Here is a 144,179-nt window from a genome sequence, read left to right as displayed (position 1 = left end):
CGCCCTGGTGGTCTGCTTGTTGGAGGTCTTTTTTGTTTCCATTCAATACACTTTTTGACTTACTTCCCACTCCCCTGGTTGGTTCATTCACCCTAATTATGATTATCTGATAAAGAATGGAAGTGACACTTCCAAACCACCAGCCTCATTAGGCAGGAAACCCTGCGATTTGTCTAATTTAAATAAAAAGGTGCATTTTACACAGAACAAACCCAAGCAGCCAGCCACAGAAATGCCTCTCACTGGATCTGTTTACTTCTCTTTGGTATTTCAGTATGATCTTTTAAGCAACAGGCAGTTATAATAAGAGTTCAATGGTCCTCTAATTTATCAAATGGAAGTCAGATTTAGAAGGTGTTCGGTTTTTGCAGACCTGTTAAATTCCTAGGCTTACACATTTCAGTAGTTAATCATGAAGTAGCTAAAAAATGTACCCCTTTCTGGAAGTATTAAATAACTACAGAGGTGGTTTTTGTTATTTAAAAACTTAAAAAATGCAGCAGGGAAAGCAGCTCATGAACTTAATTCTATGGCATCATTTTCAGAAAAGACAGGTTAATAATTGAATGGTGTTGTCAGGAGAGATGGAATATAGAGTAGTTATGAATGTATTTTGTCAAGTGAACATTCACTGTTGATGTAAAAAGCTAAGACTGACTGAGCTTAAAAGACAACAGTGAGAACAGCTGAGATCCCTGATAATCTAGAGCATTTGGACTCAACCTCTTTCATTCTGTCACCCAGACATCTGTGCGTCGAGGAATGCAGGGATATCAACTGCTTCTCCACCTGGGACTAGAGGTTGGGAATGAGTGACCAGTTCTGTTCTATATGGTGGTGGTGAGTCCAAGGTTCCCAATTATCTGAATCCTAGAGTTACTAATAAGAAGACCTCTCCCCTCTGATTTCATAATCTTTTCCAGAATAGAGAAACTATAGATAGTTGTGCTTTAATGTTCCAAATTGCATATTTACCATGTTTCATCAGGACTAGATCCTGTTTGAGTCTATGAACACATGGAACCACAAATGACAACCGCACATTTTTTAATACTTTCTGCTGTGATAACCCATATACTTGGATCATCACATAGCAATAGCCTTCTTTGCTTTTAATGATAAGACAGCCAGAGGGATCAGATCGTCTCACTAAAAGAGTCTCATCAGCTCTGTTTCAGTTCATGTAAGCGGCATGTCAACCTGCTGGACCTCTTGGTAGCACAGCTTTTATATGATGATGGACACGGACAGTTTGATTTCACATGCGTTTCCATATTTGGCTCTTTACCATTTGTGTTACGTTGGTCCTTCTTCCCATTTCCAACTGAATTTCTGATTTAGAGAGGGATGAGTCTTCCACTAATCTTTTGCAAAAGAGAGGGAGAGAGTGTGTGTGAGCTCATGAGTGGGGGGAGGGGCAAAGGGAGAAGCAGGCTTCCTGCTGAGCAGGGAGCCAATGCAGGGCTGGATCCCAGGACCCTGGGATCATGACCTGAGCTGAAGGTGGATACTTAACTGACTGAGACACCCAGGCACCCCTTGTTTCACTGATCTTCCCCACCACAGAGACATACAGTTACACTCTCAGTAATTTTTCCGGTAGCTCTTACACATTTTTGTTTTTGTCTCTCCTGCATTCCTGTCACTAAAAACTGGGCTGTTGGTCTTATTCTCTTTACATATACTGACCTTATAATGTCCTTCAACAATTAAAGGGAAGTAAGGGTCAGCAAGAGATCATTCCCTACGGGGGCGGGGGAAAGTATTTGGTTGACTATTATACTAAAGGACTGAAAATGGAAGAATTGAAAGTATATGTTAAATGTTTTTTTGGAGGGGAATGTGATCCATATTGCTCCATTTCTAATAAAGAATAGACAGTGGATAGCAGAGTCCTGTTATCTTGGTGGGTTTTGCCCAACTGTAGCAAGAAAGGGAAGGAAACCAATGAGAGAGACCGAACTTGCATGTGCTGATTTCTTTAACTTACACAAAAAATTTAGACCTATGTTTTGGTTTCCAGAGACTAAATCATGGAGTTCAAAAGATAATGACAATCTTGTTTCCAAGTAAAACTCATAAACCATTATCTCAACAACAACTGCTTCCAGAATTAAAGTTTGAATGTGAAGTTGGGAACTGAAGTTGGTTTAGTTGCAATAAAGCAGAGTGATCTCAAGTTTGGTCTCTTGCAGTCAGACTTCAAAGGGATCAAAATTAACAAGACCAGTAATGAGACTTAGCAACAACATAAACTTCCTGATATAATGCAGTGGAAAGGGCATAACACTTTTTTGGTCTTCTTGCCAAAAATATGAACCTAAATTTGATTGTGAGGAAACATCAGATAAACCAAAAAGAAGAGACATTTTACAAAGTAATGTACAGTTTTCTTTAAAAGGATAGGTCATGAAAGACAAAGAACCATCCCAATTTGAGGGAAATTAAAGAGACATGATTGTTGATTGCAATGTGGGATTATGGATTGAATCTTGGACCAGAAAAGAATACATTAGTTGAACAATTGGTAAAATTTTTGCAGGCCTATTGATTACTTTATAGTACTATATCATTGTGAACTTCCCAGTTTTGATTATTATAAAACTGTAGTTATGGGGGCATCTGGGTAGCTCAGTCTGTTAAGTGTCTGCCTTTGACCTAGGTCATGATCCCAGGGTCCTGGGATTGAGCCCTGTGTCAGGCTCTCTTCTCAGCGGGAAGCCTGGTTCTCCCACTCCCTCTCCCTCTGCCCCTCCTCACCACTTGGTGCTTGCTCTCTCTCTCTCTGCTCTCTCTCTCTCAAATAAATAAATAAAATCTTTAAAAAATTATAATTATGTAAAGATGTCATCATTTTTTAAAGCTGGAGAGATGATATATGGGAATTTGTTGTACTATTATTGAAGTTTTTTAAAATTTGATACTATTTCAAAATGAAAGTTAAAAAAGCTTATGAAAAAATTAGTGGTCACAACTGATCACATGAAACCCAATTCCCTAGCAGAGTTAGAAAATAATGTGTGTCGTTTAATCTAGTAAACAAGATTACAGCATTAAATATAATTTGACACGTGTATACTCATAGCACTTACTCTATGCAATGCATAGGAAAAGTCAAGGTTGTGAAGACATGGTCTTTGCTTTTTAGTAGTACAGAAATAATATCAAAACCTAAAACCTGGGGCGCTTGGGTAGCGCAGTCCTTAGGCGGCTGCCTTTGGCTCAAGGCGTGATCCCGGCGTTCCGGGATCGACTCCCACATCGGGCTCCTCCCCTGGGAGCCTGCTTCTTCCTCTTCCACTCCCCGTGCTTGTGTTCCCTCTCTCGCTGGCTGTCTATCTCTGTCAAATAAATAAATAAAAAATCTTTAAAAAAAAAAAATACCTAAAACCTTTCTTTAAAAAAAAGGATGGAAAATAGGGGGCCTGGGCAGTTTAGTTGGTTGAATGTCTGACTCTTAGTTTTGGCTCAGGTCATGATCTCAGGGTCATGAGATCGAACCCAGAGTCCGGCTCAGCAGGGATTCTGCTTGAAGATTCTCTCCCTCTGTCCCTCCTCCAGTCATGCACTCTCTCTGCCTGTAAAATAAATACAATAAATCTTCAAAAACTAAAATAAAATCTGGAATGCACTAACATTCAAATAGCCCAGTTACATGAAAATAATAAAAAAAAAATATGTTCTGTCATAGTTGAAGATACGTAAGTTCTTTCACACATTGTGCCTCTCAAGTGCATAAACTACCCAACGATCAGATTGTCTGCTGTGAGAATTGTGTGATTAGTCACTTAGAAGATCATATGAGAGTATCGCGTATCCCACATTTTCATAAGTATATAATTGACCCCTTCGCCTGCCTCTAATGCACTGAAAACTTCTATTCGTAACAATAATTCTGATAAATTATAAAATTATGAAGTGATTTCTGATATCCTGGGAAAAATGTAAATTATGCCATGTAGTTTTGGTGTTGTGGATTTTCAAATATATTTTCCATCTCTTTTTTTTTTAGAGATGATTTATTTATTTGAGAGAGAGAAAGAGAGACATCAAGTGAGGAGAGGCACAGATGGAGAGGGAGAGGATCTCTCTCGACCACTCTACTACAATACCTAGTCCACCACACTATTTCAATAAATACGTAAATAAACAATTTAACTTGCAAATCCAGGATCAGGAAATGTTATTCAGAGCCAGTCACGTGAGATAAGTGAAATGATAAAAATTTGACTGTGACCTAACCTGACTTAATGGGAAATTGTTTACCCAGATGTAGATGGGCTTTGACATAGCAATTATGGCATTGAACCATTGGGGTCCAGATTTAATCAGCAACAATCATAATAGAAAATGCTATGCTCCCATGAGTTCTTAATTGCCATGATCTAAAACAAGTTTGATTTGTTTAAAAAACAAAACCCTCCAAATTCTCCAATGGCCCACAAACTGTGAATGTTTTCCAGGGAGATTCAAGCCATGTTCATCTATATTCTTCTAATGAGACATTTAAGGCAACACCAAGAACATCAGAATCCTTTAAATGCTGGCATTAGCAGGGCCATGTAACATTCCAACTAGGTCAGTGTGGGAAGGTTTTGTCCCATAAGCTGCTCAGAGCACACCTCTTCTATTTGTGTCCCTGTTGTCTGTCTTAAAAACCAGTGCCCATAAAATGAAAGATTAATGAGATCGTCTTCAGCTCTGCTTTAGGCAATGGCATTTATCCCTCATCATTCTGCTTCCTCAGCCCTGACATTTAGCCTCTCCTTACACTGCTGTCTGATATTACAAATTGCACTGGGTAATTTCCCCCAGCCAAAATAGGAGATTTAGAAGCACCAGGGAGTTCTGGAAATCTATCCTGCCCATCACAAAATACTTCCTGTCCTGGCTTAACAGCCCAAGGGAAAGAAAAAATGAGTCCACATCAGGGTGGTGGGGCCACTACAAATAATGGAATCATAAGAGCCAAAGAAGAAAAAAAAGTGTGTTGTTGTTTGCTGTTGTAAGAATTACTATCTCGACACCCTATAAGTAATACAAGTTGGGAAATTTCTTAAACATTACTTAACCTACATACCTTAATATGACAAGATTAGTTTCAGCAGAATTAGTTCCTGAAAAAAAAAATTTTTTTTTAGCTGGTAACTGATACTCCTGACCTTGGTAGTAAAGATGTTTTTGTTAAAAAAAAAAAAAAAAAAGGCTAGGGTGTGTGTGGGGATTAGCTGACTTGAGCCCCTGCAATGCATACATTGTACATCCCTTATGTATCTCAATCGAGTGCCAAAGGAAAGGGATTTATATCAAAGATTGGTTATGTGCCTATGAGAACTGCTTATTTTGCTTGAATCAAACAAAATAAGAAAGGTTCTACTCAGGTTTAATTCCACACCCCACCCTCTTGTCCTACAACCTATCCACATACTTGAGATCTAAGCTATTAGTAACTTGGAAGAATTATAAACTTCTTTTTTTTTTTAACAGAACAATTTCTTCTAAATTCTGGATGGTAGTAAATTGTCCAGTTCATTTGTGCAAGCAGATGTAGAAGTAGAAAGAGGGGTCAGGGGATGATTCAGAGTGGTGCCCACCACCAATTCCTACCTTGGACTGATTGCGTGAAGTAAAGCGCAATCATGGGTCTTCACTTAAAAAAATCTCTTCATGGGGCACCTGGGTAGCTCAGTTGGTTAAGCATCCAACTCTTGATTTCATCTCAGGTCATGATCTTAAGGTCATGAGATGGAGCCCCATGGTTGGTCTCCACCCTGGGCATAGAGAGCCTGCTTAAGATTTTCTCTCTCCTTCTCCCTTGGCCCCTCCCAAGCCCATTCTCTCTCTCTCCCTCCTTAAAAAACAATAATAAGTAAAGTAAAAAAAAAAAAATTTCTTCACCACTCCCAAATTTACACTAGAAACAAGCTCAGGATTATTGAAACAACTATTCAACCACTATGGCTACCTTCCAGTGGCACCCTCTTCCCAAATGGCGGGTGTACAATGTGAGTTCTTAGCTTCTGAAATATTTGCCAACAGTATGGAGCCTTACAAATATTGAGAGCCAAATTTATAGCTACCCCAGAAAAAAAGAAAATTAAGGCTCAAAGAGGTTAACAACTCTTCTCCAAGGACACACAGCAAGTAACATCCTGTAAGAAAGTACATAAACTGGAACTCCCAAAATTTTAAGAGCAGTTTCAGGGTTCTTTGATGCCCCTTTCCCTTCTGCATCTCAAATTCAGAGTCCTTATGCTTTTGGAGAAGAATATAAAAAATATTATTCACACTAAGGTTTGGAGATGAAAACACTTTCATGTGTCCCTCTTGGTATGGATTATCATCCCTTGACAAATCAGGAATAAAATTAAACCTGTAAGAATGTCTAGGTGAGCTGACAGGTAGAAAAGTCAGGGAAAAGGGTCCCAAAATTTTCTGTGCCCCTAAAATCTCATCAAGCTAATATTCCTCTTCTATATATTTGTTAGGAAGTGTCCCAGTAAAGAGAAGTCTAGAGCAGGCTCCATGGGCAATCTTGTTTGTCTTCTTGGTTCTGTCAACCCCACTCCCTGACTTCAGGTTTCCAGGCATAGAGTAACAGAAAATTACAACTGTCTGTCACATCCAGAGGGTGTCTGGCATAGACTAACTCTCTCTGTCTGTCTCTCACTCTTGCTCTTGCTTCCTTTCTCAATGAATTGCCTGCTTTTTTCTAACATCCCATAGACACAATGTTGACTAAACTTTGCATAGGGGACAACTTGTTTAGTAAATCTTGTTCTGTATGCTTGAGAAATAGAAACTATGCTACCCATTGGAATTTGGAGCCAAGAACACATGAGATCTAACCTCTCGGTTCTGACATTTCATCAGTTTTGGGAAAGTCATTTGACAAAGACTCTCTCCTTGACCAAACTTTAGTCAGGCACTTTTAAGTTCTCTTTCTAGCTAGGCCTCAAATTTGGGGTTCCATATTCTTCCTTGAAGAATCCAGTTTTAGCCAAGAATCCTGCATAGCTCTGAATATCTGATCACCCTCAATAGCTCACCAAATTCCTCACCTCTCCCCCTTGGTATCTGCTCACACTGACGTACCTTCAGCAAGAATCACCCCTTACCCTGAAGATTACCCTAGTAGTTTCGAACTCACTGACACTTCCCCCCACCCCCTACCCCAGGTCTTAACTCCTTGGCCATAATTCCCACTGGCCCATGCTGTATTTTAATCCGTTAATACTGGGGTCTGTTTTCCCTTATTGTAGTAGCTTAAAAAAAATAATAAATTGTATCTTCACTGCTTTAACTTCTGTCCTGCTCTGGTTTTCTTTAACACACTTCATCTCTCTGAGCATCAGTGTTTTTACTTGCAAAATAAATCTAACACCCTCTATAAAAATATTTGGTGAGGTTCAAGTGAGATAATACAGGAAAGCCCATTAGAAACTAAAAAGCATTACACACACACACACACACACACACCCTTTTTTTTTTTAGATTTTATTTATTTATTTGAGAGAGAGCGAGCAAGAGAGAGCATGAGCAAGGGGCAGGGCAGAGGAACAAGCAGCCTCTCTGCTGAGCAGGGAGCCCACCACCGTGGTTCAGTCAAGACCCTGAGAGCAGGACCTGAGCTTGAGTCAGACACTAGACTGACTGAGAAACCCAGGCACCCTGGCCTTACACCCTTGTCAGTTGTCATTACCATTGCAGGCTCATAGGCCTTTTCAGAAGCTCTTCAAAATTCAGAATATTTTAGATTTTTCAAAAGTAATTCAGCTGACATTTGCTAAGAGAATAGACTCAAGTATTCTCATGCAAACACACACACACACAAATGAAACTATGTGAGGGGATGGATATGTTAACTTGATTGTGGTAGTCATTTCACAGTTTATTTGTATATTAAATCATTACATGGGACACCTTAAAAAAAAAAAAAAAAGAAGCTTATTGGCATCCCAGGGCAAAAAAGAGTAATTCGGTGTGTATGCTAATTATTAGAGTCAGTGGAGTCTGGGATCACATCTCATTTTTAAGCATAGTAATACTTTAAAGCAAAATGGACAAATAGTCCCACTAAGTGGGGTAAATAAAGACTATGTCTTGCTTCAGGACAGTTTAGGACAGGTTTTGCTCACAACTGAATTACAAACTTTTCATCTCAAATTGCTTCTCAGATTTTGAAACTGGTGATAAGAAATTGTCAGCCTGTATCTCCATGACTTCAATATTAGACAGCATTCCTTCCTGGGAAGTGCAGGCAGATTCCATTTTTAAAGAACATTTTTAGAATATCCTAGTGCACTGGGCACTGGGCCCTGTGTGAGACCTGCTCATCGAGTTGTATGAGCAACGGGAAAGCGAAAAAAGGAAAGGTGGGCTTTATCAAAATTAAAAACATTTGTGCATCAAAAGCCATTATCAAGAGAGTGAAAAGGCAGCCCCCAGGGTGGGAGAAAATCATTGCAAGTATCTGGTAGGAATCTAGTATCGAGAGTATACAACCAATGGAAGCTCCAAGAGCTCAAGACCTCTGGAAAATGGGTCCCTACTCAAATCCTGAGTTGCCGCTATGGGGTTACAGCTAAAAACAATAAAAATTAAAAGAAGAGGAGGAAAAAGAAATGCTTCAGAGCGAATGTCTTTATAGCTCATAATTTTGAAACGCCTCATGCCCCTCTCTTCCGTTGGTTTCAATTCGGGAACGCACAGTGTTCATCTAACAACAATGGAAATTTCATCCGCGTTGATAGGCAGCCCTGCTTGTGTTTTCATGGTTCCTCATTTAAACATCACGCCCCACTCCATTTTTTCTGGCTTTTTGTGTCTATCGTATATATAAAGCATTTCCAAATCGCTTTTGAAGGAAGCAGTTTGACATGCTAAATTAAACAGAGCTCCAGAGACATTTGTTTTAGGCAGCAAAACAAACTCAACTAGACCAAAAAAATGCCGAGCCCATCAGATCTGAAACCGTATTTCTCCTTGTCTGCGTGTTAAACGGCAATAATGTAAATGAATGGGAATCGCTTGGCGAGCTGTGAGAAAATAAGCTGCCAATTACAAAGCTGGCGAGTGAATGTTGGAATTGGTGGAATGTGATGATAACGCAATGGGTGGGGACCCGAGCCTTCATTAGAGATTCTCATTTCTCACTCATTTCATTTCCAGTTATAAGGTCCAGTGAAATGGATCTTGGCAATTGCAAAGTTGATTGCTGCATCGGTTTACGGGAAATGAATACTGCTTTACTTTTTCCCTTTCTCTTTCTCTCTTCTCTCTCCCCTGCTCTTTTGTTACATCCTTGGGATTTTCAGCGAGCTTTCCCAAACTATCGGGAAGATCAAACTCTTTAGTAGTTTTGACATTTCTATGGCCTGTGGGCACCAGTGCAATTTTCTCTTTTAAAAATGAGATGTGATAGCATCTCCAGATGACAAACCAGAGCTGAAGCCTTGGTACCCTGGATATCACAACTCCTCTGCCTGCCAAGAAAGGAAAGAAACAAATAAAAACTCTACTGTTGAAGTAAGGGCTCTATAAGGAAAAGAGACAAGGAGTTTACTAGATATTACTGGTGACAGAAAATAGACTACGGAACCTATCATGTCAAAGGTGTTCATTTAACTGCATTCAAAGCTCTTCTTAAATCAAATTTATTACAATTTGATAAGTACTCTAAGTAGATTCTGTGAGATGGATTGTCCAGTGGCCAGTTTTTCAAATTAAACCAAGAGCCACATTTGTGTTAGGTGGTGACATCTGTTTTCTGTTGTGCTCATAAAGTATGCTTAAAGTTGACTGGTTCATGGAAACCAAGGTACTCCTTTTTTTTTTTTTTTTTTTTTTTTTTTTTTTCACGAGAACGGCCAGATTTCAAAATGGCTGGCACGGCTCTTTTAAGGGCTGTTGGAGGCAATGATGGGGCATAAGTAAGGTAAGGGGATGTGCATAGTTATGTTTGGGGATGATACTGGTGGATTTTCTGGTGAATGTAGGTGAAACTTTAGAGTCATTAGGATAGACTTTCTGCCTGGAACATTACATCTCTCATGATCACATTCCACTTTGTCTATGGAATTTGATCTTATGTTCTTGTTCAAGAAAAGCAAAGCCAAATTTCAGGATGAGTGTTTACTGTTATAACTCCAATGGGTGGGACAAGGGAATTTGACCCGTGTTGATTATAGTGATCAGGTTTAGGAAAAGCAAAGCTCCATAGACTGTGTCTGACTTCATAGTCAAGAATGAGTCTTACCTATTTTGGTTTGCCCAGAATTTTGGGACTGTAGTCCTTGCCATTTTGCTCTATCCTTGTAGCAGGCTTCTGATTATGAAAAATAAGTCACAAGGAACACCCAACTTAAACAGCATCAGACAAATTCCATCTTTCTCAAATTCTGAGCATCTACAATTCTACAGTGTGATAATGAATTTATACGTCAAGTTGACTGAAACACGAGGCACCCAGACATTTGGCCAAACATTTTTATGAATATATCAGTGAGGTATTTCTGGAAGAGATTAACTGAGTAGAGTAGATTATTCTCCTTAATATGGGTGGACCTCATCCAATCAATTGAGGATCTGAATAAAGCAAAAAGCTGAACTCCTCCTGTCTTACTGTTGGGCTGGGGCATTGGTTGTTTTCTTCCTTTCAGACTTGAACCGAAACACCGGCTCTTGCTGGGTCTCAATTCTACGGGCATTTGTGCTGAAATTCACACCATCAGCTCTCCTGGTTCTCAGGTCTTTTGACTTGGACTGGGTCTATAGCATTGGCTCTCCTGGGTCTCCAGCTTGCTGACTGTAGATCTCGGGACTTCTCAGCCTCCATAACCATGGAAGCCAATACCTTTCAGTAAATATTTCTAACTAGATAGATAGGTAGAGATGGAGATATCTATCTATCTATCTATCTATCTATCTATCTATCTATCTATCATCTATCTATCTATCTACACACACATCATCATGTGCACGTGAGCTTCTCGTAGCACTGGTAGAGGACACCTAGAGGATATCCTTTTTACTCTTTTTTTTTTTCCAAAATAGAAAACTGAATGCTCATTATGAATTTGTATAACAATTTTTCTTTCCTATTTTTTTGGCCTTTGTTTGTTTGTTTGTTTTTGCTTTGAACAAGTACTCTACCACCAGCAGAGATTTTCCTAGGAAATATTTTGATATGTGATCACAGTAAAAATCACCACTGTTGAATATTTGCTCCATGCTAGGAATTATCCTGAGATCTACACAAACCTATTCACAAACTTGCAGATGATGAGAAAATGAGGTCTGGAGTCACTCAGCAACTTGCTCATAGTCATTCATTCGGTGATTAAAGCAACATTCATATGGGTCCACTTGATACTGCCCGTCCCTGGCACTGGTAGAAAAATGGTAAAAGGAAGTAGCAGGGGATGTCACCTCTGATTGGAGCCAGGGCAAAAAAAGCAGTAGTCAGCATGTGTTTGTCACTCACACTATTTATCACTTTGCTTATCTCCTTATCTTACCATTTCTTTCTCCTCTGTGCACAGCAAGATGCCACCTAGCTCTCTGATCTCCATTACCCCTACAAATTCACAGAAGCACGAAATTCAAGCCAAGACAGATTGCAAAACTCTTCTCTTTGGGAAATGAAAATGGAAAGAAATGGAAATCCCGCATACATACTTAAAAAGAAATCATTTATAACACATATCGGATGTTGATAACTTCCTCTGCCCCTGGCATTATTTTGGGTCAGGGGGAGGGGAAAATAGAAACTAGCCAAGTAATTTTACAATATCAAAGTTTGTTTTCCATTCTTATAGATAACTTTCTGATTTGTAAAATAAAAACTTTGAATAAGATCATTTCTAATGTTTCCAGGATTAACACTGCTTGTTTATATACTCCTATTTTCAGAAAGAAATCCCACATGCTTCCAATGCATTCATTGACTTAAATTCTTCCCTCTATACTCATGTCTAAACTGAGTTTTGTCCAACCTTTAACAGTGAGATTTACAAAGTCCTTCTCGCCAAATTCAAAGGACTTTCCTTCGCCCCCTCTTCTTGAGCACCACGCAGTATTTGGCACTGTGGATCATCTGAGACCATATGCAGATATGTATTTTTGTGCATTAGTGTACTTTTCCAGTGAAAGATCCCATAGTTTTTCCCATCCGAATCTCAATGAATTAAATTTTGTGGCACAAAAAGATCCTTTAACTGATATAATACTAGTTAAAAAAATTAAAAATAATAAATGGAAAGTCAGTGGAGACCATGTGTTTGGAATAAAAGAAACTTATTGCAAAATGGGTTGAAAATTAAAAGAAAATGAATAAAGTGTGAATATTAGATGTAGTCCATACCCTTCAGGATGAGGCCTCTCTCCTTTTAATCACCTTTACTTTTATGATCTGTAGCAATTATTTGATATTTATATTCAGAATGGTCATCTGGAAGAATGTGTAAGAGTAATTCATTTAATTCTATCATCGTATAGAATGTTTATCTGCTTTATCCAAGTTGATACAGAGAGTTGTGGCAGATCAGAGCCTTGAACTTGGCTTTCCAGATCCTTACATGTCAACTCTTTTCTTCGTATCATATTGCTTCTTAATGCTTCACACATGTACTTATTTGTTTTTCTCCCAAGCCCTAGACTGAACTTAATATGATACAATTAAGAAGAGGATTAGTTTTGACTTACAGGGCCTGAATCTGAGAAATTTTAGTTTCTTCATCTATAAAGTAGAGCTAATTATCACATTCACCTCAATGTGGTTTTTTTTTTTTTTAAAGATTTTATTTATTTATTTGACAGAGAGAGAGACAGCCAGCGAGAGAGGGAACACAAGCAGGGGGAGTGGGAGAGGAAGAAGCAGGCTCATAGCAGAGGAGCCTGATGTGGGGCTCGATCCCATAACGCCGGGATCACGCCCTGAGCCGAAGGCAGATGCTTAACCGCTGTGCCACCCAGGCGCCCCCCTCAATGTGTTTTTGAAGTGAGGATGCACTTAAAGTGCTTTAGAAGAGCCCGGTCCATAGAAAAATTCCATAAATGTTGGTATAATTATTATTATGACACTTGTGTTGCCCTGCCCAGTGCAATATCGTATCTTGGTCAAGAATGAGGGCTTTGAGATTAAAGAGCTGAGTACAAACCAGGTGGCATTCCTTTTGAGGTATGAAAATGCAGGCAAGTCTTATTATCATTACAGGAACAAAACCTATAGAAAAAAGAGTAAGTTGATGTTTCCACTACTCACCATACTTACTACTAGAGTATCCTCACCCATGCCTGCCATGACTGTGTCATTCTGCATTTAAAGTCCATCTTTCCCCTGATCTCCACAGTCACTTAGCAAGAGCTGATTTGCATGTCAGACCTTGTCTCTCTCCTAAATCTCCACAAGTAACTGTTGATTTGGTAATAACGCTGCTTGCCAGGTGCAAGCGGCACATTGCCCTATCCTTTATGAATAAGCTTTTCACAAACAAAAGTAACAAGTGCCAAAGGCTTCATGGTAACAGGATGCAAAGAAGTTGAGCTGAGGGAGGTACGAGATGGGATGGGAGATGAGCTTTGCTACTGAGGATCTGAAAGTCCTCTGAGTAACACAGTCTCCATTTCTATTACTCTTCTCCTGGCCAAAATATTTTTCATCATCAGAATGATGCCGACGATTCCAGCCATGAGGTCGTATGTTACCATCATAAACCCATGTGATAATTCTCACAGCACACTGCGTATATAGAAGAATTTGTCAATGAAACACAGCAGTATCACATGTAGATCTCTCTGAAAGGAGTATTTTGGAAGTATGTGAAAAGTCAAGTGAAAAGGAAGTCAGGAATCCCCCTCATTTGATCTAATATCAGTAAGAACTCATTTTTACAATGTCCCCATTCTAGGTACCTGGCAGTAAGGAGCCAGTTTAACCCTGATTAACAGTTCCATGAGGCAAGTGTTACTATTAGTCCGTTTTCCAGATGAGAAAATCAAGTCAAGGAAGGGTTAAGTAATTTGGCAATGCCAGTAAGTGACAGAGTCAGGTTTTGCTCCCTAGTACACATCCTAGTCTCCTGAGACTAGGCTCTGTAACTCGTGCTATGTGTGCTCTGTACCATAGTTCGCTGTAAAACCCAGGTGACTGCTTGCACCTGGTAGCTCTCCTCATTGGCTGCTTTTTGATGCGTCTCCTCTGAAAAGAACGCTGAATTTCACTATCAAAGTCAAAGTCCATTAGAGAATATCTACCTTGAAGCTGACACCAGCACTGCACTGAGTGGTTGGAGGTAAGACTGAGACAACACATCTATTGAAAATAAGTCCCAGATTCCCTTTGCCTTCCTAATTCCTTAACTTTCAGACAATATGTTCCAGACTCTCAAAATTCCTCCAAGAGAGCAAAAGGAATCAAAGAGCTAAATCAAGGGGGAAAAAATTGCTTGAGCACTTTGACTTACGAAAAAGAAGAAGAAAAAGAAAAGAAAAAAAGCTTTTAAATCCATTTCCTGGACTTGAGAACTTAAAATTCTTTCCCAATCAGCACCACATCTAATAAAACAAAATCAGTGTCACCCCCAGAAAAGCTCATTACCTTTCTTTCTCCGACATGCCAGGAGGGACCTTTCTCCCCCATGCCAGCTGTTTCAGAAGCCTGGGGCCTGCTTCACCTCTAGGGACATTAGCTTTAACCTTTCAATCTCTTTGATTTAATCATATAATCATGTAATTAAATTCCAATAGTCAAGTTTCAAGGGCGGGGAGGCAGGGCTGGGCAGTTTCATTTAGCCCAAGCAGATGGCAGACCGCTCCTGGAACAGCGCGCTCAGATTGCACGTTGCTAGCATTTATGTCGAGTTCTCGTTAAACACATGCAACAAAAAAGTAGAGTCAGTCTGCTTAAAGAATGAAAGCCTCTTCACCTGCTTCCGTGAGATAAGGTGCAATGTATTTTTAACGTACACTTTTATCTCTCCTTGGCAGCAAAGATGGTTTCCTCGTGATAACCAAACCATAAGGGAAGCAAAGCTAATGGGTCTGATTTGTAGACAGCATATGGACCCCTAGGTTCAAATTAATGCATTCTTTCTTCTTCTGTTGCCTAAAGCTTTTCAAATGTTGAGGAAGAGCTTTCAGGATTGAGTTTAAAGACGCTTCTTCAATTTGTTTAACTGTTGCTAATAGCCAGGTGTTATTTCAACATCTGGTTGAAGTCTGTTTTATGATTTTACCAAGAAGACGTCAGCAACATCGCCAACCTTGTTACATTCACAGCGTGTTGGTGAGGCTAGAGTAAAATGGGGGTAGTCTATACACTTCAGGTAAATCTGTAGATTGGTACAAACTGTTCAAAGAAGGTGATTACATGAAAAAAAAAGCTTAAAAGTATTCATACCTTTGCCTAATTTTCCCAGTTACTCGAAGTGTACAAGCCTGAAGACGTTCATGTTACCTTAAGTATAATACTAAAAAAAATTATTCTGAGTATCCTTCATTGGACCACTGATTAAATAAATGTTAGTACATCAATAAGATGGAATATTATGTTCAAAAAGTAATTTTATAAATATAAATTGCTCAAATAGGATTCAAATCTGTCTAAATTGGATTATTCCAATTTTATTTTTTAAAGAAGACTATACACACATATATGAAAATGACCACATTAAGTAGCTCTGGCTGATGAGATTATGGGTAATTTTTATTTTATACTTCACGTGTTTTTGAGATTTTCCACAATTAACATAAATTACGATTACATAAAGTTATTTATAAATCAACACATGGCCTTTCATAGCTGTCTCAAATCTATCCTATTATTCACAGAAAGATCACAAACAAAAAGGCTGGTCTCTATTTCAGTCACTCTACCAGAAACTCAACTGGTCAATATTTGGTACAAACACAAATGTCAAGGTGCTTTTGGTAACCAGCTTTTATTGTAATGTCTCTTGCGTTAGGTGAAATTATTCTGACTGTCATCAAAGGACTTTGAAATACAAGATAAATGACACTCAATCAGTTCGTGTAAAAAATAACATCGATATGAGAGAAGCGATAAAATTTTAAAATCACATATTCTTAGTATCATGAAAAACAAAGGTACTGTTTCTTTGTAATTCGCTTTACAAGAAAAATCGGCATCACTTTTCTGTTTTCTTCATTCATTTCTTAGTCTGCTGCTCAGCTTCATCCTGTTGATGTCTCTCGAATAGCAGCACGCAGAGAAGGGTTCATGCACATGGACTTATTCTCAAAATGGCCCCGCAACACAGGCCAGGAGTAGAAGAGCACGAAGGTTAAGTGAGTCAATCAAAGTAACTCTGTGGCTGAGCTCTTAATAGAATCCACGTCTCCAAATCGCAGGGCAGCGTCTCTCCAAGGTGGCTTTGGTGAGGGGAATACAGTATACTTGGATCTGAGTTTCTTTCATGTGCCTCTAGGAAAAGGCAGTGAGTTTGAGTAGCACTGTGAAGAATACTAATAGGTCCCCTCGCAGAAGCAGTTTTAGCTTGGCCAGAGAGTTCCCTTAAATCTCTAAAAGATACAGTTAAATTGAGATTCTGGAGATCACTGGCTAGGAAGTTTGGTTTAAATGACTTAATGGAGCATTCTTAGTGACTCAACATAGAACGTCCGGAGATTCTTCACCCAGGCATGACTAGCCAAATGGCACTCTATTGATGCCACCAGAAGATTTGTCATCTGGGATGACCAAGCTGGTACTGTTCCAAGTTACATCTGTTCCTTAGAAAAACTATTTCGTGCATAGGGTTGCTTTTTTAATTTTTTCCCTCAACTTTGCTTAACACACTGCATTTGTGTGTGTGACTCTAGTAATATCTTCAGCCTAATTATACAAACGCTCGCCTGGATCACCAGTTGAACATATTTTGGGGGGATTTATTTGTTTGTGTTTGTTTTTGTTTAAATGTGTTTTGAGTTCCGACGCATCATTGTAAACGTCTGGAACTTATTTGCTGCCTTCCTTGATGAAGGTAATGGCCATTATCCCAGCCATTGTGTATTAACTGACTTGGGTTCAAACCTGGACTTTCTCTTAATTATTCTCATGTGGTTAAAGGAGATTTCTATTCACAGCATGGAATACGACATTCCTCAAGCAGACCAAATCAAAGGGATGAAAGTTCCACAACTCAGAGTTAAATGATTTTAGGGTGTTATTATGTCGCTTAATGACTGAAAAATACTTAGATCGCTTTTCTTTCCTTGACTAAAAAGAGTGGGGGAAATTTGTAAAACAGAAACTGTTCAAATAAAGCAAATTCACTGATGACTTCTAAGCTTTTGTAAATCACTGAAAGTGTTTTTATACTTATTAGTTTAGCTATATACTCATTTTGAGCAACTTAATTTGATATTACTTAACACGAACAAAAAGCCAAAGGTTCAGATTTTGCAATTGGTTCACTAATAGAGGAAAATTATGTTTAAGCTGTCACCTAATAAAAGACACAATCTCTTTTTCAATTGTGTAAAAGTTTTATATTTTCTTAGGGGATTTTTAGTCTAAAAATCAAGATGTCTTTTTTGTTTGCTTATCTGATGAAAAACACAGCAAGAAGGAAATTCTCAGAAAATGTTTTCTGTAGTAACAAACAAAAAGGAAATCCCCTTCAAGGTGGAAAATGCACATTGCTTCTAAAAGAAAACTTGCTATCTTGGGGATTCTTCAATGAAATGGAAGCATGTCAGGAAATTAAATCTTTCCCAACCAGTTAAAAAAACAGTTGCTCTATGAACATTGAGGTGCAGGTGCCCCTTTAGTTCACTATAGAGCTGAGATGTCCATCAACAGATGAATGGATAAAGAAGATGTGGTGGGGCACCTGGGTGGCTCAGTAGGTTAAGCATCTGCCTTCTGCTCAAGTCATGATCCCGGGGTCTTGGGGTTGAACCCCGTGTCAGGTTCTCTCTACTCAGCAGGTAGTCTGCTTCTCCCTCTGCTTGCCGCTTCCCCTGCTTATGCTCTCTCTCTCTCAAATAAATAAATAAATAAATCTTAAAAAGAACAAGAACAAGAAGAACAAGAACAAGAAAAAAAAGATGTGTGTATATATATATGTATATGTGTATGTATATATATATTATATATGTATATATGTATGTATGTGTATATATTTGTATATGTATATATATGTATATGTGTGTGTGTATATACACACATATATATGTATATACACACACAATGGAATGTGTGTATATATATATATATATATATATATATATATACACACACACACACACAATGGAATGTTACTCAGCCATCAGAAAGGATGAATACTTGCCATTTAGTTTACATCGATGTGGGTGGAACTGGAGGGTTTTATGCTGAGTGAAATAAGTCAATCAGAGAAAGACAATTATCATATGGTTACACTCATATGCGGAATATAAGAAACAGCACAGAAGATCACAAGGGAAAGGAGGGAAAACTGAATGGGAAGAAATCAGACAGGGAGACAAACCATGAGAGACTCTTGACTCTGGGAAACAAACTGAGGGTTCTGGAGGGGAGATGGGTGAAGGGATAGGGTAACTGGGTGATGGATATTAAGGAGAAAATATGATGTGATGAGTACTGGGTGTTGTATGCAACTGATAAATTACTGAACACTACATCTGAAACTAATGATGTACTATATGTTGGCTAATTAAATTTAAATAAAAAAGAATTTAAAAAAAAGAAAAGCCGTTGTTCCTTAGTGTAGATGCTCCCACATATGAGAGCATCTAACAGTGTGTTATTTAAAGATTCTCCCATCGTATATCAGCATGAATCATTAAAACATCTTCTGAGCTAATAAGGTCATTAAAAACAGAATTCTAATTGACTTCAAATAATATGTTTGTGAAAGAATCTTCAGCAACGTTAAACATACTCCTAATAATACTTTTTATTTTGCTTCATGTCTAAGAAATATTTGATATTCTTTGTTCATTGCTTTACTTATAAACAGCTCATTTAAGGAGACTGAGCTAATCAAGATGATTTTCTTGGTATTGTTTTGAAGAGCCTATTGAATATAGAAATCTTTTTTCAGATGTACGTATATATATACATGAGCTCCCAGGCCTGGTGGGAAAGCATACGTAAGTAGGCAGGTAATGAAGGGCAGTAACATGTTTGAAATTCCTCTTATTATTCAGGAGAAATAAGAAAGTATGGATTAACTTGGACTTTAAGTGAAATAGGCGTGCTGAGATTGTCAGGAAACCACTTAAAAGAAATAAAAATAGAACATGCATCTTCCAAATCAGTTGAGGGGGAAGAAAAAATGCTCCTCATAAAAGACAGTTTAAGCATAAGAAGACAGAAAGGCTAAAAATAAGAGAAAAAAAAAAATCACACCACCAACAAGAAAACATCAGCCAAAATAAAGCTGGTGTAACTATACTAACAACAAAACAGAGTTTAAGGCAATAAAGTAAAATGTCCCTCTGAGAAATTAAGTGGGTCATACATATTTATAAAAGGAAGAGCTTACCAATATCACGGAACAATTCTAAAATCTACCCATTTAACAACAGAGTCAAAATATGACACAATTGACAGAAACGGATACAAGCACAATCATTTAACACATCACCCCATTAACTGATAGAACAGGTAGGTAAAAATGAAGTAATCTTAGCTCACTCTAATGTAGTTACACAGAATTCTGCAAACAACAATTAGGGAAAAAACACTTGTTTCAAGCAGTGACCAAATTTTACTAAGCTATAAAACAAATCACAACAAATACCAGGGAAAGGATACTTTTCAAGCCATATTCTCTGAGTTAAGTGAAGATAGTGAGGAGTAAGTCATTATAAATATCTATCTATAAAACAAACAAAAAAATTGGAGACATTCCAAATAGTTTATGGATAAAAGAAGATCAATTGAATTGGGAAAATTGAGAGCTGAATATTAAATTGAACTTACACACTAAAAATTGAGAGAGGTAGCTAAATTAGTACTTAGAAATTTTATAGTCTTGGGGTTTCCTGGTTGGCTCAGTCGATTAAGTGACCGACTCTTGGTTTAGGCTCAGGTCACGATCTCAAGGTCATGATCTCAGGGTCACGAGATTGAGTTTCGCGTTTAGCTCTGTGCTGAGCGCAGAGTCCGCTGAAGTTTCTCTCTCCCTCTCCCTCTGCCCTCCCCACCTCACACACACTCTCTCTCTTAAATAACTAGATAAATCTTTTTCAGAAAAGAAATTTGTATCTTATATTAAGGAACACAAAATACAAAATTGCTGCAGAAAATATAACAAGCTAACAATTACCAGTCAGCATGTAAGAGGGCTTGAACTAATAAGGAAAAAAATGAACATTTTTTTAAAAAAATGAAAATGAAAAAATGAAAATTTTTTTATCCAGACTGATAAAAAATTAATGAAAAGAAGCTTAAATACAAGAGGAATCAGAGAAATGGAAATTCAAGCCAGAATGACACTGTCTCGGTTCCTAAGAGAGACAAACATTTAAATGTTTTATGATAGGAAATAGAAAGGACGTAGAAATGAGAACTCTCATGTTTAACTGGTGATAATTAAAATTTGTGCAAACATTTTGCAGAGCAATTTGGTAATATCTAGTAGAGCTACAAATGAAAATTGCATCTTCAGTCTAAAGATTCAAAACCTGGATATTTATGGGGGCGCCTGGGTGGCACAGCGGTTAAGCGTCTGCCTTCGGCTCAGGGCGTGATCCTGGCGTTGTGGGATCGAGCCCCACATCAGGCTCCTCCACTGGGAGCCTGCTTCTTCCTCTCCCACTCCCCCTGCTTGTGTTCCCTCTCTCACTGGCTGTCTCTATCTCTGTCAAATAAATAAATAAAATATTTAAAAAAAAAAAAACAACCTGGATATTTATGATCAAGGAATTCTATTATATGATATAAGATATCAATAGAATGTTCAATGAAGAAGATTTTATGATCCCCCAAAATGTAAAATGACTTAAATGTTTATCAACATTCAAAAGTAAAACTTAAATTCTTATATATTTGTAAATTGATATATTTATATGATAGAATATCAAAGTGTATTGAGAATGAATGAATGAAAACAATGTAGGGACATTTCGCCAAAGTTATACTGAGTACAAAAAAGCAAGATGCAGAATGAGTCATAGAGTTTGAAACCATTTATGTATAAATGTAAAACATGTAAAGCAGCACTGTATAGTGTTTATTGATTCATGTGAACATAGCAAATATGTGAGAAAGGAAAAGAGACCAGTGTGATGGTAAGAGGCATGAAGGCTTCAACTATATTTGTAATTTTTTTAATAAATAAATGATCCGAAGCAAAAGTACAATAATTTTAATATCAGACAAAGGTAGTGGATGGGTACATGACTGTTCCTATTATCACTCTCTTTATTTTCCTGTGTGGTTAAGTAACAATAATTTAAAAAAAAAACCATAAATAATGAAATAACAAAACAATAAATTGTACAATCAACTAGCACAGAAATTCTACATTCTTCCTCAGAATATGAGAAAGTATTCTATATGTGTACAGGGTGTATATTAAAAAAAGGAACTCAATGCCTTTGCCCAAAATGTGATTTCTTCTCTGAAATTGTTGACAGAATTCAACAACTGAAGAATTCAAAACTGACACAAAAATATCAATGATATAAAATTCATTAAATTTTATAATAATGAAAAGTATTGATATGATCTTAAATTCCATTTTGAAAGAATTCATTGTAAAATCTTTTACCTAAAACTAGTATGATAGAAACAAAGTTCTGGTTTTGATCCCAAGCTTCTTGTCTGTTAGGATCAATCTGACACTATCCTTGCACATTATTCAAAAACTTAATCCAATATATTTTGTGCCACTGATAACAAATGTGGTTAAGGAGTTCATCTGACAAAACATTTTGTACAATTTTGAATTAAGTTCTGCCTCGAGACATACATATCAATCTTGGCTCCTGATTATCCTCTTGTTTTTCAAATTATTAAAGCACATAAACCAAAAGACCAATGGATGCGAACAGGAGTTATAGCCTCTGCAACAGATTTTGTTATCAGCTTCAGGCTAGTTCTTTCAACGAGCTATTAAATCATCAAAATTTGGGTCAAGTGATTTCTGCTCAAATAAATTGTTACCCAAAATAAAAACGTTGGAGCTTTCTGGAGGAAATTATAGAATAAAAAATTAATAATTAGTACATTTTCAGATTCTTACCATCCTGGTTAAAATGAGTACATTTACGGTTACGATTCTGGAGCCAGACTTCAGGACAATCTTATGTCCCATCAAGGTACTGTGCGTAATGATGGGGACAGTACCAAAATTCCCCCAGGGATATGGAATTTCTGGCCACATCAGTTATGGAGCACCGTCTGGGGGCAAAACACTCTACAGAGGTGCTATGAGCCCAAAGAAATGGGTCAGCTATCAAACAGAAATACAAATTCTGGTGGGTGGGGGATGGATGAAATAGGCGATGAAAATTAAAATGTACACTCATCATGATGAGCAAGGGTAATGTATAGAACTGTTGAATCACCATATTGTGCACCTGAAACTAATATAACACTGTATGTTAACTATACTAGAATTAAAATTTAAAAAAAAAACTTAATAAAAAAAGAAAAAAATACAAATTCTGTACCTGCTACCCATGGCTTAAAATCTATGCATTCAAAAAGGCTTTTTTTTTTTTTAGGTCCCCCTGTGTGTGATAGTCTCTCTCCTTGACTCAACCTTAGAGAGTTTCCTCTGAGCCCTTGTTTCAATGAAGCCCCATCCTTGAGCCTTGTCCTTGAGCCTGCCTAGCCCACTTGTAGCAAGCATCCTGCTAAGTCATGTTAATAAGAATCTTCCACACTTGATGTGTGATGACCTTGGCCTGCCTACAGGAAGAATCCTTAATCTGTTTCATTAGAATCCCCCTGCCCTTGACATTTCCTCCTAGAAACTGTCTATCACGGACATCTCACCGTGGTCCTTGGCTGTAAATCCCCTCCCGTCCTTGCTGTATTCACAACTGAGGCCAGTTCTATACCGAGCTTTCTTTTCCCCTGTTGCAATAGTTTCTAAATAAAACCTGTTTTTACCACTTTCCTGTCTGCTGCTTCGGGTTTGCTTTACAATGTGAAGCGTTGTGCTAAGTTCTGAGCGAAACAACTGCTGTCCCTACTTTCATGGATCTTGCAATTAAACGGGAGATGGGAGTGAAACACACAATCAGAGACGGATGACCACTTAAAGCTGGTGTCTTTGATGGCCTTCTGGGGCAGTTAAGGAGCCAGACAGAACTTAATACAGATATCTAGTCAGAGGTACAGTTGGGGAAGAAATAAAATCTACCCTAGTATTTAGACAAGAAAGGAAATTAGGTAGGTAGGAAATTGTAGGGAGAATGGCAGAGGAGCAGAGAAAGGGGACTGCCAGCGCAAGTAATGACAGTCAGTTCTAGAGCGCGGGCAAGTGATCGTTCTCTGGGGATTAGGGAAACTTCTGCTTGGGCACCACCACTAATCCATCTCAGCTGCTCTTGGCACTCAGGTCTCAGTGAAACTGCTAATTGAAACAGCAACAGAAGCATGGCCACTGCCTCATATTGCCTTTCAAAAATGTGTATCTCATGGCGGTACCCGATTCCCACATAGACCACTAGCAACAGGGGGGTCTGGAAATGCCTTTGTAGGTTCACAGCTTCTCTAATGCAGGATGGCACCCAGAAGGGTATGAGAATGGATGCAGAGTGCTAATTCACTGTATCCTGTCCAGGGCGCCCTTTGGCAACCCAACACCCATAACTTACACTTAAAAAAACAAAAACAAAAAACAATTTCAACATGCACCTGCCTAACATATAGCAGCCAGTCTTTATGCAAATAGGAAAATTTGTATTTCTCCCCCAATTTTCTTTTCACTGTATCCATAGCTGGTTTATTGTCATCCTTCAGCTCCAGTCATAATCCTAACCTGATAGTCTGTAATTGGAGGACCAAATTACAAACATCAAAATTTACATACAATTTTGGGGAAGAGAAAAGAGGCAAAAAGGAAGGTCAGTACGTACATAACAACATGAGGAGGAAAAGAGGAATGATTATGGCTTCCTTATTCTGAAACTGATCCCAAGCTCACAGCTATTGTTGATGACAGCTTTTATCCTCATCCCATTTCTTTGCTTTTGAGTTCCTCTGCCAGCACTGAAATCGGTCAGTTTTTTGCCTGGTAGGGGAATGATCCTTCACTCCTGAGTGTTCTTTATTCTTGAAGGTTCTGCCTGTATGGAGTTGTTATACTCTCCCATTTAAATTTTGACCAAAAAAATACAGATGTACTAACAGTTGATCCTCTAGGATTTCCTGGGCTCCACATATATATATCTCCTTGTGTGTGTAGAAACAACTCTGTTTTTCCTTAATACTCAGGATCAACTGTGCCAGCCAATGGAGTTAACTTCTTCACCTACTGGTTAAGTGGCATGGAAAGACCAACTTTCCCAGTAGTAATCTTAAAAGTTCACAGGAATCGTTGGGTGTGATCTTGGAAGGGAGGCAGTCTTCCTTGAAGTGCTAAGACCTATAAACCATCACAGCTCCAGGTTATGTGAATGGAACGCTGTAAATTGTGAGTAGTCTTTAGATGAAAGAGAAATGTTTCCTCTCTCAGTTCCATCTCTTAATTTCCAGACACATACTTTGTATGGGTTACATATGTTATATTATTAGACAGCATTCAATTCTGCTATACAAAACACAAAATCAAAACTCATAAGATGTGTTAGTAAGTTAGCAACCTATAAGCCATCTTAAACATAAAGTAAGTATGTCTTGTGTGTGTGGTGAACATAGATATAAAGGGATGGGAAGACCAGAGCCACCTCCCATTCAAATATGCTAAATATACATGAGGTATCTGAGGCACCAGATATTCTTGACGTACTAAGTGTACAAAAAGCATATGAGGTGCTCAAAACACATGAGGCTGACGATCAGTCACACATTAGTGAAACTCCTCCTGAACTCATGTGTTCTGTGTCCCATAAATGCAAATAAAATCATTTAGCTGTTGGTGCAGTAATTGGCCAGCTCCAGCTTTGGCCAGGTGTACATGGCTCCGTGCTTCCTGGATAGGTATGCTGACCCCAGAAACTTCTATCTATTAGAGACTTTTCCTTAAATCTTAAGCCCACTTGCACCTTATTTTAAGAATAGCCCTTTCCCCTTACTTCCTATCATGCGTTTTAAATGGAATTAGCCACGTGAGATTTGGGCATCTTCATTTGGTCTGTGAGCCTCCCCTGTGTTCAGTGACCTCTACGATAGCTTAAGGTAATTCCCACAGGATCTTTAACTACAAACAAAAAAGTACCATGTATTGGTCAGTACTTCAGATCATATTTCTTATTCTGGAAGACAGTGCCCTCATCCCCCAACAGTGTCTTCTCCCAAGTGGTGCATAACTGAGTCTTCGATAGTACATTATACTGTTTTAAAAGGCCAGTTGCTTCAGGCAGCTTGTGGCACATGATAACACAGGTGAATCTAATTGACTTGAGTCCATTTTTTCAACCTTTGTATTATAAATGAATGCATTGTTCAAAAACAATGTTATATGGGTCACTGTTGCTGTCCCATTAAGGAAGTCAACAGGTGCAGAGGCATGGTCACAAAAAAGGATAATTGTCTCTTCCAATTTGGATAAATAGTTGCCCTTTCCATAATGGAAGGGATCCAGTGTCATTACCTGTCATCAGATAGATGGCTGGCCCCCTAGTGGATGGTGAATTGTGAGAGTGTCAGCATTTGTCTATGAGGTTGGCAGCTGGGGTACTCAGCATTGGCTGTATCAAATAATCCACGTTGTTGAATCCATGTTTTAACCTGTCTTCTTGCTGTTATAAATTCTTTATTTATGAATCTATTGAGCAAGCAAGGGGAGGTGGCTATTGAAAGTAACTGCTTAATATTCATATAATGGGTCATTGTATTCACATAATTATTGAGAGGTTTCTCAGCTAGGAATATCTTCTGAAGAGAAATAATATGGGACATTAATATCCACAGAGAATCCACCAGTTCTGAAAGGTCCTTCCACATATCTCTTCCCTATATCTCCTTATTACCGGTCCTCCAAATCATATTCATGCTTCTGGCAACCTTCGTTTCCACGCAAAGTAAGCAAACAGATGGACCACTCAATGATCTGCCCACTTGGAAGATGTCTCTTCTCTATAGTTTTTCTGGGGAATAGGCATAGATGAAAGAAGTGGCAATGCAGAAACATAAAACCCATTGGTAGGGGAAACAATTGTTCAAGCAACAAATTCGAGCATTGAGCCAATCTTACATATACCATTTCTACTTTGTGTAGGTCTTTTGTTGCCCAAGCTCGACTTTATAGTTACTTCATAGAAAAATGACGATCATGGTTGCATGGCTGCTTGGGGGTCCAATGGTCCAGTGTTTGGCCTCTCTTAGCACCCATTAGCAAAGTAGGATCTTTTTGATATTAATAATCAATCTCAGGAAAAAGGCGTGATTTTGCTTCAGTACTTCAAACGTCTACATTATCAATCTCCTATCAGATTCGCAAGATTTTCCAAACTACAAGGCCATCTGCTTCAGACAGTATCAGCACCATTGAATTTGCTGAATCGTTATGACCAAGTGGCAGAAAGAACAGCCTGCACTGTAGCCTGAATAAGCTGGAGAGTCTACTCTTACTCTGGAACAAACTGAAAATTCACAGATGTAGCAGTTACTTGGTAAAAGTATTGAAACATCACATCCAAAAATGAAATGGTATATATTGCTTTCAAACATCCAGGAAGCCCACCAAGAACTGTGCCAATTCCTTTAAAAGGGATATTCAGACATGTCCCACTGAACTTTCAGAAATATGAGAAAGATGATAGGTCCTAAATTTTCATGGGGGGTTTTCTCCTACCTTCTGGCATGTATGTAAATTACAAAGTTAACTTAGATATCATGTATTCCCAGCTCTCCAATTTCTGTCATTTGATGTCATTAAATTGTAGATCTGTGTAATATCCTCTAGTATGGTGAGACAATCAAGGTCTCTGGAAGTAATTTATGATAGAAATGAGAAATGTTAATTAAGGTGAAAGCAAACAACTCTAGTGTTCTTTGCTTATTGAGTTAAAAAAAAAAAGAAGATATTTTATAACCCTTCTGAGATTAATAGCTGAACACAGGATGTCACAGCTCAGTTGATTTTTTCCAATAGATACCACATCTAGAACAGTAGCAGATGAAGTTGCCACTTGATTAAATGTACATTGATCTGCTTTTCTCCAAAATATAGCCACTTCTTTATGGATTAAAGAAGCAAGTGTAATGGGGATAATATAGAAATCACTATCCCTACAACTTAACTCTTGGAATTGGTAGGTGGCTGTGACACTCCATCATGATTATTAAAGTCAGGCTGCCGTTTGTCACACCTAGGTCCTTTCTTCAGTTTTACAATTTAATATAAGTTAAGTTGGCTGGACATCTATTTTATTCACAAATTTATGATGAGCAATTAATTATCCACTCCTAGAGAATGGGTTAAACCATTTACCTACTACTATACTCTTGATGCCTATTATAATCATGTGCACCTTGTACCTGGTAACAAGTGTTGTCATTTGATGTCTCCCACTCCAGGATTCCATCATTCCCACTTAAACATGGAGCCCATTTCAAGGGCAGCATCTGCACCTTCATCTCTGTCCAAGAGAGGATGGCCTCATCAATGTATTGCTAAATGCCTTAGTGAAGGAAATACCCTTGGACTCTCTTAGAAGACAGAATTAGAAGTTAAAGGAAGTCAGAGGATAAATTGCTTTTCTGTTCATATCCCCACAAGTCTCAGATTCTACCATATACCAAGGAGTTCCTTGCCTCACATCTTCATTTGGTGTGAGCCATCACTGAGTCCACATTTAAGGCAACCAACCCAGTAGGCAGCTATGATCACCCTGGGCTCCTTGGGCAAGCACATTAGATGCAGGCTCTGGTGCGTGCACCCGTATTGGGGAATTTCAACCAACGTGTTATGATTTTTCCCACCTGGTGAAGCTCCCTTCAAATCTGTTGCCACACATATTCCCCAGGTTTTTGCCGATAAAAACCAACAATCGCTTGGCATGTTTTCATATTTTAGCCTTTTCCTCTTTACTCACACTTTGGCTTCTACTAACACTCTTAGGACCTGATTCTAACTCTAGGTCTGAGGGCACTAAGATGGTAAGGACAGGCCATGAGGAGAAATGATGTTCCTTATACATTAGTTACGTCAGGCAAGTTAATTCTCCAAGAAAGAAAGAACCAACCTTCTACGATAGGGATCAGGGGCTGCTACTGGCAAAGAAATTTCATTGAATTTGGACACTCAGTATAGTCACACTAATCTATGTCCACCTCACATTTCCATCTGAATTTTCTGGGTTCTCAGTCTTTCCCAGTCAAAACCATAACTTTCACAGAGGAGACCTGGTGAGGCTGTGATTCAGCCCATATTATAATTCAGCAATAAACAAGATCAGACACCGTGTACCTTTTTTGCCAACAGCAGCCCTGCAGCTACAGGATATAAAAGACTGTGGGAAGTAGTCATGGATGCTCCCTGGGCCTCTGACTTGCCTTGATGAAAGTATTTAAAAACCTGAGTGTTGTTTTCTTTCTCTGCATATTTCAGTCCAGTCAGAAAGAGCTAGCCTACTCCACAATTATTATATTTATATTCCTACCATAAAATTCTATTGAAGAAATCACACAGCTCACCAAAACTTTGGCTTAATGGGTATTTCATTCCAAGTGACCTCAGGTAATAATTTCAGTAGCTTATTTTTTTTTTTTCACTGCAAGCCAAGAATTGCCAATGTTCCATTACACACTAATAGAATTGTCTTCTCTTTTATAACCAGGTTAGGCAACCAATACCAAATTTATATCCTTGAGTAAATAGACTTGCAGCCAGTTTGGGTACCAAATACTTCATCCAACAAGAATAAAATGCTAGAGATAGAAATGATTCCAGTTATTTTATTTTATTTTATTTTAAAGATTTTACTTATTTATTTGACAGAGAGAGGGAACACAAGCAAGGGGAGTGTGAGAGGGAGAAGCAGGCTTCTTGCCGAGCAGGAAGCCTGATGAGGGGCTTGATCCCAGGACCCTGGAATTACGACCTGAGCTGAAGGCAGATGCTTAATGGCTGAGCCACCCAAGTGGGACAAGATTCCAGTTATTTTAATCAGGAGAGCATTTAATACAAATATTAGGTGTGCACAACGCATTAGGTGTGCATAATATTTGGACTGCTTACAGGTTATTTTATTTAATATCTTGACTTCCAGTTTTCATCGTAACAAAGCCATGGTTTACCAACATTTAGAACAAACACTATTTTTAAATTATTTCTCTGTCACCCATGTAAAAATTCTTCCTTCCATTGCCTATTTAAAAGGTGAATTTAGGGGCACCTGGGTGGCTCAGTTGGTTAAGCACCTGCCTTTGGCTCAGGTCATGATCCCAGAGTCCCAGGAACGAGCCCCCACGTCGGGCTCCTGTTCAGCAGGGAGCCTGCTTCTACCTCTCCCTCTCCCTCTGCCCTTCTCCCTGCTCCTTCTCTCTCTCACTCAATCTCTCTCTCAAATAAATAAATACATAAAATCTTTTTAAAAAAAGGTGATTTAACAAAAAAAAATCTGTTGTCTGTAGAGGCTGACGTTAGCTACAGAAGAAAAGTAAGAAATGACTAAGTGAGGAGAAATCTGGGACCACTACTTAAACAGTTGTGTGCAATGACATTTTACTGTAGCCTTTATCCAGAAATCAGGGCTCTCCTGCTATTGCCTCTTGGCCCCAGGGAATTAGTGACTGATTATAGCTACCTTGGCTGGCTGCCTCTATACCTATGACCAAACATTAATAGGCAAATACCCTCCACTTCACGATTGTCTTGAAAACTTTGCACATGTGCATATAATTGGCAAAGCTTAACTCACATACAAAATCCTACATGCAAAGATATCCTATACGTGTGCTAAATTCCGTCCAGGAAGAAAAGAAAAGGGTTTATAGAAGGAATTAGGAGCGACCAATTCCAATCAGGCATACCTAGGGCTTTGTCAAAAAAGTTCACTCTTACAGCATGGACCCCAGCATTAAGTACTGCATTCCCTGCTTTTATTCTTGGAGGTTGCAATGGTTTGAAAAGCCCTATCATTAGTTTTCATTTTAGTTTTATTTAGTTTTAGTAGAAATGTATTTTCCTGGGATAACAAGGCACTAGAAATATGTCATAGACCAAGTGCACCATGGGAGGGACTAGAATATTGCTACCCACATTGTGGAGAACTGGATGGAGCACACGCTTTATATGCATTTAAGCTCATTTAGTATCTACACCAAGTCTATGAGGAAATTAAGGCTCCAGCTTAAGCAGCTTGCCCAAGGTCATGTGATGAGTAAAAAGCCAGGTCAGAATTTCCACCCAGGCACTCAGCTGTGGTGCAGAAAAGCCTAAGGTAGGATCTATACTTTAAGAACCTTCACACTCATTCTCTCAAGCTATTTGTGAAAGAACAGGAGGTGGTTTCTAATGATGTGTTTATTGGATTGTTTGAGTTGTTTGCTGTGTTCTAATCAAGGGGCTTAAAGCTCTTTGCAGAGATGCTAGACTCCAACAGAAAAGACAGAGCGAAACTAGTGAGAATCTAGCACATATATATAAACAGAGTAATATTCACAAGGCACATTCATTAAAAAGTAGGAAATTTATGGCAGCAAATGGTAGTGTAATGGCAGAGTTCTTAATGAAAGAACTCAGTCATTATTATTATTATTATTATTATTATTATTATTATTATTATTAATGAACTCTCCCTCTTCTAATTTGCTTCTATAGAGAAGGCTCTCAATGGCTTTCCCAAAGATGAAAGAAAGTAACAAAATAGTTCTCAAGGATATCTAATATATTATATCTATCTATCTATCTATCTATCTATCTATCTATCTATCTATCTATGCTGTTTATACATTGGTGACTAAATTTTACTTTTTACTTGCCAGGGAAAGCCTGGTCATGATCTGCATTAAAATCTAGTAATTGCATGATTCTAAATGTAGTCAGCAGGTTGGTCTGGTCATTAATCCACTGAGTACCTTGCTGTTCTGATAAAATATAGAGTTTTGGGAATACAGTGCTCAGACTGGTCATTTCCAGATCTCTTTGGCTTCATCTGCAGAATGGCCCACCACAGGCTCATAGCAGAGTCAGCACCATTAGGTAATTAGGTGATAAAAACGACTGCAAGAAAACCTACTAGTAAAGTAGCACAATGCAGTAAGGGAAGCTCCCGATTTGAAATCCTAAGCCCTGTGTTTCAACTCTTCAGAGCTCACTCTATCACCGATGGTCAGATCTTTGCCAGTTCTTTCCGGGGGTCTCAGTTATCCCATCTCTGAGATAGATGATACATTTAATAATAGCAAAAGAATCTATAAATATAAATTCTGTTAACAAGCACTCTAATCCTAGCCAAAATCAGAAGGGAAAATTCAGCAGCTCTCCAATATGGTTGAGACAACTCGTTCATCGCTACCATTCTTTGGGGCATATTGAGAACTAAGTGGAAGAAAGTGGAATCAGAAGTCTTAGGATTTCTGGTGGAGTCCCAGAATTCTACTTGCATTATAGAAAGTAAATTTGGTGCCTTGAATACCTGATAGCCTTTCATTCTCATCCTCTCTTTGCCCATGTGGGCAACTGCTTTCAAGAAAAGCTGTTTCGGGGCACCTGGGTGGCACAGCGGTTAGGCGTCTGCCTTCGGCTCAGGGCATGATCCCAGCGTTCTGGGATCAAGCCCCACATCAAGCTCTTCCACTGGGAACCTGCTTCTTCCTCTCCCACACCCCCTGCTTGTGTTCCCTCTCTCGCTGGCTGTCTCTATCCTGTCGAATAAATAAATAAAATCTTTAAAAAAAAAGCTGTTTATTTTAAAATCATAAACCACTCCAAAAAGAGAATTCGACTCTTTGACTCCTGTCAAGATTTTGTCAGTGTAACGAGAAGGTTGCCATCCAGTTAACTGCATTTGTCAAGAAGTATTATGGCTAAAAGAAGGAAACCAAGCCACAGTAAGTGAGAGTCACCCATTTTCCCAGTGTTCAGCCAATGACAGAGAACATTTCTGGGATCTTGCAGGTATAGTTGAAATAATTGGATCATGAGAGAACATTGTTACAGAGTAGAGACTGCCTGCTTTAGAAATTCTTTTCATTTTACTTTAGTTTTTAATCTATCCACAGAAAACCCTTGTTCTAATGAAACCCAGTAACCAAAGGGTCAATGGGACTAATCCCAGCTACAGAATTATTAGTACAGCTACAACTTTTTAACCCAGATCTTTTCCCTTTGCCTTTAAATTTCCCTGCCTCTCCTCCTTCTGGGAGGCTGATTTGAGGCTTGCTCTCCTGTCTCCGCCTCTGGCTGCCTCTCCAATAAACCCTTTCCTTGCTACATATTCAATGGCTCAGTGATTGTCTTTGCTGTGCATCCAACAGACAAACTTGGATTTAGTTACACTGAACCACCAATCATTTTAATTGTCTTTTTCTTTTTTTTAAGATATTTATTTATTTATTTATTTATTTAAGAGAGAGTGAGACAGAGCAAACAAGCACAAGCAGGGGGAGGGGCAGAGGGAGAGGGAGAAGCCAACTTCCCTCTGAGCAGGGAGCCCCATGTGGGGCTCGATCCCAGGACCCTGGGATCATGACCTGAGCTGAAGGCTTAATCAACTGAGCTACCCAGACACCCCTGATTGTCTTTTTCTCATACCTTTTTCTTTTCATACAGAATTGAGAAATTTTAGTTTTACTTGATTTTAAGGAATTGAATGTTGGTGCGCCTGGGTAACTCAGATAGTTAAGATTCTGCCTTCGGCTCAGGTCATGAACTCTCGGTCCAGGAATTGAGTCCCACTTGGGGCTCTCTACTCAGTGGGGAGTTTGCCTCTCCCCCTCTCTCTGCCCCTCCCCCCCCACTCGTGAGCTTGTGCGCGCTCTCTCTCTCAAATGAATAAAATCTTAATAAAAGAATCAAATATTAACTGTTTTTTTGCAGCCGGTGTTTGTTTTTTTTAATTTTTATTTTTAAGGTATATTTGGGTTATTTGCTCAGATGTTTGACAATCATTAGAAAAGGGGAAAGGTTAAATATTGACTAACTAAACTGTTTGCCATAAACATACAGCAAAATTTGGGCCTCATGTGTAGGTGTTTATGTGTCTCTTTCAAATTCATAGAACTCAACAGTCAAGGGTTATGACATGAAGTTAATTTTATTTTATGTTGTTCAATAAGTAGGGAACACCTTTGGGTTCAGGCTTACACCTTCCTATAATTATAGTCCGACCCCTGGTGAAATGGAGCCTGGAGCAGAAGTGCGAAGCAGGATGTGGTGGGTTGGGTTGTCAGGGAAGCGGGCTCATACAGAGATTAACATGCATTAGTAGAGAGAGCTCTAGCGATTGACTGCTGTGAAAGTGATGGGTGGGGAGGAAGGACAGGGTAGAGGGAGAAATGAACCCATGATGAAATCTCAGGGGAAGCTGAAACTGAACCTGCAGCCCATTTGTGAGCCGAGGTGCCTACCAGTCATCAGGTAAAAGTGGTGGCCTGGGGAAGAGGCTAGAACCTCAGCAAATACTCTCTCTTCAGCCTCAAGCTTTCTACCAATAGCGCTAGAGCACTTCGTGGAATACCAAACACACAGGCAAAGTTTGTCCCCCTCAATGCTGCCCCCAAATTTGGGGTCCCTTTCAGTGGCTGTCCATCCTAATGGCCTGTGCTCCAAACTCTTCCATTTCTCCTTTCTCTAACCATAGTCAATCGTCTTTTGCCCCTTCCTCTACTGTTAGTTGTTATATTTGGGTAAGACACGTATTCCCAGCCCCCATCATAATGGCTAATAAACACTCCACTTTTTGAAATTCTAGGTAACACGTAGCCATTGGAGTGAGGATGCCTGAAATCAGAGGAATGAAGAAACTGGTGGGCATTTCAAGCAGAGTGGAGAATGATAGAGCAAAGGATAAGAGCCACAGGAAATTTAAGCTTTTTGAAGTGACCCACTTACATGGGTACATATGGTTCACCCTACTGTTACTACTGCAGGGAGATTACATCATGAAAAATTTGCAGAAGTGTTTGCCCCACCAGCTCTCCCACAAGCACCCACAGAAGCTCAAAAGGCATGCTTTAAAACTTCATTTAAATCAAACAATACATGAGCATGCCCAACGTATGGCAGGACTGGTGGACCCATGCTCAAAGCTATGTCACTCCAGTCCCATGAGACAGTGGTATCTCTCTCTCTCTCCCTCTCTGACAATCTCATGAAGGGACAGACTGTGAGATGTCTGTACTCCTTACAGGAGTATAAGGAAGCATTTTGTTCTACCAGGGATGATAGAAAAGGAAAGACACAGGAAATGACAGGAAGGAGTTGGATGGAGTTAACACAGCTAAGAAACCACTATGTACTGGGTGCTGTGCTGGTAACTTTTTTAAAAAATATTTTATTTATTTATGAGAGAGAAAGAGAGAGAGCATGAGTGGGAGGAGGAGCAGGGAGAGAGGGAGGGGGACAAGCAGGCTCTGAGTGTGAAGCCTGAGATATGGGGGGCCTTGATCCCAGGACCCTGAGATCATGACCTGAGCTGAAATCAAGAGCCGGATGCTTCTTAATGGGCTGAGCCACCCAGGCGCCCCTGCGCTGATAACTTTAAATGAATTCTCACACCAACACTATGGTAGGGGTTTTTATTATACCACTTTCAAGATAAGAAACCAAATATTAAAGAGGTTAGTTATTCGGCTAGGGACACAGCTGGCAAGTGAATGAATCAATATTTGAACTCCAAAGCCAATGTAATTTTTACCCTTTCATATGCCATGGATTCTTGAATAACTTTTAATAAAAGCCGTTCAAATTTCTAGTACTTGCATGATTAATATTTTGAACTACTTGCTAATTCTTTTGATAACTTCTTGGTCTAGCTATTTTTTTATTATTATATTTTCTAAACTAAACCTGATTAACTTGTACCCATGCCACAAATGATTTGCATATTTAAGTGTGTTTATTCATATCTCCACAAAACACGTTGCTTATTTTTCTGTAAAAAAGTACGTCACACCAAAGCGTATTTGCCCATCCTTTGATCACTCTTTCGTCAAACATATTTTCAATGTGTTTTTCGTTTGTTTTTTTGTTCGCTTTTTGTTGTTGTTGTCATCGTTACTGCTGTTAACATGTTGGTAATCTTACATACACATTTTATTTATTTATTTATTATTTATTTTTTTTTTCTTATGCTGGTTTGTTTGTTGTTTACTTTTCAGGTTGCACTGGCTTTTTGAAACTGATTCACTTTATAGTAATTCTTTCATTAGTGAAACCTATCTTTGTTAAAATAAATTATTTCAAAAACATGCCTCTGAGGTTTTAAATTTCCTTCACTATTCAAAATTAGTTAAGATTAACAACAATGTGCTTTTCCCTCCAGATAACTTCATCTTTGATTTACTCGTAAGTTCCTAAACTGCCAGGTAGAATTTTAAAGTTTGGAAAAAAAAATATTGTTAAATAATTTTGTAATATTTGCTTTGATAAATTCCTTTTAAAATGCTATTTCGGTAACTAACTTTTGAAAATAATTATTTTACTAACTTGGTTACATTTTATTCAATTCTCTTTATAGAATTAATAAACTTAAAAATTTCATAAAAAGGACCTGATGAATGAATGAGATTGTAAAATAAGTGAGTAGATAATGATACCTCAATTTACGTCCCAAGGATCACTTTCTATCGACACAGCTAAAACCATTCATTTAAAGTATCCATCACTAGACTGGAAAGTCTGAATTATATAAATACCTTTAATAAAGAAATGTTTCATTATTAAATTCAGGTGTATGATGTCATCAACTGAAGCTATTACGTTCTGGTAGGGATTCTTGGGCAACGACTCCAAGGCCAAATATTTAACATCCAGTGCTACCTGGTAAGCAGCAGTTTTATAAATGTATTGAATGTTCTGGAAAGAAGTATTTTCTGATTATTCTAAAAATTCATTCTTTATTTTTAAGGTCATAGTTGTATACTTTTTCAAGGTTCAAAGATAAGAAGTGGCACAGTCAGTGTTAAAATCTGTTCTATTTCATCAAAAATAAAGCACATTTATCATTCAACATTTTCCTGGGTATTCTTCTCATAATTTCTTTTCTGTTGAATATTTAAAGTTTAATAGCTATTACATAAAAGGCTTACAAAGATAGAAGATGCACTCAATATTTTAAGAAACAATCTTGCTTCATACAAGTTTTATTGTAGGGAAATCTATCTTTAATAATTTTTTATTGAAATAAAGTATTTTATAAATGTGTCTACTTAGTAACATAGTTTGAACTTCCCTCTTTTGAGGGAAAGAGAATTGAGTTAATAAGAATGAGTTTTGTTTCCACTTGCTTCTCTTTCTATTCATTTGCAATTTTTCAGCCATGATGAGTTTGAAAGAATCCGTCACTGCACCGAACACTTGACATAAGTTCTCGTGTTGACTCTTCACAAGTACTGTTACCCCATTTCACATATAAGGAGAGTGAGACTTAGAAACATTAAATGATAACACACAGGTACAAAGTGACAGTTCTTTGTGATTCCACGGCTCTTTTCGTAATTGTGCATCATGCTTCCCAAACATATTGACCTTACTGTTGCTCTCACTGATGGGGGCATGCTAGTCTTTGTAATAAAGTCAATGAAACCGAGTGTTTGCATGCTCCCTCTTTTCTCTCCTATACACATCTTCCTGAAATTTATAAAAAACATATGACAAAAATCAGCCCAACTCACTACAGCTAAAGTTCATGGAAAATTGATAAGGATGAAATGGAATTTAAGTCCAAAAAAAAAATTAAGAAATCAACGAAAGTCTTCTGCTCTCAGACTAGAAGAAACAAGCCAGAGAGGAATGGTCTCATCCGTGACCCAAGGGAGAGCCAAGCCATGTAACCCAACTTTCTGGACATGAAGTCCGTGTATTTTCAGAAAGTACCCGGCACTGAGTGTGTGTTAGGCACTGTGCCGGATGGTTGCTGGTGAGGTAAGTATTGAAATTACCCCATGGACAAAAAAGGAAACTGAAGCATAAATGTGCTCAAGGCCCAAGGTTAGTATGGACTGGAGCAAAGGTAACTCTCGCTGTGGACAGCTTTGAACTCAGACTCGGAGGCATCCCTCATGTTCAGTAATTTAGCCCCCTTACAATAGTCTGTATAGAAACCGCTCTTCTCTATCAGAGGTGCTGGGCCTCCATCGCAAAGCACTGGTTCCTGCTTAATCCAGATACACTAGCGGAGTGCCCTGTATTCCAAGTAATGACGGCCAATACGTAAAATATTTAACAACAGAAAGAGCTGGGGGGAAATCTAGCAAAACAGACACCGGCCCAAAGAGAAGAGAAATTGGCTCTAGACCATGGGAATGCCAGGATTGATTTATACTTGCCGAACAACTGCCCTGAAAACCGATTAAACTCAGCAGCCAAGAACTAGAAGAGAAAGTGTTTTTCCCCCTAGCATCTGAATATCTCACCTCCTGCATTTATTAAACGAGGACAGGCAGGATGAAAAGGAAAATAACGCTAATATGGACCCCAGTGAGTGAGCTGCTTTGAGACTATTTTCACTACCATTGACAGAAAGTGTACAGAAGGAACAAACATGATCTATCTGCAGAGGATGCATGACTGTTAATTACAAGTGGATTACAAAATTAAGAACGGCATTGATTAGGAAAAGTTAGCCGGGTGACTGCTGGTGGGCAATCGCATCTGCGTTGTAAAACCATTAAAATGCCCTTCCGGTTGGTTGCTACCCGCCCCGCTAGCGGCCAACCACGTGCAGCTGTAGATCCTATGGTTGGTCACAGATTAAAGGAGACGGAACTATGCCATTTAATGTTATAGATTCCTGAACAGAACGTTATTATCTTGGTTTTTTAGTGTTTCAATTTCCCCATGTTTTCTGAGCACTCCCTTCTAGAGCGCATTTGAGACTCCTGAATTAACTTTCAGCAATAATCTCGCGTACGTGTGTTCTAAAGATCAGAAAGGAAACGTGCTAGCGGCACTACAAAGAAGCCTATTCTTTTTTCCATTCAACAGCGCTGCTCAGTGGTCCCACCCACCATAGGACAGAGGATCTGGTAGGGTTCGGTGCTACCTGATGGCACCTTCCTTTCCCCAACTTTTCCAGGGAAAAGAAAAAAAGAATAGGAAAATGGAAAAACCCTTGTCAGACTTGTATTGATGGTTGTACGCAGTTACGTGGAATTTGGGGTGCTAATTACTTTTGAGTAGATGACTCTTATGTATAATTCTGATCTTAATTCTCGTGAAGTTTGGTTTCTTTATATAAAGTTGGCAATATGTCACCCTGTGCTCGCAAATGAGGTTTGCCTGGAAAATATGTGGTGCTGGATGCCATGTATTCAGTGCTTGCCTGAGTCTGAGACACGGCCAACTGCTCTCTGTACCTGCAGTTCTGACATCCTCCACACGCGTCTGGCTTCACTGTCTCTATTTCAGGTCAAAGAAACTGATGACCATAAAGCATAAGTTATAAACAAGGCCAACGGGCAGAGACAGGTTTCGAAAATAAGTCAGCCTGTTTCAAGTCTGAGTTCTTAATAACTACCACCTCCCCTGCCTCCTTCTTTATGGGAATATCATTTCTAGAAGAGAACTATTTATTCTCGTAGCAAATAACCAAGATAATATGATGTGAACCTCTCAATAATATATGCCACATTTTAGATATAGGATATGACACAATGAATAATGAGTGTCTCATTTGATATTGTTGATGGAAACAAAAAATAATCTACTTCTGCTTTTTACATGTGAAAAATTCATCTTGACTAGCAAACTGTCAAAATGTTTTACTCTGATTTTACATCTACCCATACTTTGGGTACTTCCCACGACGATGACGTTTTGTTGTAAGACAGTTCTTTAAGATATCTCTTTATATGCCTTTCTGCAAGTTGGTTCAGAGCTTTTAGGTTATCTATAACATATAAAAAATATGTTCTTCAAATCATTTAAATAGTTCTCTCAGCCCTCCTTATGGGTGTAGACATATCCTGATTTTGTAATAAAGCTTTCAAATCAGATAAATGTGTGGTCATGAAATAATGATGAAAACAATTTCTGTAGAAATTGTCATGGGTAAACAAGAGATTTTTTTCCTTTTTAGAAAATATATGTTTTGCTTATTCTCGTAAAGTGCATATTGTGGCATTTGAACAAGGCTAATTCTACATATCCAGAATTCCACAGAACATTCTGAGGCTTTTTAAAAAGGCATCCAGCCATAGAAGATTGACAAGGTAGCTATTATTTGAGCTGCTGCTGTTCAGGGAAGCCTGGCCCCACAGGGAGCCTGATATCATGGCAGGTTCCCATGTGTTCTGTCCACATTTTACCCAAAAGCATGTACTGAACACCTGCCAAGGGCTGGACGCTATACTCAGCACTGGATGAGATGCAACGGACAGAGTATGTCTTCTGCCTCCAGGGGGCTCAGAGCATCAGCATGACACAGACCCATGAAAACTGCAACGTATAGATGCCATAAATAAAAGTATTCTAAAGTTATATTAGCTGCACAGAGGGGTCAGATAATTGACAGATGAGATTTGAGAAGCTTCCTGAAGATGAGGACACTTCAGTTGTACCTTGAGGAAGGAACAGGTCACTAAGCAAAGGAGAAAGTGAAAGTCATAGGATAAAGGACCTTGAGCAAAACTATAGCTGTCTGAAGGAGCTGGAGGTTCCTTGGAGATAGACTCTGTTCATGTCAAATATGGATCTAGTCTAGAGCACATAATGAATGAGGAGGACATACTGGTAAGGAATGTCAGAGAGCAATGTATATATGACATATACGTCATACAAAGAGTTTGAATTCTCTCTTAAAGTCATGGCAACGGAATATTTTGAAACCAAGACAGTGTCACAATTAGGCATTCTTTACAGATCATTGTCCTTTGTCCCATGGTGTGTAGGAAAGGTGGAAGTGGACTAGAGACTACGGGAAGGGTCTTAACCATGTCAAAGTTTGGAAACTGAGAGAAGAAAATACATTCACGAAATCTTACAAGTATCGGAAGTAGAAATGTTGCCAGATTATTGAAATGTAAGAGTGTGAGCACTTAAAGAAAGCAAAGAAGTGGGAAAAACCTAGCCCATGTATTGAATACCAGTAACCTCCAAGGAAGATTTCAGTGATGCAAAGTATACTGTCCTAGAAAACTGGACAGCTTCAAAACTTACCAGGCCTCAGCAAATATTTGTGGAATGAAAACAAAATGAAACTAACAAAGGCCCTACAATCCAAATCAGGGAGTTTAGCAGACTCAACCAGCACAATTTTATATTTGGTTAGGAATAGATTGACCCAATATAGAAGTTGATTATGTCATTGAAATGATCAGAATCTCCTTAAGGATGGAATGAAATTTTCATCTAGTTTAAACTTCATACCAAGAAAATGGGTAAATGGGGTCATCAGTTGGTGTGTGTGCTAAAAGGGAATGTTTTATAGTGCACCATCACAAATTCTTTATCCTTAACTTTCAGTATAACTAATGAAAACAAAGCTCCTATAATATCCTCTAAAGCATACATTTTCTATTTGTGCTGTGAAAGGAAAAAAAAAAAAGCGTAAATCCAGAAGCCAGTTTGCTGAGGCCCTAATAGATTCTGACATATGAGCATCTTCAGCAAGATCTACAAAATACTTCGAGCAACCTCTCAAGTATGAAACAAATTCATTACTAAAAATAACCTGACTCAAGTCCTTCTAATACTTCTTTCAGCTCACCCTGTGGGTTTAGGCGTATCTCGATTCCGTCTGAAGCTCTCAAATCAGATAAATGTGCAGCCACCCAATAATAATAAACACAGAATTTCTATTAAAAAAAAAAACAGGGATGGGTAACGAAGGGATTTAAAAGACAGATATTTTTAGGTTTTTAGAATGCTCCCTTGATTTGTCATGAACGATAATTAATAGATGTATCCGCTGGGTGAAGTCGTGATATCTCCATCATCACAAATTTTAACCTTTGACAAAGAAGCTGTCCTGAAGCCTAGTCAGTCTTAAAGCTAGTCAATTTATTAAGAGACAGGAAATAGTTAAAGAGCCTAAGAGTCATGTTTAGGGTTAATTCCGACTCTTGTTATTTACAGGTTTTGTGATCATGGACCAATCACTGTACTTCTCAGGAAGCTGAGTTTTACAATCTGAAAAATGACGATAAAGTACCTTACATGGTTTAAGACAAAATGTGACCACATGTATCAAAGCATTCTAAATATGGACTTACATAGGTGCTCAATGATTGTAAGGTGCCATTTTTCTTGTTTTAGATGAATTTATATTCAGGTGCCCAACGGAAATTTAAGGTTGCAAGTCTAATTACCAAACACAATTCCTAAATGTTCAATCACGTAGTATATGTTTGAAAATTTAATTCAAATTCAATTCTAATTTTATCAATGCACTATCACTTTGTGTCCTCTATTAAACACCAAGATCATCTAATATATACAGCAAATGCATCATCAAATTTACCAAAAAGTACATAAGTTTCTTTTGTCATCTTAGACACTCTGTTAGGTTTGAGAAAATGTAAAGTTATTACACGGTCTCTGAGGCTCTGGAATGTGTTAGAAAATGAGCTTATTGCATGATCTATGAGCTCCTTAGCAGCAGTCATATTTTTCTCCGAAACCCCAGAAGAATCTAACATAGTACTCTGTAGAAAGTAGATGAAGGGTAAATACTTCGGATGGACAGATTTCTTTAGGAACACAGGGAAGTAGAAGATATGATTGGTTTGCCTAAGACTGTATTTTATTCTTCTATGAAACTTCTGAACTCAGCCAGGTGCCTGGAACAAAGTAGAGGGAATTTAATAATTTTTTTTTTTAATGAATTGTATTCCTTGACTAAGGATCAGTCTTCACAGAATAAGGTCTGTAATTCTGGGTAAAAGTAACTAAGAGTTGCCTGGACATTACTTGACATAAAATCTCCCAAGTATAATATCAATCACCCGTTACCATTGTCTTTCATACTTAATTTTCCAACAGAGAGTCTACAAATAATTAACACTACTTAACTGGAATGTCATGATTTTATTTCCTGATTTAATCTCTGTCAAATACATTATTAGTGAAATGGCCAAGAAGAGTTAGAGAAAGGGCTCTGGCAAACCGTGAGACTAATCTGTTGAACTGGAGCATATGAATAGATACATTTTTATGAGCGCTCACGGGAAGTACGGGTGGATGAGCTCTAAACAAATCTGAAGTAGAAATGAACCATGAGACTTCGTAAGGAAAATTGACATTTAAAACCAATAGCTTATGTTTTGAAATAGGGAAAAAGACTATTCTGATTGGATAACTACATTGGTATTTATCTCTATCCTAAACACCACAGATTTCACAAATACAAAACAATACGTTTGATGTATGTGTGTATACTAAAAAGATATTCATAGAAACACACAATCTAGTTGGGAAATAGAAAAGAACATGAAGATGTCCTGTAAACCCGTCACACAAAAAGGGTCAAATGGCCTTAAAAAAACACAAGTTGTCTTCAAGGTAGGAGAAAAGGAAAAAGCCTACTACTTTCTTCATCCCTGCCACCCTCCTGCGTCATCAGGAAGCGTCCCGCACTTCTTTTTAACATTAACAACGCAAGTATTGGCTGTAACCCAATGAACTTACTCACATAAACACAATGTGGTTTTCTTTTAAAATAAGCCTTTACTGAATATATCAACAAGGTACTGTATAGTGTAGAGTGAAGTTTGGCGTCAACAAAGTGTGCGACATGGTAGGTCTCAGAGGATGTGTAATGCAGAATCTTCCAGCCCCTTGCAGTCCCTTGTCAGTGAGGACACACTAAACATAAACCAGAAGCAAATCAACATACGGTTCGAACAATAACAAATCATCAGGATTAACTTTCAGTGAATATATACGGGTCCTAGGAGGGACAGACAGTGGCAACACCTTCACCTTACATCCCATGGATATCTTTATAAATGTGTGTGTTTGTGTGTGTGCACACACGTGTGTGTTTCCTACTAGCTTAAAAGCGTCTGTTGCGATGGCCTTGCTTTGTGCTCTTCTGGTGGGTGTGCCGCTAGAAAAAGAAAAATGAAAACTCTAGCACAAGAATCTGATCCGTTTGTTATAACAACAGTATCATACACGTACAAATCTTTCTCCCCACAATCTGTGGCCAGCATCCCCATTGCCAGCAATTGTCTTTGGACCCTGCTGAAGAAATCAGAGAAGGATGTAAGCTACAGCTTTCTTCAGTAGTATTTTGACTTAAGAAAAAAACAAAACAAAACAAAACAAAAAAAAAACCCGAAAAAACAAAACAAAACAAAAAAAACCACATCAGGTCAGTTTTGACAAAGATTAAGAACCAGGAGAGAGTTTTGTTTTGTGTATCTCTTTCCCTTTGGGGCACAAAGAAACTGCTTTGCTTTCCCATGAACCCGGAAAATCATGGGCAAAACCATTCTCCTCATAGTCTAAAGTAATGTCTCCTTGTAGTACCTTCAAGAAAAATCCTAAAAACAAAGATGCCAATGGAAGTTAACCACTTCATAGTCAAAAGTTGCACCGAGCTCTCTAGCTGAGGTTCCCCGAACTAGAACAGCAACTGTTCTCTGTAACTTCCGTTTGGACTGGGTGTCCTGCTGGCCACCTGCAGAGCTGGTTCTCCCCAGAGGGGAAGGAAGTTGTGATCTTGTGAAATGACTAAGACCATCGGGATCTGCACTGATAGGAATTGGAGCCTTAGAATTAGCTACTTCATTAATAATTTTGCCAGACTAGTCACATTACGGAGTTTTTTTGGTGGTTGCTTTTGTTTTTACTTCAGGGAACATATCTAATATATTTTCAAGAAACATCCATATAATTAGAAATTGCATTATTTCTCATGCGATAGAGTGTTTTCCACTTCTCACACAGGGAAACTAGGCAGGGAAACACACTTTTTGTCTCTGCCTGTGGTTGTCTTTTGCGATGAGCTGTTAATGCATTTGACAGTTTTGAGGGAAACCCGGTGGCTCTCTCTGTTCAAGCACACATCCCCAAACAAATAGGTATTAATGACAACCCATCGTATGAAGAACAATCAATAATATTGTGTGATCATGGCTATACCTTTTCCTTTTAGAATTGTCTCTGCACAGTGACACTTCCCTAGCTCTGAAAGTGGCTGTGTATGATCCGATCACCTTGTCTGGCCAAACGGCATCAAGCTCTTTATAAACCAGTCACTTATGTATGGCTTTGTTCACATACTTGGTCTACACCTTTAACTGTGACTCTTGACTAATCTCAAAATACAAAACAATGACAGCAAAAGAGGCTCAAATACAGAGTAGAACACATTCCCGTGACTGAAAATGCCAATCAAAGCCTAATCCAACACCGATGGTTGGTTATTTAGCAGTTTTCCTAAGACATATCAGACATTACAAATTCCATGATGTGCTTTCTATCCTGGTGTAAGTGCGAGCCCCAGGTATGCTATGATGAATGGGAGATTGATCTCAGTTTTAGCAGTCTCTGCCTCATTGTGTGCAAGACCAAAGTGAAACCTATAACTACATTCTCTCTCTTCAGGAACATCTTCTAGCAAAGGAACCACTTCAGGTGACTAGGTCTTCATTGTAGCAGTTAAGCCCCCAATAATTCTATGAATCCCATAAGACATCATAGAAACCTCTCCAACATTGGTATTCTTGACCCAAAGCAAAAACGTTTCAGCAGCCAAATATCGTGCTGGGGTTATACACACAACAGAAACAAATGAGAATGATTATTTTGTGGATAAGAGAGAAAAAAATCCTCAAAAGTCAAAGTACCATCATTTGAACACATAGTTTTATCTACACAGCCAAGGGGAAGAGGACAGTGGAAGGGAATTATCCAGTTAAGTACAGAAAACCCCATGTCATTGTCCTGAATGTTAATGGCTTACTGTTACACGGATCACCTTCGCAGACTGTCTTGTCCCTTCGCTGTGTGGAATTAGCTTTAAAAAAGCAACAGCCAAAATTTGCTAGCTAATAGACTAAAATGGAAACCTAAGTCACTTTAGAATTAATTCAAATTAATTCGTAGCTAATTTCAGCTCAACTGACTGCAGTTTTGATTCTTGCTTCTACAGCATTATAACTTCAGTTATATTTTCGGCTTACTCTGAGGGACAAAGGAGATTAAAACATATAAGTTGGGGGGTACATTATTAAAGAAAATAAAGCTCTTACTATAAAGAAAAACTTGCATAGCATTTTATACCTAAACTTTTACAAAGAAGACACATCACAGTTCTATTCTGTTAAAAGTGAGAGAGAGAGAAAGCAAAAATGATTGTGACGTTAACTTCATAGTTTCCTAAAAAATGGCCACTGGTAAAGGAAATATGCAAAACAGGGCAAAATTTGATTTTAAAAGGAATTTTCCAAGGGTGTGTGTTTCTTAGACAATGTATGCGATCGATAGCCCTTCTACATCTCAGGGATGAAGAGGAGTAAATTATACGTACTTAGTGAAGACGGGCATTGCTTCGAAAATATCTAGAGTTAAGCACAGACATCCCTCCCTTCTCTATGCCCTCTGCTCTATGCCCCACTCTGCCAAGATTAGGGGAACAAGCCTGTGCTCCCTGACTTGTTCATTTTTCACTTATCCTGTTAATAAAAGATTGATCATCCCTCCAAGATTCCCAAAGAAGAGGGATATATCCGAGGCTGAAAAGGAATAAATGAAATTTCAAAAATGGAACAGGATCCAAGTCAGTCCAAGGTGGAGACTCAATATTGCTTTAAAAACAAATACATTATTTCAGCCAGCTTCGATGTGTGCTCATAGAATTACGAGCACTGAAAATTAGTATCCATTTTAAAGTGTAGAAGTATATATGGATATTTTGTGCAACCAAGACTGGCATCTAAACTTTTCTTTCCAATTTTAAGCAGAGTGGGGAAAAAAAACAACCCAAACAAATGTAGCATATACAGCTAATTACGAAAATATATGTGAGGTGATTGGAAGACAAATTTGCAAGGGGGTAAAGGTATTAATTCAAGCTATTTCAACATGATACTAACACAGTCATTGATAAAGTAAAGCAGAACCTCTGATCACTTGTTTTTGTCTAAATGGTATCAATAGTTTTTTAAATAACAAGTTCAGCATATTCCAAACACTAATCTCTTGTTGGTCTAAATATCATGTTGACATAGCTGCAGTGAATCTACCCAAATAATTCTCATTATCAAAAATAATTCCATTCAATATAATTCTTCCCGTTATTTTATTAGCCTCTTCTAAAAAAGTATTCTAGAATATATCTCTGTTGAATGTGATCAACCTGACATATAATTTGAATAGTAACACTTTTAAAGGGAGTTTTCTTACTGGAACATCCTATCTGTCCCTGAAGATGACCGAAATCAGACTAAAGTCTCTAACTCTGTTATCTCGTAGGGTCAGAGAAGCATGAGGAGGGATTTTTAAGCTCCCGGTCAGAAAGCCAACGCCCGGGTTTGAAGTTCTTTTCCAAACATGTCATTTGCTGGATTCCCCGGGTTGGGTTAACTTATCTTACAGGAACGGGCTTCCTCGTGATGCTTTTCTATATTTCCTGCTTTGGGTCAAATCAGGGTAACTATCTCCTTTCTTATACTTCAAGATTTTTAACTTCTCTTCCAGACCAGGAAATGCAGAAATAGCGTGAAGGTATCTGGGCCATTTCTTGTTTTACCCACAGCACTTAGCCTACCCTGATGAGTTCATTTGAATCTGCCCTTTCATCTGACCACGACTGTAAGAAAGGAATTTATTCTGACAGCTTCCACAGCAAAACGGTTAATGTGCGTCATGAGGAAGAATCACTCCGTCTTTTGCCTTGGCGTTGGGTTCTCCTTGTACAACCCTGTACAGTACTTCAGCGACTATTTTTTTTTAAGATTTAAAAAGCAAAGAGTTACAAAACTGTTTGTAATTAACTTGAAATAGAAAAGATAGCACTTTTTTTTTAAATCCCATTATATAGTACACCGTATAAATTACAGAGTATTCAAATGCACAAATGCATCTGGGTAACATTTATCAAATGTAATTCGCGTGTCTCTATGTGCACACACGTGTGTGTTCTCGAGCGTCTTACTGTCCGCCTTCCTAACGCCGGGCCTCTGGCTGTCACGTGTGGCAGTGCTCCAGATCCGGCACGCTGCTGTTGCAGTATCGCATGTTGTTGGAGATATGGCAGTCTGTGTAATTAATGCCCCCATTTGGGGTGTAAATGGGCTGCAGTCTGAAATCTCCTTTAAGGAGCTGATCGTTATTTAAGGAGACGATCTGAAAGCTGGTTTCGGTCATCTCCAGGATGGAATTGTCCTTCTTGGTGCCCGCCTCGCAATAGTCATCTTTCCGCCGGCCCCGGTTGTACTTCCACTTCTGGGACGTGTAGCGCCCCTTTTTGTGCATGTGCCAGCAAAAGACACTGAGCAAGACCACGAGCACGAATATCACCGCGCCCCCGATCAGGCCCGCCAGCAGAAAAGGGGAGCCCATGCTGTGGGAAGTCGTCTGCTCGTGGCTGGAAGCAGTGTTGCTGCCATTGTTCAAATAGGAGGCGTGCGTGGTGGCCTCAGAACAGACGGTCTCTTCCACAGCTCGGTAGTTAAAAGCATCCAGTGGCACCAAACAAATCCGATAGGTGGATCTGGGCTCCAAGTTAACCAGGCTCAAGTGCTGCTTCTCGCCGCTGACTATGCGTTCCTGAACGATGCCGCCGACTAAACTGTGGCCCATTTTCACCCACGTGAGTTTGTACGCCATCACGGTAAAGAGAGAGAGCCAGCTGACTTGAATGGACGTGTCGTTCACGAAATGGATGGAGAGTTGGATCCGTTCCGCGGTAGGCGGGGTCCCCCTTTCTCTGCCATCCCAGTCAGGAATCGTGGGCAGTCTGGCGGTGGTGGGAGTCAGGGGTGTATAGCTTCTGCTGGGGCTTGGGACAGAGAGGGTGGGAGGCTGCGTGGTTGGAGAGGCTGTACTTGGGGCCGGGGTAAAGACAGGCAGCCCGGGGGTGGTGGTGGGGCACGACAACAGATTCATATTCAGCTCCCTGACAGCCATCCCCCGGACTTGCTCGGGCCCTTGGCACATGAAACCTCGCACGTTGAGAGATGAAGGGATGTACTTGAGCCATTCCGTGACCCACTTAATGCTGCAGTCACAAAACCAGGGGTTATTCCGAGCAGTGAGCTGCTTCAGGTTGGAGAGATTATCAAAGACCCCTTGAGTCAACATACGCAGTTGGTTGTTGGAGATGTCCAGCCGTTCCAGCTTGCGCAGATTGGAGAAGGCTGTCAAAGGGATGTGGTTGATCTGGTTGTCCTGCAGGTAGAGCCTGATCAGATGTGTACCTGGGAGATCGGGAGGGGGGCGGGAGAGTGAATTCCGAACAATGGAAAACTCCTTGAGCTTGGTGAGATGGCTGAAGGTGCCCTCGGCGATGCCCTTGTTGGTCAGGAGGTTGCCGTCCACGATCAGACGCTCCAAGCTTGTGAGGTTCTGAAAGGCCATGTCTGATATGACAGCAATTCGATTTTCATCCACTCTCAGCTCTTGCAAATCCACAGGAAGCCCCACAGGCACACTGCTCAGGTGATTCTTGGATAGAAACAACAGTTTGAGGCTAATAGCCTCCCGGAAGGCCCCGTCTTCCACCCCCACTGTGGATATCGAGTTGTCATCCAGGTGAAGCTCCTCGAGCTTCAAGAGCTGGGCCAGAGCAGCCCGGGAAATGGTCTGAATGTTGTTTTCCTGCAAATGGAGAACTCTGACGTTCTTGGGAAGGTTCATGGGGAATTCATCCAGTTGGTTGCCGTAAAGGTAGACCGTGTGCACGGACCGGACGTTGTGCAGTTCTGCAGGAAATCCAGCATTATTAATTTGGTTGTTGTGGAGGTAGAGTACGGTTACGCCCTCCGGGATCCCAAGAGGCACTGAGGTCAAGCTTCGCTCATTACAGTAGACAAAGTTCCTATCGCAGCGGCACACGCTAGGGCACGCCAAGATTTTTGACACTTGTGAGTACAGCCCCAGGGAGATGAGAAGCCAAGATTTCAGGAAAAAAGCCCCATGGCTGGGCCACTGTGTGGTCTGCAGGCCCATTTCTGAAGCACAGAAACAAAATACAAGGTGGTGGGGAAAGTAAAAAGAGAAAAAAAATAAAATATATATATATATATAGCAAAACCAAAATGACTGGACAGGGTTCTGTTAAAGTCCAGAACTCCAACTAGAGGAAAAGTCTCGAAGGCCTGTGGTCTCTGGTCTTATCAACCTGTGTTGTCTTCTTTGTTACTGTCCTCCATGTGCAAAAAAAAAAAAAAAAAAAAATCAATAGGGAGATTTTTTCTACACAGGCAATGAGTGAAGCCAAGTTATCAGCGGTCACCAGGGGCCCAACTGGGCAGGCAGAACTAGAACTCCCTTCTCGTGTTGTAGATCAGGTCGGTGGTGATCAGACTCTGAACTTCTTGGTTAAGCTCAATCTGCAATCTGTTGTAGGAAAGCAAAGAGAAAAAAGTCAGTTAAGGGTTGGAATGGATGAAGTGCTGACCTGATTCTTCACCCTTCAAGAACAATGTGTCTGGGACCAAATGACCAGATGCAAGGAGTTGGTGTGAAGTGATGTTTTAAGTAACAATAATTTAGTTGAAAAGGTATTCAAGAAAGGAATATGATTCTATTATCTGATCTTCAAAGGAAAACCATACTGTTGCCTCTCACCCTCAGTGACCCTACTGAGACTTTTACATCCCAAGCAGTACCTTCTCTTAAATATCCATTTGCATATCCAAATAGAAAGTTGCAAGGCACACTGTTGAGTCCACTGAATCCATAATGATAATCACCTACAACTCCAACCGGTCACATCTTGTCTCAAGATGACACAAGTGACTGAGTAAGAAATACAATTTGAGGGCACACTTGTGAAACCCTTTCTAGTTATAAATAAACAAATGCAAGATAGGGACTGATAAAGTCGTTTAAAAAGATATGTCCTTTTGGTACGATGCTAAGCGAAATTCAGTCAGTCAGAGAAAGAGAAATACCATACGATTTCACTCACATGTGGAACTTAAGAAACAAAATAGATGAACATTGGGGAAGCGAAGGAAAAATAAAACAAGAGGAAAATTGAGAAGGAGGCAAAGAATAAGAGATGCTGAACTCTAGGAAACAAACAAGGGTGCTGGAGGGGAGGTGGGTAGGGGGATGGGGTAACTGGGGGATGGGCATTAAGGAGGGCATGTGAAGGAATGGGCACTGGGTGTTGTATGCAACTGATGAATCACTAAATTCTACCTCTGAAACTAACCAAAAAATAAATAAAATTTTTAAAAAAAGATGTGTCCTTTTGATCTGACACTGTGAGGAAGACGAATAAAAGTAATGCCCAGAAGCATGCATGAAGGCAGACAGAGGATTTCTCTTCCCCACTTTTCACCTCTATCTCATCTTTGTCTTTCTCCAAAATAGCTTATGCTCGATTTACCAAGGAGAACGACTAAACTCCAGTCCATGATACGTTTCTGTTTATTCCCTCGTTCGGGACCTCCAGGTACACATGAGATACACTCTTCTGACCCCCTTGAGAGCTGCCAAGCTCATGATTTGGAATCAGTTGTTTCTCAACTCTATTACCTTCCTCCCATCTGTGAGGATTTTTTTTTTTTTCTTATTTTTCAAGAAGGACCTTCAGCAGACTGAAATGATAGAAGACCCAGTTAGGGAAGTAAAGGCAATCCACAGAGAGTAATCATGCCTTCCTGTTCCAGAACGTGTCTGTCTGTTTTTAGATCAGAGAGGTAAAACAGTTAATTGAAAGGTGCCAGATTTGATTTCCTTACAAAATAAGCTAACATGACAGGACATGGCAAGCTATGAGTTTCTTAATTCTCACCAACAGACAGAAACTCAAAACAACTTATATCTAGAAGCACAGAGGAACTATTTGAAATTGTTCCCTTAGCTATCTTTAGAAACATAATTAAAAAAAAAAAAACACTATAAATGCTTTTTAAGTGTCAAGGACATTGTAAATTTGTTCTACAACTTAAAAAAAAAAATGTGAACCAACTAAAAAAATGCCTCTCATGACCTGAAACAGTAAAACGCATGTTTTATTGTCCAAAAACTTTAAAACGAAGGAGCAGGGATAGGGAATCTTTGTCTAGGAAAAAACAGACTGAGCTATGATATTTATTTATTAAGAATGAAACATTAATTTGTTAAAACTTACAAATATACATTTTAACACTAGACAGGAGCCATCTCCCCACTCCAGCAAAAATCCCCGTATCTGCTTAAAAATAATTTATAATACAACTGAGATAGTATAGGAAAAATGAGTTTAATGTCATCAGCCTGATGTCATCCTTAGCTCAGATTTCAAATTTTTAAACCATCTCAGTGTTCCCTAACAGCTTCCTACTCAAGGGTCATCCTGGTCCAGGAGAGAGAGCTTGACTTGAGAAGTTGTTGGAAAGGTGGAATTTGCATGTTAGCAAGAACCTAGGGTGTGCGTGTGAAAATTTGAGAGGCATTGCCCTAAACACTGTAACATCTTATTGAATCATTCAGACGTTTTCCTTTATTAAATATAAAACAAATGCAAGAGCATGTCAGATGTCTCCTTAGGAAGAGTAAAAGCATAAGGCATACTGACCACTTTAGTCCCCGGGAGATAGTCTTAAATTACATCTTAGACATAAATGACATCTTGTAGGTGGAGTAGTGCGATGACTATACCACCCACTTGGCCTCAACAGATCCTTGAAAATGTATGCCTGAGTGACAAGCACTAATGCCCAGTAGGAGCTTAGAAAGTTATTTGTCACCAGGGGAGCCCACTTGATAAAGCAGGATTTATTTAAGAACAAACATTTGTTTGGTGCTATCCGCATTTACTCTCCACAGGAGGTAGGAAAGTGAGACCGAAAGAATAGAACGTAACACAGTTTCAGTATTCCACAGGCATCTTCAGCATGTGATACCAGCACACAATAAATAGAATTTCTGAAGAGAGAAAAACAGCTGCTCCAGGGTTCTCAGTTCCTAAATAAAAAGAATAGATGTTTCTTAACTGCGCTTTACAAGCCAAGTTTTAAGGCCCTGGAAACAATGAGCTAATACTTGAGGATGACAGAATTTACTTAGAAAGTTCATCAACTAACAACCTCAAAGCAATAATCGCTGGGAGCTAACAAAGTACTCAGGTGTTGGACCTGGAGACTGTCATGCTTCCAGGATACACATTTTCCATTTGCCTGCCCTGCCCTCTGTAAGGAGGAGAAAAGCCCCATCAGCCCATCCGTTGCCCCAGGCCTTGCTCTCTTGCTGATGTACCCTACTTAGGAGTGCTGTCCGTAATCATCTACGAAGAGGATGTGGTCCTGAAGAAATCCTCTAATAGGATTACATGGGACAAACTGTCACTGTTTATCCACCTTAACAGAAGAAAAGTCCCATTGAGATCACAATGTGCTGATCAGCTATGACAACGTCAATTCTGAATGAAAACAAACTCTCAGGGTTTGCTTTGAACTTCTTGAGAATGCCACAAAATGACAGCAAATAGCAGATTCGTTGTAATCCTTGGATCAACGACGGCCTATATGTGTCAGCCAATATACTGCGTCTTTATGCAAATTAGCGTAAGTGTAAAATCACAAACATGTAGGCAATAGTGACTCTATTTTTTTCATTTAAGCAGGCTAAAATTTCCTCTATATTTTCAGTGCTAATTCCTACTGAATACCGAGAGCAGAAATGCTTTCAGACCTTAAGCTGGAGACTCTATTCAGAAAGAAACCGATAGAGTGGAATGCTCAAAAGCATAGCCCCCGAGGTCTCCTCCTACCTCGGACACGGAGTAGCCGCAGGATCTTGACCTTTCATACCTTCCTTCCCTCGCCTGAAAAATTAGTATAATAATAGTTCAACTCACAGTATTCATGAGAAAATTCAATAGGGTAGTATTTCTCATGATGCTTGACACAGGCAAGAACATAATAAATATAAACTGTTATTCTCTCCCTAATTATTTTTATGTTATCCAAAGAGGTAAACTCCAACATGTACTCAAAATAACCCACCAAGTTCTATACCTTTCCATATACTCCAGAATTTCTCAACCTCATCACTATTGACATTTTGGGCTGGATAATTCTGTGTGGGGCTGCCATAAGCATCCAAAAATGTTTCCAGACATTGTCATACATATGTCCTCTGGGGTGACAAAATCACCCCACGAACCACTGACCCACACCATTTTATGAGTACCTTAGAAGATTAGCATTATTATTCTAATTTTCTTAAAATTTATTTATTTATTTATTTATTTATTTATTTATTTATTTATTTATTTATTTGACAGAGAGAGAGAGAGCCAGTGAGAGAGGGAACACAAGCAGGGGTAGTGGGAGAGGAAGAAGCAGGCTCCCAGCAGAGCAGGGAGCCCGATGTGGGGCTCAATCCCAGGACCCTGGGATCACGCCCTGAGCTGAAGGCAGATGTCCAATGACTGAGCCACCCAGGCGCCCCTATTATTCTAATTTTATAGAAGAAATTGAACATCGGTTTCTAATAAGCAGAACCTAAAAATGTTTCTTGCCACGGACACCAAAAAAGCATGAAAATGTAACATGTTTTTCATTCATTTATTCAACCAATATTTGTTGGGCACTAGAATGAGGATACAGTCTGAGGTGGAACTGATGTGGGTTTGGCTTCATGAGCTTGACGAAAGTCAGTGAGGGGAGAGAAATGAATAAGCAGGGAATTATGGTACTATGTAAAGCGTTCTGATCTTAGGGTATCAGAGAATTACGTTACTGAGTGAGGAGCTCTAACCTAGTCCCTGGTGTATCAGGAAAAACACTGCAGGACAAAGATTGTCTATGTGATGATCTGAAGGGTAAAAAGGTGCAAGCAAGGGAAGAAATTCCAGAAGTGTTGCACACGGACCCAAGCTGGTTGTGATATGGATCAAGAGGTGAAACCCAGCCCTGCTGAGAGAAGAAATGAAACTTTGACAGCATAGCACATTCTCCCAACTCTGCCTGCTTCTCACTCAGGGAGTCCGGTTTCCAGAAGATAATAAACAAACCCATGTTTCAAGGTCACTAGCCATTTCCATTTGTAAGTCTCTAAATATTGCAAATAAAACATTTTGCTTTACAAGATGAGTTTCAAATATTGAGAGCAAAAGGTTTTCGTCCCCCCCCCCCCCCACCCTTTCCTAACTGTTTGAGTACTGCACTGAATATGCTTCCTTTCCGGGAAACTAGAGATTGTGAGGAATGGTTTAATGGAAGGTGCTACAGAAAAACAGGAATTTTCACTGAAAGTAGAAAACACAGTTTCCAGAGGCTGAGTATAAATCAACACGGAACAAATGCTCTTTGGAGACACCAAGAACCTGGCCCTGCCAGTCTGTGCAAGCGACTGTAAGGGCAGCAGCTATTCCGGGCTACTTTACTCTAATTTAACTCTTTTCATAGGAATGGAGACTCAGAGCATATAAATCATGTAAAAACTTTCAGCAAAGTGTTTCTGTCCCGGTGCCGTCTAAGAAGATTTTTTAAAAAATTAATTCCAGGAGCCTATATTTCAGGAGCGCTTAATAAACGCGGACTATAAAAATCATAGTACAGAAAATAAGAATTGTCAATAAGCACCACCGATTGCATACTATAATGACCGCAGGACAAACCCAACAAAATCTTAATGGTCTCAGCATTGGCTGGATCGTCACAAGACAGCGCAGGGCATGAAATGCTATGAATGAGAAAGCTAACGCGAAGACGGATTCTCCACAAAAGCGTCCCTGGGTACCTGGGACTTAGCACTTCTGGAGTTAGACAATTTGTGCTTGAAATCAGACACATGGGTGCAGATTCCATAGGCCTAACTACACTACAAATGTCTCTGTTACAATCTGGAAACACTAAAACAATTTATAGATTGTGTGCACATTTCCACATTCCTGAAGACAGGTTATAAATACTGTTCTTACAACAGTCAGAAGAGTTCTATAGTTAGCGGGCCAAGATGGGGGGATTAGCAGAGGAATTTGGGGAAAAATAAAACAATAGCCACCCCCTAACTTGAAGCCATTTTTCCATCTCATTCACTGACCCTCAACCAAGCCCCTTGAAGTTTCTCATTAGACACATATTTTTCTTTGCTAAAACAAAGAGAAAGAAAGAAGGGAAGAGGGAGAGAAGGAGGAAAAGAGGGAAGGAAGGAAAGGAAACACTTTATATAAACAGTTGACAATTCCCCGGCTCCAGTCAGTCTAGAATTGAAAACACTAAAATTGGACCCCCCCCCCCCAAAAGAAAGAGTTATTCTCCTGGCAAGCATAAAATTCTCTAACACATTTGAAGAGTTGTTCCCACAAGGTTTCCAATGCAGTTGGTTCAAATAATAATTTCAGACCAAGCAACCAATGTTAAAAATGCAAGTGCATAAACTTTGAGGACACACTCATGACTGTCACTGGCTGCTCTTCACCCATTAGGGAGCTCCCACTGACCACTCCGAGGTCCCATTAAAAATCTGCATACCTGGATGCAAGACTGGGCCTTCATGGTGTTTAAACTCGGGAGTGAGCAGACACTAATAGAGAAGAATTTTACTGAGATAGCACCAACAGGATTAAAGAAAAGAAATAAGTATACGGTCCACAAAGGATGGAAAAGGTAGTTCACTCAATTCTACATCCATTCATTTGGTCAAACAAACATATATTGAGCACCTCTTGTTTCAGGCATAGAAAATAGCTGGTTTCTCAGGCTCTTATCTCTGAGAGGGACTTTTTCCCATGATCTGATTCAGAGATTCTTCAACTCCAAGGGTCATCAAAAACACTAGGGGAAGAGGATGAGAAAAGAGGGTTTCTAGGTAGCACCCCACAGATTTTTGGTTTTACAGGTCATTGAAGGAGGCTGTGCACGTGCATTCTGTCAAAATTCCCCAGGCGGATCTGATGATCAACCCCTTCAGGGTTCAACTACATTGACACCCACTATAAGGGCACAGAGGCAACCGTTTTTTTGTGTTGTTTTTTTTTTTCTTTTTTTGGATCAAATTGACTTGTGAGAGGTGGAGCAATAGATGTGGCAAGAGCAAAGGGTTTAGGGTAACTTAGAGTTTGGTTTTGACCTCAGCTCAGCCACTCTTCAAAAGCATGACAATGGGCATTGGCCTTAACCTCCCTCAGTCTCCTGGTTCATCTCAAGAGGGGATAATAAGCCATGCTCACAAAATTGTGGGGAAGACTAGAGGTAATGCATGTGAAGTAACTAAAAATACCAAATAGGCACTCAAGAAACTGGACTCTGGCGACAGGTGACCTGGATAGTTTTCTGATTTGCCAGTGGTGTTCACTTGGGCATATCACTTCCCCTCCCTTGGCCCCAGTTAACTGATTTGTCAAATGGAGAAAATGGTAGTATTAATCTCTCACAGTTGTTGTACGGCTGTAAATCATTTCGAGTGTTATCGAACATGTGGAAAACATCCACTCATGATGTGTTGGCCATTCCCATTTTTAGCTTTAAAAACCAGCAACAATAACAAAGAACCTCAGGGAGCACAGGGAGCTTTTGTCCTGAATTTAGTAGAGAGTTGGTCCTTTTGAATCCATCAAATTTTACTTTCCTCTTTAGTTCATTGGTCACAGTTCTTTCCTTTGGAGATAGACACACACATCTTCCTATCCATCGACACTGCGAATATGTGGAGACATTCACTGGGTCTCTCAGATCTTCTCCTTTCCTATGTAAATGTCCCATTTCTTTCATTTGCTTCAGAATCTTAGTGATGCTGATGCCTCCATTTCTTGATATGTGCTTCCCAGAGTGGAAAACAAGACTCACGTGGGGTGACCAACACCATGTATAGCCTAGCAAACACGTGGGGAGTGCCCAGTCCCTGCCAGGTACAGACCTGGTTACTAGAAAGATATCTATGGCACAAGCCCCTTATTTGAGTATCAGTTCACGTCAGATCAAATAACTCTTTGCATAAAGCTCTTTACAATTCTAAAAGCATTTTAATATGTTTCATTTCATGTAATCCCACAACAACCCATAGGAGATACGTATGTCAACCTCAGACGGAGTCTACAGAGATGAAGTAATTTGCCTGAAGCCATACTGATGGTATGAACAGAGGATGGCATTATCAATTTTCCATAAGAAAATACTAGCTACTGGTATGATTTTATGAATGGTGTTAGTTATGATGGCATTAAAACCAACATGCATTTCCCTGCAAAAATGAAAGCCTCTCCCTACTGATTAAATCTACAAAACTATCAGTAGCCTGGCATCTGAAGTGAGTAAAACTTCCAAGATGGACTGGTGTATAAATAAAGGGTAATTATGCCAGAGAACCCATTGTCTGTTCTTCCCTGTGACTCCAGGGCTCAGCAGGAGTGGGAACCTGGGCTGCAGTTCAGCACAGGGGCAGCGTCAAGGTGCCAAGGATTGGAGGAGTCTGAAGGACTCGAGGCTACTGGTAGGCTGCTAGCAAAGCAGACAGCAGAGCTTCCTTGCCTACTTCATCTCCAAGAACCCCAAGTTGGCCGTCACCAAATTCTACAGCTTGGGGAGGTCTTCATGTGGGGCCACTGCAGCAAAAGCTGTTGAAGAAGTAAAGCCAGTCACCAATTGCCCAACACATGGCCAGCTTCTGTATATTAATAGCTTGGGATGAGATGTTGTAGGTATCAAGAATTTCTTGAATTCCAAGGGAAAGAAAACTATAGAAAGTGGGATCAGTAATCTAACAAAGAGTAATTTTAAGAAAGATCTTGCTAGATCTTTTTTTTTTTTCTTTTTCCTTCTGCAAGGGATCATTTCTAACTAATCCCATAAGAACACTTGACACCAAAAAGTCTGAAAGATTTCTTCTTCTATCTTCTCTACGAACCAAACATGCAGTGCTCACTCAATACTTGCGTCCCTCTCCATGCTGTCCGCCAGTCTGCCATGCCCCCAAGCATTCACCTAGAGTGGGGGGTGGGAGGAGAATGAAAAGTCATCTTCTTTTCTTCCCTTCTTCCCTCTCTCTCTCTTTTTTTTTAGAGGCAAGCTATGTTGGGACAGGACAAGAAATTTGAGCTTGCTGCTGACACTGCCCTTAAAAACTCAACAGAAGAGGGGCACCTGGGTGGCTGAGTCATTAAGCGTCTGCCTTCGGCTCAGAGCGTGATCCCAGGGTCCTGGGATCGAGCCCCGCATCGGGCTCCCTGCTCCACTGGAGCTTGCTTCTGCCTCTCCCACCCACCCTGCTGTGTTCCCTCTCTTGCTGGCTGTCTCTCTCTGTCAAATAAATAAATAAAATCTTTAAAAAAATAAAAAGAAGAAAAAGGAAAAAAAAAGAGAAAACTCAACAAAAGAAATAAGCAAATTACTATAATCACACCTTATGCACCCCTAGGCTCTGGTGCATTTCCAAATTGAGTTCAAATTCAGCTAAATATTCAAATACCTATTAAATGCTAACCACTGCTAATATGGTACAATACGCACAGCGCCATGAGAAATAAGTCATTATTATACCAAATTTGCAAATGAGGAGACAAGCTTGGAGAAATCTGTGAACTTACTCAGGTTCAACTAGTAGCAATGCTTAGCCATAGAATCCCAGCTCAATTTTTCTGATAAAAAAGAAAAGAAAAAGTAAAAAACAATTTGGTGGTCTTCCCGCCACATTCTCCTCCTATCTTATTAGTTTAGGGTGTACAATCTATTATTTCAAAAATTATTCTGCCCTCTGTTCTTTCATTGCACCTTGAATCAAGCAAACAAACCCACCCAGTCACAAGCCCAATCTCCTCTGCGAGTTTCAGATTCTCACCAGAGAAAGTCACGTAATAGCACAGATGAGGCCTACCTTAAATAAGAAATCACCAACCTACAGGGAGACCGCACTCCACCTAGCAACCCTGTTCTACTTCTCTGGAAAACTCCTCCCTCACTGTCCTCAAAGACGGAGTCAGTCTTCACTCTCCTTAGATTCCCTAACTTTTCCTCTCACTTTCAGTAGACAACCTGACTGTAATCTGAAGATCAGCAGAAGGCATCAGACAGGATCTCCCATGTCTTTCTCTTGCCAAACATCCGAGTCCATCTGCATCTGCACCCACTTTCTTTTCCTTAAAGGTTGACCACTCCATCCCTCCTGTGGAGCCCTTGCCCTACAGGGCTCTCTAGAATATACTTCTCTATGTTCTCCTCCCCTGTGTATGCAACCTCTCTGTCTCAGACTGGATCTATTTTAAAAATTCTCTGGGGGCGCCTGGGTGGTTCTGTCAGTTGGGTGTCTGACTCTTGATTTCAGCTCAGGTCATGATCTCAGGGTCAGCGATCCAGTCCCGCGTGCAACTCTGTGCTCAGTGCAGAGTCTGCTTGTCCCTCTCTCTCTGCGCCTCCCCTGCTCACACTCTCTCTTGAAAATAAACACACAAATAACTAAATAAATATCTTTTTTCAAAAATTAACATTCTCTGGTATTTTCCACTTACAAAATAATCCCCCCCTCCAGCTGTTGCCCCATTTCTCTCCTGACATTTAGCCAAACTTCTAGAAAGGATGGTTCATAATCTGTTCAAAATCTGTTTTCTCACCTCCCACCCATCTCCCACCATCACTCTCCACACTGGTTCCTGTCCTTACTTTCACACCAGCATGTCTCACTGACGTCAACAATCAGCCCTGGGTTGGTAAATCCAAAGGGCTCTTGCCTCTCTTCTTTTTTCTTTATCTGGCAGCATCATTTCGACCTGCTGTGCATGCCCTTCCTGAAACATTCTCATTCTTTGGTCGCTATGACATCATAGTCTGCTGGTTTTCCTCCTGCTCCTCCTGTTTCCTATCTTGCAGGCTTCCCCTCCTCAGTCTAGGCATTCAGTGTGAGTCCAGTAAGCTTGAATCCAGGTGCTCTTCTTCTTCTCTTTCTGTAGGACATGGCATCCAAGCCCTAACTTGAAACTGTCTCCTGTATATGCAAATAAATCACACACTGTAGTCTCCATCCTAGCCTCTCCTCTTAGCTCCTTACCTGCACAGCCCAACATACACTTGACTTATCCATTTCAGTGTTTTAAAGGCATTTCTAACTTAGCATTTGCAGTTTCACATACTTTTTAAGAAACTTCCATGTACTGACTCATAATAAACCAATACATATGATCCTGTTATTACTCCCTCAGAGAGAACGGAGCCCCGAGGTATGTAGCTTCTCCAAAGCCGATCATCAGAGAAGGGACAGGGAGGAACAGAATTTGAACTCAGGCATAAGCTGCGGAGCCTTGCTCCTAACCCCTTTCTTGCCTCCCTGTAAGCTCCACATGGACAGAGGTTGGACTGTTTTTGCTCAGTATTGTTTCCCCAGAGCCTACCACGGCAGATGGCAGACATTCAAGAAGCATTTGTAGAATAAATAGATGAATCCAAAAACAACCTTCAGATGATTACTTTGCTCGAAGATGCAGTCTGCAAAAACTCTTCGACATCTTCAATCTGAAGTCCCATAAGGAACCACCGAACTAATATTTCGGAAAAGGTTTCAAAGGTTTGAAGCAACACTAACCTACCCGGAGAGACTGAGGGATAGATAGAGAGACGGATGAAGAATCTTCAGGTACAAAGAAACTAGATGACCTTAGGAAACAGCATAAAACACGCAACTAGAAAAATTTGTAATTGCCATAGCGCTATACTTGTTTTGCAAAATAACATCAAATTCTGTGCTCTTATCAACTGAAACAGGATCAGCCTGACCGATTATTACAAGCTTGGTTTGATGAAAGGCATGTCGGATCACCCTAGATACCCAAACTTCAGTTCTATGATGATTCTAACCCGAATTCAGAAAAGTCCTTATGGTCTGCTACAGAAACTCTGTGTTTCTTAAAAAAAGAAGAATGAGAATGAGAATGAGAATGAGAATGAGAATGAGAATGAGAAGAAGAAGAAGAAGAAGAAGAAGAAGAAGAAGGAGGAGGAGGAGGAGGAGGAGGAGGAGGAGGAGGAGGAGGAGGAGGAGGAGGAGGAGGAGAAAAAGAAGAAGAAAAAGAAGAAGAAAAAAAACCCCCAAACAACAGTAAAAAACCCAAGTGCTTCTTCTCATCTAATGCCAATAGCTTATAAATATTTACACAAATTTCAGTGTGACAGTTCAACTGTGCTTTAATTTCACATCCCTTTACCATTCTGCATAGTTAGAATCCATACAAAATAGGCCAGGAACTTTGAGAGCTATAAAAAAGCTCATGAAAAAAATAAACTGAATCCAAAAATATAAACATGACCCATTTTCCCACCAAAATATTGCACCACATATGTAATATGCATAATGAAACAGAAAATCTTGTTGTCTCCTTCACAAGGAGAATACAGATTTCAGTCAGTGATATTGATCAGGCACATGAAATGAAATTTCATAGTGTGTATTTGCAGGTGAGTTATCTGGTTTTGAGTTTAAAAAATGAAAAATTCATTGCATAAGCCTATTTTGGTATCATAGGGATGGCTCTGAATGTAAATGGTACAAAATTTCCTCACTGAATAAACAGGTTTTACAGAGCGCCTCCTCGTCTTTGGAACACCTGTCACGCTGAAGTGTCAGGCTATGTTCAGGGGACTATTTCTGGATTTGAGACAGGAGAGGGAAAAAGAAACAAAAGAAAGATGATGATTTCCTATCCTTGACCTTCTCCTTTTCTCAAGGGCATCTCCCCCAGCACGATCAGATATGGGGTAAGATAAAATCAAGTGATTTCCCAGACTGAAAATTAAACCCCAGATGAGAGCCATTAGTATCGTGTCCAGTGTAAGCTTTGCACTGCACAAAAGGAATCATGCAAAGCAAAATATTAAACATACACAGCAGATTTTAAAAGCTGTCTTTGAAATATCTACACTACCAGCTTTTCTCATTTGAACGAAATGTTAAGATATGTTTCCCAAACAAAGGAGAATTTAAACGTACGAGAGCAGATCGTTTTACAGGTTTCTACACAGTCAGAGCACTCGCTCCATTTAGGAACACTGCGGGCTTCAAACTTTATCCCCAATGCAGAAAGTTTGTATTTCCTTAATTATATGCTGTCAATCAATTTCAACCACTTAATTCTTTGTTTAAAAAAAAGAGCTTCTCCCCCCATTCCCGACAAACACGCGCACACACACACACACCAGAACATGATGACTTTTTCTTTCTTTTTATTAAGGAAAGCAAACTACAGTCTGACTCCGTGCCACCCAGTTCCATGTACATAAAGCCACCACCAGAGGGAGGCAACACAGCTACAAGGTGGTCCCAGTAACACCCACCCACACACACACACACACACACACAAACACACACACATCGCGCATAAAGACAGTTTAGACTGGTTTTTCCTTTGTTTCAGCTACTAGATATTTGTCCAGAAAAGCGTTCCAATCTTCACTTCTAAATAAAATTAAGAACTCAGGTATTAGGGAGTAACATGACGTTTGAGATGATAATGCAGTTTAAAATACTGAGATCGATGAGGGAGGCATCATATGTATGAAATGAGATCAGATTACTCATTGTTTCCTTAGCTACACCCTCATGCTTGACTAAAACTCGGGCTCCCCAGACCCTTGGGAGTATCATGATTGGTCTGACAAGGTTTATCTTCTAAAGGATTACATCTAGATGGCAGGTCTGCTCTCTGAGACAAAACATTCAAGAAACGGGTCCAGGAAAAACACACTTTGAATGGGCAGCCACTTAACATGATGTGGTTTCCTCAAAACCTTTCCTCACCAGGTCCCTGATGATGCTTAAAATTTTATAATTATAGGGGCACCTGGGTGGCACAGCGGTTAAGCGTCTGCCTTCGGCTCAGGGCGTGATCCCGGTGTTCTGGGATCGAGCCCCACATCAGGCTCCTCCACTATGAGCCTGCTTCTTCCTCTCCCACTCCCCCTGCTTGTGTTCCCTCTCTCGCTGGCTGTCTCTATCTCTGTCGAATAAATAAATAAAATCTTTAAAAAAAAATTATAATTAAATACCAATTCCTTTGGATTAGAATGCTACTCTCTCTAGAAATCCAAACATTCTTGGCAGACATTCTAAATCAAGTAAAGTATATCTGACCTTTTCCCTAAAGGTAATATTTCTCACTCATTCATTCATCAAACAATTTTTGAGTGGCTACTTACTATGTGCCTGGCACAGGGTGGGGTCTTTGTGATGTAAAGGTTAGAAAGATAGATAAAGTCCTTACAGTCAGGAAAGTAACATGTTTAGAAAGCAAGACAGAAAAGAAAAAAACAAAAAACAAAAAAACTACACACACGAGACAAGAATGATAAAGTTGTGAGCAACACCATGAAGGAAATAAGGATGGGTGGCAGAGATTATCACTGTGGGTGATAGGTGTGGTTTTAGATATGGCGGTCATGGATGACATCTTGGAGAGTGGGATTCCCAAAGAATGAGGAGTTGTAATGAATGGGGGATCTAGGACAAGGGAGAGCAGTGCATGGGAAGAGAGAGGCCAACACAACATCTGGGCATAATAAGAGCAGGTGTAAAGGTCCAAGGGAGGAAGAGTCTAACCTCTTCCTAGAACAAAAAGACCAATGTGGCTGACATTTATTTAGTGAGGAGTGGAGTGAACAAAGGGCCACTGATGGGCCTGGTCACACAAAGTCTCGTGGCTTTGGCAAGCCATTTGGATTTTATTCTAAGGGCAATGGGAAGCCCAAGATTAAATGGACTAGAAGAGGGAGGGTATGGTGAGAGAAAGTAAGGATCGAAAGAGACAACCTGAATCTGTGCAGCAAAGAGCTGAAAGAAGCTTTGGGGGAAGGGGCAAACTAGAACAGAAAATGCTATAGAGAAGAGGAGCTTGGGGAGGAAAAGTCAGCTCCATACTTCTGTCAGAATTTTCTCTTTCAATGTCCTGTTTCAGGATAAATAACCCCCACATTTTTCAGCTGTCTTAAATTCTCTTTGGAAACAGATTAAGTATAAATAACAAATAAATAAAAGAAACACGGCTTTGACTAAACAAGAACTTTAAAGACAAAGTGAGGTACCCATGCTGGGTAAAGACAGCCACATAATTAATTAGAAGGGTCTCTCCCCTTCTATCCTGAGCACTGAAGCCAACCACCCTGTTTAGCATAATGTCCCTTTCACTGGGAAAGGCACAGACCACCTGCTGTTCCCTAGCAAGTAAATTGGTCCCTACTATAAATTATTCTGTGTGGTGAGGAAAAGCACTGACTTTTTAATTTTTTTAATTTTTTTTTTTTCTGAAGCTATGAGCACGGCCTGGCAAACAACCCTAGATAATTTGAAAAAGCAGCTGTTAGTGGCCCTACTGACAAAAAATTTGCCAGTGCCGTTCAGGGTTGGGTGGGGCTGCATCATTCCAGAGAGGCTGTTGTGTCTCACCTGAGGGTGGGTGGGCATGGCTGCCTGGCTCCCTGTGGTGAGGATGGGCCCCACTCAAGGGGGGCAAGAAACTCGGTATTGTTTGCTTCCACCTGAAAACTCATGTGCTTCTAGACCCAAGTTGTGGTGGTGGTGGTGGTGGTGGTGGTGTTTTTTTTATTTTTTACAAAGGATGTGTTGGTCTTTTGTGGGACTTATGGGGCCAGAAACTGGAGACTTAGGGTCAGAACTTAAGGGAGAGATTCTCAGGTGAAACAACCACCTCCATTAGCTTCCTTTGGATGTTGCTAAGCCCTGACCCTAATGTTTCCTCAGAATTTCTGTCCCCTCTCTTGCTCACTCTTCAGGGAAGTCAGAGTATGGGAATAATCTCAAAATCAGTCAGAGTTCTTCAAACTGTGACTGACCACAGTACTACTGTTAGACCTGTGACTTGGACCCTCACATCAGGTCAAGATGTGCACTGGGCCAAAAGCTGTGACCATTTGAAGTCTACATGGCCCCTTCCAGGCTATGCTCTCAAGTAGTCAGGTTGCAGAAAACCTTCTCCCAGGGCCTTGACAGGCTTCTCGGCGGGGTCTGTCTTCCCAAGGTTATAGCACCTTAAGCCTGTTTGTCTGGGTGGGGAAGTGCAGAGCTGTGTGTGCGTGTGTGCAAGGCCCCTTGCGGTTCAGGATGGAACCCCTGAGCGAACAGAAGACGCTTAGTACCAGTTCTGTCCGTATTGTCCCTTTCCATGCGGAATGTGGTGGAGTTCGAGAATTCTAAAGTCAAACCTGACTGGCCTTCCAGGACATTCTAAAAGGCAGATCAGTCACAAAGGAGAGCGGTACACACTTTTTAAACAATTTGTTAACAAGATTTACAATTTTTGAGAGATTAACTCTGTGCTGGGCCTCTCTGTAACCCTTGCACAGGGCCCTGCAAATGTCTAGGGCAGGCCTGCTGGTGTCAGTGGCTCTTCAGGAGATAAGGGGGCCTGCCTCCATGGAGGGAGCAGCTGTGCATAATTACTGAATAAATACAAATACCGCCATGGGATTTTATCTCTTTCAGGGTGAAAAAAATATAAAAATGTTAAGAAATTTATTAATAACTCACAAGTATTGATAGAATTGTTAATTCAAACTTGGCAAAACAAAATAAAAATAAAAATCCATTCATTCATTCATTCATTCATTCCCTGTTGAATGTCCACACATGACAGGTAGTGGATTGTTATGGACGCGGCATACCCCACAAAACTCATGTGTTAAAGTCCTAACCTCTTGAACCTCAAAATGTGCCCATATGTGGAGACAGGGTCGTTAAAGAAGTAACTAAGTTAAAATTAGGTCATTAGGTGGCCCTAATCCCATAGGACCACTGTCCCTCCAAGAAGAGGAGATCAGGACATGGTGACACAGAGAGGAACCATGTGAAACTTAGGAAGAAGTAGGCCATCGACAAGCCGAGGGGAGAGGCCACAGAATCCTGCTGACATCTTAATTTCAGACGTCCAGCCTCCAGGATTGTGAGAAGATAAATTTCTGTGGTTTAAGCCGCCCGGTCTGTGGGGGTTTGCTACGGCAGCCCTCAGAGACCGGCAGAGCTACCGCACTTCAATAGTTCACAGCACAGGGGAAGAGAAAGATATGCCACAGCCGATCGTAAAACAAGGTGATTAAGAAGCAGCTCACTTATGCTCCACTCTCCGAGCAGGACGGCAAAACAGTTTGTTTGTACACCGCTGGGAAGTCTTCCTTCTGGACCTCCACTCTGAACCGAATTTCAGCTTCTAGGCCTTAAGCATTTCTCACTCTTGGAGCTGAAAATCTTCTTTTCCTAAGTGCCATGGTCATATAACCCCAGCAGTTCCAAAAATCCATCCACCCCCTATTTTTCAGGCCAGCGAATAATGACTTCATACCTTTGATGACAATCCATTAATAAAAAATGAAAACTGCTAAGAGGTTATTAAGAAAAGTATATTGTCTAACTCTAATTGCTCTCTCAGGCTCTAAAAATCATTGACTTGCTTCAACCCTTTACCGGGTTCTCTGCATCAACAGCTCCCAAATCCAAGTGTCCATCTCAGGGCGGGGTTCATCGAGTGGGGAAGGGAGCGTGACTCCCGGGTCAACTTGCCCAGTCTCATAACGAGCAGGTCCCACTCTGACACAGTGCCCTGCAGCCGTGGGTGGAGGGGAAGCACAGTCACCTGACATACCATAGAACACGCATTCTCTACAAGGGTGATATCATCCCCAAGGTGGGTAAAAATCGGTTCTTGGGAAAAAGAGAAAAAACCTTAGATATTACGATAGTCTGTGGCCTTTCAAGTGGCCACACGACACAAACAGACATACTGTATATTCACAGTCTTAAAATGTCACAAGGGAAAGGGAGCTTTAGGAAAAGAAAATAGCTAGGCAACCTTCCCAGGGAAGCGATAAAAAAAAAAGTTTGAGAGACACTTGTATGGACTGGAAGTAAGAAGAAGAATAGCTAACATGTGCTGAGTGCCACGTTACACTGAAACGCACAATGCCACATGCTGGAGCTTTGTCCACTCATGTAATTCTCACGGCAACCCAAGAAGTAACTGTCATTATTATACTGCCATTCTAGTGATGTAGATATGGAGGCATTAAGTGTTTAATTTTGTGAAGGTTACACATCTTAGATCTAAAATGGCTGGGATATATGTAGCAGAAAGCTCCTTACCAATATGCCACTTAATCAATATATCTAAAAATACTATGCTCTCATACCCTCACTGACACCACCAACGGCATCCCGGGCGTTAGTGGGTGGGCATTAGTGGCTGCTCAGACAGTCTTCCAGCATCCCTGCACTGCCCTTGACCTTTGAGCTCTATGCCTACCAGGAGTTCCAAACCACACTATGCTAGCTGGGCTTCCGTGCTGTAATTATACCATTAGAATAAAGATTTTGTAAATCAATAAAACAGAAGTATAAGAAGGGAGCTACTCATATGAAAACATGGTTGAATAGTTTAGAAAAACCAGGTTATTTATTTTTTTTTCTAATGGCAAGTCAGTTAAAGTTGCCAGCGCATCAGGGAAGACAAAAATGGGGACAGCAGAATCTTAAAGATCTGTTACAATTCTACACTCAGATTACTCTCCTAGTGCCTAAATGTTTTAATTCCAATAAAAGAAAGGAAACTGGAAATCAGAGCTGGTGCATTTGGGGAAGAAAACAGTATTAATCCAATCAGATGGAACCCTGGGGCCTACATCAAAAGCCTGGGAAATTAATGTCCACTTATATATGGTTTTGTTTTATTGTGTGTGTATGTTATTATTAAATATTTTTATGATTTCTTAATTAAAATGAAATACCTGTCCCGATTGTGTCTGATTAGATAACTTGTACACTATGGACATTTTCAAAGGCATACCATCATTCTATCAGCCCTAAAACCTAGAAAAGCTGTAATTTATTACTGAGGTAAAAACTTAAGCAAAACTGATAACCACCATCCAATAGCGACAGCTACCTTTGCCACAATGAATAATGCTCCTTATTTCCAACCAGAGCTGTGAGTTCTTGAAAGGCAGAATGTAGCTAAAAGAAAACAAAACACTGGGCTCCCTAAATGACCTTTGTCCCCCCCAAATGACCTTTCTTGATGAAAAAAGAAAAGAGAAAAAGAGAGGGAAAAAGGAAGGAAGGGAGGAAGGGAGGAGGGAGGAGGGGAGGAAGGAAAGAAGGAAGGAAGGGAGGAAGGAAAGGAAGACAATTGAAAGGAAGGTGTAAATTTAATTAAATCAGCTGGAAAGTCTGGGATGTTATTAAAGGAAAAGATGAAAAAGCACACTTCAAGCCTGGCCTACCCAGGCACTCTGGCCTACCTGAATTATTTATCAGGTGCACTGCAGTGACTCCAAAAGGGCTATGAATTCTTAGTGGTGTTTTTTTGACCTGTGATGATTCTGAACCCTCCCTGTCAAAGCGTCCTGTCTTCGCTAACCAGCTCTGGCAGCCAGACCAAGGCTGGGAGGGCCACTGTGGTCTTCCCATTTGCTTTCCTAATCCCCCTGGTCCACCCCTCTGCACACACACACAGCAGGAAAGACCAATTTCTTTCCCATTTTCTAAACCTCCTTTGAAGGTATTTCTCTAGCACTGCTCTGAACTGCAGTGATTTAGAGCAATTTAGTTTATCTGCATCTTTTTATTTCCTTTGCCATTAGTCCAATTTCAAAAACAATTAGAACAAAAGGAAATCCTTCTCAGTTTTAAAAAACAATCCTTAGGCTTATTTATCTTGCTTCTGATTTTTTTTTTTCCCTTTTGGTGGAGTTTTCCAATTCTCTCTCAATTTCTTTATCCACAGCAATTTGTGCAAACAACTGCTGCCCACAGCCACCATTCATCCTGAAAGTGTGACTTACTGTGAAGAATAATGTTCAAAAACTCAGGCTTGCTTGTGCAAGGTCAAAAGAAGTCAAAGATACGATCCAAGTCCTTGAAAAGTTCACAAGTTGGTTGGGAAATAAATATGCACATTAGAGAAGATTATCAGGCATCAGAAAAACATGGTGGAAAACACATGAAATAAAGTATAACTAAAGGAAGATCTGGGTAAGAGTTTGGAGATGTTGGGGCACCTGGGTGGCTCAGTCCTTAAGCGTCTGCCTTTGGCTCAGGGTGTGAGCCCAGCGTTCTGGGATCCAGCCCCACATCAGGCTCCTCCGCTGGGAACCTGCTTCTTCCTCTCCCACTCCCCCTGCTTGTGTTCCCTCTCTCGCTGGCTGTCTCTATCTCTGTCAAATAAATAAATAAAATCTTAAAAAAAGAAAAAAGAAGAAGAAAAAGAAAACAGTAAAACAGGGTGGTATTAATTTAAGTAAGGTAGCTTTTGAAGTTCTTGAGTTCACAGAAGTAATATTAATGAAAGCAATAATGTGAGCGTGAACAAAAGTAGGGTGCTTGAACAGTCAAAATGGTCCCGTCCAAAACAGTGGAGGCACTCTCTGTTACCCAGAAATCTGCACAATGTTCATCTCTGACCTTTTCTCCATTCTTAATCCAGGTCTCAATTACCTGTCAAGACCTGACAAAAAGACAAGAGAAGGAAAAATAAAGAGGAAACCCCTTCATCTTCTGTCAGAAGTTATTCATCTGGCCATGTCATGTCCTCAAGCAGAGGGCTTCACTCATCAATGAACAATAAGACGGGGTCATTCTTTATATGCTGGTTTTGAGTTTATCAGTTATTCGGTCAATGCCATTATTCTAGAAAGCATTATGACACAAGTCTTTTCTCCCCCCCTCTTAATAATTGATGCCCAGAACCTCAACTTTCATCTTCCCTAAAGACACAAGCAAAGAGGCCTCCATCTACCGTCTCTGGGGTTTACCTCATTGGAACAGCTGCAGCAGCTACCAAGTGAGAGAAAGCTAAGTGGAGGGCTCTGTACTAAGTGCCTTCAGGGAATTCAGAAATAAATCAGTTCAAGTCCTTGCCTGCACGTTACTTAGGAGAGAAGAAGGCAAAGAAGATGGATAAATGAATAATTGAAGGCAGAAGGTCATAAATGCCATAAATAGAGGCATCAACAAAATTATATCCAGGCTGGTAAGAAAGAGAGATATTTGGGAATATCTGAAGGACTTAGAAAGAAAGTGGCATTTGACACTAGCTTTATTTCCAACTCCCCATCTAGTCGTAAAGAAGAAAATCACCTCAAGACCCCCCTCAAAATAAACCAAAGAATGGAGATGATCATTCATCTGGGGTTATGGCATATATATCTTCCAAATGGTTATTAGTTTCATTTTCAACAGAAATGAAGGATCTCCACACAGAATTCTCATACATCAAAGGATATGCCATCCATTTATGACATTGTAGCAACTCGTTTCCTAATAAATAAGTTGACAGATCCATTCCGCTACAGGGCAAATGAAGTCATTGATGTGAAGGTATGGTTCTTAAAGCAAAATGACGCTCACCCTTCCCATTTTACTTCTCATAATAATTGGAGCTTTTACCAAATCACAGTCTTCTGTACTGAATGCAGAGCCCCCTTAAGCTACTCTCACTTTGAAAACTCTAACTTGGCTTTGAACAAATCCTGATGAAGACAAAGAGAGAACAGAACGTAATCAATCCTGATTTCTCCAATTTGTTCTCTGAGCTACAGGGTGCTTTAATGAAATCAGAAGTGCCATCTAACCTTCCAATAGAGGAGCTGGGCCGGGAGAAGAGCCAGGAGCATACCAGGAATCATTCTGCAGCAGTAACCCCAAATCCAAGGTTGTTATAGCAAGATGGTTACTTTGAGAAACTGGAATAAATGTATCATCATTTCAAACGACAGCTTTGTAGGCTAGAGCAAAGAAAATCAGGTAGGTATATGTATATTTTCATGTAACAAACATGTAAAATTTTATATGCATTTATAGAGCATGTGTGTATGTATATATATATATATATATGCAAATATATTTATACCCACAAAATATACTTCTCTATCCTTTACAATAAATAAATAAATAAATAAATAAATAAATAAATAAATAAAATTTATTTATGTTAAGCATGGGGCCTGATGTGGGGCTCAATCTCACAACCATGAGATCACGACCTGAGCTGAAATCAAGAGTCAGACACTTATCCAACTGCATCACCCAGGTGCCCCTAGAAGTCAGTATTTAATGCTAAATTTTAGATATGGTTAAAAAATTCAAATGTCTATTGTGAAAAGAGGCTTTCCTCCCTATAGACCAAGAAGCACTATTTGTCGTAGACTCTAATGTCTTCAACTTGACTTCTAGGAACGACCATTTGTAGAGCCTCATTCATGCCATGGTGGACTTAAGGACAAGGACATTTCTGAGATACAGGGTAATCTTCCTGCTAGGACTGTCTCTTAGCCACCAACCACTCTGTGGCTTTTCCAATAATAATGATACTTATGAAAGAGATACTATTTACGTAGAATTTGCAATTTATAATGTACTCCCCCACACATCTCATTTGATGGTCCCATCTCCAGAAGACAAGTCTTGGTTGGGCCATTTTATAAATGGCAAAACTGAGGCTCGGGCAGTTACAGGGATTTGTTCAACCTTATCTAGGTAGTGGGTGGCGGAGCTGGGATTTAAACCCAAGTGTTCTCATTCCAAGGTTATGTTCTTTCCTCTGGGGTGGAAAGATCTTCAGGGCTTTTCTCCCCAGGCCATCCATCCACTGCAGCTTGCCATTACCCAGCTGTTAGGGCAGCCTGCTGTCTTCCATTACCCAGAGGCCTGCAGTCTCTCTAGGGAACTGGTGATGTTGGGCATAATTTTAGTCTTGGCAGCCTGGCTGTGCTCCAGGACCTCTTTATTAGGATCACACTGTGCCATTTAAAGTTCAAAGGGGCTTGTAAGCAACGCTGACAAAATGGCTCAACAATGGTCTAGGAGTCCAGGGCAAGTTCAACCCGGCCCTGATGGTCTGGGATTGTCAGTCCGCTGCCTGCCCTGGGCCACGTTCTGTCAGGTGGTCTTTTTCACATTTTGCTTGCTTTAAAGCTCATCGTGGGCTCCCTTCAGCACATCGGCCTCTGCCCCTGTCTCTTCACTGCCTTTCTGAGCTGTAGCCCCTGCCTGGCCATGCAGGAACCTTCTTCTTTCTGAACTTAACCTGGTTCTCTTCATCCAAACTTCCCCCTCCCTTCTGCCTACCAGAGGACATGGCTTCCATTTGTTTATATGATTCCATGCTGTTTTTAATAAATAAAATGAGAGTAATATCCATCTTTCTGGCTTTATGAAAGGCTAAGTGACACTATTCAACAAACATCTACTAAGCACCTGGAATGGATAAGGCATTAGGCAGCCTGATGTTAAGACAAAGGCTTGACCTCCGACTAGCTCTTCTTTGATGCCAAAGCTGATCAGATCTTCGCTATTCCAAAACCTCTGTCCCAATACAAACTCCCACTTTGCCTTTCTCTTTGCATTTATATAAACTTTATTATCTCTGTATCTTACCCTCTGGTTCCCAAAATCCAGCTTACGCTATTTGAAACTCACTCTAAAAAGTCCATAGTATGACTTTCAAATATAAAATCTAATCGTCTCTTTCAGTCTTCCTTCCCCTTGACTTCTCTACAAGGATTGCTATTCCTGACCACGTTTGCTTTCCCCAAACTGTCCCCTCCATCAGTTTCTCTGATACCCTGTTAATCTTCTTACTTTCCTGACAACATCTGTCTTCCTCCCAACCCCTAAATGTGGACAGTCCTTATAATTCTATCCTCATGAACCTTCTCTTCAATACATGATTAAATGTATAAAGCTGGATTCCAAATCTTCAACCGAGTTCCAACAGTGAAACATCCGAACTGATTCCCAAACCCACAGATATTAGCAGCCATACATTCATCTGGAACTTCAACCTCTCAAGCTTCTGACTTCTCCATTTCAACTAACAATATCGACATCCCCTCAGTTACCCACAGTAGTGGCACCCACTCTTTCTATTTCCTCCTAACTTACCACCCACATGAGTCACTAGTGAGGTAAATTCTTCCTTTACAACTCCCTCTTCATATATTGGCTGCTACCCCCATAAAGAACTAAACTACACTTGTCTCATATCTCCTTGTTCCCAGTCTCTCCTTTCCAGCCACTCTCTACTTATGTGAATAGCCTGAGAGTATCATTGTACTGACCCACTCAAAATGTTATTTCCACTGCTTATGAGGATACTATCATTTAGACTTTTTCATAGCTGAATGCAGCCTAACTTTTATTTGGGTCTTGGACTGAAATCCCAGATTTGCCACTTTCTGGCTGTTTGACCTTGGGGAAGTTACTTAATCTTTCCATGACCTGATTTTCTCACTTGTAAAATACACAGGCTTTCGTTAACTCACTGATGAGAGAGAGGAAAGACAGACGAACAAACGATGAAACTGAATGTCCAAGGTGTAATTTAAGAAGCAGGAATTAATTTTGCTGTGAGTGGCATTGTTAGGCATACTTGATAATTCTTCAACATTAATTAACTTTAATTTTGCTAGGCCAATGTGGTACAGAGGGAAACATGTAAACTTTATAGTTAGAGAAACCAGTGTTCAACTCCTGAATATTCTAATGAGTAGCTGCCATGGATTCGAGACTTGGGTCTTTGTCTTAGTGCTGTCACTGACTAGATGTGTGGCCTTGAGGGGGGTCATTTAATTTATCTTTTTGAATATTAAAACCATAATAGGAAGAAAATTTTTACAATGCCTAAGGTCTCTTCCAGCTTGAAAATTCCATGAGCCCCAGGGATGGAGTGCCACCTGTTGGGTCCAACTGAGAATTAGCTTTGAGATTTAAAGACATTTCTCAGAGCATCTGAATGTTACCATCAGAAGTCAAGCCCCACAATACATAGAGCGAATATAATGTGTTGATGAGGGTGACAGACAAGACTTGTTTCCTGAATCTACTTCTAGTGCCTGGGTTCTGATAAGTATGGCTTGTACACTGCAATCTAAAATCACTTGAAAATCTAAGGAAGTTTAGAATTCCAGTAGAATGACTTTACTCAATTAAGAAACATGTTTAATTTAAGGATGAATAAATAGAGTCAGACAGACTTGGATGTCCAGACACTTTCTCTGCCATTAATGAGCGGTGGGCGAACATTTCAGCAAGTCATTTAATTCCTCGAATTCAAAAATTCCTTACAAGGTGGGTATAAAGATTAAACGAGGGGATCTATACAAATTCTTTACTTAGTAAATGGCCTCAATGGACTGAGTGTGCAAGAAATGATAATCATTACTTTCATGATCGGACATAAGCTGTTCACGTGAACTAGAGTAAAAGAGTTTCAAAGGAAACAACTACAGTGAAATAGTAACAAGTAGAGAGCTACCACCACGAGTCTAAAACAGAGGAGATCAAAGGTTTCTTTCCCAACTGCAGAAATTATATTTAGACTGTAAATAAGTCAATTTTGTTGGCGTAAAAATGCCATCAGAGCATATCCTCCCTGCGATCCCATTCAGCTGTAACCCTCTATCAGTGTATAATCTGAAGCCACACATCTGACTGTATAATTCGCCGATATCTGTAGATTTCTGCAGAAGCAGAAGCGAGTGAACTGTAGAGAAGGGTGGTGTCTCCGTGAATCTGTGAACAGACGGGACTTCTCACGAGTTGTTTAAGCCCTGGAAACTCTTCGAAACCGACTGCATTTTATTTCCAGTATTAAGTTGAAACTATGACAATAGAAGAGTTTAAGAAAAAAATAACTTCCCAGATTTTTGTTAATTTAGCTGGGAACGGCAGTCAGTAAAATCTAGCAGAACAAATAAAGGAAGCAAACTCAGTAATGACACCACCATGATGTTCTTCTTCCTGAAGAAAGCAAATATCTCCGAGTGGCTCATCTCATTTACTCACATATTTCTCTCGGTTAATAAGAGAATATGTACTGAGTACTATATATATAAATGTAGTTCATGCCTAAATAGCTAATATTTCTCTTCATCTTTCCTTCACGGCCTGAACGCATTTTCTCTCATTTTCCAGCTCCTTGAACTACATTTTTCCTTATTATATTTTAATTGACTTTTCATATTAAATTTTGCTTGAAAGGATGATTTGAGTTCAAAAGCACCAAAGGAGTCATACCTTTTGAGCAAAGCCTTATGTCATATTTAATTTGATCCAAACTTCGATAGCAAATTCTGGTTTTCCTCTTTATTTTTTCATATTAACACAATAAAATATAATAAAGGCACAGCTGAAAATAATAGAGAGGGAGGAAATAGATTCTGTCATTCACGCAGATTTCACCTTGACTTTTGCTAACAGGAAACTCTATCATTTTTAAATGTTTGCTTGCTTTCTTAGACTCAAATCGTTAAAGCCATATGCTATCTCCCAGCTCAGCATTCTCATTACCATTTAAAGTGTGCTTAAAATCAATTGAAAGTCAACACATCACATAACAAGCAAGGCACTGCTAGTGTGTTCTGATCTGTGCAGTTGCATGGTAACTGCTCGCCTATGAAATTTCCAAATTCTCCCAGGTACCCTGGTGATACACAGAAAGAGTTTAAATACTGAAAATGCTAAAAAAAAAAAAAAGAGTCTTTCAAAAGATGATGGGCTCAGTTACTTCAAAATTTTTAAGTCTGAAATTCTTTTATTTATTTGTGCACTGGAAAAATCCAAAAAATAAATTCTCACATTGAAGTCCTTTTTCCACATTAAAAAAAAAGGAAAGAAAAGGAAGAAGAGGTTACTTCAAAAAAGAGCCTGTCTTGTGTTTGTGTCTAATCTTCCGTCCCTGACTCTACAAGGCGAAGGCAGGACAAATAGCATACGTGCCACAGCATCTCAAAAAAAAGAAAACAAAAACAAACTTCATGAAAAGCGTGTGTCCAACTGTTTTACAAGTCACAGAGATGCCTGATTCGCTTTCACTTTCTTGTGAAGATGAGGGCTGATGGTTCTTTAAGTGGCCCCACCTCACTCCCTGCGGACAGGTTCTCCATCACTCTCCAGATCTGGAAGAGGAGCCAGCACGTGAAAACAAACCAGGGCAGGACTGTGGAGGAGCCCTTTCCTGGCCCCTGGGGGAGACACCGTCTCCCTGACCTGGGCAGGGGGAGATGGTTTGTGTGCCGGACGCCAGTATTTTAAAAGGTCCTTCCTGGACCGTCAAAATATGAACTGTAATTTCCTGAGTGATACAGGCCTAAAGCCTGTCTGAGAATGCATGAAAATGAGCCCAATCCCCCCTGCAGAATTCTCAAAGGCCCCAAGCCCGCCCTTAGGGGACTTGTGGAAGTTGACTCTACACACCAGACCAAGCAAGGAACACGCTCCCCTCTTGCCAGTCAACTGAACCCCTCTGAACCTTCTTCATGGCACTGAGAGAACCTGTATGTAAAGACAGGGAAATACAGAGAACGAGAAATGGCCCAGTTTTCCCGCCGGGCTTGTTATTTGATATTAAGAAGTTATCCCCCTATAGAAATAGCTATGGGTTTCATTTCCAGGCCCTCCTGTATTAGGACTTCAAAGAAAATTCTGAATATTAATCCTATTGATGCTCTTTGAACATGGTAGGCACTTATACCTTGGATAAAAGAGGGACATTAATTCCTAAGCTCTTTTCATATAGACTTCAAAGGGTTCTTTCTTCTGTATCTTTGAAATCCACGATTTCTCGTAGCTGTGTGCATATACACAAACATGACATGAAGAAGCATACATATATGTACTCAGAATGTGTACCCACTACTGAGCACATTCTTAATGCCAAGCACACCTTCTCAGTCATTGTTCTACATCCGACCACTAATCCTCACAGATCACTTGTAGGTCCTGATGACTAACCCAGTTTGGAGATTCAAAACAACAACACCACTTAATTTAAGACAAGTGAAATAATGTGCTCAGATTCACACAGATTGTAACCATCAGCCGTCAGCTCTTGAATCTAGGATTATGCAACCCCCAAAACCCAGGGTCGTTCTGACATATCACACACATCTCCTACTAACTTAGCATGGGTGTGTATGGAACTATTAAAAAAAAAAAAAACAACTTCAGTTTTTTCAGGATTACATGAAATGTAAATAAGAGAGGGCCTTAGAATCAAAAGTACCAAAATATAAAAACCTCATGTATGTTCCTCAAATGGAAATGACAGACACTGGGGCAACTATAAAGGCGGAACTTCTTTCAGAGCCCAGGGAGCAAATTCCCAACTGTTTATTGAGCGCCTACCAGAGTAAGAGGAATTGAGGGTGTGTGATGATGGGCTGAGTGGGTGCATTTTATTTTATGTTTTCAAGATTCATTTATTTATTTGGGAGACAGTGTGCTTGTGCGAGCCCCGGTGGGGGTGGGGTAGGAGGGGGTGGTGCAGAGGGAGAGGGGAAGAGAGAATCCTCAAGCAGACTCCCCGCTGAGCGGGGAGCCCAACATGCACTCCATCCCAGGACCCACCCTGAGATCATGACCTGAGCCAAAACGGAGTCAGAGTTGGACACTTAACCAACTGAGCCACCCAGGAGTCCTAGAGTCTGTGCATTTTCAACGGGACATCTGAGCTGAGACTCACGGGTGGGAGGGAACTGGGCACAGGGATACCAGGGGAAGCAGTTCAAAGAAGCTCCACTTAGGCACACATCATACTCAAAAGACACACATGCACATACATTCCACATACAAGCCAAATCCCCAGTGTTTGTTATCACGGCCTACTCCCAGCCCTGAAGCAAACTTATAATACAAGTGGGACCTGAGCAAACCCTTGCCACCATCCATAGTCACTCAGTCTCGAACTGTATTTCTAATTTCCTACTAACAGGTCACTTCCTTTTGCAGACTTGCAACTTTCCTTAGGGTCAAGCCTCTGCCTCTTGACATACATAGGATGTGTCTGTGGAATTTCTTCTCTTATTATTTCTTTGCTGTCTCTACAGGTCAGATGGATTGTTCCCAACTGGCCTCTCCTTTTTGCAGACACCATTCCTGGACTTATTCTTGTTCTAAATTAGAAGCCAACATCATCCCAATTTAAGGGCTCTTTAGTATTAGAAGACCCTTTCTAATCAAGATAAATTTTTATTTTAGAGTGTCTTCTTAGGGTGCCTGGGTGGCTCAGTCAGTTAAGCCTTCAGCTCAGGTCATGATCTCAGGGCCTGGGATCGAGCTCCACCTTGGGCTCCCTGCTCAGTGCGGAGTCTGTTTCTCCTTCTGCCCCTCCCCTTGCTTGTGCTCCCTCTCTCTCTCTCAAACAAATAAAATCTTTAAAAAATTTTTAAAAAATAAAGTGTATTCTTATTTGTTGGAGATCCAACCACAGGAAGCCATGCTAACAGCTATCAGACAGTGGAGCTGGTGTTTGGGACAGGGCATTCAGCCTATGTGTCTCCTCCCACCAGCCCAAGTTTCGTGTTCTCAGCCATAGGAAGAGGCTCGTCATGGTTACACCAAGACAGAACTTAGTCTACGTTTCACGTGGCGGCTGGATTACATGGGTCCATCAACTGCAATATGAATTTTCTTGACAAAGTAGATCGAGGAACTTGAGTCTAGAGTCTATTCTCAGAAGACCACAATTTGAGTGGATTTAAAATCTCATTACTGTTGAAAATATAAATTGTAGCTAATTGTTTTAGGTAAAAAATACTTAGGGTCATTCACTTACTATCAGTTAAAGCTTTAATCACTTGTTTGTTTCATATAATTTAAATAATTTTTAAATATTATATACTCCATATTGACTAATATTGTTTTTAGATAACTTTGGAAACAAATGATTAAGAAATACTTGTGATCTGAATAGTCTAAATAATCAGAGAAACGATGGGATCTCCAGGATATAAGATGAATAGGGATGATAAATAAAGTATAATTGTTAAAAATCAGATGCTGAGTACCTTTAATGCTCAGATTCAGGTATAAAATTAACTCAGTTTCAGGAAAAATAAAAATAAAAAAGGTAACTAAGAGCCATGTAAATAATGCTGAATAACCAAAAGAAATAGCTGAAGGTGGGCAATGGTGTAAGGAGCCCAAAATCTATAAAGCATTATTGATTAGTTCCCAGGTAGATTATAAACATTCAGCTATATCCCTTCAAAATTTCCAATCCCCAGAAAGTACACGACATATTTAAAGATCTGCTGGAACCTACTGTTTTTGGCTCAACATGTTTCAATCTTATCAAATCAACAGGGCTCCAACTGTATTTAAAAACAAAATCATATGAAAGGTTTGGTAACCCTTAAATTAACCTACGAGCTATGCAGCCAGGAGATGAGGTACAGAAACGGAGTTTGAATATCATGAGGAAGAGGCAGCTGTTAGCTTCACGGAATTTCAAAGGCAACACAGACTACAGCTGCACTGGCATTACCAAAAAAAAAAAAAATAGAAGTTTCGAGAAAAGTCTAAAAACTCATTAGTTAACCATTTGAAAGCTATGCTCAAATAAATGAAAACTTGATCTAGATATTTTATATAGACATCTAATCGAATTATCTTTTCCTCCTATCTTCTGAAGTTAACGTCAATGTTCTTCACAAATCACAGTATAAGCCAGTGGCGGTTGCATAGCAGCCCAGGAAAAGAAAATGTTACCCACATCATCCAGATGTAAACTGACCTGTAATATATATAGCAGATGAAGACATATTTTGTGTATTTTCCAACCACTGATTTGAAAATGTTATGCAAAATATTTATGTAATTTAAAAATATTATGGATTGACTGCAAAGAAAGCCCTGAGCTCAGGGAACTGGCTAAGCAGCATATTCTCCAAGTCCAGATCCCCCAGGGCACTCTGCGTGGCATCCTGCGTGGACAGGTGCAGAATTCATGTGGTTGTTTTTTTTTTTTTTTAAGATTTTATTTATTTATTCGACAGAGAGAGAGACAGCCAGCGAGAGAGGGAACACAAGCAGGGGGAGTGGGAGAGGAAGAAGCAGGCTCACAGCGGAGGAGCCTGATGTGGGGCTCGATCCCACAACGCGGGGATCACGCCCTGAGCCAAAGGCAGACGCTTAACCGCTATGCCACCCAGGCGCCCCATGTGGTTGGTTTTTGACTGAGCAACTAATGCCAATACTTCCTTCGACACACCAGACCCCATTTATTCTGAGCTGACGCACTTTTATCACCGAAGGGGAAACGGTGTACCAATACTTCTTACCTCTTAAAGATGGAAGGAAGGGTGGAGGTCACTATATACTGTGTGTCCCACAGTTTGCAGCTCACCTGCTACCTGATGGGGGAGAAAGCGGGGATGTGGCCCCGGGATGATGTAAAAGGCAGAACAAAAGTGGAGCTGCCTCCTTCCTTCTCTACTGTCATTTCCTTTTTCTATTTTTTCTTCCGTCGTCACAAGGTATATTGATTAACATTAAGAAATAAGAAAGCCATCTTTATCCTATCACGTGTTTTCTTTTAAAAAAAATCGTATAAAAGAGTTTTGTTTTCTTCCTGTCCCATCTATTTTAATGGCCCATTTCAGGCAGGGTGAAATCAACTACTATGTAGACAAATATTTAATTTGACACTTAAAAAATCAATTTGTAATTTACTTTGTTATTTCAATTTAGTGGAGTGAGTCATTCATTTCTTGACTGTTATATGTGTTTAAAACAACAAGATAAATGTATATTAAATTTATACTGCAGTCTATGTAAGCATAATGCCCCTTTATTCCTCACATCCATAAGAGTCAGGGCTTAGCTCAAGAAATATTTATTAAGCAATAAAAATGCTATATATTTAGACAAAACTGAATCTCATTTATAAATTAGGTACTCCTATACACCTGCCACTCAATAAATCAAAAGCAATTAAGAAGAACCATTTAGTCGCCTACTAACCTAGGTATATAAAGATTTGTTTTATTCTCAGCTATTTTATATGCTAATTGACAAGAACAATTTGATGGGCTTTGCAGGCTAAAGGTGATGGGATTTCTGGTCACCTAAGCATTCACCTAAGTTACGTTTCAAGTGCTAACAAGCAGCTGTTTCATAACCTACCAAGCAACAGGCAGGGCTGGGGTCCCTCCCCTGCCTGTGCATCTTCTGATTCTCAGAGTTCAGACTCTTTTTCACGGCAGACTCTCTGTGGAGAATGAACTCCCACAAGACAATGCACTTCAAACACACTTACACTGGAAGAGGGCAAGATATGTCCTCAGCTTCTGTGAAATAAACAGATGACACCTGCATCAAGACACCACCGATGTGTGCTTTCATTCCATTTTTTCAAAATGATATTTATTTGTCCAAATCCTCAGTGACCATAAAGCCTGAAAAACTGTCTATTCCTGAGAAAACTGAAAGCAAGCTGAGGATAGCTTGGGAGAGCCACGTGTCACTACCTCCTGCCTTTCTTCGACTTTATATATCGATGGCGGACAAATGGACCACTTCATCTTGAAAATCAATTCCACTCAATAATGATTTATCTTTCAAACATTACATTTAGTTTTCAATAAATTGGATGCCTCATAATTCTTTTCAAAGCGTTTTGCACTTAACATTGCACCGCTCTCCAAAGTCAAAGGTAAGAGGCATTATGATAGAAGGAAGGTTCTCATTTCTGTCAAAACAACAACAAAAAAGGAGGAAACATGGATGATTCAGTGACTTGCTCAAGGCCACTCGACAATTCATAGGAAACTGATTAGAAGTCTACTGCACAAACACATGATTACTACATAACCCAAGCGCATACTGAGCAAGGCAAGTGAGATGAAATGCTCACATATGTTTCTTCATGCACGCTGCTCTGCGTGTGCTATTGTCTCCACGAAGTGTAGACCCCTACACCTTTTTTAACTGACTACACCCAAAGAGTTTAGGAAGGTATTTATCACTGCACTTAGCCCATCATTGAGATGAATAAGCAGACACAGTGACCACTTACTAAGGACCGAAATCTAAGTTCAGAAGAAAAGAAAGGGCAGGGAAAAGAAAGAGGCAGGAAGAGATGAGAGCTGTAGCTATGTGCTACGTGAACAGAGAGAAGCAATACAATGGAGGAGCTAAGAGGCAGGGAATTAACCCAAGACATTCCCAAGACCTGCCACATAACCAGTGCAGTGGTTCTCAACAGGGGCCATTTTGCCCCTCTCCCCTGGAGGATATTTGACAATGTTGGAGATGTTTTCAATAGTCATGACTGGGAGTACTACTGGCATTTGGTGGGTAGGGTCCATGGACGCTGCTCTATCTCCTGCAGAATGCAGCACCACACCCCACAACAAAGAGCTCTTCGGTTCAAACTGTCGATTGCACTGCTGTGAGGAAACCCTGAACTAGTCATAGGACACTGAACAAGTCAGTGACCTTCTGGAAACCCAGGTCTCCTGAACTGCGTAAAGATAATAGTAATGCAACAGAACCTATCTTGAAAGGTGGGTGAAGATATTGTAAGACATAATCCAAGCAAAGCACTTCATCCAATTACTGGACAGCTGATTGGACTGGAAGTATTTTTTTCATTAATTTGTATTAATAACAGTGTTTGTGTCTTTCATTTAACAACGCATGAAGACAGAAAACGTAAGAGGCCACAAAAGGAATCACTCATTTCAAGTTGTAATAGTACTACAAAATAAAATTCAGTATTCAAACAGTCAAATTTGGTTCATTCCAGAATATTTTAATCTAACCCCATCACCAAAAAATAAAAAAGGAAGCTAAAATAAAAGCAGTCCCCTAGGATGTTTCCTCATCATTCACCACGCAAGGGTTCCAGAGATCTCACTAAAAGGACGATGAAGACAATACAGCCTTGTGGGTAGTGTTTAATCAGGAAAAATTTATGCTAAAAGGGATATTAAGAATTATTATCATTTTAATTTCATCTTTGAAATATGAGCTCTTCTTCCAAGGATGAGTCTTTGTTTCAGGTCTTAAAGTGTTTTGATTTCATTCTTTTGAACTGTCAACTGTGACCACATCTAAAGAGACAGCTTGCATTTGTCTGCTGACCCCGTGGTAGGGTTTGAGTAACAGCAAACTGTTCAGTTAAAAAAAAAAAAAATTCCAGTCAAGTCCTTTAATTTGTTGAGAGAGTGAGGACAAGAGCAAGTTCCAATTAAAATGACCTAAGAATCAAATATGTTTTTCTGCTCTAGATGGCGAAGGGGGACAGAAACCACAAGATTATACATCAAATGAGCTAACAAAGCAAATCAGGAAAATCTTGGACAGCAGAAGTAGCTCTTCCACAGGAATTCTTTGGAACTGTTGGCACACTGGTGTCTGCTGTCGGGGTCAATTAGAGTGACCAAGATGAACTTGCTTTTTTTTTTTTTTTCTCTCTTTAGCCATCTACAAACTGGATGACCAAGCAGTTTCAAGCTCAACATCTACTTCTGCCCATTTTCTGAAATGCTGGAAGAATGCAAATGTGTTTTTTTAATATCACTTTGAAAACAGTAGAAAACTGAGCTTCCTCATTTGATGATGAAACTGGAAATTATAACACCTTATCAAAGGCATAACCAAAGGCCAAATATCAAATAAGATATTGGTTATAGTAAATAGTGAGATTCCCCTATAGCCAAACTGGAGAATACTGATTTATAAAGGAAAGCCAACTCCAAAAAAAAATTTAAAAAAATCTCTGCTATCTTTAACATTTACACGCTACCTGGGAATTATTTCAATTCACCGGATTCCATAAGAACCAGCTTACCTTCCTGTGTTGACCTTTAGGATGTGAACTTCTTCCTTCTGACTTTGAGAATTATCATGGCCCCTTTGTACAAATGACACTATCATTACTAAATCGATTCCATGTCTACCATCCCCCGGAGAATTTGCCTGACTTGCGTTCTAACTTCAACTATTAAAAAAAAAAATTAAACAAAGACCCCTTTTTATCTTTCACCTTTTACTTTGAAATAAATAGAACAAAACATCATATTTTCAATTGGCACCGGAAGAACTGGCACATAAGTCGAGGTGAGTTTTATCAGGATTATGAAACACCAATTTGGGGCATTGTTTCTTTTCTTTTTTTAAAAAAAATTCATTTTATTATGGTAAGAAAAATGAATAAGACCTCTCTCAACAAAATTTTAAGTGTATCATACTCTATTATCAACTATTGGCACAAAGTCATACAGCAGATCTCTAGAACTTATTCATCTTGCAGAACGGAAAATTCATGCCCTTTGATTGAACATTATATCTGACATCAGCATTTTCAATGAGGCCAGTGGGTCTGATAAAAGCTCAAGTTGCACAGCCTCCTGTGATTGAAGCCTGGCTCCAGTGTTCACTGGCTGTGTGACTTGTGGGCAAGTTCCTTAACCTCTCTGTGCCTTACTTACCTCTTCTATAAAAAGAATTGTATATGAAGCATATGTATGTGTGTATACATATTATATAAATGTGTGACAAGTAGAACCAATGCCCAAGAGGTAAATGATATGAAAATATTTGCTATCATTATTGTTGACTAGCAGCAGAGTTGAAACAATGGTATTCCTGAAGAACATTAAGAAAGGAAAAAGTATAGGAGTGCCTGGGTGGCTCAGTCAGTTAAGTGTCTGCCTTCGGCCCAGGTCCTGGTCCCAGTGTCCTGGGATCGAGCCCCGCATCGGGCTCCCTGCTCAGTGGAGACTCTGTTTCCCCCTCACCTTCCCCCGTTGCTTGTAATCGCTCTTTCTCTCTGTGAAATAAATAAAAATCTAAAAAAAGAAAAAAAAGAAAAGAAGAAGTATAGACAACTGTATTAATCAATTATTCCTCAATAAAGTTGGGCAAAGAAAAGAAAAGAAAATGCAACTGCCCGTCCTTGGTTTCCCAGCTCTTCAGCTAAACCTTGTCTGGTTCCAGGAGCAGATGGCACTACCAAATCTCTGACAATTCAGACACATCTAAATATGAAGAAAATAAAATTTGTCCATCCTTAATCTCAACAAACTTAATTTTGTGGAATCTAGAACTCCAAATAACACATTAAGTAATGTCATACTTAATAAAATGCCCACCGTGTATACCCTCCTGCATATATAATGCACACACACAGACACACACACACGTGGGCACACACACACACACGCATGCACGCACACGCACACACACATGCACACAAACACACACGTGGGCACACACACACACACACACACAATGATTCTCTGTACTGAGATTGCAACTGTTGGTTATTTTACTCTTTCACTCTGGATGTATTTATGTAACTGCAAATAAATTTGTCTAATATTTGTGATCAGAAATAAGTTTCGTGTTTTTAAAACAAGGGTAATTTTAGTATTTCTATTACAAGTGAACACTGTTGAGACCCCTTGGAGTGGGGAACGCAGGAGTAGTGCACCAATAATATAAATACTGTCCTGAAAAATGATAGTCTGGGATGAACCAAATCTGAAAAAGATTAGTAAGCAAAATGAAACATTTGAACAAGCAGTATTACTCTTTCAACCCAGACAGGAGGTACCGAACTCAGTCAGACCTGCGGAGGGATGGCTTCCGAAGGCTCGGGGACTGGAGACACTGAGCGCTGATGACAGATGACTCGACAAGTATCCTCTCTCCCTTCATCTCACCTCCACCTTGCTGGTAGCTATCGAGACCACCATCTTACAAATAAGGAAACCAGGGTTCAAGGTCACACGGCCAGTCAGCGCAGCGGTGGAAGGCCGACCACATTTCCTGGCTCTAAGTTAAATATCCTTTCACCCTGCCACAGAAGCTCTCGCCTGTCTCTTGCCTTTCCTCAGTCCTCTCATCTCTTTATTCACTGCCTCTCCCTTGCCCCCCCCTCCAGCCCACCCCGTCCATGCTTTTTGGATGATGCCCCATTTGCAATGAAAAGTGACAGGGGGCACAAAAGCCTCCTATAGCTCCCACACAGAGGGCCTGACGAAGGTAGGGCCAGCGCTGCCCGAACACACCAGTCTTCTCACAGACGTGCAGCTGCAGACATGCACACCGACTCTGCAAGGCTCATCCAGCAGCTTCCAGTGCCACTTAGAGCCCTGTGTTAGCGGGCATCTGCGGCCGGCTCCTGCACAGTGAGCGATTCTCTGCGGGCCCCGGGCGGGCCTGCCTTGTGAGCAGAAGAGCGGCCACAGCAGCCCAGAGAAGAATGTGTGTCCTCTGTGGCTCTGGAGGGCATATTGTCAGGTCCCGAAGGACAGGAAGGGAAGAAAGAGCCGCAGAAACGGCGAAGGCAGACCTTCAAGTCTGACCGTGACCGTGTCCAGTCACCCAACCTAGGCACTCGATGTCGACTGCTTTACCCAAGTACAGAATGATGACACCAGTAAAAAAGGCCTTTCATGACTTTCACTGACCCCGTGTTTTCCCACATATACCTTCCAGTGTTTCCTTTCCGTGTCATTTCTTCTGCGAATTATTGAAACAGGGAGATCAGCACAATGTCGCCGGTCCATACCGTACAGCTTGGTACGCACACGTCCCGTTCATACAAGACATTCCCTAGTGCTGTGCAAATACTAATCAGCTCTTGCATTTTGTAAGGTAGGTAGCTAAGGAGCCCTAGCTCACCAGCGCTTCAACAGAGATAAGACAAGAGAGCAATATGATTGTGGAGGCTTCCCTGGATTGGAAGTTCACAGGTTCCAGAGAAGGGGGGGGAGGGGGGGTTATCCTCAGAGGGATAAATAAGTAAATCCTAGTGCAGGGATAAAGACAGTCCAGGGCACGGCAGGAGCTAATCAATACCAAAAAACTAGCTCCAATCACTGCCTGTTCTTCAAACCTCCATCTGTCTAGTGTCAGATTCTGCTTAGCTTAAGAAAGGCCCATTTCCTCTTCCTTCTGTCCTTGATTTTTCAGGAGGTTCCAGCTTTTGCACTCTCCAGGGCACTGCAATCCACAGGCAGTGGTCATGTTAAATAAAGGAAGTGGTATTTCTTCTTTGCATGATGCCTTGAAGAAATACCCCTTAAGCGGACCTGGATTCTGATCTTGCCTTCGTCCTGGAGGAGTTCTGGGATGGGCTTGGAGGGTCTCCCTATGGCATCCACCGCCTTCTTCTGGGTGTATCTGGAGCTTCAAGTAACTGCTGCCAAACTGGGAGTGTTCCGCTCCCAAAATTCATTTTTTTAACCCACATTTGAATTCTGTTCATGGGACAGAGTGCCCATTAGTCACTCAACGGATTAATCCCTTGATTGCTACTATTTGGGAAATCTGCCCATTCCAGCTCACCAACAGCAAGGATTCTGAAAGGGTTAAAAGTGTTTCCTAATTTTCCAATTTAACAAAATGCATGGACCTCATATATTTTTTCTCATTACCTCTCCTTCTTTAAGTATTAGAGTATAGTATTAACATTATATGAATTAAAATTAATTTATCATACACAAACAAATGTCCCTCAAGTATATATTTCTGGAAAAATTGGGAGAGGCAGTCTCACCTTCGGGGTCAGTCTCCCCAACCCCTTCCCCTCACCCACCCCGCCGAGTAATTTCAGCATCTTGTGGAGATTATCTTTCAACGGTTTTCCATGTACAGGCGCTAGAGCCCTAACCCTTCACAAGGACAATCTCACTTCTCGCATGGGAATTTTCTGAAGGTTCTTTTCTTTCAGATGGCTTTCTATTTTCAATAAGTCACAGGAGGCGGGTGTGCAGCAAGCTTAGCTTTAACCTCCAAAGTTGTGCAGTGAAACAATGTACAACTGTTATTCTGAAAAAATTATACAGAATATTGTAGAAATATATTAAACAATTAAAATATATCTAACATACACAGAACCCTTTAAAACAGTGTTCTTTTCCATAGCCACTACTTAACAGCTCTCAAAATTAGGTGCTTTTATCCTGAGTTAATAATAAAAATGGCTAGACTTCACTGAGCACTTTCTTTGGAGCACAAGTCAATGCATTAATATCTCATGTAATCCTCGGATTACATGACTGCATATGATCGGATTGCTGTCCCCATCATACCATCATAGTAATGATCACAACAACAGTAGCTATGACTGCATATGATCGGATTGCTGTCCCCATCATACCATCATAGTAATGATCACAACAACAGTAGCTATGATTTATTTCTTGAATGCCTACCTATGTGCTAGACACTGCACTTCAGATGTCTTCATTTAATCGGTGCAAAAGCGTTATAAAGTTGATTCTCTATTATCCCCATTATGCCAATGAAGAAACTGAGCCTACAGTGGATAAGTCACTGACTCAAGATAAATATTAATAAATGTCAGAATTTCAACCCAGATTGGCCTGATTCTAGACTTCTTTTTTTTTTTTTTAAAGATTTTATTTATTTATTCGACAGAGATAGAGACAGCCAGCGAGAGAGGGAACACAAGCAGGGGGAGTGGGAGAGGAAGAAGCAGGCTCATAGCAGAGGAGCCTGATGTGGGGCTCGATCCCATAACGCCGGGATCACGCCCTGAGCCGAAGGCAGACGCTTAACCGCTGTGCCACCCAGGCGCCCCTGATTCTAGACTTCTTAACCACTCCACTCTACTGTCTCAAGCAAACACCAAGTACAAATGAAAATCAATGAGTGGGGCTGAAAAAGATTTCCAAGAATAACTGAGCAAATCATTTCTACTTCTTTCTTAGTTTCCCCAACTCAAGCTTTCTATCACTTTAATAGAGGCTCCTAAATCAAAAGAAACCATCACCCCCCACCGCCATCTCTCACACTCGCACACACACATCATGTAATTGTAAGGATATATTACATCAAAGAAATGCTCATCTCGCTATTGAACAGAATGATGTCAAAGCTCCATTCATTTTGCCTCCCCGCCGCCTGCACATCTAGGAGCAGGACTCGAGCACACCTCAAGCCTGGTATATCACACAGGGTATGGGGTGGTGGCTGTTAGTAAGTAAATATCTTTCATTGTTAGAGGTGCTGCTCCCTATAAATATCCTCTCATTTAAACTTCCTAAGAATATTCCAGAAGGACTTTTTATTTACAGTTTAGAGATTCAAAAAAATAATGGTCAAATAAATATTTAGAATTAGTTCTTCCTCCAAAGCCTGTGCTCTTTCCACTGATAGACTGCACTGAGGATACTCTCCATTTGCCAACCCCCCAAGAAAGAAAACACAAAAACCAAACCAACAAACAAAAAAACCCAGTCAGTGTAAATTAGGAACTCCACAAAAAGAAAACCATGCCCTCACTTTAGGGAAACACATAAATTAATGCCAGATCACATCCACGCTCGCAGGTACAGATGTCCTCCACAGACAAGCCTTCATTCCTTCAAAGGCTAAGACCCAAGTTGAAATGAAATGACAGAATCATTTTTGTCACACGTCCTAATTGTGGGTGGTATACAATGAAGAACTAACCCTGCAAAATGACCCCGAGTACTGGATCTTTCTTTTCATTCCAGTGAAATGTGGCAAAGTAACTCTGGGCACCATCAGCACGATCCCCATAAAGACGCACACTTGTTTCCTGAATTAAAATAAATAATTGTATTATTGAAATCGATTTCTATAAATTTAAAAATAATTGATACCATAAAAAAAACACTTTATCACCATTGCAAAGGGAGAATTTAACCTTTTATTGTAGAAGAAAATGGAAGTCTTCATCCTGCATCAATCTCCAATGCTAACATTACTGCACTCATCACTATGAATGTCCATGAGGACCAGGGCTTTGAACCAAAGGAAGCGAACAACCATCAATTTGTTCCGAGAAGTGGAGACGTGGTAGAATTTTCTAAACTGTTTAAACTGGGACTCAATGGCACTGTCAAACTATTGTTTTCTTTTCTTTGACCACTAAATATAGAGGCCGGTCTTCTCTGGGTAAGTGGCATCCTGTAATGAGCCATGTGAAGCCGCAGGCTTGTCATTCAGAGCACTGCTTGCTCTGTTCTAGAATCCTGGAATACTCCATGACTGCCGCTGCCCCGGACCATCCCCAAACAAATGGGAAACTAATTTGCATAAGCCTCATTTCCATTTTATTCATCCTCTGCCCAAATCTAGACCAGGATGTTTAATATCAACCCGCTGTGGGAGGTCACAGGAATTTAAAGGGCATTCCTGGTCAAGGATTAGAAAGCATAGGTTCCAGAGTTGAGTTTCTATTTGAAATCCAAAGCTGAAACAAGAGAAAGCCTGTTGCAAGACACAGAGTAAGAAAAACAAAAAGACCAACTAAAATATAAGCAGGGAAGAAACCAGAACCATCACTGGGTTCTTCTCTCTCTGTGGATGAGCCAGAAAGCCACCATCGAGGGAGTAGCTATGATGGACACCAGCTACTCAACTCACGTTTCCATATTTAGTCTTTTTTGATTCCCTGATACATTAGAAAAGACCCAGAGGAAAAGAAAGTCAAAAGGCAGGTGGTTTTCTCCATGTTAAACATCCTCTACAAGCAGAAGCAAGACTGAAACACAGTAGTCCCTGGCTGTAACTCCATTCCCTTCACCCAGGGGACCGCCCTTCTTCTGACCCGTTGTTTTCTGACACTGCTCTTCCTACAACAGGAACGCGTCCTAATAAGTGTAAACAAAAATTTAGGGGTTCACTCAGCACTTGAGTGTTTTCTTCTTGAACGTTAAACAGTAAGAGACAAACTGTTAAGTGAAACTCAACTCTCTTGAGGTTTATAAGCCCAATTTTTAGGTGTGTGCATCAAGGTTACTTCCCAAGTAAACATATAGACACACAACACACACACGCGCGGGCATAGACGCGGACACAGATGTCTTGAGCAAACATGATCCCATTAAAAGGAGAAAACAAAATTACTTCTGAAAACTCTGCAAAAATCCTGCAACACCAACAGCACCTTCTCTGGCTCATCAATTCTGGCCTAAATTTGCTACTGTCAGGCAAATCGGGCGCACTGTCCAGCAGACACCCACCTGCTATTAGGCTGAATGTGCCTGGCATCTTGACATTCTATTGATTCCAATCCAAGGCTTATGTAAAAAAGGCAGCCTCAGAGTCCAAAAGGAATTTTAGCCACAAATACTTTGGGAGAAATCCAAACAACTAAAAACAGAAAGAAAGACAAGATGCAAATCTAAGTGACAAAATTGAGACAACCCGAACCAGACTGCTGAGCGTTCAAGGACAAATCTACAAATGACCCAGGCACCCCCTTTTGAGAAATACTTATTTTAGGAAATTCCAATAGCCTGGGCATTGGATGACCACCCCCTCCTCGTCTGGACTATTGGCGTATAGATTCACAAGAGTATTCATTATTATTCCAATGGTGTTGCTTTTAAGGAAGACCTTGTCAATTCTTGCCCTCTAGATCCCTATACATATTCAGTAAAAATATGCTGCACTATAAACACGGTCCTGGTAATGACAAAGGATTCAGGTTCTTAAGCTGTTAAGAAAAACCAGAAACTACGTAAAGGGCTTTAAAAGACTGTGTCCTTTAGTCTTCCAAACAGCGCTTTGAGCTAAGAGTTTGATTTCCAGTTTACAGATAAAGAATATTGAGGTTCTGAGAGGTAAAGTCATCTTCTCCAGGTAGTTGGAAAAGGAGATACTGGGGAAAAGAGAGCATCAGGATGCATTTGTAAATTTTCTGACACCTCCCAGCCCTTGTCCACCCCCCAAACAACCTACGCCTAAGTAAACAGGGTCTACATCCGATTTCCAAATCCTGGCACTGATAACTTTGGTGGCAGGTGCTTGTCACAGTCAACTATGCATAAACTGGATGGCTCTGGGGGTGCTCTTTAAAACCAGACCAACTCTCTCTTACTTTAGCCAAGAGAAGGCATACATTTCAAAATAAAAGTAAATATATATATTAAAAGAGGGAGAGAGAGAGAGAATGAGAAACCTGTAATCCCACCGAGCAGCATGAATTTCAGCTGGCTCCCACTCCGCCCCTCTGGCCCCCCACGCCCACCAGCCACTGTACTTCAAAGACAGCTCTGGAGGGAGGGGAGCATGAGGTCCATCAGGGCCAGCTGGACGAAGGACCTCATGCTTAGGGAAGAGGAGAAGAGTAGAGATTCAGTGCAGATGTCAGTCATCTCAAAAAAAGAATTCAAAGTCCTTTCCAAAAGCTGATTTCTATCAGGGCTGCCGGGAGGATCAGAGGATACGAGGTTTCAACTGGAAGGGATGTATGACTGATGCACAGATATTTCCAAGGTTTATAAGATGGTTGCAGGTTTCTGAGTGCCAGTCTGGGTTTAAGGAGCAGAGCCAGACATTGAGATTTCAATGAGACTCGATTTACCCTTTTGACCATGACAAGACAGGAGTATTTTACCCTGTAAGAGAGCATCTTTGTGTGACTCCAGCATCCCTTCTGTGAGTTTGTGCGTGTCTATAATTTGAAGCAATACTGTTTTTTGTAAAAGAATACTCCTACATTGAGCTGCAATTTACTGCTCCTAAGTAAATACGTGAAATAACCAGAAGGTTCCTTAAGAAGGCTTGTTACATTCCCCGATCCGCCTCTGCCCGGCTCTGCGGTGGCATTTGTTTTTCCTGCTGGTGTCAGGGGTAGGTGGCTCTGCCTGCAAGTCCGGCCAATGCATCCTTCCTGCCGCTCTGCCTCTGATTTACAAGGTGACTTCTCAGAGACAGCCACTTAGCCATCTCGGTCTGGGTTTATCATCCATCAGTTATCATTGTTACTGCTGCCATTATTATTCAAAATGGTTACAGACTTATAAAGATGTTCTCATCTGATAATAATGTTTGCAATATGCTTTTACACTGCCTAGTTAACAAAGTGCGCCTGTGATTTTCGGGCCGGCACAAGTCACAAAATCCACTGCCTTGGAATGGTTCGCAGCTTTCTGAACAGTTACACATAGAAATGGGGGGGGGGGGAGGGGAAGGCGTTAATGTATTAAAAAAGAAAGGAAAGAAAAGAAAAAAAAAGACTGGGTATCCCTTTTATGCATGGTTGACAACAAAAAAGGCAACACCCCAGGCAATATTAAAAATATCTGGCTCTTTCCTCCTCAACTCAGAGCTTGACAAACTCTCCAAAGGCAGTGATTGCCATTAGCAAGTCTGTCCTTGACCTTCTCGCTCAAGTCCTATTGACAGTGGAGGAAGTAGAACACACACATTGAAGGCAGGGCCTGGTCCTCGGAGGCTAATAAGCTCACTGATAAAGAGCATACTGCCTAGAAAGCAGAATATCGAAGGGGAGCACGGACGCAGGGAATTAATAAAAATCCATGCACCTCCTTTTTAATGACGGCAACAGTGGGCTTGTGCCTAGAATTCTCCTCTTCCGTGATGCACTCAGCTCTCCTGAATGTCAACAGGAGTTCTGTAACAGCACTGCAGGAGAAAATGGATTCATACGTCATTTCAAATGAATCATTTCACTTCCTCTCCTCCGTTTTTACATATACAGACAAAATATAAAAACACATTTTAAAAAATCGATTCGGCTTTGTAGTCTTCTACTCCGACAGCAAATGCAGACATCAGAATTATAAGAGTCGATAGCCTTTGCATAATTATTTAAATGGGGTCACCCACAGTGGAATCCCCCGGGCCTCCGATTTGCCAACCCAAAATGAAAAACGCAAGTGGCAATGTGTTACAAATCGCTCCTTATTTAATTGTGAGATTTGAGCTTCCACTTTGTTTTTAACAAGAGCGTTACAGCTCGCGGACAAGTGTCCTGAGCTATATTTGGAGGAATAACAATATTTAAGATCATGGGTGGAACTGGCATTTCACTTTTTCTGAACAGAAATACGAACCACGCGCTCACGTTGTGACTTTCAGGTCGAGGGTTTGGGGTGGCCCTCAGAGCTTTTGCTGTCTTTTCAGCACAGTGTAACCAAGCTCTCGGGACCCGGAGTGCCTTCGAGGTGCATCTGTAAGGCCCTTCCTCCACTACAATAGAATATAATCACCATCAAGTAAGCGGTTGGTTTTACTACTACGGAGAACTGTAAATCTGAATGAGTTTGATAACAAAAAAGACAAATGGATTGTTACCTTACCCCCAAAAAGGTACAAGCAGTTTGTACTGCCATTGCTTTAGGGATTAGATTCTCAGATATTGGAAAACACAATCTTTGGCTTTCCTTGAAAGAACGCTAGAGGCAATATGCTGATTATTTTTCAAAGGAGGAAAAGAAGGTGTTGAAAGCTCTTAACAACATGTAAAGTTCTGAGTTTGCAAGCACCAAACACAGAACAATGATAATGTTTTAGCACTTTATAAATGTAAGTCACTCTGTCTACTCTTTGGAGACAATAAATACTTTTAGACAAAGTACAGCATCCCTGCCTCTATGCCCAAATAGAGGAAAACAGCCAAATAGTTTAAAGCATCCGAAGATAACCATGGTGATGAAAATACATAGCTCTTGTCCTGAAAGGAAAGTAAGAAAACACATGTAATTAAAATAGCAGTGAATCTGAAAGAAACCCCAAAAAATACGGTTTTGGTCATGAGTTTCTGAGACTGCCACTGACAGCCAGAATTCCAGTAATGGCACAAATAGTAAGGAAAGGAAGACCATTTTAGCTCAAGCTTGGTCACCGGTGAACCCAATGGTAGCTCAGTAATCAAAGAAAGTGCAGACGATAAATAAACAAGGTCGTGCATAATCTCTTGAAGAGTTAGTGCAATAAGCGTTCTTCCCAATTCTAGCATATACCCTCACAAATGGGTTTTACAGGCAAGAGGGAAAACAGTGGGGAGGTCCCTTAAAAAGTTAAAAATTGAGCTACCCTATAATCCAGCCATTGCACTACTGGGTATTTACCCCAAAGATACAGATGTAGTGAAGAGAAGGGCCATATGCACCCCAATATTCATAGCAGCATTGGCCACAATAGCTAAGTCGTGGAAGGAGCCGAGATGCCCTTCAACAGAAGAATGGATTAAGAAGTTGTGGTCCATATATACAATGGAATATTACTCAGCCATCAGAAAGAACGATTACACAACATTTGCAGCAACGTGGACGGGATTGGAGGAGATAATGCTAAAGAAATAAGTCAAGCAGAGAAAGACAATTATCATATGGTTTCAGTCATTTATGGAACATAAGAAATAGGAAGATCGGTAGGAGAAGGAAGGGAAGAATGAAGGGGGGGTAAACAGAAGGGGGAATGAAGCATGAGAGACTGTGGACTCTGGGAAACACACTGAGGGCTTCAGAGGAAAGGGGGGTGGGGGAATGGGATAGGCCAGTGATGGGTATTAAGGAGGGCACATATTGCATGGTGCACTGGGTGTTATATGCAAATAATGAATCATGGAACATTGCATCAAAAACTGGGGATGTACTGTATGGTGACTAATATAACAAAATAAAAATTTAAAAAAAAAAAAAGAGGGATTAAGGCTTACTGAACTCCTTAAAAGCTATGTCTCTCCCAGACACCATGCGAAGCACTTCATGAATATGATTTGCTTTAATCTTCTGGATAGCCCAGCCAAGTACATAGTATGAGCACCTCTTTACAGATGAACAATTCGACACTAGTAAATGGAGGCTCTGAGCAGTGGAAGTAGTGCTACAAGGTGACTGAGGTGAAACAAAGGTAGGCCCCATTCTGCCTCCCTTGTGCCCACAGTCACCGGGGCTGGGCATTCCTGCTGTGGTTGGCTCCTGCAACAGTCCTTTGCCGCAGGGGGAGAAGGACAGTCCGAGGCAGGGTTTTCAATACTTGCTGTAAGCATTGTTGGTTGGGGGTCTCAGAATCCAAACTGTTCCTCTCCCATAATCCAGTTAGCAGCCCTTTGGATGGGATTTCGACTGGGGAGGTCCGTGTGCCTGCCCCAAAGCAGAGAACTATCTCAGTTCCTTAGTTCCAACCTAACCTATACTTAACAAAAATGGTGAGTCAATTTGGGGATGCCCATCTTTTCTTTCTTGAGCTGCAGAAACAATCCATTCTAAAACAATATATATTTTTTTAATAATGATTTTTTATTATATTATGTTAGTCACCATACAGTACATCCCCGGTTTTCGATGTAAGGCTCGATGATTCATTAGTTGTGTATAACACCCAGTGCACCATGCAATATGTGCCCTCCTTACTATCATATGATTTCTCTCATCTATGGAACATAAGAACTAGAATGATCAGTAGGGGAAGAAAGGGATAAAGAAAGGGGGGGTAGTCAGAAGGGGGAATGAAACATGAGAGACTATGGACTATAAAACAATATTTTGAGGAAGAGACGGAAGTACTAGCAGATATTGTGTGAGTTTGAAGAAATATTTATGTAAGACCTTAATCAAATTGCCATCAGCTCCAGTAAATGAGAAATGGGGTTGTAAGTCACAAAGTCCCTTGCTCCATCCACCCATATTCCACTCCAAGGCACCCAGAAGTATCAGATCTAGACATACAATATTTACCTACAGTACAACATTGGGCCTGTTTCACACACAAGGACTGTGTGGGATGATCTGGGTCCAGGTTTCAAGATCTCAGCGAGATGGCAAAAGCCCAGGAGCAAAGGTTGGGAATTAACCACCTTCAGGGTGATGATAAGATTGGGTCTAGCCAGCTGAACTATTTCCTTGGCAATCACAATCACCCATTACATGCTCTGTGCTAGTATCTGCCATTTTCACAAGATAAGTGCACCCACTAAGTGCATAGAAAATCGCATCTAAAAGCCAAAGGGAAAATATTTGCTTACCCAGTGACTACAGGCCTTTCCTGCTGAGTCAGTCTATAATCAGGTGGGCAGTACCGAGAGATCAATTTTAGTGGAAATGAATCTTAGTGGTGTTGGCAATGACCTGGTCTCCTCTTGAATGGGGGCCAATGCCTTTTTGTTAACGACCCCGCCCAGTTATGTCCTGGGTAAATTTTTTCCAAAGGCGAGTAAAGAGATGCAATTCGATGACAGTGGAAAATACTCCATATGGAAGAATAACTATCTGGGAAGACAACAAATCGGTCAACGGGGAGGTCTTACGTTCCTCATAAGCCTCGCATCAAAATAGAGCTCTGTAATTTAGGAGAAGGTGGTTGTACCCACATGAGAGGCCTTGGAACAAATTTCCACATGAAGTGATGGCTTAATAGGAGCCATGTGGCTAAATTCTTTTGCACTCTAAAAAACCCTTCAATTTATTTAAGAAATAAAAGTGAATGCAACACTGGCAAAATGCAACATAAAGCATGAAAATGAATAAAAGATAAAAAAGGCATCTTCAGATTTCTTTCTAATATAACACTCCTCAAAAGGATCAAGATACAAGTTAACAGGCAGCACCAAAGCCTCCACACACCTCTTTTTGTATCAGGATCCTTTCTGACCTCTCAGTACTGACAGTTGTGAAAGAAGCAAGACTGCCTTGAATTTCTATAGCATCAAAGGTTGCCAGGTAAAATAAAATAAGATACAAGCAGAACATAGGACATATGTATGCAAAAAGAAAAAAAAAATCACTGTTTATCAAGAATTCAAATTTAACTGGGCATCCTGTATTTTTATTTATTAAATCTATTAATCTTATGATCAAGCAGTCATGAACAAATTTTGAATGAACTGTTTTTGAGCTGGTGAATGGTGCAACCAGAGGTCCTTAATCACTAGTGTGCTTTGTGGTTTCCTGAGAAGCTCTTTGAAAATGCTGACTCCTGAGACTTTTCCCTACAGAGTCACTCTCCAGTTGGCCAAACAGCACTATGTTTACCTGCTCCCAGGTGAGTCCTGATGCACACACATTTGAGAATGACTGTTTTCACCCAGACTAATAAAAAGAAATGAGGAAGACACAATAAGCTTGATTTCTCTAATGGTTCAAATCACTCCATTAAGCCTTTAGAGGTGGGTCAGACATCTGAAATCTTAAGACAGTTTTAACTTGAGAATGTCAAAAAGAGCTCATGGAAACCCGAATATTGCTTAAGAAAATATCAGCATGGACCTCTTTACTACCCAGATGAAGACGCTGCAGGAAAATCACTCACTTTAAATTAGCAGTCCAGAAGCACAACCAAGAATAGCATCTCTGATACCTGATGCCAGAATTCACCCCATGCTGTCATTTCTAAACAATTCCTCCTTCCATCCTTTCTGGAACAGCTGAAAGAGCTGGCACGCCCAACAGAAGGAGCTGAGATATTTTTCTATCCTTAGCTAATGTGTAAACTCCTTAGCCACAAACTAACTATCCAATCACAATATAACATAAAGAAATCCACATCTGAATCAGGAATTATCTCAACAGATGTAAGCTGTCTCTTCATTGTATCAGTAAATGTTAACATAGCATTGACAGTGAGTAAAGAAAAATCTAATTGCACTTTACTGAATATAAAACTCAATTACTTTTTGCTTCCACGGATATGAGGTGTGTGTGTGTGTGTGTGTGTGTGTGTGTGTGTGTGTGTGTTGTGTCTGTGGTAAGATGGTGGAGGAGAAAGTATTTCCTTCTCTTACTACTGGCAGAATTTCTTTCCTGTGATATTCTGGCCATTTACTACAACGACCCAACACCCCTCCATTTACAATTAATGAGAACTCACCTTGCATGGAGGCGTGTTTGACAATGCTGGGTGGCTAACTACGAAGTTCAAAATGTCTTAAGACATGCCCAGCCATGGAAAGATGTTAACATAAACCTATGGCTAAGCAGTTGTCAGAGTGGAGAGCTGGAAGCCACAACTGCAGCACGGCCTATGGGCAACAGATGTTCAGTGGAGTGGAAAGTGGGGACAAAAGCTTTCTCTTGAGAGTTACTCAGACCTCAGTTCAAGTTCAAGTCCAAGTTCCACCCTGACTGACCATGAGACCTGGAGCGGGTTATTCAAACCCTCTGAACCCCTTCACCATCTGTAAAATGTAAATAATTGCATCTAGCTAAAAATGTTAGTGTTTTAGTTAAAAAATCCCACCAGGAGGATTACTTACATTAATAGGTGTGAAGTACCTACCGCAGGCCAGGGCACAGGGCCCACGACACGGTGAGAATGAGAAGCACGAGTGTGTGTCTCTGTGGGTCCGTTGGGTCACCCTGTACGAGCTCGTACTAAGGTACGAACCAGCTCTGTGCCTGGCTAAGTGCAGAACCAGTGAGCAATAAAAGGATATCAAGACCTACTCACTGTTCACAGACAACTGTCTTATAATCACTTAACCAATACAAGCTTCCTAACCCCTGCCATGAACATCGGACCTGATGAATTAATGCCGATAATACAAAAATGCCAAGACATGCTTCCTTGGCTCCTCAGGTCTCGGTTAAGGAGGTGACCCGTACCTGCATGAGAAGGGAACGAACATGACGCCAGTTAAATACCACCAAAGGACAACATAGAAGTACAAGTGATAGTTGATGAAGAGCTGATGGATAGAGGGAGAAGTGGTATAACCAGTAAGGCCTATGAGCTCAGGGGAAAAGGGAATGGCCACAGTTGAAGCAGTCGGGAATTCTTCGTGGAAGATAAACCACTTGAGACTGGCCTTGAAAGAGAAGTGGGATTTAGATAAGCAGAGAAGAGGAAATCCTTGGGTTCTGATACAAGGAAAGCTGCAGAAATGAGAAAACGCAGGGCTAAGTGATGACTTATTGCTAGATAGTCATTACCCAGGTCATTAGCAACACTGAATGCCAGGCACGAAAGTTGGACCATTGCTATTCAGGCCCGTGCTTCTCAAGATTTTAGTGTTTGTTCTCAGCACTATACAACTGCCAGATAATCACAGTGACCATTTTCAAGACTCCACCCAAAAATATTTGGGGTTGCTTAGAAAAGATTGGCTGTAGAGTATCTACAATCTTAGTAAGCTGGCACTAGCACCTCCCTCCCCCAACACACACACACATTTCCATTTCATGGACTACAAAACACTGGTGTCCCTTGACAAATGGTTTACACCATGGGAAGCAGGAGCCACGAAGAGCTTTGGAAAACCCCAATCAAAAGACACCTGATAGAGGAAGAAGGTGCTAACTGTATTCTTCAGATGTCAAATGCAGAGTCAGAGAAGAGTCCTACTACAGCTCTGCCTCAGGGCCTCGCCTCAGCCCACATTGTTACTCCACCATCTTGTTACTCGCTTCCCATTCCACCATGGTAAGAAATTTAATGAAGCACCGGGCAAATAATGATTATCTTTGATTCCCTTTTTCTGGCATCAATCTTTGGTATAGCCTTTGGACATGTCAGTGGAAGGGACAAGCTCAGAGTTTAGACAAACTATTTCTTCCTCCTTACGCCCACATCAAACAGCCCATCCACTGGGTTACACTCTTCAATGGCCAATTAGGCACCATCAAATGAAAATGCCATAGTATGCACTGTCCAGCCCCCTAATAATTTAATATTCTCCCTATCCTATAACATTCCTTTTGCTTATAGTTTGTAAAAGTTTCTGAAAATATTCTGAAAATATATGAGTGTGATAATCTCCATTATAAAAGGAATTCTAGAATATAAAAATATTATAGCAAATCCAAATATAAAAACATTATAGCCAACCCTGAACTAATACCATGGTGACTGTTAAAATGATGTACTTTTCTAAACAACAACAACAACAACAAAACGTTAGCAGATAGCATGCCATACTGAAATACGGTATATCCATTTTAAACCACTTGGGCTTGAGCAAAAGAGATGAAGAAAAGCTCTGGGTTCCGAATCCCTAGGATGTCACCGGGGCCCAAGATACACCACTACCACCTTATGCCACCCAAACAAAACACACTGAGAAACCCGAACAGACACTTTCTTAAGAGATACGTCTACAAACACTTGAAGAAATAAGGCTTTAAAATCTAAATCTTGACTCAGTATAGAATGCAATGGAAAAACATTTTAAAAGTAAAATGGAATATATTAAGCTACCAGAGTTGTTTTCAAAGAAATAATGAGAATTTAAGGGAAAACACAAACATAAAGAATTCATTAAAACCATACACTTCACTCTTTGCTCTTTCATTAAGAGTACAAATTAAAGCACATCCATTCAACGTTTTAAAAAATAATTGACCTCTAAATGTGAATTCATTTAGCTGCTTCCAATGCTGTGGTCCATTTGAGGTAAGGAAGTACAACGATGAATCCTAATGTCTAAAATGAAAAAGGAGTTGAATTATTACATGTTCAATTTTCATATCTACTGAGTTATTTACAATAACCTCACATAGATTCTAATCTAGAGTTGAAATGTGAAACCTATGAAAACCAAGGACTTTCACTTTTAATGGTCAATGCAAAGTTGGCAAAAGAACAAGAGGATATCTTTAAAGGAGCCAAGGTATAATTTATGTGTCAAAGTGACAACTCTCCCCTCTTGGACGATGGCTGTTAATACCGGAAGCTGGTATTGCAAGAAGTGGGGACGGTAGAGATAAAGAGTCTTATTTGGTGTGAAGGCAGCTTGTCACGTCCTGTGCTTGATTTTTTTCTCATGTTGAAAGACGATATGCCCATTTGGAGAAAGCCTGTTTGAAGAATACTGTGGTAGATGAAATGGACATACCAACATTTTATAAAAGCCACTAAGATTCACTGTCACATTTAATTAGCATGATCCCCAAATGGTACTGACTGAAACTTTTAAGAGAAAACATCTTGGTAAGGACAGCATTTGTGATCATTTTTATTGCCAATGCAAAATCCCTCCAAAAGCACAGAAAAAGAATAGTTTCAGAATATTACTTTACAATTGGTATTCTGCCATTGGCTCATCAGTGTTTAGTAAGAGAAATGTATTTTTCAGTAGCTCTGATAAACCAAAACAAACCAAGGTAACCAAAGGGCTTGGGGACAAAATAAACGTCATCTGAAATTCTTAGAACACATTTCCTACTGTGACTGTCCGCAGACTTTTATTAGAACTCTCAAGTGCCCTCTCAATGTCCTGGCTCCTCATGTCTCCTTGTCTCTACCATCCCTCCCTAAGGGCCCCGCTGAATGCCTCCAGCGCGGTGTGGGGTGCAGGAAATGATCTCTTGCCCGTGCTGTCCTGGCCCTGCCCTGGTTCCACAGTCCCGGCACGGAGGACTCCACGCTGGGTTCTGCACTCCTGCCTGTTCCTTGTGCCATTTTCTGGTCAGCCCAGGGAACCAGGGGAGTTCACATTTCCCCTTCACCTCATCCCAGGCTAGAAAAAGGAAGCCTGTATTGACACTGGATAGCCTTAACAATAGATGGTCAGCTGCCAAGGATGTGTGGTAATAATGACAGAGCTGCTTTAGGCAGAGCTCTTTTCTTTCTAGAAATCCCAAAGTAGAGCTCAAAGCCAGAACGGTAATCGCCAGTACTGGCTAAGGTGCCCTCTTTCTGCCCCACGGGGTCTTCTCCAGTTTGCTACAGGCCCCAAAGGTCCATCATTATACAGTCCTTCTGTTTCAGGGAAGGAGTGCTGCTGCCAGGAAATTACTGTTAAAATGTTAACTATTTCTCATGAAAGGGTTTACTGATGAGTTTGCATTATAGTTGCAATTTTTTTTTTAAAGATTTTATTTATTTATTCAACAGGATAGAGACAGCCAGTGAGAGAGGGAACACAAGCAGGGGGAGCAGGAGAGGAAGGAGGCTCATAGCAGAGGAGCCTGATGTGGGGCTCGATCCCATAACGCCGGGATCACGCCCTGAGCCGAAGGCAGATGCTTAACCGCTGTGCCACCCAGGCGCCCCTATAGTTGCAATTTTAAAAAAGACAGACTGACCTGCAAATCTGTAACAGAATTAAGAGGCAGGGAGAGGCGGCTAAAATACGCCAGGCACTTACATACCATGTCCGTGAAACTCTGAAGTCGATAAAGGTTGCTCCATTTTACAGGCCATGGAACTGGGTTTCAAAAGATTATAGGAGAAAGGTAAGTATCCCAAGAATAAGAGGAGGGAGCAGCCAAGGTGAGGGTCCACAAGGCGGTGTCCTCATTCACGGCGAGGCAGGGGAGGCAGGATTGGGTCCCCGGGCCCCAGACAAGGTTCACGGAAATTTAGAAGAAAAGACAAAAGAAACAGCGGGTAAACTGAGTGTGAAGTTCAATCACCATGTTTCTGTGCCCCTCTGCTCCAGAGCTGCTCCAAGCTTCCCAAACGTAAGCATGTGGTTAAGGAAAATCCCCATTTCCCTTATATATAATGCCAGGAAAGTTAAATTAATTAGGAGATACACCTAGCAATGACCATTATCTTGGTATATTAGTGCCTCACACATGGTCATTAAGGTTTTCCAATCATCTTTTAATTTCAGTGTTCATTCATACAATAGCCCTTTTGATTGCCCAAGCAGGGAGCTCCTACTCAGTGAGAAATTGAGTGACTTGCCCAGGACAGAAGGAGAACAAAGCTCTGTGCCTGGACCCACGGTCCGTGTTCTTCCTCCAGCACTGCCTTCTCCCAAGTCAACAAGGTTCTGCTTTCACTACCTCATCTTTATTTGTCCCATTATTAAACAAGGAAGGGGCCAAATTCTCAAGGGACTAATCACAAGAACAGAGATGACTAATTTCCAAATAAGTGGTAAGACTCCTTGCTTAGGGGCTCTGTACAAGCCTTCTGTAACGCACCTGCTGGGGGAGTGTAAACCATGCTGTTCGTTGAAGATAATCACGCTAAGCATTCCCCTGATCTCTACAGGAAAACAGAACTCACACCATCAAGTTATTTACCTTGTGCTAGGCTCCCTTCTAGGCCCTTTCCAGATACTATCTCATTCAACGCTTACAACAACTCCGCGAGTAGCAGTAGTAATTATCTGCATTGTGCAGGGCAGGATACTGAGGCAGAGTGATAAAGGAACTTGTCCAGTGGCCTACATAAGTAAATGGCAGAGCTGAGGTCTGAGTTCAGACAGTCTGGCTCCAGAATTCATGCTCTTAATCCATACATTATGGCCAGAGGGCAAACACACACAGGGCATACAGAGACAGTGCCTGTTTTCCTAGAAAGCTCCATTTTTGTCTAACAGGAACCGTATGGAAGGAAGCTTAGAGGTTCTAAATCTTTTTGGAGTTTCTGTTATGTGCAGGCACCATGCCAGTGATGGGAAAACTGTGATGTTCACAGCACGCCCAGGTGCCCACAGAGTTCTGAGTGGACATGCCAATGTGTCGGCTGAACTAGGATGGTTCTACCACTTCTGTAAAGCTCGAATCCAAAATCCTGCTCCCAATTTATGGATGTATTTGCACACACCTTCCCCAGCCCAGCTGCTCTCAGGGGAAAAAAAAAAAAAAAAACCCTGAGCACAAGCCTAGTTACATCTTTCATTTAAGTAAGTTCCAATAGATGTGTCCTTCCGCCAACTTTCAAAGACACTGGTTGAATCATGAAAAGCTCTGTGTGACCTGTGGAAACTATTTTCATTACTTTTTAGTCACAACACAAATATTGGTACTGTTTGAGAGTCCTGCACTGTATTACCCTTCATCTGGCAGAAACGGACTGTTTTTTTCATCATGACTAACTCACAAACGAGCAAACTGAAAAGTATTTACGCTTGCTTCATTCCCGGGAAGCTGATACATGGAAGGGATATGTTCCCTTTTATTCATGCCAAAGATTTGCTAGGACCCAATACTGAAATTATCTTTCAGCCACCAGATGACATTTTCTTTTGCTGCAACTAGGCCAGGAATATAAATCCTGTATATTCTACCATACATATTTGGATCAACTACTGAATAATACCAAATACTGCATTTTCCAAAATGCTTTCACCAAAATAGAAGCAGAAATTTACATCTTTCCAACACACACACACACACACACACACACACACACACACACACACCCATAGAGTGGTAAGAATGGCTCCTTTAGGATTAGCCTTGAGAATTTATGAAGTGTTATCTTACAGGCTGAAAAATCAAGATGATTCCCTGGATTCCTTTACAAAGCCATTTTATTCTTGGAGAGCAAAGGCTGATTTCAGTCTTGAATGGAGTAAAAGTCTGTTACATTTATCTCTCAATGAAACTTTCCCTTGTAAGTTTCTACAATCAGACCCAGTCATCATCCGCTGAATACCATCTCCCCTGACCCATGCATGCGTGGCTTGTCAGGGTACTCAGTCCACAAGGCTGACTTTTCCCCCACTAACACATCTAGGAACTATTGTTGGCCATGTGCCCTCTTTAAGGCCTTCAACCAGAGGGAATTAGTCAAATGCCAATATGGAAGTAGATCTCTATCCAATTTTACCTTCCCTTGTCCTCCAATCTCACCTGTATCAATAATCAGGATACGTCATCAGAAAACTACTGGCACAGAAGTGGTTTGTAAATTTCCCTCTATTTGTGGTTTTCCTACTCTGGTTCACTTGTCAGCATGGCCTAGATTTGGCAGGAGGGCAAAGGCCCATCTTTCCTATTCTAACGGTTGGGGATGGAGGAAAATCTTACAAGGATTGGTGCATTTTGCTTATTCATCCTCTATTAAAAGCATTCCACAAGCAGTGAAGTTTCTGTCTGGAGGACTAACAAAGAAAGGACTTTTTCCCCCCTAAGATATGGCCTGTTGGTTGGCATTTTGTAATAAATTCCATTATAGATTCTAAACCTTCCCAAGGACCCATGGATTCAATAAGTATGAATACATGAGTGTCATGTCAAGCGCATTTTCCCTCATGACTTGCCACAGCTCTTTCAATGTAGGAGTCTTTTTTATGTTATTTCCAAATGTCTTTTAAGCATGACAACCCAAAATAGCAACTTTTTAAGAAGCTAACTACCTGTATTTTAAAACCAACAACCTGAACACAAGAACTCTCAAGCATATACATCTTAATGCATCCCCATGTATATGGTTCCTGAAATGACTTGAAAATTTTACAGATAAAGAAATTTTGTCATTGGTCATGAACGTACTGGAGAGCTGGTAATATTCCTATTAATAAGATTAAGAAACTACTGGGGTTCCAGACACTGCATAAGACTCAGAATAGCTCCATCGAGGTCATTATTTTTACACCCAACCCATTAAAACAACTTGTCTCATATTCACATTTTAACTTAAAATGAATTTGACAGATTTCTTATGAGAAAAGGAACAGCACACTAGAGATATTATGACAAAAGCTATTTTTATGATGCAATACATACTGGAAGTATTAATATCACTCTTCCTATGCAAAAACAATATATGACACCCCAGATTCCAGGTCATTTGGATCAGGAAGATTTTCATTTTCCTCATCCTGCCCCTGCACTCCCTCCCCCCCCAAAAAAAAACCAGAAACAAAAAAAGAGCAGTTTTTAAAACAGGATGTTTCATTCACATCTTTCTAAGATCCCTGAAAAGAACAGAAGCAACAGAAATGGAAGTCTAGTTTAAAATAAAACTCGGGGCAGGGGGGTGGTGGCTGGCTCTGTCAGTAGTGCATGTGACTCTTGATCTCGGGGTCATGAGTTCAAGCCCCATGTTGGGGTAGAGTTTACTTAAAAAAAAAAATAAAACCTCTAGGGTTTCTATGGCTTTGTACGTTGACTGCTGTATATAATAACTTATCAATTCTGTTTCTACAACGTATAGTTCATAACTCCACTACTGTTTTCTTACTGTCATAGGAATGGTAAGACAGAGACAAGATAAAACCAGTGATCACACGATTAATTTATCTGCTTCTTACTATGAAATGACCAGTGTATGTTCAACAGCTTCCTTTTTAATATTATATAAATTATGTGCAACCCATCAATTCAGGAGTTTGAATTCTCTTTAATATGGAGGAAGCAGCATTTTGAAATCTCCAAGCCCTGATTGAATTACAAAATTAAATTGTTTGCTTTTGGGTAAGGCCAGGATTGCATGTGAGAACTAACTCATGGTTATACAGGAAATATGAGACAGTAAATTAGTGAAACCAAAGGAAATAGATTTAAATTGGGCATTATTATACAAACTTCTTATGACAAGGCAGGCCACATGAAATATGGCTTAATGTACGAACAACCCTGTAGAATCAGAGTCATAATCACCACGAGGACTTACACATGAATAGTACCCTTCAACTGGCAAATCACTTTTATATGGAGTCTCACATCCGATCACTACAAAAAATCTTTTGAAATCAGCACTATTATAATCCTTATCATATAGATGAAGAAGCTGATCGGCAGGACGATGCAGAACTGAACAGTTTAAGAACTATTACATTAAATTACATATCATTTGTTTCAATCATGATAGGTATTTTTCTGTAATAGTGTTACCTCCGTCTACAAAAGACATAGAAAATGGTTTTCTATGGTCCACAAAAGACATAGAAAATGACAGAACCCTACTTTCAAATACTTTATTTTTATATTACCTATGAGTCCGATGGCACACTCGGAATCCCAGCCCTTTTTGCCAAAGACAAAATGTCTTAACGCAGATCTTCCATAAATACCTTTGGATTGGCCTTGGTTGGCTCAAAGGAGATGTAATGATTCAGGCTTCTAATTACCTAAATATGTTTCTAACTCAGGTTGTCAGTGATGGATATTGTTTGTTCAATGTTTTATTATCCTCTATTTCTCTAAGTTAATCCATTTGCCTTAAATGAAGGAAAACAGTGTTATTTTTAACATGCCCGAATTGCTACTCACTGTGAGTTTAAAAAAAAGTCACTGAAGTTTCTAAACGTGTCCATCCAACTCAAGTAAGACATAGTCATTGACCAAATTAATTCATGAGACATTAAAAAAATGCCATTTGGCTACAATATTCTGCATGTACAAGCAGAGAAGTGTAAGTGTCCAAGTGCCATTTGGGTTTTTCTGCCACATAAATACTGAAAACAGAGCCACCGAAGAGCTCATGCTTGTCCTTTACTTCCCTTGATAAAGATCATCTTTTGAAGGAGTGTCAATGCCCTGATTTCTGGCTGTCCACTCAAGTGCCACAAGAAGGACTGCTTTTTTTAAGGAATTTATTTTTTTTGCTATGATTTTTGCATGTGTCAACACCATCTCCCTTTCAACTTCAGTATCTTTATTGACATTTAGAGTCAATTATCATTCTGCTAAGTTATGCACAAATAAATACCAGACACATCCATTCTCTCCACCTAGAATATTTCACATTTTTTTGCAAGAGAAGTCCACTGTTTTTGTTTTTCTTTTCTAAGATCACGTTAAGTACTGAAGTTTGGAGATTACAGAAGATCTGAACCAAGTCAGTCACAAAACGTGGGACTTGGGGTGGGGTGCCATTCAATAAAACTGCCATTTGTGAAATAGCATAGACTGTGGAGTCAAATACAGCTGGTCCCACTCCAGTTTCATCACTTCCTGGTTGTGTGGCCCTGGTGATGTTATTTGGGCATGACCGTGACAATTCATACTTCATAAGCCTTCTGTAGTGATTCAATTGAGCAGGACAACAGTGTCCAGAAAACTGTAATTCTCAAAAATTGATATGTGCTACAGATGCTTCTGGATGTCTGATTTTATGTAAGAAAAAACAGATTTAAAATACATGTATTTATTATTTGTCTTTCCATTTAACAGTGTGAAAACAGTCTTAAGACAGTAAACCAAGAAGCCCTGGCTCCTCTAGTCTGCACAGCTTCTCTGGGTCTCTGGGACTCAAAAGCTCTGTCCCTTCATGTAGGGTTCTTTTACAACCCATTGATTTTTCCTCACAGTATAAAATTTCCTTTGTTTAATTTCACTGGGCTGTTTCCCCTGGGTCATTCTGACCAATTACGTTCCTTGTTGTTTACACTGTTCAACCATCAATAGATTTCATTTTGAAGAACACGATGCAATCATGTGATGGCCGTCTTTCCTGTTATTGAACTGCTGTTGCCTAAAGAATGTCCTAAAGAACAGGAAAATAATTGATGCCCACGAGCACCACAGTCTTCAAGGCAATTATGAAATAAATTAGAGATCTTGTATCTGGATTAAAAAAAAAAAAGGTAGGACAGGGGTCAAGTTGGAACCAGCTATAACTACCTGATGTTTCATGCCCATGTACTCTCTCTCCACTACTTAGTATCATCTCATCTGATCTTCAGAACAAGTCTATGGGTGGGCATTATGAACCCTAGTTAACAGAGGAGGAGACCACCCTGCTGGAAAATCAAATAACCTGCATTATGTTCTCAGAGCCAAAAAGTGGTAGAGACTGTACTCAATCCTGGCTTTCTTGACACCAACTGCCAGACATTTTCCCTGGGAAACACAGGGAGCATTAAAGGAGTTTAACTTTTTTAACATAACATTCGAATTACTTTGGGTTTGAATTTCAGAAATGTCTATGTCTATGTGAAATGAAATATCCTTTTGAAAACCTGAGTGAGTCCAATGGATTTAAGAAGCTGACCTGGTGTCCAGGGAGCTTTTCAGAAGGAAACGATGCCTTTCCTCCTGTGAACCCTCTTCCCCGTTAGCTCTTCAGTAGCTGCCAAACATTCCATTTCAGAAACTACTTGCATTTAGCCCAAGGCTTTACTCATAGTTTTTAAAATGTAAATACTTTTTAAAAAAGTAACCTTTAGCAGTGGTGGCAGTTATATTTCTTGTAGTGGGAATGAGTTATCAACTCATCTTGAGACTGGTTTTATTGGTAGGAGCTTGAGGACCAAAAAAAAAAAAAAATGATGACCAACGTGTCCCACAGGAGTAAAATTGGAGAGCTCTGGAAATTTAAGGGCACTAAAGGCAGACAACAACAAAATACAAAGACAGCAATAACAACCACCTCCACGATTTCATAATTTTACCAAAGGCTGACGCTGTCTAAAGAACTAATGATTTTCTACATCAGTAGAAATTTAATAATTTGCTAAATTATTTAGATATATGTAAATACATAAATATCTAAAATATTTAGAATTTTATAATTTATAATATAATGCTACATCATTATACATTTTATTTTTTTTCATTTTTAAAAAATGTTATTATGTTATGTTAGTCACCATACAGTACATCATTAGTTTTTGATGTAGTGTTCCGTGATTCATTGTTTGCGTATAACACCCAGTGCTCATTGCAATACATGCCCTCCTTAATACCCATCCCTGGGCTAACCCATCCCCCTCCCCTCTGAAACCCTCAGTTTTTTTCCTGGAGTCCATAGTCTCTCATGGCTCATCTCCCCCTCTAATTTACCCCCCTTCAGTTTTCCCTTCCTTCTTCTAATATCCTCCGTGCTATTCCTTATATTTCACATATGAGTGAAACCATATAATTGTCTTTCTCTGCTTGACTTATTTCACTTAGCGTAATCCCCTCCAGTTCCGTCCATGTCAATGAAAATAGTGGGTATTCATCCTTTTTGATAGCTGAGTGATACTCTATTGTATCAATGAACCATATCTTCTTTATCCATTCGTCTGTTGAAGGGCATCTCAGCTCCTTCCACAGTTTGGCTATTGTGGACATTGCTGCTATGAACACTGGGGTGCATGTGCCCCTTCTTTTCACTACATCTGTATCTTTGGGGTAAATACCTAGTAGTGCAATTGCTGAGTTGTAGGGTAGCTCTATTCTTAACATCTTGAGGAAACTCCATACTGTTTTCCAGAGTGGCTGTACCAACTTTCATTTCCACCAACAGTGTAAGAGGGTTCCCCTTTTTCCACATCCTCACCAGCATTTGTTGTTTCCTTTTTTGTTAATTTTTGCCATTCTAACCGATGTAAGGTGGTATCTCATTGTGGTTTTGATTTGTATTTCCCTGATGGTTAGTGATATTGAGCATTTTTGCATGTGTTTGTTAGCCATTTGTATGTCTTTTTTGGAGAAGTGTCTGTTCACGTCCTCTGCCCATTTTTGACTGGGCTATTAGTTTTTTAAGTGTTGAGTTTGAGAAGTTCTTTATAGATCTTGGGTATCAGCCCTTTATCTGTAATACCATTTGCAAATATCTTCTCCCATTCTGTGGGCTGCCTCTTAGTTTTGTTGACTGTTTCCTTCGCTGTGCAGAGCTTTTTATCTTAATAAGGGAAATTTACCATTCTGCTTGGAAGGACTTCTGATACGATTCTATTTTATCTCATCCCTACATTAGTATTATAAACCAGGCAGCCATTCTACAAGTTTATTGACTGTCAGCAATATCATCTGTTGTAATAATGCAGGGAGAATTTCCATGCAGGCAAGACTCATACATCAGGATGCCTAGTTGTCTACCTGCCAGGGTTCTGTGAGTGTTCGCGTCGAATCCCAGCACTCACTCTGCACAATTCACAATCTAACAGGTGGCACCATCAAGCAAGTGTCCCTGGTAGTCCGTCTCTTTGAAAACGAGGACAAAGAAGCACAGACTAAAATTAAGTTGACTAGAAGAATGCATGTCCCTATTCCTTACAGTATGTTGACAATGGCTGACAAATTTCTAGCGGATACAATCTCACAGAACATGCACAGCAACGTTTTACAACATAAACTGAGATTGTAAGATACCTTGATAAATAGCTACTTTTCATCCCAGGCTGGGTGCTCCTCTCTCCAGATACAGGCACAGCTTCCGTCACCGTCAAACAGCCACGGGAGAAATACAGACTGCTCCAGAGATAGCTTTGGAAGCTGTTGAGAAGCTGTTAAAAAGTTGCATTCAAATCATGGGGTGGTGGAACTCAAACGTGTTCTACAGAATGAAACATCATTTTTGGAGGCAAAAAAAAAAAAAATAGACACCACGCTACCAACAGGTAATGAGAAAAAAAAAATGAAGGTTCTACACACTGACAGTGAGCTGTTAACAAGGTAAAATTACCAAATATTGGTGCAATTTGGAGCTTGCATTTTCTGTTTGGGGAATTATGATAATGTGACAAGGTTATCGTTATAATTAGGAGAGTAATTAAAGTAACGGAGTAATTGCTCTCCTGCATTTTTTTTCTTAGTCAAAAAGATCTTAATTGTAGGGGAAAAAAAGAGAGAAAAGAATATTCTTTTTTTTTTTTTTTAATTTCTCACAAGCGTCACAGAATCCAAAATCAGGCCGACTAGTCACATTGCTACATATAGCATCTTTCAACTTTCTTTTTATGAGCAACTTATTTTTTTCAGCTGTTACAAATTCCTTGTTACAGGATTCTACATGTGAAGACTGTCTTTATTAGGAAGCAGTCCCTTCTTGTGTGATATCACTTTTAATTTTTATAGGTTATGGGGTTTTTCTCCTCCATGCTTCCTGATTCCAGACTTAGTTTCAATTAATGATATGGTCCCACGGCTGCACCCGTACAAATGAGGAAAACCAAAATCATTCCTCCCGGGTAGGTGTGAGTCCGCAGGTAGTAGACAAGTAACAATTTAAAAAAAGAAGAAGAAGAAGAAAAGAAAGAAACCTACCCATCCCTGAAGCGTCAGCACTAGAACAGACAAAGTCTGTCTGGCAGAAATACTTTGATGTGCGGAAATCAGGATGCAGCATTAAGAGATTTGTTTAAATTCCTGGGGGGAGAAGGGAAGCGGACCTGGCAGAGCTACGAGAAAGTCAACATTCTTGCTCAAATCCTGTGGGCTTCCCAGAACAGATAAAGAGCCTTGCCAATTTTGCATGAAGTGAGAGCTATTGAGACAGGCCCACTGACTCATGCTAACTAGCCATCCATCACTAGTGACTGATGATGACTGAATGCTGCCAACGTGGGGGATCCTGGGGTCCTAGCTCTAACCTGGAATTCGCCATCCCCCTCAGGGTGGAAAGAGCAGCGCAGACGCGGGTCCCAGCGGTGAGTCCCAGGAACATCACTGGAGGGAAACTGAACCACATAACCTTGTGCAAATGATACCACTTCCGCGAGCCTCCCTTTCCTGACCTGAAAAATAATAATCCAATTCATCTAACTTGCTGAACTACTGTGAGGTAAAAATAAAATACTACTACTACTACTAATAATAATAATAAAATAAAAGAACTTTATAAAGGGCTTTGTTTATTCCATATAGACGTATATATACATGGAGTGCATATTGCATATAATCTTTACTACAAGCAACTGTGGTTTGGCTCCCTGACTCCCCTTCTTCTGGGCAGTGAGAACAATGTACTCAAAGAACATCTAAATTATTTGGAAACAAAAGAGCTTATATTCATTTTGGTGTCAATTTAACCCTGCAGTGATTATGTACTGCTCCTGGGAGACCTCTTTCTGCTTCTCTGCTTGGCGGTTCCTTCATCAAAGATCAGCTCAAAGGTCCCTTCCTCCTGGAGCCCTCCCAAGGTCCCAGAGGGGAAATGAAGCTCACTTTTACTTGCTTAAGCCGCTGCATATACCCCCACCACCACCATCGCAGGTTATGATACTTGATCACTTACCTGGCTACCTCCAGCCATGAGCAACTTGAGGCAGCGGCTGAGTCCTCTGAACCTCTGCCATCCTCGGCTGAGCCCACGATCAGAGCACTTACAGTCCGGCCTTGAATCACAAATTCTTCAGCCGGAGTAACTATGACCCTTATAATTGCATGACTCTGCATGCATTTGAGTAGGTAAGTAGAGACCTGTGTGTATACATGTGCTTCTATGTGTATTCATCTGCTCATACCTAGATCTAGATCTATCTTTTAAATACGGGCTCCTTGCATTAGGATACTAAACTCTTAGGAAGTCACTAGCCACCCACATTACCCGATCCCGAGGAGACCATGGGAATAAACGGTGCCTTTATATCAGGAAACGTTATTTCCTGAAGGTTATTATCTGCTCTGGCAATAGCAATATCCTAGCAATTACTCCAAAGAAACGTTGTGTCCGATACGCACGATACAAAAGCATTCCAAAAACAAAATGTTGATCCCTCAAGGAATCATGCCCTGGGAACTCCCCGGTGAATAGACACCTTGAGGCTGATGCTGCGGCTGCCAGCTACCGCTCATCAGAGCAGCCGCATCTTCCCCTCTCTTCCGTGATGTGATTTTAAACTGAAAGCATTAGGTAGCAAGAAGCACTGTAATTAAAGCTTCAAACAGAAAATGATTGAAGAAACACTGAAAGAGATGTCTCCTTTGAAAGTGCATTTCAATTCTTCCTGTGTCTCCAGAAAAAAAATGCCTCTGACAGTCTATATTTTACCACTGTTTCACTTAATAATGCATATCGACATTTACCCAGGAAGATCGGCCGTTGCTTTGCTTCTCATTAAAATCAGCTAAGCACCTGCCCATGACTCTGATTCTCCCCCCACGACCTCCCCACTTTGTTTTCTCTGTTTGTCCTCATTTCCTTGTTTTGAAAATTAACTTTTGAAGCAAGGATCAATGTGGCAGGGTGGAAACATAGTTTCCCTGGAAAACTTGAGGATAACTCAGGGGGGAAACCAGAGCCCTTTGTCTCTTGTTCTGTTTGCAAAATGACAATTTCATCACCCACATGAAAACACGTACATGCACAGGACATATATACTCCAAGAGCAAAACAGACCACATGGAATGTTCATTATCCTTATGCTCTGTGCTTAGAACATCCTAAGAAGCACTTTTTACAGCTGCCCATTACCTGCTTTACTTTCTAAAAAGGGTCCCAGATTAACTATTTGTACAATCACCACTTTCTTGCTAATGTGAACTAGTGGTATACAAAACACCATCGTGAGAAAAGTCTTTCTGTTTGCCTTTGTTTTTATCTCCTCTGGCTCTCTAGAGGGACACCACCTGGTTTATCTACAATTTACCTCGGAAAATTAAGGTATTCTACTCGTCGAACCTAAAATTCGTAATGTAAACTTAGAGAAGAAGTAGTTCAGGCAGATTTTTTCATCACCTCATTCAATACTTGGTTAGGATCTGTGGAGGTATGACAAGACGAATATGATATGCACACTGCTCTCAAGGTATCTGCAAGCTAATAATGTAGCTAGCTAATTAAAACAGGCTTTACATAAGAACACTGTAAATTACTCATGACTCTAGCTTCCAAGAGAGTAACAGGGTCCGTGTGTTTTTTTAAGTTGATCACTTAGAAAACAAGAAGAGTTCACAAAGTTGATTAGACGATTACGATGGTGCAGAGATGATGATAGGGGAGCACTGGTTAGAGCTAATCTAAATAGCTAAGACTTCTGTGCACATCTACGTGCTGGCCCCTGTTCGGAGCACATCGTACGTACCAACTCACTAAATCTCAACAACTTTATAAGGTAGCCATTATCTCCTTGCTGTAGATAAGAAAACGAAGGCACAGAGATGTGGTAACTTGTCCAAGGCACCAAGTAACAAGGACGAGATGGGATTGGAACCCAAGGAGCCTGGCCCCAGGATGAGCTTTTCTACAAGTCTGTCTAGGTACAGGTGCACCCCTGCACAGGGAAGCAGGTGCAACATTACTGGGCTGAAAATAAGATTCTCTCCAAGGAACGTGTGGTTCTCAGACCAGGCTCCGCTTACAATTCCATTTTTAAAGCTAAAACATTTTCCCAGTAGAATTTTACCACCAGCTTTTTGACACGAGTGGAGGTCCACTTGTAGGTAAAATTTAGGGAAAGAAAGCAGGGTGTTTGAGATGTAGGCTAGAGCTTGTCAAAAGGTTAAGCTAAATATCTCCAATAAAGCTCCTACCAATGAAATTGCTGTGCCTTGCACATACTTCTGTATGCTTAACTTTCAACAACCCAGTGGGCATTCTCACAAACGGCAAATATTGCAGATAAAAATCTATACAACTGTCTCTAGAATACCAGACTTTGAAGATATTTTAAATATCCAAACAGCACTGCCTATTACTACTGCTTTGATTGAATTTTAAGAGACTCATCTGCATATTTCAGACAGTCTTAAGTACAACATACCTATATTCACAAGACTGAATTTATCAGCTTAATAGTAACTTTCTTAGTTATAAGCCTTCTATCCGTATTGTATTAACATCTCTGCTAGAAAACAGGAACATGTATACATCTTAACGCTTATTTTCTTCCTCTAAACATTAAAAGTTCAAACAGCTATTTCTTCTCTAGTTTTCAATAGTTGGCTTTCTTCCCTTTTGTTCTCTCCTCACCAGATTCATTTTAAGATTTTCACAGAGGGGAAAAAAGGTTATGTTGCCGACCTGTAGCGTCTTATAGGAATCTGGGCATATTCTAATACACTGACTAGTTCATTTCTGAAGGCACAGCAAATTATGAGGGCTGCCAACCTCCTTTGGCCCCTTACATCAGGATCTGAATCTAGGGTGACATTTCATGTGAAAAGCCTTCAATACCTTGTCACCTGTACCCTTTCCATCTCTCCGTTTCAATAAAGATAGCTCTTACAGGAGGAGTAAAATCAAACTTCTAACTTGCAAGTGTCTAAGGACCACAATTACATTACCAGAATGATGCCTATCTCCATCAGACAGGCATTATTAGACGATGCTATAGGTCTTTAATCCACACCAGTGCCTCTGCAGGGGGTGAGGGCCTGTGAGGCTGGCTCATGACAATGCCCCCCTGACTCCGCCATACAGCAAGCCACCTTCAGAGGAAAAGAACCTCAGAATCACCTTACCAGTGCCCTGTTGTGATACAGTACTCTTCTCTTAACCAGGCCAAATTTATTGAAATTCAGAGCAGCAGCTCTCTGTTTTTACATTCAAAAAGAAATGGCTACAAAGACATAACCATTCCTTGGATCAGGTTAAACACGACACTCCTATTCACAATGCTGACTGTTTGGTCAAAGCCAATGGATTGAATTTTACAAATAATGAATCGAGTAGAAATATCGCATTTTTAAGAGGGAGGGACTCTTTGCTCTATTGAGTTGAATTGATTGTCAGCTTTAATTAGAATGTCAGCTTTCGGTTTAAGGACAGGGATGGAGGATTCAAAATAGGTATTCAAGCAGCAAAGACACGGTCTGATGGGACTTCAGAATCATCTGTATGGCCCTGGAAAGCTTCAAAAAAAAATGAAAATGTTGTGCATCCTGGACTGTATTTCTTAGCTGGACTAATATTTCAGGAAATAAAGCACATAATACTTCCATTCTGTAGAAAGCGCATTTGCAGCCTGTGACCACTCACTGACAATGTTTGTCCTCTGCAGTGATTTTTTTTTTTCTTTTTGCAAGACGACAGTTTATTAAATCCCTCAAGAAGACCACTAAACTGGCACTTGGAATTTTCTGGCATTTGGGACTTCAATAAATAGCTGTTGATTGCTGGTTCAATCATGCATCTTTCTTTAAATTTTTGTAGTGTCCTGCAGAGCATAATGAAGCCCTTTAATAGGTAAGTTAAGTGCTTTGAAAAAGGATAAAATAAAATGTGTTCTCCTTTCTTCTATATGAGAATGGAAAGAGAAAGGAGGCTTGACTTTCTACTCCTGATGAGACTTTCTTTCCAATTTGAACCTTCAAAATCATGTTTGAAAAGTATGTGCCCTACCCTACAAGCTGATGAATATAAAACTAAATTTATTATTTGTATAGTAATTTGGATAACCGTGTCAAGCACACAGGTAGGGCTGCATTTCAATGTACTCCAAAAGTCATCTGCTGGGCTAATTCTTCAATAGGACAAAAAGGCTCTGTCCCTTTCCAAAATTATAGTGCAGAACCACCACCAACAACAAAATTATTTATAATCACCTGTTGGAGGTAAGCTGAAATCCATTTTTTTTCCCCTTCCTCCTCTATCTTTCCTTCTTTCCCCCTTCTCTTGTGATTCCTTCTTGCCTTCCACAAGTATGTGTTGAATCCCTAACTGTGTACCAGATCGGTGTGGGAACTGGGGACAAAATATGAATTAGACAGCTGTCATTCCAAGGGGTTCAACAAGGAGAATGACTCTTGGATGATTCCATTGGTATCACCGAGAGAGACTGAGAGAGAGAGAGCGTGCATGTGGAATATTGGGGGCAAGCATTTAAAAGTCGGCCACTACTAAATACCCTGTTTGCATTCTAAGGAGATTTGATCATCACATTTTGTCCTGATTTCATGTGTCTTGGCCAATAAACTTTTATGGCCGCATTATCCATTGCATCCTTTTTCTGTCTGAAGGCTGCAAAGAAGAGCGGGTGTGCATTTCATAACAATGACTAAGGCAGATATCCGTACAACCTTACTTGAATCAAAAGAAAAGAGCCACCAGGTGGAAGGGGCTGCTCTCTAAGTCTTCTCTACCTTATTTTCTGTATGTGTGGAGGCTGAACGTCTTTAATTTGAAAAAAATCCCATAGTCAAAATCAAATGCGAGAGTCACATCCTGCCTGGCATCAAAAAATGCTGTTACCTCTGCAGTCTTCTGAAACTAGATCCGAGTGGTTAGGCTGGTAAATGTCCAGAGATTTAATGCATGGCAGAAGCATCAGATATAAGAGAAACAAGACTTGTTAGTTACAGCAGTTTAGGCTTCTTGGCAGGATTTCTGAAATAGCTCGCTCACACCAAAGGTTTCACAATCAGCCGTGCAAATCCTGCCAGAAACCAAAAGGTCCCCATGTCTTACTGGTCTGTAACAGCAAACTCCCAGCTATGACAATCAACAACATTATCGTCGTCAAACATTTACTGAGCTTCTAGGGGGAGCTAGAGGGACTGTACCTCTCATCGAAGAGGCTGGTGGGATGTTCCTCTCTGATCATCTGCCTTTGGTAGCTTTGAAGGGCATGACCGAGGCTGGGGGCAGTAATGCAGGGACACATTAATGTCTGCTGCTTTTTGAAGACATCAGAGATACTTACCATACCTTTTTTTTGAGTAAGCCATGTTGCAAAACCTGTCAATATCTATTGAGCACATAATTCAACCAGGTACTATGCTAAACACTCTCCATATATTACCTCATTGAATCCTAAGGCGACTCTTTAAGGAGGTTTTAATTTGGCTATTTCCACTGCACTCATGAGAAAAGTGAGGCTTATATAGCTTAAGTTCTTTGCCAAGGTGCCAGAGCTGTCAAGTAAGGAAAGCGGCTCCAAGCCCTAGCAGACAAAATCCAGAGCCAAGCTCCTAATCACTAATGTTAGCTCCCTAGATTCTGATAATTAGTGATTACTGAAACTGCCCAGGGTTGAACAGATGAAGAAACCGAGGTTCAAGAATGTTGAGTAATTTGATGAAAGCAAAGATTTTTTTTTAGAGACAGCACAAAAACTGGAACTCAGACCTTCTGCCCACCCACCTCACGATCTTTTGAGTACCCCACACTACGTGTCCCATTCAATCCATGGCAATGACTGTTGATAGGATGACTGCTTAGTACACAGAGACACAAAACAGAAAGGGGCATGCCCTTCAGCATTTCATTTTCCTCTGGGTGATGCTATGAGGAAGGGATAATGACACACGCCCTGCCTGCTACAGGAGACAGGGAAGTAAGACCAAATGCGTGCTTTAAGACTTAAATATAAGTTACAACAATGACAAGGAATTCAAAGCATGGTTCCCATCTCCAAGTGTCTCATTCCATACCGTACTTTCTCTCTGGCGATGATTCAATCAAATCTTCAGGTATTTCAGTAGGGTCCACTGCAATCTTAAATAAAACGAATCTTTTAGACATTTCAGGGAAGAACCTCTACACATATTCAACCAGCCCATGCATTTCTCCACCTATTTTTTTCAAAGACCTTAGGCTCCAGTGGTAATTCATGAAACACAGAAAACCAACAACAATACACTAAGATCCTATTGTGCACAATGCTTTTCATCTCTTGCATCACTTACTCTTTATAAGAACACTAAAAAAATACTAGTATCTTGATTTTACAGATGAGGCTTCGATAAGATGTATAATTTGCCCCAATTTCACAGTCAATAGTACAGCTTGGATTCAAATTCCGGTCCACCTAAATTCCACGCTGAACCACTATGCTGTACGTGAGATCCCCTCTGTGTGTGCTGGTTCATGGATGTTGTGCCCATGACCACAAGGCCCTTCGCAGCCCTTCCTATTAAACAGGACAAGTGGAGACGGCACTGGAACCTCTCTTGCTGTCACTTGGGCTTTGCAGTTCGATTATAGAGTGACGTGAAAAAAGATATGTTTCATGTTTTTATGAATTCCCAGGAACTATCCATTGGAGAAGGGTAAGAGTTACTGTATGCAGAAAAAGAGATTCTGGGAGGTTCTCTCTACCAGCCATGTGCCTGGATCTTTCTTAAGCTTCTGTCCCCTGGACCCCATTTCCTAACTTTTCCAAACAATCCTATTCCTTATACCAATTATGACCTAAGGGCCCTGTTCACTACAGCTCACAGATACCAACTACCACTCCTTCCTGTGCAACGTGCTCTTAATTTTGAAGAAAGAAGGACATGGGGCTTGAAGTTCAATCTCTTCATCTTCTTGTCAGGAGTCCCAGTAACAAGGTGGAGTCAGAATCAAACCCAAACCACCAGGTAAATGAAATTAGAGATCTCCTCTGGATCTCATTGTTTACAAGTCTCTCCGTTGCTTAAAGACAAAGAATTATCTGAATACTCTTTTTTTTTTTTTCCAGGAAGATATTTGCTATATATTTTCACAGAAATTCTGGTAATGATTTAGAAATGCAAAATCACAGAACAGGAGGGGCAATGTCAAGTCAGCTTATTTCCATGCTTATCACGAAAAGACCAAACTTAAGCTAAACCACCAGGATAATTATTCTTGTTATTCCCATCACTAATAAAGGGAATCCTACAATTCTCCCATGAACCCCTTCCAGATTTCCAGAGTATTTTGCATAAGGAGATCAATATCTCCACACAAAGAAAAGTATAATTGAGGGTAAGTTTCAATCTCTGTTTATTAAAGGTTAAAAATACCATGCCGTGGGGCGCCTGGGTGGCGCAGTCGTTAAGCGTCTGCCTTCGGCTCAGGGCGTGATCCCAGCGATCTGGGATCAAGCCCCACATCAGGCTCCTCCGCTGAGAGCCTGCTTCTTCCTCTCCCACTCCCCCTGCCTGTGTTCCCTCTCTCGCTGGCTGTCTCTCTCTCTGTCAAATAAATAAATAAAATCTTTAAAAAAAAAAAAAATACCATGCCGTATAGTGTAGATCTCTCTTAATCTTCTAACATTATGTTTCCAGACTATGGATAAGCCTTCAAATGGAAATCTACGTAAAAGCTAAAACAACACTGGTTTTTCACCAGGAAAGAAGTCGATAAATATAATTTTGCACGGCTGTGGTGTTTTGATAGGGAAAACACCTTCATAACTGTGGATGACACTAATATTATGCAGAAAAAGAAAAAAATATTCATTAGCCAGTTATAATTACATTGGTCATTCAGGCTAAATGAACTGTGTCTCTATCACATCGTATTTTCCACAATGTGGTCTGCAATGAAATTATTTACTTAATTTGCCTTTTTCTTCCCTCTTTGTCATGGCTTTTCGTTTTGTTGTTTACCTGTTTCCTAATAGACATTCCCTGGGGTTCTCAGAGAGTTCATGTTCATTCTTAGAAGCTGTTACTTCAGAATTTCACCTAGTGGAAACATTCACAGCACTGTCCCCAAAGAATGTATTATGAATGTTGCTATTTTCATGTTGTAGTGACAAGCTGAAATTTAGTAGAAAAAACTCCTTTTCTTGCCTGTTGATAAGCCAGACTCCTCTGCAGGCAGCTGTTTTTAAGAGCACTTTCTTTGGATAATTCCTTTCTAATAATCCATGATACCTACTGTTTTTGAGGCGATGAGACTGCTGGGAAGATTTTTTTTTTCCACAAAAAGATGTGACTTTAAGAGTTTTTCATCAGTGAGTGTCTTAAGTCAGACAGAGTAATGACTATTTCTAGGGTATCGTATCCTCTTCTGGGCCCTAGAAATAAATAGTGTTGTGGAGAAACTGGGTAGGAAGAACCGTGTCCCTACAGAGTTCCTTCGGGGAAAAAGTGACACAGTATTACAGAACTTCCTTATCTGTGCAGGAAAAAATAGCTACTTATAAGCCACAGCATTCATATTATTTCAAGTCAGAGGGCAAGGGGGGAAGGGAGCTAACACTTACTAGTACTTGATGGTGCCAAGCATGACCTGCTCTATTTGCCCCAGTGATCCTAGGAGATGCATATCATTTTTTCCTTATTTAAAAATCGAGAAAGTAGATACAAAGATAAAAAACAAAAGCAGGAACAAAACATGCTCTAGTTACCCTAGCTGGCTGGGGCAGAACCAGGATTCAAATTCATCTATCTGAATCCAAACCCCATGGCCTTCCATTACCCCTGCCCTACGTCTTTCTGCAGCTCCCTTTTAAAAAGAATACAATTATGGAGATAATAAAAACCATGTGATTGCTGTATTTTTCAAAACATCCAGATGTCGTCAACGATTCCAGCAAGCTGAAGTCTATGGTTTTGCAATAACGCAAGCATCTCTTTCAGTATAAACTAGCACACCACTAATTTTGGCTATCAAGCCTCAGTTATAAGAATCCAATTCAACATAATCAAGTTCTAATGCCTCTGATTATGTCTATTTGCTCTTGCCTAGAGGCCTGGAAAGACTACAGGTTTTAGAAATATAAACAGAGGGTTCATGATGCTGTTGGAATGTTCTACCTTCCTGTTTTCAAAGCAAGAGGGCACTGCTTTGACAAAGAATTCCACAGACGGAACAAAGGGAGCTTATTCCATTAAATAACTTTAAAACTCCAATACATAAGAGTTTTCTGTGCAAACTTTGTTAATATTAATTGGCCCCATATTTAAAATCTGCTGGGAAGCAGTACAGCTAGAGGGAGACGGAGACTTGTGCTGTATGGGAATTTCACAGAGGTAGGTTGGGGTCAGCTACCTGAGGTCAATTTAGCACCTCAAACATTTATTGGGCATGACCTTTGCCCTAGGTGAGCTCACCGATAGTGGAGACAAAGCACTTGGTAAAATTTTACACAGCAACAAGACTACTACAAAGATAAAAGTAGGGACATACTCTAAATTCAGTTCAGAAGAGAAGATAAACTTCCTCCGGGAAGATCTGGGAGAGCTACAGAAGGAACAGCCTTGAGTAGCAAGCTAAGAAGTATAGCCTTGACCTTGTATGTAATGGAAGGTAATGTCATTAGCACTGGAATGAGGAAGAGTAAGGTAACTATGGTGGGCAAGTTGGGAGGAAAGACATACATGGGCCACAATGGAACCAAAGTGCGAGGGTAAGAAGGACAGCATTTTGAAAAGATGCATAAAACTAGAGATAGCATACTTGAAAATGAATGAATGGTAGTAATCAAATACGGCTCAAAGAAGTGGTTCTAGACAACATAGCTTGTTTAATAAAGAAATATGAATTAAGTTCTTTGTTGGGACTTTGTTCCAAACAATCAGCTCCCGCTGACTCACACCCACACTGAAGTCCAGCAGAAAATCCAATTAGGTAAGCACTCCGAGTGGAGGGGAAAGAGTGGCTTGGGGTCATAGGCTGATCTGTTACAGACGCACGTGGTCCAGACAAGCCAAGCAGCCATTCCTGGTAGGAGCGACACTGGTTTGTTTACATTTCTTTCACATGGCCTGATCATTTCTCAGTTGTAAACTGTGATAGCAAATGTTTGGTTCCACCTGATTCAGGCAAATTCAGACTGTCACAGACACAATTTCCCGAAGGGCCAAACAGAGCCAGTGTTTTCATGTGGTCATGGAGCTGGCTGGCCACTGGGCCATTCACCAAACTGCTCCCACGACTGGGCAAAGCCTGCTTTCATAACTCCATCAATGAGCTCATCTAGACTGACTCTAGTATGCCACCCATCCAGAGTTGCCTCATGACAGATAGCGGCCTTATGGAGACAGAAGGACACAGAAACACCGGTAGACGTGGTCTAGCTGTCTATAGGGAAACGGAGGAATTAAGGAGCGGGAAATAAGGAATTAAGGCAGCATGGATAATATTCACATGGAATTAGGAAGGACAGATAACTGGAAGGTCTTTACGAATTTCTGAATTCATAAAACAACTTTGCTACATGCAGAAATGAGTGCATTGGTACAAAATGCAGAAGGGGAGGGATGGCAAAAAAGAAAGGAAAAGAAAGAGAGAAAGAGAAAGAAGGAAAGAAGGAAAGAAAGAAAGAAAGAAAGAAAGAAAGAAAGAAAGAAAGAGAGGCCAAACATCACATTCAGCAGGGTGAAGACTTACAAACACATGTGTGCTTCTTTTCAAACCACCAATGGAGAACAGCCTTTTCCAGCCCATCTCAGGGTCATTCTTTTTCCCCAATAAAGTCTACAGCCTGAGCAATTACACAGATCTAGAAAAGGAGAGAATATGACCTATTTATAACACAGTCAATTCTCCATTATTTCCAGGCTCTCTCAGAGGTCACTACCTTTATGCTATTTTCTGCCCTTTGGTCATTCCATCGTCCATTATCACCTCCACAGGGAGAAAGAGGTGAAAATCAATTCATTTAACTATTTATTAGTAGTGCTGGTAAAGGAAAGAGTGGAGAGTGTCCTCTGTTAATACACACCCCCCACAATCTGACACTCCTCTATAGACTTTCATTAGCACAGAAAATAGGATCACAAGTGTCATACTTTATTTTCAAACTAGTGATTCTTCTCTCTTCCCATTTTACAGAAACACCTTGAGAGACTCAAGAACCTTTTTCACTCAAAAATGGCAAAGAGCAAATAATAACTTCTTACATAGTTATTTACTAAAAAAAAATCAAATACGAAAGACTGTGTCACAGATTACCTACTGAACCATGAACAATCACCTCTGAATTCAATTTTCAAGGTATGGAAAAATAAATGCAGAGTTAATTCTGGGAATTACTCAGGGCTCACCTATCTTATAACAATAATTGGTAGCTACAAAATAAGGTAAGCAACCCGAGGTAATTCTCTCTACTTCAGTTTCTCTGTGTGTAAAGTTGGGTTATGAGCAGTATTGTTAAACAGAACCACTTTATAGGGTTTCATGAAAATTTAAATGTGATAATATACATGAACTGTTTAAGCAGCACTCTAAATAAACCTTACCTATGACCCATACCTTTATGGATGTTTTATGTAGTGTTTATTATTATTATTATTATTATTATTATTATTATTATTATTACTATTAATCCCCTAGATGAGAATATGGCCTTCCTGATACTCAGTGTGATTCCAGGAATAAGGAGAGCAAACTGTTTCTAAACAGTCCCATAAATTAACATTATAAGATCTTCTGGGTGGTGTTCTAAGCCTCTTATATGAAAGCACAGTGGCTTGTCACTCCATGTATCATCTCAGGTGTCATTCCATGTATTTCCTATTGGCATAGAATGTGTTGCCAACATACAGACAGCCCAGAGGGAACCAAGGGTAAAGGCAGGAGCATATCAAAATATGCTCCACTATCTTCTACCTATTTAGCCCCTGGAAATTTTGCTGAAATTTTGCATACACCCGCCCACATGCATACAAGTCATCTGTGTTCATCAATTGACAATTCACCGTGAAAGTAGCACACTGTTGTTAGAATTAGGATTAGAGGACTGAAAGGTCCAACTTTTGTCACCATTACGAAACAATGTAAGTTTAGAATGTATTGTACCCTCCAAATAGTCTTCAAAGTGCACACCATGAGACTAAGGCGGATCCTGCCTTGCCGAGACAGAGTGATTAGCAAGTTACGATTTCTAGTCTTCTGTTCTCTCGGAAGAGCCCTGGCTCCTCAGATATCTCCATCAGGAAATAATGTGCCTACGATAAAATCAACAACATAAAAGCAAAGGGTAAAAAAATGAAAAAGAGTGCAAATGCACAAAACTTTTCATAAGCTCTTTGCTTTGCTCTCTTCAATTATGCCAAGAAGGATACACAAAGTTGATACTATGAGTTAAAGTTCTCATCCTATGGTTAACCACATCTGCGTACACAACTACTTAACCGATGGTTTCACTAGGTGCCAAGAAAGATACATCATCAAGTGGAATTATTTCTTCTTTAAACAGATCTTCCAGTGTGGCATCTGAATTGCCTCATGTGTGGTTTGGAGTGCTTGCTCTGGTCAGGGTTGGGTTAACCAGCTAGACATTTACCTGACAAACCTGTTTAGAGAGAGGCAGAAAGGGGAGGTCGTATTTTTTCCCCATTGGGCAACCGATCTATGGGATTGGAGGAAGGAGTCCCTATCACTAGATTATGAATCTTCTGTCTTCCAGGATTGGCCAGCCCAATTGTGCACTTATTCATTCAATTGTATTTATGCAGAACCTGGTGCACTGGGCATTATTGTCAATGAATGGGCCAAGGTTCTTGGGGTCCAATGGAAAAGACAGATATTAGAACAGACACATTACTATACAACACAAGCAGGGAAATAATAAAGGTACAAACAAAATTCTGTAGAAGCCCAGAGAGGAATGAGTAATTTTGACTAGGAGGGAAGGTGACATTCATGTGGGTCTTAAAGGAAAATAATTTTCCAAATGGAGAGTGAGAGGTCATATTTTACATGAAGGAAAGGAGTGTGGGAGAGGCTAAGCACTAAAAAAGCATGCCATATCATGAACGTGGGTGCAGGAGATGGGTGCTTGGGGGGCTTGAGTGACGGTTTGAGATCCAGATGGTCATGGATCTCACATGTCCTGATAACAAGTTTGGATGGGCTTTATCCAGAGGGACATGGAATCTGCGTGATAGATGACTAAAGTAATATATTTTGGTTTTTAGGAGAGTAACAGTGGAGATACCAAACCAGTACAGTGACAAGTACAAGGGACACAGATGCCTGGTGGTGCCATTACACAGGAGACTGTGGCTACCGAGAGAGAAGCCAGCCCTGATGTCTGGCCCCTCAGATGGTTCTTTGTGAGAACAGTTGGGTTAAATCAAGCAATATTTACTATATGATAAAACACAGAAAAAAAAAATACTGTCAGAAATTCACAAATGACTATAAACCAGATGATTATAAGACTTCTGAGTCTCTGGGTGAGAAAAAATTCTAAATACTATGGAGGTCAGTAAACTCCAAACCTGGAGGGTTTTGTGCATCCACATTCCAGGCTTCATCATGGGCTTAACAAACCAGAACCTCCAGGCCTAGGGCCCAGGAACCTGGGTTTTGAACCAACTTCTCCAGTTAGTTCAGACGGATGAGTCAGGTTTGGAAGAGGGCATCTCCAGGTCGACCCATCAGATTTCTTGATGAGCAGGATGAGGTCTTCTTTGAAAGAATATCTCAAATGCCAAAACAGCATGGTGCTTGGCACACGGCAAGGATTCAACTTTGGTCAAATGCCCGGTTACAAGCGCGTGACTAGAACGGATGTGTGCCGTGCATTCCTTCTGGACTCAGAGATTATTAGACTTCAGTTTTAAATTCCACTGCTGTCAGCACTATTGGACTTGTTCCTTACCTATTTGAGTAAAAGAAATTTTTTTAACCATTTTCCGAAGAATTTTAATCTCTCTTGCATGTTCTAAAGTAGCAAAACAAGGTCTTTTTGTTTTACGCTGGGTGGAATGTTGGGTCGGAAGCTACTTACTAAGATGCTAACACCTTAAAAATATACTCTATGCCTGCTTCTCTCTGCTCCAATTTCATTAATTATACGTGTATATATTACATTATATATTATATGATCTTACCAGGAAAAGCTTCTGTGCTTCTGGACTTGGAGGTCTGGGACATGCCTAACGTCTTGTTAAGTATAACTTTCTTATAGCAATAAATTTACAGATTCATAGTGGGGAAAAAAAACCCACATTTTAATTGTTGGGTAGAAAGCAAAAAAATTATACTATGAATTCATCCAATTACAGAGACAAATGAAAAATAACCCCAGCATTGTGTATTTTGACCAGTGACTTTGAGTTCTGTATTTGTTCAGATTATCTTCCATAGAAGCCGTTAGAAGTTCCTTTACTTAAATTAACTGAAAATTCCTGTCTGAAAGAAATAATTCCACATTAAACTGATAATCCAATAGCATCATTCTGATTTGGACATCTATCATTATACCAGCAAGGTGCAATCATTCTATAAGTACAAACTAAGCATTATATAAATATAACCATGATTTACATGTTAATCTTCGACAATAAAATACTTGCATGACTCTGCCAAGAGTCATCTGTGAGACGAACTGCATGAAGCAAGTATTTGAAATTCACTCTGATAAAAATCTCGGCACATTGGCAAAGACATAATAACCACGGTTCAGTGCACCCAGTGTCATAGTCTATACACAGGACCTGTTGCAAACCTACAGGTATTGGTCACCCATGGAAGGCTGCATAGATTGGGGGGGTGCATGGAGAAGCACTCCTCAACTGTCGAAGCCTATGCTTTCAATGAACAACAATAACAACAACGATGACAACTCCAAGTTAGACGCCACTTTCTGATTCCCCAAACTGAGATGAGTCCTCTTTTCTGTTCTCCCCCTGCTTCTCCAGCCCCTAACACACCAGCAGGCTGCACTATATACCACTAGCTCTGAGCTCATTCTGTCACCAGACGAAGTGCTTATTTCCCTTGCTGTCCTTTCCACGCTCTGTTACACGCATAAATGTTGAAATTTTATTCTGCAGAAGAGGCTGTATCCTGTCGGGGAAGAGGTTCAAGGGGTCCAAAGCCTTTTTGGGGATTCCAGAGAAACGGCAAAGATATTTGTTGAAGGGGAAAGTAACATAATGGAATCATTATCATTTCGGAGAGAGAAGGATCTGCAGTCAGCATTTATTAAGCCTCTACTGTGTGCCAGACAGGCAGACATTTTACATAATTATCTCAGCCCTCAGAAGAACAGCTCCATGAGTATAGAATGTTTTCTCCCATTTTAGAGTAGACACAGAGATTAAAAGACATTTAAAAATTTGCCCAAGTTTATCAAATTAACAAGTGACACAGCCAGCATGAGAACCTCCACACATAAAGCTTTCTTCATTAATATTATGGATTCCTGGCACACTTATTAGTATTGACTGTCTTTAGTCATGTACAAAGCACATGCAATTAGGTTTTGTGTCTCCCTCTCGCCTCCCCAGCCTAGGCAGCCTCAAGTGGAGGGATCCTGTATTACGTACTTGCCTCTCCGATCTTCCTCTGTGCCTGGAATACAGCAAGTGCTAAAAATCACCCCTTGGGATGAATGGAAGAGCTTTCTTTATCATCTGGCGTATACCCTCTGCCTCTAAAAGAATCATATCTCCTTCTTGAGTACCAAGCCATTCACATAAAAATAAATTCCCTCGTTGCATGTTGTGCTTTTCTTTATTTAGAGTTTCCTTAGGACCTATTTGGAAAAGAAAATGTCCAATTAAAAATAACTTGGGCTATCTCATTCTTCTATTCTGTTAGGAACACACGGGCTAAATTAGCACCACCAAGCTGAAGAATATAATAAGCACCCCTTCCCCATGGTATCTAAGACTTAGATCTTTTTGTGCCTTTCTAACTCCCCACACATATACCTCCAGACTCTTCTCGTTTTATTAACAGAGCTCTTCAGAGTAGAGGCAAATATTTTTCTTCTTCAAATATTATTATTGTATCATTCAGCACTGCCAGAACAAAAGGCACTCAGATTAATTTTGCCAAACTACAAAAGCAATTTGTCATGTAAAAATAGAGTTATATGGCCAGGTATTTTACAATGTACTGCTAAAATTCTCATCAACTTAAATAAAAGGGGAGGGGGGCCAAGTGTCAGAACTTTGGCAACTAGTAAGTCAGAAACGGAAAAGAACATTGTTAGATACACACTGTCATGCATCCAAATAACGGATAAAAACATTCCTTCTGATCAAGAATCACAACCTAATCATACATTTTATAAATATACTTCACATATGCATGTGTTTTCTACAAGCTTCATTTAAGCAACCATAAAATGATTAAAAATTAACCTTTACAAAGGCCTACATGTATACAAATCAGGAAAGTAAAATAAACATACTCACTCTTGGAACGTTTAAAATTGAAACTGTCTCAGATTGGGCAATTATAAAAATGCAACTGAACAAAGTATGGAAAAATAAGTTGTAAAAAACTGTCCCACAAGGGTTTTATGATACTAACAATGCCAAAATAAGGCCGAGCTTTGGGGAGCATGTTGGTATCGTAATAAATCAAGTCTTTCCATTCCTGGAGAATGAGCTCAGGAGGCATGCCCTACCAAAAAGGCAATCTTTTGCACCAGCTTGCCTCATGTTGCAAAACCAAAGTTTTAAACATCATCATATATTCTATTAATGGCTTACGTTTTTGCGAAAGGTAACTTGGATGACTCAAGTATAAACCCAGCCAAAAAGAGAAACAACCTTACTGCAGGGAATGTGGATGGTTTCTTCCCAAAAGAGCCCCAGTGAAATCCATTTGTGATAAATTCAGTTTCCAACATCCAGCCAGCCTGTCGAGGATGGAAAGTTTGGCCTTTGCACCGATGTCACCTTAATGACCTTTGATCCTTGAAAAAACTACTTTCATCAAAACAGAGGAAACTTACAAAAGAAGACAAGGCCCCATTAAATGAATGAAGAAATGACGTAGAGGGCCATCAGACACTTGACTGCTTGGGTGATATCCCATTACATTCACAAAAGCCAAAGCTCCTGGAGGGCAGGTCACTCTGTTTTAGTATAAGACCCAGTCCTGGCATATGACAGTCCTGCAGGGATAAATGTTATCAATTTGAATAATGTATCTTTATAGGAATATAACACTGTATGATTATCAAGGTATTTTTCCCACACATTACTCTCATCTGACCCTGCCATAACCCTATTGAATTCTGCAGAAAGGAAATTAAGTCTCCAGGAGATTAAGTAATTTGTCCAAGGTCATAAATGTACAAAGGAGTGTGCTGACATGAGAATGCAGGTTTTCTTTATATAAACATATATTTTCTTTCCTCCAAAACAACCTCCCTACTGCTCACTCCCCACCACAGTTAAGGTCCCAGATCACAAGGCCTACACCATAAAGTTATACTCATCCATAACAGGAAAACTTGTATCTACTATAAGGGTGGAGAGACAATGAAATGCTATTTTTTTTTTACAACTACATATTTATGTGATTGAAATAATTGTTACTCTTTTAATAAGAAATCCAACTGAGCATTTTGGATAGGTTGGTAAAGGAAGAAACTTATAAACTGTATCTGGAGAATTCAACATCTATGTGATTAAATGTAACATTCATCATTTTGTGCAAAGCAAATGGTCTCAGGGAGAACTCTGTGCAGCCGTGGGTAGCCTTCAATTTGTTTGGCTCCCGTTACCCAGTGAGAGGCCAGGCTACTAGGGCTTTCTCAGACCAGCTCACAGAGACAGTTGTGAGCCATAGAATCCCGCATGTGATGACTGGGAAAGGTAGGAGAGGAGGGGGTAAATGCCCCTAAACAGAATTTCCTGGCACCTCTATGGCAAATGCTTATCCAGTCTAGTCCCATAGTCGTCCTCTCCTCTTTATCTATGAGGGATATTAGAATTGCCAGCATTATTTCCTTTTTCAAAAATATTTCAGTCCAAGTTCTGGAGCAAAGTGGGAGATGAAACTATCGCAGAGGCTATTTTGACACTGGATTTCATCAAAAGTGACGCCCATAGGCAGCTGGGGATAAGTGACACCAGCACATGGACCTATTTCGGGACTGATATGAGTCTAATGTTTCCCATTCAGCTCATGACCTCTGTTGACTTCAAGAGACACTATATTTGTGAACAGACTTTGGGAGCCACTGTTCTTTTACTCCCTGTTGAAGCGGGTTTCAATATCCAAGGACCTAATAGCCATCTATGAACTTTGAGACACGATGGTTTTTGGTGGGTTTAAATCCAAAAGCCCTCAGGTTCTTAAAAGGTTCAGATGGAAGATTCTTTTATCTATGTCTTGAAAGCGCTAATAAAAAGAACTGAAATATAACACATGACCCGTGAACTGAGGGGGACAGAGGACCTTTTGCCAAGTTTCCTGCACATTCCCTTAAAAGCAACCTGGGGAGAAAGTGAGAAAAACTGCTCAGCTCTAATGAGTACCTAATGGGTAGGAGCACCAGAGATTTATTTTGTGAATGCTTCAAAAAATGGCTGAGGTCTTTAACCACTAAACTGCCAGAAAATGTGTGGCTTTATTAAGCATCAGCCGAATAACTGACCAGTGTTTGAGAATCATGAATGTGGCCTTTCTGACTTCCCAAAGTATACAAGGATATTTTCTCTGACTTTCCCTTATTACAGATCCATAAAAACGACGCTGCTTTGTTCAGGAGACTCGGGACACATGGTGCTGCATGCTTCTGCAGAAACACATCCCACATTAAATTAAGTTAGAGGTGGTATTTGAAAAATACATAAATAACGGAGTTCCAATTCACTGCAAATGGTACAGGAGGCCAGTAAGTGGGAAGCCTACAAGAAAAGGACTTCTTTTAGAAAGATGTTTTACAGGACTTTTTCTGCATCATTAACTCTTCTGGAATCCTGAATATAACATGATTAATTTCCCTAAAAAAAGTAGCTACTGTTTAATTTTGAATCACTTCAAAGAGCCTCAGTAGAAGGAATCAAAGAAAACCAAAAAGACCAGTAGATGTGAAATTTGCCAAGGGAAAAAAAAAAGCCATGAAGGTTCTAACAGATTTTGACCATGTACTGAAAATACCACTGATTATTTTGCTAATACAGTGTTTTACTGTTCCATGCGGCTGAAATAAGTCTCTGTATTCATCGGAACACAGGATATTTTTATTACAATATTTGTGTCATAGCTCTTTGAAAGGAAACATATTTAAAACCTTGAAAAGAATCTCTGTCTTAAAATGGTTCTTGATGTGTAGGTGAGTACATGTGTTTTACTATAAACAGATACTTAATTGGAGTTCACGTTGCTAAAAAGAGTAAAAAGATACTGGTGGTCTTGGTCCTATCCCCAACATGTAGTTCTAGAAAAAAAGACATAATTTTTGAGGGCGCCTGGGTGGCACAGCGGTTAAGCCTCTGCCTTGGCTCAGGGCGTGATCCCGGCGTTATGGGATCGAGCCCCACATCAGGCTCCTCTGCTGGGAGCCTGCTTCTTCCTCTCCCACTCCCCCTGCTTGTGTTCCCTCTCTCGCTGGCTGTCTCTCTCTCTGTCAAATAAATAAATAAAATCTTTAAAAAAAAAAGACATAATTTTTAAAAAGCAAAGCAATTTGGAAGGTGGGGAAAGGAAAGAAAGTTGGCTGGGGTATTATAATGGTTGTTTGATTATCATCATCATTGGTCTTTAAAAACGTCTTTTACATAAAACCTGCCCAAGGGAAAAAGAAAGAAAACCTCCTAAAAATTCCACATCCCTGAACACCACTACATCAAAAACCATCTGGAAAATGTCAGATAATGGTATCCGCCCACCTAAGAAATTCGGTAAACTTTGTCTTCAATTACCATTTAGAATAATCAACTCAAATTGAAATTTCGATTTGAAAACCCTCAGAAGACAAAGCTGGGATTAGGAATCAGATTTTAAAAGTCTCCTTAAAAGACCATCTGTTTATAGACACCCTTCTCATATCCCACCTCGTCCTTGATCTGTACCATAAGTTCACAGCAGAAGCACAGCTGAATTTAAAGCCATATACACACTGCTACTATGAAGTCTAGTTATCACATGTACGTCCTGAGCTTGTCTCTCAAGTTTCCCTTGTTATGTAAGCACTTAGGGGCAATAAAATTTCACTTATATTCAGCAGCATTGTGAGTCTCAAAACATTAGTCTACCTAACTGTACAGTCCTTTTACTGGTGGTGGATAGCCCTGGTATTTTATTTATATTGATCATATTGTCGATGCTATATGGAATAACCATTTAGTAGCCTATTAGCCTGTAACGTTTTATTACTGTTGTTAAATATCATTACCCATACTGAACTCCATATTAGAAAAATCAGGTCGGAAAATCTAAATATTCAGAAAGAACTACAAGACTGTTGGGTTCTCGAACACCCCCCCCCCACCCATAATCTGCAGACTGATGAGAAGAAAGAAAAACAATGAGTATCCACTTCTCACAGATAGAGGTCACTAATGGACTGAATTTGAATCACTGTGGCAGAAACCACAAAGTTATTAAAGTAATCTAGTGAAAAATGAACTTGAATCGAAATTAAAGTAAAAATACCAAAAGATGATTCTTCAGAAAGGTCTGACCTGAATAGAAATAAAATTGCATCATCTTGCCCCTTTTTGAATCTTCTGAAGAGAGAGCAAAACCGAGAGCCCCCCTACCCTTTGCTGTTTTTTAACTTCAGACACTGCCGGTCACAGGAGCAGTAATTCTTCCTTGTAGGGTACAAGACTGAAGAGTCAAACTAGATCAGATGTTCACACTGAGTGTCTATAGAATAAGGCTCCTGGACATACATACTTGAGCGTTTCTTGAAACCACAGCTTCAAACTAGGAAGATATAAGGTTGCTTCAGGGAGATATGTCTAAATCCTAAATCAAACTCTCCGGCAGGCCAGAATATACATGTAACGGGCATCAGAGGAGGTTCAAATTAGATCCAGCCGGTCAAAGTCAAACTCGGATAAGATCACATCATCTGAAACCTGGCATACAGGGAAAACCCATGACTGCCTAGGGGACCTCAAGGCAGCCCAGCATGGTGTCATTTGGGAATCTACTTTCTTCTGTTAAAAGCATCCCCTGGAATTTCTAAAACTGCAATGAAACTACTGAAGTGTTAAGACATGGGCATTTTTTTAAACCAGCATTCTTCCCATGCTCGGTTTCTAATAGGTCCTGCTACACAGCTAGCCCCCTTCTTACAGTGTCTTGTATCTACTGGCAGAGACATGGAATAATGCTTGAAATTTCATCTTCCAACCTCTTCCACTCAGATATTTGCAACTCGACAGGGCAGTATGGTGCTGCCCCTCCATAGGTGATTATTAAAAATTCTTAAACGGTTTAACCCTATCCTGTTTGGGGCTTTTGAGGAGGGGAGGGGAAAAAGTTGTATTTGGAGGGGCAATAACATCATAGGGAAATAAGCAACTTTTCATGGCATGTGTATCAGCCAAAGATTTATTCTCTTCCAATATGGTGGCCTGTCCACCTTTGATTCTGGTGCATACTGCTTAGTAATTAAAAAAAAAAAAAAAAGTCCAGTTCTAACACTTTAGATACTGACCTAAAATCTTACATTCATACTGCAACAACCAAATACATCCCTGGATGAATGCCAACCTGCATTCTATTACCTCAAAATGTTTGGGGGATCCTTTCATTGGAGACTTAGGAAGGTCATATCACTTAAATCCGTAGACAATATGGGCTCCTATATGGAAGCTAGCCTACATATTAGCTTTTGGCTAGGAGAAGTTAGACATAATAAATTTAGCAATAAGCCTGTGAGCTAGGGAATATGCCCCAAAGCTCCCTGAAACCCTGTGTGATTTAAGAGCCTCCCAGCTGAGTGGTAAGCAATAGCTCCCATTTAGATGGGGCTTTGCATAGCAAATGCAGCATGTCAAGAAATCTAATCAGCACCTTGCACTCCTGCGTGAGCATTTACACGGATTTGTGCCTTGCACTTGATCAGCTTACTGCAAGCTTTACAAGAGATTCCCTCCACTACAATTAATCAAAAGCTCTTGGAGACTGCTTTCCATTTACAAGAGAAGTCAAGATGAGCTTCCAGGTGAATAAATAATGATCATAATAATGATGACAGCAGCAGTAAACCTCGAGCTGCTTTGAAAAGGGGCTGGGGGAAAGGGGACGGTGGAGAGTTGGGGCTGGAATCTTTCTGTAGCTCTCTGAGGGACAATCAGGAGCTATTTTCTTAGTTAACCTAAGTAAGGTTGCTGTTTAGGAAACGTGACCATATTCTCTCTCCACTGCCCCTGGCCCCAAGTGCACACACACCACGGTCTATCAGTCCGCTGAGGAACTACCGGCCTCTCCACAGCACCACTAACCACCCCCCAATACATACACACACACACACACACACACACACACACACACACACACACATACCCCCCACACACAGGACAATCACTGTAAATTCATGTCGCCAATGGCTAACGCGTTCCATCTCATACTGCAATAAAAATGTGACTTCTAAAGTTTTTATTTTATGACGCCAGAAGGTGAATGGAAGGAGGGGGGAAGGGAAGGCTCCGGGGATGTCAAAGGGGGAAAACGTAATTTTTTCCCTTTACTTGATATTCAGTCTCTCTCTCTCTCTCTCTCTCTCTCTCTCTCACACACACACACACACACACACACACACACACACAGATTTGCTTTTCTGCACCAGCTAAATGAGGTGGGCGAATGGGAGTAGGCTCCCATCATTTTTAAAAGATGCTAAATAGGGCTGAGAGTGAGAGGGTGAAGGTGAGGAGGTGAGGGTGGGAGTGAGTGAAATCCATGCATCATTTCCCCGGACTGAAGAACACTAGAAGCCCCTGAATTCACATTCTCAATTTCCAACCAGCTACAAGATGAGGCCCCAGCTGGGGCCGAGGGTTCTCATCCATCCTAGTGGAGCCTCACCTCCCTGCACCGCTGCCCAGCGAGGGCAGAGAAGCGCCGCGGGCCCCTCTAACCTGACCATAGATCTCCCCGAGCTGGGTGCCCATCCCCGGGATCTTGAACTTCGCCTCCCTCTTACTTTCACTCAGATCTGGCGAGCGTCAGTAAAGGCGCTGTGAAGGAGCAGAGCTCAGCGGCGGGGCATGGAAGGAGAGGGTTGGGGGTGCGCGTTACCTGCGAAGGTTCTCGAGGTCTCCTTCCAGCCCCGGTGGTAATCTTGGTCAGCGCTGCCTCCTCTCCCAGATCCAAACTTTTGCTGGGTCCTCCGGGCGGCGGCGGCGGCGGCGGTGGCGGCTGCCGAAGCCCAGCCCTGTCGCCCGCAGCGTCGGGGCGCGGGGGTGCGGAGGCCGGAGCCTCAGAGCGGCGCGCGCCTCCCCGCAGCCGGCCGGAGCCCGGGCGCCCCGCTCGCCTAGCTCGCTCTCGCCTTTCTCCTCTACGGAGCCGCGGCATCGTCTTCCCCCGTCCTCCGCCACCTCCGCCTCCAAGGCTCGGGCATGCCACTTTCTCTCGGCGCCGGCCGCCGCGGCCCCCGCCTCCTTTCCACCTCTGCCTCCCCCCTCCGCCTCCACCAAGCCGCGAGTCCCGAAAGAAGCAGGACGAGCGGGGAAGGCAGCGGAAAAAGGTCCCGCAGCGCCGGGGCTCCTCGGAGGCGGAGGACCTCGGGGGGCGGCCGGAGAGCCGGGCGGGCGCGCCTGGGGCGCCTGGGAGCCCACCGCGCAGAGCCCGGAGCACAGAGCTGCGCGGGGCGGCGCGGGGGCGGGCGCGGGGCTCGCTCCAAGTGCTGCGCCGGCCCGGCGTGGGTCCCGAGGCTGCTCCGACCTCACTGCTGCCTCGCTCGGATGCGGCGGGGCTAATGTAGACGCCGCGGCCCCCACCCCCACCCCTCCTGACACCCCCGGGAGATGTTTACAGTAATGAATTCGCGGGATCGCCTGCGCCGCTCCCGCGCTCCTCCTCTCCCTCCGTCCCTTGCGCTCTGGCGCGCTCCCCTTCTCGAGCCCTCTTTCTCTGCCCCCCTCCTTTACGCCCTCCCTTTCGGAGTCCCTCCCACATTTCTGGTTTAAAGAATGCTTGGGAGGCGCGGCTGCAACCCTAAGCTTTCCAAGAGGCAAAGTCGGACTCAGTGTTTAACCCTCTCCTCCCCGAACAGAGTTGCAGAGCGCCTGGACCAACACCATGGGTGCCACCCTGACCGAGCACGCCTTCTCCTCTCTCTAGCCACCACCATCCCACCCCCCAACTCTTAGTGATAATGCCACCGTCTGAGCGCTGAAAGTCGATTTCCCCCCTGCCCGCCTGGGCTGTACTTCCAAGCCAGAGGATCTATTCCTTAGACATTGAGAAATGATCGAAACGTGAGATTAGAGGGTAAAAGATAACAAGTCTCTCAAACAAGATGGCGTTATTTCAAATGAAGGCAACCCTGGTGATTTGCGCCCCCCACCCCCACCCCACCACCAGTTAACTCCCTGATCCCGGATCTTATTAAATAACTTTAATTGGAAAAATAATCCGAAGTTTAACATGATTATTTTGAACACCTATTTTCTGCCTTCACTCTAGCTGCTGGAAAAAAGGGTTGTTCACTTTCCCCATAGATTACAACGGACAACTAAATTCAGCCTCAAAGATTGAGGAAACAGACTTGACAGCAAAAGGAGCCTGATTTGTATACGGGCAACGTATCCACTTCGCAATTTCTTTGCAAAGGTTAAAGAGTAATGTAAGAAAACCAGGTGCACCTCTCTTTCTTGGAAAACATATTTTAAAAGGTTCTGGTTTTCTCCTCTCATTTCACTGTCGCTCCTCCTGCCTCCAGTAAGTTGCTGTCATGTTTTAACAAGTCTGTGGAGAGGCTGAATGTGAACAGAAGAGGGAGAGCGAGCTCGCGCCAAGCTCCAGGCTGCGCCGAGACGCGCCGTCGGTGGGGCCACGCGTGAAGCAAACAGCGAGCTTGAAACTAGCTCAGAACCAACTCCCTAGGGATCCGCGGGGCTGTCTCGGACGAAAGGTTGGGCAGGGGCGGTGGCCTCGACTGGCTCAGGAGGATTTCCCCGTCCTCAGTTCAAAGTCTGAGTCACTTGGCACCACTTTCCCAATTGTTTTTATTTCCTTCGCATCCCTGTTGTGTCTACCGCCTTCACTTATTTGAGTGCCTCAGTCGTGTTAAGAGGACTTGGAGAAACGCCCCATTTGCCTCCCAAGCACAAGACACGCATGGATCCACCCAGACGCACGGCCGAGACGCACGCTGGCACACGCTCTCACACGCGCGCACACACGCACACACGACCTGGGTTTGTGCCCGAGGATCGCTGCTCCTGTTGCATTATGCAAAGTGGTCAGGAAAATACTTTGATTTACATCTACATAACCGCTCTTCTCCCCCAACTCAGTGTGTGACTAACAAATATCCAGAGGAGGAGGGGGCACGGCGGGGGGAGTTAATTGGACTAGGACAGACAGTGAGTGCCATCTTGCTGGGAGGTTCAGGAGCGGAGCAAGGCGCCAGTGTCGACAGCCGCGGTGGCCTCCACCTCCACCAGCAGCTGCCGCTGGCCGGAGCCCCAAGCAATCCAGGAGAATCCCGGGCATCAGTGAGTCCAGTTGGCCCCAGTCACCCTCTTCCCCGATACTTAATTTCCCTGGTTAATGCCCCAACCTCAACTGACAATCTTGATTAGAAATGAGAAGTGACCGCGCCGGCGCTGAAGGCGCAGAGACGAACCCCGGACTGGTCAGCGAGGCGGAGGGATCTTTCCAGGCGACTCCGAGCCCGCGCGGGGACACGGTGGCAGCTGGCGAGGCTCTGCTCCCTCCCTCCTCGCCGCCGCCTGGCCCTGACACTTAGCGCCAGTGGGGGGCCCGGCGCTTTCCGCCCCCTCTCCGCGTCCCACGCACGCGGCTCAGAGAACGCAACCCCAGTTCAGACTGGGGTGCTGCCTGCGCCTTCATCGCCCCCGCTGGCGCGCCGGCTGAGCTCAGGGCCGGGCCACTGAATACCAGCAGAGCTGGAGAAAGATTTGGTTTTGGAAAAAGAGAACCCTCTCTCCAACTCCAAGGAAAATGCACTGGCATCCTCCGCATCTTCTTAGCCACGAATCAATCCCGAATTGCGGGCAGGAGGCGGGCTGGTGGCTTTAGATGTAACCGCTTGATAACATCGGTGACATTATCAGCAGATGGAGTGGGCGCGGGGGGTTGAGGAGTAGGGGGTGTTACTCCTAGAAGTTATCCTACCATTCTGGGGAACTGAGAGCCTGGATCACAGCAAGCTTAATGGCTCTAGAACCCCAATTTGGGATCTATCCTCCCAGACTGTAGACTGGCAAATGTGTGTTTTGACCTATGGCTCAGTTACAAAACTCTTTCGAGGAGGTGAATTCTACTTGCAAATAGACCTCCCTAAAGTGGGGGGGGGGGAGTTAAGCAGCCTGTGCTCTCTCTGAAGGAAAGAAAAAGCCAAAAATATCCCATCCCGTTGACCGCCCTACGCTGGTTCAAAAAAAAAAAAAAAAAAGTGTATCTCCCCCCAACCGCGGAGCAGCAGCGCCGGCGGTACTGGAAACTCCACCAGGCACCTCTGTCCCTTTACCTGGCGGCCACCGTGTCTCCTCGCAGTGGGCTCATCCGAATCCGACCGGGTCGGGGAGGTGGAAAGGGAAGAAGCTGGCGCGGCAGCAGCGGGGCTCCCGGGGCATGGTATTGTTTTAGGGGTCACCGCAAAGGTCCCTCCTGCCCATCGTTGAGAACCGTCAACCTGATCCCGGGTCTGCGTGGACACCGCGGCAGGCGCAGTGCTGCCGCCTCGCAGCTGCTAGACACCCGGAACCGAGGGCCAAAGACGCACCCCGGGCGGAAGCAGCGCAGCGCCTTGGCGCGGAGCTTGTGGCCGCCGATGTTATCTCCAAGCGCTAGTTCTTCTGCGGTGACAATGGAAGATGCCAAACTCGCAAGTGACAGCGACAGGTTTCGAACGTACAACTAACTACAAGGTACCCAGCCTCAGACAGTATGCTGCTTCCCCCTCCCCCTTCTCTCCCTCCTACTGGGGAGGGAACTAATTTAACCCTGTGTGCGCCCTACGCTCCCTGGCGAAGCTGGAATGGACTCGGAAACCGCAAGCGGCGGCTCCCGGGGCGAGAGCTTTGTTCACGTGCGTTTTCAGTGGGTGTGTTACTGTCTGGGGGGCATTCGCGTGGCAAGACGCCAGTGGCAGGCTTCCAGCGCCAGACTCCGGCATGGGAAGGAGCCCTAGCGTTTCATCCGGACCAGACCCAGCCCTCGGAATCTATTTTTTGCCTTCAGTTACCAGATTTATTGAAGTTGCCAGCAAAGTTGGGTTTTATTCCTTTATTTCTTCCTCTCTCCCGCCCCCCGTATTATTTCCTTTCCTAGCGGTGCTTCGAAGATGTGGAACTCTCCGCGCATTCTAATTCTAGCTTATAACTGTTTTGCGCGTGCGAGACGAATGGTGGAGGGTACCCATCCACCCACGCAAAATTTAAATGAAGCCGAAGGGAAAGCTGTCTCCCACCCACTCACCCAGTGTGGGCAATGGCAAATGACCACATATTCAAATAAGACCAAGACGCCGCCGGAAGATGGGGAAAGGGCAGGTTTGAGGAAGTTTAAGCTGAGAATGGGGAGATGGAAGGGAGAGAGAGAGAACACGCCTGAGAATGGAATCAATGGGGAAAACACAGACAAGAATGATGATGCAGAAAATGTATCTGAGTCCCAACACTGAAAACAGCAGATCAGCTTGAAGTGCCTAGATTTTGATCGGCAATATTTCTCCAGCTCCTTTGGAAGCTGAATGAATGAATGAATGAGTGAATGAATGAATGAATGAATGAATGAATTTGGGGTTTTTTGTTTTGTTCTGTTCTGCTTTGTTTTGTTTTGTTAATGAGAGAGAGAAAGTGAGTACGTGAGGCTCAGCCTTGGCTGCCCAGATGCTTTTCCTTTTGTAAACAGCTTTGTCTAGGTGCTCCAGACTCCCAAAAAGTAAAGTGCAGTTGGAGGCAAGTCATCCTCTAGAGATGGAATGGGAAGCTTAGACAAGAGAAACTGACAGTTCAACGCCTCTGCTGTCACCGTCACACCCAAATGAGCCAGAACATCGCCCACAGCGCAAACCCAGACAATCTTCAACAGATTCCCTTTTTCTCCATCTCCATTCTGGACTAAAGAAAGACAGAAAGACTGAGTTTTTAAAAAAACATTTAGAGGGTAACACGTGGATCTTGCGAAAACTGAGTTATTTTTAAAAGAAAAAAATGTGTTTCTCCATGGGATAGATGTTCTAAGTCCTCTCTGCAACATACCCAAGCCAATGGGAATCTGTAATAGCCATTTGAAATGCCTCCGGAGCCGGGCCTGCCCACGGAGGCAATGGGAAACAGCTTCCAGCCGGCCTGGTGCAGAATTTCGTTGTAAATCCTTCTAGTTTGCCAAGGTGGCAGCAAAGCATAGGGAGAGCTTGTCAGGCTGCAGAAGCAACCCGGAAGACCACATTTTAGGACAAATCCTCATCCGCCTGCTTTTAAACACTCATCTTCATGTGTATGAGTGTACATAACTATCCACATGGGGTTCTTGCTTTGAAACCTTGATCTGAGATAACAGTGCAATGATTTCATCTTCAAGAATACGTTTTTGTTTAAAAGAAAATGGAACTCCGTACAGGTTTTACTTTCTGATTTATGCTGCCAGAAAATGAGTAAGACCGAAAAGATGAGACGAGGTGGCTGCAGATATACAGAACTTGTATTTTAGATTATTGCTGTTTGCAAATTATAAGGGAACACTATCACCTGGCTGTGCTCCCTACTGGAGACTATCGATGGGATGACTGTAGTCAGGACAAGGAAAATTAAGTACAGAAAAACATCACATCAAATGTATGAACAGAATAACTGTTACAAATTGCTTAACCACATGACCTATAAGTCAGCTTTAGAAATGTGTGATGGTGGAGCCACAGGAAGTGAAAGAGTAGTAAATGTGGTTCAGGGTCTCCAGAGGGTAATAATTTTGCGGACTCACAAAACTGGGATAATTAGGTTACTTTATTTTCATTAAGAAACCATCGCTAATACAGTAGAGTAGAAGAGTAGAGAAAAAAAAAAGCAAATCTGTGAGCCTCAAAAAATGGAAAGTCATGGGGTGCCTGGGTGGTTTACTCAGTTAAGTGTCTGACTCTTAATTTCAGCTCTGGTCAGGATCTCAGGGTCCTGAGATCAAGCCCCCTGTGGGGAGTCTGCTTGAAGATTCTCTGTCCCTCTCCCTCTGCCCCTCCCCCCACCTGTGCACTCTCTCTGGGGCACACAAGCGCTCTCTCTCTCTCTTAAATAAATAAATAAATAAATAAATAAATAAATAAATAAATAAATAAATAAATCCTTTAAAAAAAAACCCGGAAAGTTAGCTCATTCGTTATTCTTTGGACTTCCATTTCCTCAATGGAGTTTTTAGGTCAGCTGAAACTTGACTGCCATCCCAAATCTTTCCGTGCCCCTTTCCATGTTTTTTTGTACACTCCCCCATCTATACAATGAACATGTACATTGGCCTGTGTTTCTAATACTTTGTGGAAGGGGGCCTGGGTGGCTCAGTTGGTTAAGCGTCTACCTTTGGCTCAGGTTGTGATCCCAGGGTCCTGGGATCAAGTCCCCACATCTGACTTGGCTCCCTGCTCTTTAGGGAGCCTGCTTCTCCCTCTGTCTCTCATGAATAAATAAATAAAATCTTTAAAAAATAATAATAATACTTTGCAGAAGTCAAGATAACACAGGATTTGGATTTGTAAGATCATGGTTTAAGCCCAAGGCTCTGAAAATTCTGATCTTGGATAAGGTTGGCTCTGAGCCACTGTTTACTCATTAATAAAATGGACATAAAAATACCTGTCCTACCAGCCTCACAATATTGTCACATCGTGAGTCAGTGCATGGGAAAGTGCTTTAGAAGTTTCAGTTGTTATTCAGTTATTGGTAACAATATTATCATTACATCACACTCCCAGCCTTCAAAACATTGGAAAGTTACATCAACCTGAACAGCTTCCCCTAATGTTATCATCTTACATTACCTTGGAACATTTATCAAAACAAAGAAACCAACACTGCTATGTTGCTATTAACTAAACTCCAGGCTTTATTGGTATATCATCAGTTTTTCCACTAATATCCCTTTTCTGTTTCAGGATCCCATCTAGGCTACCACATTGCTTTTAGTCATCAGATCTCCTGTGCTCTGTGACAGTTCTTCAGTCTTTCCTTGTTTTTAATGACCCTGGGAGTTTTGAGGAATAGTGGTCATGTATTTTGTCTTTCCATTTGAGTTTGTCTTATTTGATTATAGTTCTGGGTTTGGGGGGGGAAATACCAGGGAGGTGGAGTGCTATTCTCATTTCATCATAGCAGGTGGTGCATGATATCAGCATGATGTCACTGATGATAACATCATCACTCTCTAAGGTATTGTGGCAAGGTTTCTCCACTATAAAGTTATCTGTCCTTTTCTATACTCTGTTCTTTGGAAGTGAGTCACTAAGTCCTGCCGACCCTCATGGATTTAGAATTTATAAATGCACAAACTAAGCATTCAGTGCAACTCTTAAACACCCTAAATATTGAATCCACC

General features: G+C 40.9%; 1 protein-coding gene across 3 annotated transcripts; it reads right to left on the bottom strand.

Moving 5' to 3' along the window:
- Window positions 1-40,795: 40,795 nt before the first annotated feature.
- FLRT2 (fibronectin leucine rich transmembrane protein 2) lies at window positions 40,796-140,544 on the bottom strand. 3 transcript variants are annotated; one of them, XM_045807702.2, is made up of 2 exons: window positions 140,125-140,544; window positions 40,796-49,769 (listed from the first exon to the last, which is right to left on the bottom strand). In XM_045807702.2, exon 2 carries the CDS (start codon window positions 49,377-49,379, stop codon window positions 47,397-47,399), a length of 1,983 nt encoding a protein of 660 aa, XP_045663658.1. In that variant the 5' UTR covers window positions 49,380-49,769; window positions 140,125-140,544; the 3' UTR covers window positions 40,796-47,396. The 3 variants fall into 3 exon arrangements, with proteins under 3 accessions (XP_045663658.1, XP_045663657.1, XP_087712290.1); XM_045807701.2 differs by lacking the exon at window positions 140,125-140,544 and adding an exon at window positions 136,704-137,528; XM_087856164.1 differs by lacking the exon at window positions 140,125-140,544 and adding an exon at window positions 111,536-120,831.
- Window positions 140,545-144,179: the final 3,635 nt, after the last annotated feature.

The sequence above is a fragment of the Ursus americanus genome, chromosome 26 (assembly GCF_024610735.1).
Source record: "Ursus americanus isolate L20-20 chromosome 26, mUrsAme1.1.p, whole genome shotgun sequence".
Classification (NCBI taxonomy): domain Eukaryota; kingdom Metazoa; phylum Chordata; class Mammalia; order Carnivora; family Ursidae; genus Ursus; species Ursus americanus.
The sequence above is the reverse complement of the archived record's forward strand: the minus strand, read 5'-3'. Positions and strand labels throughout refer to the sequence as shown.

Bases quoted from the DNA above. Each gene is read 5' to 3' on its own strand.
- FLRT2 (XM_045807702.2), bottom strand. From the start codon at position 49,379: ATGGGCCTGCAGACCACACAGTGGCCCAGCCATGGGGCTTTTTTCCTG.